Source organism: Aplidium turbinatum, chromosome 18, assembly GCF_918807975.1.
Source record: "Aplidium turbinatum chromosome 18, kaAplTurb1.1, whole genome shotgun sequence".
Lineage (NCBI taxonomy): Eukaryota > Metazoa > Chordata > Ascidiacea > Aplousobranchia > Polyclinidae > Aplidium > Aplidium turbinatum.
The window spans coordinates 4,998,589-5,102,234 of record NC_137489.1 but is presented as its reverse complement, the minus strand read 5'-3'; the positions used below and the strand labels follow the sequence as shown (position 1 = coordinate 5,102,234).

Sequence of the window (103,646 nt, the reverse complement as noted above, 5' to 3'; positions counted from 1 at the left end):
CCTATTGGTAATAGATATGAATTATGTTTCTTCATAGTTTGACACTCTGTAATATTGTGCTTCCTACTACACTCTAATTTGTGTAAGGTTTTGCTTCTTTTATTTGTTTATTTTGCTTTATATTTATTGTTGCCTTTTAAAAGGACACCGGTCACATGGCCACATTTTTTTGGTTGGTTGTTTGTAACACTGTCAAAGAATATTGAACATCGTGTAAAAGCAGCACATTGTGCCTATGGAAGACTTAACCATCGTGTTTTCAACAACCATGCTATATCTATCCGCACAAAAATTATGGTCCTCCGGGCAGTCGTTCTATCCACTCTTCTTTATGCTTGTGAAACCTGGACATTATACCGCCGTTACATCAAACGTCTTGAAAATTTTCAGCAGAGGAAACTGGGTTAAATGCTAGGCACTCGTTGGGAAGATTGTCTCACCAAAGATGCAATCCTTGATCGCGCTAGGTTGCCCAGTTCAGAAGCCACCATATTGCAACACTGCCTTTGCTGGACAGGACATGTCATGAGAAGGAACAACGAGGAGGGACAACTAGAGACAGGAAACCCCCTCCCTCCCAGAAGACCAAAAATGAGATACAAAGATCAGCTGAAAGTCTCCCTCAACCATGCAAACATTGATCTGGATTCATGGGAAAACCTTGCTAGTGACAGATTACTCTGGAGAAAAAGATCTAAGGAAGGCACGGAAATTTTCGAAAAAAAAAGGGATACAAAAAGCCTAAGAAAAACGAACACTAGAAAAGTTAAAACTACCACGTCCCTCCCTCCATACAATCCATACCCCCCATACAATGTGACTTTTGCCCACGTCTTTTCCATCATACACTGGCCTCCAAAGCCATATATGACATCACCATCCAAAGCCAAATTCGATTTGATGACGAAACCAATGCTCGGTCACGAGCTGGAGCCGACGACTGACAGTGGCGTATCGCTATGGTTTGTGCCGCCCGCGGCGGACCATGATTTTGCACCCCTGAACGAGTGAAGTAGGAACCAGCAAATTTAATTCGAGCCAAATCCGTTTCAAAAAAGATTTTGACTATGCTTTTTCGTTTACGTTTAAAAATATTCTGCCGCCACAAGCTTCCTACCGGGGGGGAGACTGCCTACTGGGGGGGACACCCTCCCACTAGGTACGCCGATGGTTACCGTAAATATAATATGTTCATACAATAACTTTGAAACGTCATTCAAGAAAGATCTGACAAATTTCTACCGAAACAAACACCTTCTTATGTTAAGGTATCGCGAGATTTACATTTGACTATGTGGCCGGTGTCCTTCTAAAAGGCAAACAAAAAAATGCATCAAAAAAGCAAAAATTATCAAATTTTTTTAAACTAATTCAAAAGTTATGACAATACAACTTTGTGGCTGAAATATTTCCTAAAAAGAGCAATGGGAACTTGTGGCGGCTTTTAATGGGTTAAGCACTTTTATTAATTTGCTTCATCAAAACCGGAGAGGCATTCTTGCTTTTGCAACGAGCGCTCAAAATGTTTTTGACTCTACCACCACTACCACATATCTTTAGAAGTTGGGATTCGTTAAATCAACAGTCGATCAGGAATAGTTTCTAACCGTTTAAAAAATATCCAACATTGAGGATTGAAAACAGCCACAAAGTTGTCATTAATTTTTTGACTTTTATATAAAACGCTACTTTCTGAAAGTCTGTAGGCTTGTTACATGTTACAAGCCTTTGTAGTTTAAACCTTCCTTTGTTTTTCAAACAGTTTTGCAGAAATCATGGACATTTGCTATATTAGGCTATAACCATTTCATTATAAACCAAAAATTGTAAAACACAATTCTGTAATGATTGAAAATAGAATGCTATTACCTACTGGAGTTTTATTTACCAAATGATGTGACATTTGGAAGTTTACCACGACACACCCGATGATCCGACACTACCCAAGGAGTGTCAACTGTCAGTGTGTCACTGGGCCGCGGTGGAAATTATTCTAGGCTATTTGGTTGCATAAAACTAACGACTTTTTACTTTTAATAAAACAATATGCCTTTGTCGTTTTCGCTTCAGCGTCGGACTTTCCTGCTGTAGAACTATACCAATCACATAAAGCGGCATCTTCTCTGCGAGTGTGACGGTAAAGAAAGCACAAATACTTAACTTTGCCAGTTGAAGTACAGTAACCTATTTTGTTAAATTAAAGTTTTAAGAAAGTGCAAAGATTAAATTATTGCCGATTAAATTATTTTGATAAAAGATTAGGGCTGGATAATGGTGCATGGTTCTTGGTTCACGAGCAACAAAATGCACAAGAATGCTATGAAAATAGCTGTAGCCCATAGGCCGAGAAAAATTTGATAAGAAAAAGATTGTTGTTTTGAAACAGCTCATTCCTGGCAGCGAATATACTTGAGGCCATATATTACTGGATTTAAATTATTTGGGATTGCCTGTGGCATTAAATAATGAAAATAGCGTGATTATCCAAGTTTCACGTTTGCTACTATCGAGACAACTGCAATAGAAATCTACGTGTCTTTTGGATTGGACGACAGAACAAAGTTTGTCTGATCTTTGGTAGTTTAATATTTTAATGCAGCCAGGGTAAACATAAAACCTGTTGTAGTGAAGGATAGACCTTGGGCCTAACAGGTTCAAACAAAGGAAATGACCAATAAAAATAGTATCAATGTGCAGTTTGGAGCAATCCGCTGTACAGTGCATGAATACATGCTACAACTACACTACAGTGCTACAAAGACTAGCACTCCAATGATGAGAATGTTTCATGTGGACCAAAACAATACGCATCAGCGAAGTTACCTTCAAACCTACTGCAATTAACTTCACTGCCGTGCAGTAGCCAGCTCAACAGTCCGTGACTCGGTGTCAAAGAGATGTTTTATTCACTCATAAAAAGTTAATACTGGGCTACCCATTTCTATTTGAATAAGGACACTAGAGGAATCTTTTGGGAAAAGAACCAGAAAAGAGATTTGAATTTAGCAGTGTTGATGGCATAAATGAACTTGTTCTTTTAGCATTGATTGACAAGTTCATTTGAAAATTTACATGCCGTTAATTTAAAATCTTATTTCTGATTTTTTTTCTTAAAATGTCTACCTGTAGGTACCTTATTCAATTAAAAGTAGATATTAACTTTTTCTATGTAAACATAGGCTACGTCTTTTTTATCTGTTTACATTAATTGCTTGAAACGATGCATAGACTGTAGGCTATGCATTTCGGCTTTAACATTGAGCTTTTTATTTTAAACGCTTATTTTCGTGCAGATCGAACGATATTAGGCTACTTATCATTAAACAAATTATAAGATGTTTTCAGTGAAACTTATTGTTTTGTTTATCATACACACTGTAGCTGAATGCCAAAAAAATGTACGAGAATTTCAAGAAAATTTGGAGCAAGAAAATTCAATTAATGTTGAGCAAAATCAGAGAACATTAATTGCTTTTTGGAATACCAACAATCGTAAAAATATCCAAGTTTTTAAAAAATCAGAAAAAGGTTTTTATTTTCACGAAGAAAGATTGAATTCTTTGGAGTTGCCTTCCAACTATGTAAACAAGCTTCGCAATTCTACTGTTGGAATTGAAACAACTAGACCAAGCAGATTAAAAGTTGTTGAAATTACGGAGTTAGAGTTTGCTGAACTTCCTACGACACAAGAAAGTTCAAGGTTAGAAATGATTAAAGTTTAAATGTCCTTTTCTTTTAACGTAAGCATATTAGTTTGTGATTAGCTCGGTTTTAAACTTTTTAACGGTTTACTTGGAACATATCAAGAAAATGAAACAATTTTTCTTTAAAATTTGCATTTCATTTCAGAACTAATGTCACTTGCAATCGCAGCGAGACGTACGATTGCTCATATACAATCCCAGTGAGGTTCTATACGTATTGTTCAACGGGCGGTACGTTTATCAGATGTGTCCAGTAAGTACAGATGTTTACAATGCTACAAAGTTGTGACGTATACACAATACGGTAGACTAGGCCTAGAGCAGAGCTTCCCAACCGGTGGGTCGCGAAGCTATTTCAGGTGGATCGCGACTCGCGAAGCATTTCTAAATGTTACTGAATGTTAAAATTTTCTATAAAATACCGACATTACTATGGATCTCACAAGCCGTAGTTTGGTCTTCAATAGTAGGCTACTGCGCCTTCGCCATCGCTGCTCTTATCTTCACTTCATTTGTTGACTTTCCATTTGCATGAATTGTGCACCCTGTTTTCTATTTGGTCGGGAAGTTATTGCATTATCATTATGTAACAATTATGCAACAATGTAACAAAATGTAACAATTAGAGGTGTTGTGTCGCATTAATTATTTCAGTACTTACGTCTGTAGTAAAGATGCCATAACCCATAACAAAGATGTCATATCTCATTGTGGGTCGCACAATAAAACTTGCATTAAAACTGGGTCGCGAACTGAAAAAGGTTGGGAAGCACTGGCCTAGAGGTTGGGAGGAAATTGAGAACTTGTATCTAGCGATATTCACTTTTTCACCAAAATGTAAAGCGTCGCTTTCAATAATCTTTCATCGAGCGTTGTAGCTTTCTCTTTGCATTTCACCCGCAGCATGCAATTGATTGAGTTTCGCTTTTAGCAGCATGATCGTTGCTTACTTCACAATGTAGATTTTAACGACCTGTTTTAGTTCTTAAACAGGGTGGCAATGGACTAACAGGGTGGCAGGGTGGCAATGGCTAACCAGTCGGCAGCCGTGGCCGAGTGGTTAGCGCGTTGGGCTCGCAGTCGAGAGCCTGCATGTTCGACTCCAGCCACCCGCACTTGCTGTTGTTTCTCTGGGCAAGAAACTTTACGATAATTGCCTCTACCTAGTGATCGATTTCGAGTAATGGGTAGTACCAAATTCACGTCATAAGTGGAGTAGACAACCGGAAACAGACATTGCCGTCGGCTGCAGCGTGGGTCAGGTGTATGTCGGAAGGCGTACACCGATGCATAGCGCTCAAGTCCGCTTTCCCGCAATGCAGGATAAAGATAAACAAACAAACAAACCGACTAGTAGACCGTATGGTCGTTTCGTTGTCTCCCTGTCGGTATGGAAACTTGTGTAACTTTGCATTGTGTGTATTAATTGCATATTTCAAACATGTACCTATGTTCTTGTTACTGACAAATAAAACATTGATTGATTGATTAAACAGATCCTTAAAATCTACATTGTGACTTCACAATGTACATTGTGACTTCACAGTACTTCACAATGTAGATTTTAACGACCTGTTTTAGTTCTTAAACCAGAGTTGACGAACCTGCGGTCCGTTAAAGAATTTTGTGCGGCCCGCAAAACAATTTGACAATCGCTCATGCATTAAAGACAAAAGACATCGCAAAGCTATTTTATGGCTTCACTGGTACTGTGTGGTACACCTTTCCTTTGCTATTTTCTTGTCCTAAACACTAACCTTCAGGGTTTAAAGTTAGAAAATAGGAAAGCTATAAGGTAAAGTTGTGAAAACACCAGTGCTGTATTCGGGGGTATACGGCGGTATACGCAGTATACTCTCTGCTTTTTCGAGCAACTATTAGTATACCCTCTGGTTTTCCAAAGAGAGTGCGTATGCTATCCTTAATTCTTGACAACTATTGGCGCTCCAGTTGTTCCAGGAACGAGGAGGCGACTGATTCTTAACTAATTCATCAACTTATTTTAAAGTATCAGGTTTGGTGGCCGTGCTTAACTATATTTATTGATGCATATACCGCAATATTAGATCCTTTCATGCACGTCTTAAACCATTAAGGTTTTGCCACCTTTTCCTTTTGTTAGTTTTGTTACTGTATTTCTTTTTCACCATATCATTTCTTTTGCATTCTGACAAAGAAAAATAAATTGAATTGAATTGAATGAACTAACTACTTAACTCTTTGAGGATCATTAATAATGTGAGCTGTTTGATGTTTATTAATTGCAATGGACTACCTGTGGCTATCAATTTACCGCTAAAAAAATATGTAAGATCCTGACTGGTAAACCACCGATCAGCTAAAGATATATAGCCGAGCTGACTGCATTGCCGAGTGGTGAGAGCCCTGGAACGGCACTCGAAAGGCGCCGGTTCGATACCGCTTACTAGCATGCGGCTGTGTCTTTGGCCGGACATTTTAAGGCATGTTTGAAGGTGGGCACGAAGATTGGCTTCCTTGTATTCCCGTCCACTTAATTTAAATCTTCAACCACCAGGTCTAAGCCTGGATGCGACAACAACAAGCTAAGAATACTAGATCCCAAATTTGTAAAGAGGTCAAAGATGTAGACTCTTTGGAATGTATTTATAGAAAAATAAACAATTTTGTACCTCTCGTCCAATTTTGATGTTGATAATTCGTGTTATGGTAGAAATAGAATAAAGATTAGTATTTTGCAAGTTGTGTATTATTTATCATTTTGGCAAATCTGACAGTATACCCTGTGCTTTTTTTACGAATACAGCACTGGAAAACACTATTCACCAACTTCACCTTGTATTTATGAACATGTATTATATTTTGCAATGGTGGAATGGGGCTTCGACACGGGCCCAGTTGCATGTATCTGTGGCACCGAGCCCCAAACAACGGACCACCTTCTTGTTTGCCCTCGGCTTACCACCCGGTGCAGTAGGTGGGACCTGTCAGTGTATAACTCCGTTGCGGAAGAATGTGTCAATCTGTGGTGTATCAACGAACTTTAGAAGACTCGATAGAAGAAGACCTTGTATTTTTGGTCGATTCCAATCTATGACGTCACAATTAAAAGGTTGCGTGGCCCGATAACTCATGTGTAATTGACAAAGTGGCCCGCGACCGCAAAAAGGTTCGTCACCCCTGTCTTAAACAGATCCTTAAAATCTACATTGTGAAGTAACTACAGTATAACATAAACTTTTAGCATAATTTTTTTGCTCAATCAGCGAGTTTGAGATGGCCATGTTATTCGTTGACTATTGTATAATTATTTTGTTCAACCATAAACAGATAAAACCAAGCAACCACACAGCATTTAACACCATACATTAAACTGAACATAAACTACGGCAAACATGTGTGTGGCCGAAAACGTTCGTAGTTTATAGTTTATGTTCAATTTAATATATTATGTTAAATGCCGTGTGATTGCTTGGTTTCATCTGTCTGTGGTTGAAGAAAGTCATCTCTTTACTAAAATTGTGTTGTATATTTTGTGTCGTAGAACACGAAACGAAACCATTGATAGAACATGTACACGCCATCTTGAGTTCTGTTGTGACGAGTTTCAAGTTGGGCCGTCGGGATACTGTGAAAGGAAGATTGATAGTAAGTAATTTACTAAATATGTTATTTCACAAGAATAGCGTCATCCCAGGAGCAAAATGTTAAGATGGATGGATGGTCATTTATTCTTGTTTGGATGCAAAACAAAACGTAACATAAAACGATAACGTAAAGTGTGCAATTGTGCATCCAATGAGAGAGTGCAAAAGACTGTTGCCTTAGACTCTCCTAGAGGTCTTTCTTAGTTCTAAATTTTAAGTGGTGATTGTTTAATTAGATTGCCAGGCTCTCTTATCTAGTGAGAAAGTGCGAAAGACTTCCAGAAGAGCCCAGGACTACGGTTTTTCGCACTCTCTCACTAGATAGGAGCGCCTGGCAATCAGGCTGGCAATCTAATTAAACAGTTATTAACACTTAAAATGTAGAACTAATGTGATGTTCAGCAAACACTTTGAGAAGCAAATGGTTTTCATCTTCATACTATGACGTTTTAAAACGTCATGTTTTCTGACAACTGCTCAGAGTAAGAACTTCAACTGGAATAGAGGGTTGCAATAAGTTGCAGCCGTTTTACTCTCTGCTTCTATTTAACAGGCCTTAAGGCAGTGGTTCAAAGACTTTACAAGTATGCAGAACTTCTAGGATTGAGCTCTCAACGAAGCTTTCCCAGTCCGAGGATGAAAATTCAATCAATCCTCTGCGCCATCCCATCAGTAGCCTAAAAAAAAAAGGCATTATGATTATACGATACATAATATGTAGAGAAATGTAGTCACAAAACAGATGAAGACGTACTAACTCAAACCAATCGAACCAGAACCCTCTTGAAAAACATTATCAAGCGACAAACACGTTTTTTGGTCATGTCATGAGAAAGGAACAATTAGAACACACTGCTTTCAGTAGAAAGATCAAAGGAAAACGAGTTCATGGAAAACAGCGCCTCACTTTTCTCAATAACCTCAAGGATCATCTTCACGTTCCACCCGCAACAACTTTTAATACAGTCAAATACCGGGATAACTGGAAGGGGCTGTGCATGAGCAACCTAAGCCTGGCACAAGCATGGTTTACAAAGAAGAAGAGACAACACCAGAGAAGATCAGTTAACTACCTACTGTATATAAAACGTTATTTAAACTAAAAAAAGCAACAATATATGAACAGTCCTACCCAGGCGCGAATCTAAGAGTTTTTTTCGGGGGGGCCAGAAAATTTGAAAATCAACTAAAAAGAAAGAAAAAGCTAAACAGATATGAACAATGATACTACGACATATACGATATGCTAGAAAATAGACATTAAAACAACCATTTTCATCAATTGTGATGCCGAGGGACTAATATCAGCTGTTTAGAAGCATATCAAACCATTTGATGCGGAAACATACAACTTTTCACAAAATTTCGGGGGGGGCCCGGGCCCCTGGCCCCCCCCCCCCATAAATCCGCGCCTGGTCCTACCTCACCAGTGAGTGTTTATCGGAAACATTGCAACCAGCAAAGTCATTAACTTTAACGTTTATATTAACTTTTGCCATTTTTTGCAGAATCAGGTTGTGGTGGAGACAGAATACTTCGGAAAAAATCAGGCATCCTTACGACTCCTTCATATCCGGAGGATTACGGGAACAGCTTAGATTGCCAATGGACGATAGAAGGAAGCAGACATGAACTTATTATCATAAAGATTTTGGATTTGGATACAGAAAACCCGATGTGTGTTATCTTTAGTGGTGAAATTACTAACATTCAGATGTATTACAGTTGATATCAACAAGTCAAAAAATAGGACAATTAGCATGTTTCCGGGCATGTAGGTTTCCTTGGTACATTTTACCGTTTCTTTGTAAAATTACGTGTTTATCCATTGAGTTATCAAATGGAAAATTAAGTCCCTTGTTTTTGAATTTATTTGATTTTGTCAGGTTTGGACGAAGCGAGGTCAATTATCTTAAAATGGGCCACACCAGAAAATACAAGTCATAATTGTTTTAAGTGGGCCCTAGGTAGGGGCAGTACATTACGGGACTGTAATCAACATTATGGACTGTAATCAAATAATCAACATTACGCAATCAGGCAACGTTAGAAGGGTCAATTGCCAATTTGACATATTTTTTACGCTTTGCTGCTGGCATGCTTTCAACTAAAAACCTTAAATTACTTTAAAACCCAACTTCAATACTCTTATATAACCCATAAAATCGACATTATTTTGTAAAGCAGAAAAATCGCAACCCTTCTAGTGTTGTAGATAAGCCAAGAACGGTTGTAGTTTTGCATCCCCACGATCTACAGTCCCTATCCTAAGTTATATTTTAGGCCAACACCCGGCCCCGATAAGCAAGCCCAACATGGAAAGTTTATTTAAAGTCAGTAATGAGCTTGGCGTTATTTTTTATTATACTTTACTGCAGGAGCGTAATTAGAGGGGGTTATAACATAGAACTTAAAACGCCCTCGAGGTGTATGTTTATTAGGATAATTATTATAAATAGTAATCAAATAAATAAATATCAGTAATATTAATAAATAGCGTTTCTATTGCATGAATAGAGTTGCTATGTATGACGTCACGTGCGTCTCAAAGTGTGAGGTGTGGAGTTCATAACCCACTCATATGGCAACGTCGCTGCTGAATGGTTCTGGTACTTTATTCAGTCAAGATTTAGGCTTCACATCGATTGTCTTCTGTTCTGTGGTCCTGATTGCTCTTTCATTTTTTTTTTTCAAATCTTAAAGCATTGGTTTTTATTTGTAGAGGCGTTTGTGATTTGCAAAAAGGACATTGCTTCGAATATTGCAATTATGACTTCATTCAAGTTCAAAGTCGTGCAACCAACAGGAATAACATTTTGTGTGGAAATCTGTTGCCCCAAACTGAATTCATTTACTTTGGAAACTCTGTGGATATTTCGTTCAATTCTGACAACTCAAACGGTGGACGAGGTTTCAAATTGGCCTACAGCGTAATCAATGGTAAGATTTCTTCGTTGACATAAAATCGTTCATAGTCCAAATAAAATTTTGTGCCGTGCCAGGGAAAAATCTTGGGCATAAAGATTTCTCACTTACCGTCAGAGGGTAAACCGATCGCTTATGTTTATATGAATTTAATAGATTCCACGTTAGCACTTAGCAGATGTTGTAAATGTAAAATCATAGTACAAAAGGGATTGATTTGTCATGCTCTCAAAAGCCTGATTGTGGAACAGGTTATAGTCAGTAATAATAAAGAAAAGTAGTCAAGTATAAATTCATAAGATCATTCAAAGAAACATCAGTCAAAACACTTTCTATAAGTCGAAAAAAAATAATTCTAACTCATGATAGAATACCATGTAGTTTACATTAAATATTTTTGCAGCAAAATTCTATTCTCACTATTTCAGGAGCCTTACTTTTGTAGTCTAACTAAAGTTGAACTACGTATAGGCAAACTGTGAAATATTTTTTACTACTTTCACCGCTGAAGTTAATTTTGTGTTAGGAGTCGACGTCGTTGAACAGTCTTGTCCTGGTGGGCAAGAGTGGTCTCTTTGTAGAAGAATCTGTCGTCTAACTTGCGAAGATACATTATCCTCAAAATTTGGTCCATGGAAAATATGTTTCAAACGTAATTATGAACTTACAAAGATAATTGTTATTGTGAGGTTCATTGTCTTGAATTTGTTTTGCTTCAAGGTTAGTTCTTGGATAACATAAAGAGTTCCAGTTCACTCCGCACAAACAAAATTCATTTTAAACAATAGCTAGACCTACCAAGTATTGTCTCTCTGAGACTCATAGAAAAAAGCTGCAGCGGAATCGGTTTGTAGTCTAACGCAAAAGTTAGATTTTATCCAACGTAGCAAAGTTACGTAAATACCACGTTCGTTTATGTAACACATTCACGTGAAAACGACCTCCAAACTAATGGAATTGAAGTTTGTTACTTTGTGCCCGTGTTTTTTATCCTTATGTCACCTGCTGAGTATCGTAGCCCAATAAAGTCGTTTCGATTTATCACGTAATTTACATAACTAGACTTTGTTTGAAGATGATGGAACTGGCGTTGCCATCGATCCGTCATCACGTGATGATGTCACGTGCGTGCCTGGCTGTGCCTGTCCCACAGAGCGACCGATTTGGCACAACGGACAATGCGTTAAAGTGGAGCAGTGCCGCCGTAAGTCCAATTTGGTTCGCTACCTACAATACATTTAATAGCGTAAAATCAATTTGAAAAAATCTGTGTAAGAATGTAAATCGTAAAAACAGTTAACCTTGATAAAGTCAGTCGTGTTGACTGACGAAACGTCGGTACTAAAAGCTAGGTATCATCCTTAACATCAGGAGGTAACCTAGTAGCCTATAATCACCAGAAAAAGTCAAGTCACTTTATTTAACAATATATTTCTTTTGTTTATGAATTTGTAGTTGTTCATAAATGTGAAGTTTTTGTGTTAGAGTTTGCTTTTAACGTGTCCATGACGAAACATGAACAGGCACTTTTTGAGATTTAAAGAGGTAGCAAGCTATTGGTGCATAACCTACATGTCAGTAAATATATCGCGGCAACAGAACCCAAACGTGCTGTAAAGATTTGTGGTATTCGCAGGTTTTTCATTTTTAATCTAATTGTTTGTCACTTTTCTAGAAAAAGTCTTTCAATGCGGAATACCCATTTCTGTTCCTTCAAAGAAAATTGTGGGTGAGATCACTTGCCTTGCATCACTTATAACAAAGAAATCTTAAAATTGGTTGTACGTACATCAAGAAGCACAATTACGCAGTTTGAACAACCCATTCCATAGAACGTCTTTTATCCTATTTGTTTCTCACGTCACAACACTGACAATAACGTAAAAAGACTTTACAACCGTTGGTAGAAATAATTGCAAAGCAAAATAACATTAAACTACTGTACAACGAAAACAAAAGTATCAACTGTAGGCATTAAGGCCTAGTGGTGACACCATACCATCAATAAAGCGACGACGAGTTTCCCAAGGTCATAAAAGCTGCCTATTGTTGTCGCAGTCTTGCTGAGGAAAAACATTTTTTAAGCGTTATTTTGTAAAATTTGTTGCCGATGCTTTGCGCAGGAGGCGGCAACGCCAGAGATGGAGAGTGGCCTTGGATTGTTCAAATCAGCAACAACTACCTGTACGCCGATTGTGCCGGGACTTTGATATGCTCCGATTGGGTGGCAACAGCTGCCCATTGCTTCTTGGATAGGAGCACATGGACCATGTGAGCTGAAAATAAATTACTGTGGTTTGTTACAAAGAGAGAGCAGTCAAAGTTGCAATATTGCAGTGACGTAACTAGAAAAGAAATTTTAGGGAACAAAAACACCCGCTCGAGGGAAGGCAAATGTTTAAATAATTACAATAAAGAGTTTGTTTAAAAATATAGCCACTGAATACAGCCAAACATTATTGAAACTTTATTTAACATGTAAAACAATGTCATTAAAATGTTGTGGGCTAATATAATAAAGGTTCGGTTTTTTTGGAGGACAAGATGAAATTTTAGGGAGGCGATTGCTACCCCAAGCCCCTGTGGCTATTAGTACAGTCGTTGAAGCGAAAAAAAGGGCCGAACCTTGACTTAATTGGTGTAAAGCTGAAACTTTGCACATTGTTTCTGTTGATTATGTACATTGACCAAAAAAAAATCCCTGTGAAAATCTTTTGGTAAAAAAATGTTATCCGCCTTTTTTGAAAATCCGCCATTTTTTTCTCAATATGGCGGATAAACAAAATTTGAAATTTTTTCCGAAGTATCGTCATACTACGGCTTCTTTAAAATATGATATTATCATTGTCACAATTAATTAGCAAGTAGGTGCTCAATAACAACTATATTTGACTTTAAACGAAGTGACATTAACAAAATATTATATAATAGCCTACGCTAATGCATAATAGTTCCAAAAACGATAAATTTGTTCACTTATAGTCAGGTCAATATATGGTTTGACCCAAAAAATTCCTACAAAAGGTTTTCCAACGGTTTTTTATAGTATTTATCATCAAGAATAATATATTAAAAATCTAGGAGAATCAGAGCACCGGAAAGTTGTCATTTTCAAGATGGCCGCCAAAACAGTATAATGACAACAATTCACTTAATATTCATGCTAGAGCTCTAATTCTGGCGTCTATCCCTAGGTTTAAGGTGGTAAGGAATTCATTAAAACAATTCAAAATGAAATTAACTAATTGGTTTTATGGAAAGTCTTATATGAAACAAAACCAATAGTGAAAGACTGACAGTACAAGAATCGCAAACCACTTATTAAGTCATTTACATTCAGTTGCTTAATAAGTCCTGGTCATCATCTTCATCCAGTAATGACTGATTGTACGTATTGTCACAGGCATCAAGTTGCACTGTTCACATGCTGAGGTACAGAGTAGATTATTCTACCTACACCTGGCAGTGCTACAGGCAGTTGTGCAGTTGCAGTGGATAATCTATAAGAGGGAATCTGGGTCCGCATTCATGTCCGACTCTGTTGTCACAAACTGACTGCCTTCCAGTTTCCAACCCCACCCGCAAGTTTCCATATCACTCTCCTGTCCTAGCCCGACCATTATTTGACAGTAAACCCTCAGACAGTGAAATTTTGTTGATGACTCAGTAGGTGGTATGCGTTCTGGTGTCACAAATGATTGGGAAGAGACTACTTTTTTCTTAGTAGCCTACTCTGTAGTGCAATGACGAGAGGAAATCCGTTCGGGTGCCCCAAAAATCACAGCCATCGCTTGACAATCTTTGTTCACAATGGATGCTGCTGTCTGCTTTGGAAGAAGGGGGTAATTGGCACAGTCTTTCAGAATAGCATCACCCTTTACCAGATTGTGAAAGACAGATTTTCTTACCCACACCAAAGATTCTTGATGTTGTGTCACATCCAGTGTAGGCATGTAGAAAAAGTAACTGGGAACATAATTCTTCACTCATCACCATTTTCAGTTCGTTTATATGATACACTATGTCAGCATTTTTCTTGTCGGAACGAAAATATAGATCTCTGTTTACTTTTTGCGCATAATGAAGAAGCAGGACCAACAGATCTGTGTCTTCTCCAATCAACGTTGTCGAGTGTGACACTGCACTAAGAACAGTAGCCTTCACAATCTGAACATCAGGATCCCCTGGGGCATTGATCACTTCGCAGCTTTTAGGCTACCCCGAAGTGTTTTACTGATCGAATAGGTCGATCATTTTTTTTCGTTCATGTTCATGTACATTAACGTTATCCTCGGCCACAACACCATTCACAATATTCCTCAGGGTTTGATCTTGAGAAAAAGGTACATAACCAGCCAGTGATGTCTTCTGCGCTTCATTGGCAAAGCGGAGTTGCATGATTTCAATCCTAGTCTTCTCTGTGATGTTGAGTTGTGATATGTTGTGCCTTAGAATCATACAGTTTGCTTTCTGACCCGGTGTCAAGGCAGCAATCATTCCCATCCCGTGGAAAGTCCCCTTCCCATCCAGGGTGATAATATTATGATCAACATTGTCAGCTGCAAATAACATTGTACTTTCGAGTAGGTCTATGTTCTCTAGAACAATGGCATCTGACGCTATACAATCAGCTGCATTCTTTTCAAACCTCAGGACTTCTGCGTAAGAAGAACAATATCCCATATTGTGTAAACTGTAAAGTATCAACAAGAAATCTCGACCTGTACAGTGTACAAATGATGTCCTTGAACAGCAAGACCAATTTGCAATGGTGCAATCACCGCTCGTGGTCTGACGATCTGGTCGGTTGAGTGGTGAGAACGACAGCTTGGCCAATACTTGCAACCTTTTGCTTTGTGTCTTTTCCTACAAATAAAGAACCCAACAGTGTTCGCAAAGTTTCAGGCAAGTGGGCTACATTAGAGCAGGACCGAGATTGAGTGTCGGTTGCGTAGCCGAGTGGTGAGAACGTCTGCGCGACGTTCGAAAAGACGTGAGTTCGACACCACTCCAGAGCACGCGACTGTGTCTCGGCAAAGACACTTAATGGCAAGCCAAAATAAGGGGAGCAGCTGACTCGAAGACTACATATGTCACTTCGCTGCTTCCTATCGTCTGTTGTATCGCATCTGCGATCGCAGAGTCACTGTATGTTATGTATCGCAATGGGCGCACGTAAAACACGATTACTATTATTATTGAGTGCGTCTGTGCTTGGATAATGATCATTAACAGATGGAACATCATTTTTGATGAGCCTTGCCGCAGTTATAATTATTTCTCTCTTGTGTGACTCTTCATCATCCTCATGCCTTGTTTTTAGGTAATGAAATAGGAGGAATTCGGATGTCTTCTCTCTCATAGTGACAATGTCATGAAGGCCCTGACCTTCAGTTATATAGATAGATTCATCGATTGGGTCTTCAGATATTTTGATCCATAAGGAAGGCAATCATCATTTGCTAAAAACTCCTTCATTTTAGATCTGAGGTCTGATGTCGTTAACTGTTCTTCATCATTCTGTTCAAGATGTGAACACTTCTGTAGAGATGCCTGGTCCTGTTCCTCATCCTTCGGTCGCCCAGATTTTTGACGTTTTGCCTCAATACTCTGCCGCATTACAAGGTTACGTTAAATCCATATATAAAATTAACCCTACAAGAATGATGGTATAAACAGTGCAGCATGCAAATCGCCACCGTAATATTCAATACGACCTTTCACGGCGAATGACCATTGACCAATCGTCAGAACGTCTCTCACAACACTCTAACATAGTCCTTGCAAAAACATCTGTTTTAACAAAACTAAAGCCAGGTCTGTCCGTGAGAACTCGAGTCCCACAAAACAAGCAATGAGTCTTACTGCCGAAATTTCCATCAAGAATTCGAACACTTCGTTTCCTCGTGACGCAGGACCCACTTTCCTCTCTGTTCTTCTTAAGCTGTAGGTATCGATTGGGTTGGTGTAACGTTTAGGCCTACGACAGTCTATGTGTACTTATCGACCAGCTGTCGCAACAGTGTTGTCCCCTCTATTAGTACTGGCAGCATTAATCCCATCAGCACCCTTTTGACGCAGTATAGCCTACTGGAGGCTTCAGAAGCTTGAATTTCCTTGTCACAGATCGTAACTTCTTTGCAGGCATTTTCCCTGAACCCTTTTCTGTGTATCCGTAAACTTCCTCCGGCAATCACGGTGGACCAAAACTTTGCCAATGTGAAATAATTGCAGTATGAAATTTACTTTTAAATGAGCACCAACACTAACAATAATTTCATAAAAATTGAATATTTCAGTATTTGTACATGCGCCATTTTGAAAAAAACGGCGGAATTTCGAAAATAGCGGATAACTTTTTTTCACCGAAAAATTTTCACGGGGATTTTTTTTTGGTCATTGTACACAATGAACAGAACCAATGTGCAAAATTTCAGCTTTACACCAATTAAGTCAAAGTAAAACCCTTCAACGACTGGACTATATGTCCAAGAAATAAATTGCTGTAACTGTACTGGGGGTTGAGAGCGAAGCAATTATTCCACTTCAAGTTTTTTGTTACTTTCACAAAGATATAGCCTAACTTAATTCGTTTGTATTTTTTAGCCATTTTACTCGTCATGCTTCATCCACACTCCACAGTAATGAAAATGTTTGCCTCTCAGCAGATTGTTTTTCGATCTAAAATTGTCTGACTTTTTATCTAAAATAAACTAAAAAAAAGAAAAAAACCCAGTTGTTATTAGCCTACATATTTCTAATCTAAATGATGGTAAATAGGCCTAAATGTTTGGAACTACTGCGTATATAGGCTATCAATGAAGCCTGCTACATCGAACGGGCGGTGTGTCTAAACATTATTTTCTGCAGACGCCTAAGGGTTAGGGTAGTTAGGGTTCAGGTTAGGGTTACGTTTTAGTGTTTTTATTATTACCTTTTGACTTTAGGCCAAGCGAGATTAACAAAGACCAGTACTGGTTTCATTTGGGAAAATATTGGAAATACGACCAGCTGGATAAAAGAAGAGTTGAGGTGAAATTTCTTTAAAACATATAAAAGTAGTAGTAGTCAGTGGCGGCTCGTGGCCTTTGGTGATGGGGGTGCTGCAAATGTTGTTGATGCTAAGTGTGACGTCATAATGTTACGCGAACAGTCGAGCGGCGAAGGCGCGAGCTTACTAGGGGGGTCTGGGGGCATGCTCCCCCAGAAAATTTTGCACTTTTATATGCTCTAAAATGCCATTCCTGGTGTTTTCAGTACAAAAAATAAAAATTTTGAGCAGTTGAAAATGTGGACTTTTGGAACTTTGAAATAAACAAATTGCTTTTTCTTAAAGGTTGGTACAAAATAGGAAATCTGAAGTTAATAGATGGGAACATTTTGCTCATAATATGAATATCAGTCAATCATTTTACTTTTTGTCATTAACGCATCCGAGACGAAAAAGATACTACTAACTACAATAGTCGATATAGACCTACCAGCACGTTAATGAAAGGGAAAAGGTGACAAAACCTTGAAAGGTTTAAAATGTGCCTGAATAGAAAATCATGTAGTAGGCTATATGTCTGTAGTTAGCACGGCCACAAAACCCAAATACAAACAGAATGAAATAAAACATAAACAAGCACAAATGTAGTAATGAGTGACAGCCTAATAAAAAGTGTTGTGGATTGAATTTATCAGTTCCAATATTGATGTGGATGAGCAGTCATAACAATAAAAATAGGATGGAGAAAGAAAACCGAATATAAAAGAAACCCATCCTGAGGCAAAAGCTCGTGTCGATGTGGCCCAGGAGAGCAGATGATGAGAGCTCTTTCTATGGTCAGACTGCACATCACACAGTAACCTACGACGATTGAGGTTTGAGATCCGGTTTAAGTTATTGTTTCTTGTCCTGGTGGGTGATGGAATGGATGAGCTGGTAGATAAGATGATGATGTCCTGATGGTGTTGATGAAGCTCTCATCTCCTTTGGTGTCGCGTTAGTTATGGAGTGTTGCGTTTGCTGTGAATATCTACAAACATAAAAGTACAGCACAAGCAGTCAAAATTATTGTTAGGTAGGCCTAATCTTTTGTAAAGTATTTCGGATTTCAACTGAAATCTTCATAAGAATGCAAAACAGCCTTTCTACGTTGTCTTTCTATTGCGTATCCGTTTTGTTTGCTTAAATGTTGTTTTAGTTTGTAGACAAAAAGTGACTTTGCATCACTCTTTCTAATTGAAGAAGGAAATTCGTTCCATGTTTTCGCACCTGTGAATTCTATTGAATGCTGAGTTACAAGCGTTTTTGAGAAGTATGGAATGTTTAGAAAATCATTATCATGGTTTCTTGTACACAGGCTGTGAACCTCTTTGACATATTTAAAACGGTTGAAGAAGCAATCTGGTAGTAAATTGTTGTGAAATTTAAACACGAAAACACCAATTTCCAGTTTGAACAATTGATATTGGGATCTTGCTACAACTATCATTGTTGGGGCAAAAAATACGATGAATTCAAAACAGAATTTTTCTCCTAATTTACAAGTAACAAGGAAGTGTCCAACAGGAGAGTGACAATCTAGCCTATAAAATACAATATATATTGATTAAAATTATTTGCAGTATCATATATATAATAAACAATAAGCACTGTTTTGTAAATAGTTACCAGTTTTAACAAATTAGATTGGCTATTATAGGCCTAATTTGAAATATTAAAAGATTAATTAATCAGTACTTAACTTTAGGATGTCTTCTGAAGATTTCATTATGTGTGTCTGTGAATAAATAAATACAAAACTGTTGCCATTGATTGTCCAAACATTTCTTTTCCCAAATTGGTGTTTTACATCATTGACGAGTTGAACTCTCCGCTTAGTGAGTTACTCAGTCAAGACCATGGATGATCCAGCAAAGTTTTTCTTTCGCTGAAATACAAGATTTCTTGTGGTTTGTCTGACAAATTTTATTATGATGGGTTATTTTATTACTATGAATAACAAATAAACAAAAGACACAAAGTTCCTACAGTGCATGCTGCACATGCACTATGCAGGCAATAACTCGGGTGGATACAAAGGTAAACAGTGGGATAAACTACAAAACATAAATTACTTACAAATAAACTGCTCCATGTCAATTGGAACCAAGCTTATTTATAGACAAAATCCATTCTTCTTATTTTCTTTTGAGCAAAAAGGTAAGTGACTTTGTCGTTAATGTCTGGGTGACGAAGAATTTTTCTCCGTTGAAATGACGGCAAGAGCATTTAGTAATTAAGAGCCTTTCTTGATTGATGGTAACCCACTCCTCAGAAAAGTTTTGATTCATTTTAATGTTGAAAAGCAGCGTTCAGGCTCTGCTGTGGTCATAGGAATGGTTAGGATTTTTACCAGTTTGAAAATTTCACTGAGAGCATCATTTAAATTACTTTTCTGAATAAATGTTAACAATTCAAATAACGCGGAATATTCATGCATGTTCGATCTGCTGTAGAATACTGCAAGTTCAGTTTCAAACTTTTATTTTTCTATAATGGGATATGCCTCAACAGTTACTGCCACCTCATGTATGGGCAGTTTATTCTTAAAGCTATTAAAGCTTCTTTTGTTGAACATATTTGCAGCTACTAATTGTTTGGTGAAGGAATATCTAGCCATTATGTCAACACATATGCAGTCAAACACCTCCTTTGCCTCAGTCATAAGTGTTTTTGAAGAATTCTCACAGTACATATTTTTGAGATTCTTATCACGGAAATTGCACTTTTGAAATTGCTTATATATTCATGTACTTTGAACACATCACTATCTCGAGATTGCATTTGGTTGAAAATCACTTCAACATGAGGCATTATTTGATAAAACAGCTGCAACCAACAGAGCAATTTTTCGTTGGTAAGTTAATGCAAAATACCTGTTGCTTCTGAAATGGTATGATGAGCAGGTGTAGACTGTATTTCATCAAGGCAGGATTTTAATGGTTCCAAATGTTCATTAACTTTATTAACTGTTCGTATATGAATGTTCACATTGACAGCACCACGTTGCAGCCTCCCATGTCATAACCTGTCCTTCTACCAGTCTACAGCTTGCTGCACAAGTAGACTAGCACTTATAAACCATCAACACACAGCCTGAAAATAACCATGCGATGTGGAATTAATGTAAATATGGCAGACCCTGCTCAGCAAAATGCTGATAAAAAAAAGCTAGCCAATTAAGAAGTTGCGTTGTTCTTACAGTTACATCCCTAGGTCTTTGACCTTAACTTATTATCGCAAGTAAACAATGAACCTAACTTAAATTTAATTAAGTAAGAACAATAATGATTACCTAGTCTAAGCTTTACCTTTTTGTGCAGAAAGCAAAGCACATTAGTCTAACCATGCAACAGCATCAGTCGCAGCCACCTAACATTGTGCTTGAAAACGATGAAGTGAAGCTATTAGCTACTTGCAGCAATAGCTAGCCTGAGTGCCTGACCAGAGGTGATGCCAGGTTGTTTTTTGAAAACAAGCAAGTGAATCTAAAAATTAAGCCCAAAACAGGCAAATCAACATAAAAACAAGCCCAATAATTTGAAACCAATACCAATTAGCATAAAGCACGCAGTAGCAGTTCAAGATTTTCAATACAACCTTTGCAGTCCATACATCACGTTTATTTCAAGAATGACATTTATTTACTGCATTCCAAGCAATAATTATCTTGAAAAGAAGGGATACTATGTTGACTACAATAAAAACATCGCAATTTCAGTGTCAAAAACAAGTTAAAAAAGTTTGACTGCCCCAAAAATAAGGCCAAAAACAAACAACCGGCAAACTAAAAAAAAAATACGCAAACTCGAAAAAAACAAGCCCAAACTTGCAGAAAAACCGCAAGGTTGGCAACACTTCTGACAAGCAACTGCAAAATTTGCAGTTCGGAATTGTGGAATTTTGAAGCAACCTCAGCCAAATATGACGTCACCATTCCTGTTTGTTCTTCTTTTATAAGATCGCAACTGCAGAGCTTGCAGTTCAGAGCTTCCAAATATAAAACTTGAAAAATCATAATTCTTTTTTAAATTCAGAAATTATGAAACATCTAGTCGGTAGGATATATAGAGAAAATGAAAAATAAAGTGAAATTAATAAAAAAAGAATAAAATTCTGAAATGTGCAGGGGGTGCTGCAGTTCTGCAGTTTCTATAGACGAGCCGCCACTGGTAGTAGTAGTAGTAATATAAAAGTAGGTCTTTATCTTTTACAAAGTAGCCTATGGTTATAGCTAGCCTGCGTATTTCGTTTTAAATTAAAAAAAGAACATTTACAAGTTTTTTTTTAAATTAAGTATTCATATATTATCAGATATCCCTTTATGATAGACCAACTAAATTTGAAACAAAAACTACTTGTTCAATTTTGTATGCGTTTATATAAGAAATAAATCCATCAGCAACACTTGGAGGTTAATGTAGCTCTTGCATGAAACGTAGCCTATGAAGTTGCACTATGGCGGTAATCCCTTTTACGAGTACGACAGGATTAGACCAATGCTTTTGGTTAGGATTGAGTCACAGTTTGAATCCTCAAGTTTCAAAGTTAAAATCTTTCTAAAAATGCAAGTTTTTGGCGTATCCAGGCTCACGCCCGGTGATTGAAGTTTTAGGTTAAATGGACGGGAAGGCAAGAAAACCAATCTTCGCGTCCTCCCCTTCAAAAGTAGGCTACGTCATGACGTGTTTTGCCAACGTTACGCGATAGGCTCTTGAGAGGTTTCGAACTCGCGTCCTTTGAATGTCCTTCCGTAGCTCTCGCCACTTGGTTATGCAGCCTGCGTGTGGCAGCAGTAGTCTAGCAGTAGCAAAAGTGCGTACAAACGGTTAATAAAATACAGCTAACGTAAAAAACTCAGAAATGCCTTTTTAAACAATTTGAAGCGTTCGTTTTGTAGTCTTAAACTTCTGAAACAATTGGGACAAAAGTTTAATAGGCCAAACGTGATCAAAAATGTTGTCATATGATTGGTTGCATTTTTAACCTACAGTACGTTTGTTGCCTACAGTGGGGTACAAAAATACCAATTTTTTTTATTTTTCAGTCATACCGGGCCTCCAGAATCATTATACATCCAGAATATAATTTCACAAATGACTTGAACGACTTGGCTCTCATCCAACTTTCTGGTTATGCGCGACAATGGAACTTCATCCGACCGATCTGTTTACCACCTCCTCTTCCGAGCAATGTCATCTCGGAGGAACAGAGAGAAGCCAGTGGTGGATTCCCCGGTATAAATGATGAGTGCCTGGCTGCAGGATGGGGTGAAACTAACAGTAGGTTGTGAATGTTTTAAGATAATAACTAAACTAGATCAAATTGAGATAAAATTTTAAGTCCAACAGTTAAGCAGGAAATTTTTTAAAAGTAGCCTAAGCTACGGATAGGACAGCAATCTCTGGATCTGAGAATTCTTTAGCTGTGACATCGCCTTGCATTTCGGAACTACTATTCTACCATGTATGCTTGTCACCTACTTCAATGCCTGAAATATTTATGATGAAACTTGCAGATGTTGGACCACCAGCATTTCGATTGAAAGAAGCGCGCTTGCCAATCAGGCCAGCTAGCAACTGCAGCTACGACTCCTACGTGTGGAGGAGGGTGATCTGTGCTGGAGGTCGTTTAAACGCTGACACGTGCCAGGTTGGACGATCGTCCCTTTGTTGAAAATAGTCGAACGTAACCTACTTTAATTTGTTTAGAATTGATTACGCCTAAGACTTTTATCAGGCATATGTAAAATGGTAGGCCAGCAATCTGAACAACTAGTTGTTCTTCTGATGAGTATACGTAGGCTACGATCCATGCAAGCCTGCTGTAACCATTTAAGTTTCGTAAATTAATTAATTTGGTCTTCTGTATAATGTATATCAATGCAGGCAGGTAGGTAGGTAGGGCAGGTACGGTACGTAGGTGGTAGGTAGGCTATACAGCCAATAAAATTTTAGATCTGACGGAGCGGATTGTACAGACTGTACACCTTAGCCTATTTTTTTCAAACAAAATTGAAACACAGGCTATTGAATCTTAGAATCTTAACCTAACAATGGCCCACATAACTATCTTTTAGGCTGGTATACAGAGGTGGGAATCCGCTACTTTATAATTAGAGCGTTACAGCTACTTCTTTTGTTACTTTTGTCTCAAACTGATTCAGGAAGCAATTTGTGAGGTCAAAATGACCTTGAAAACGAATCGTATCATTCGTTTGCGCTGACGTTTCAGCGTCGTTATAGAAAACAAGTTTGAGGGATTTACAGTAATTGAAATTTATTGCTACGCATCTTTCAAAGACACAATAATTTCAAAATGCAAGTCATTGAGTCCTGCCCGCTTTTGCTTGCCCTGCCCGCACCAACTCCAGCGCGTCTTTTTCAATGGAGAAAAATCCCCCCACGCAGCACTGGAAGGAATTGGGATGCTGTATTTATAATAAAGAGACGTTATAAATAGGCGCTAGAAAAGCTCAAGGACTTGCTTGTGCCTAAAAAAGGGCCATAACAATTGACATTTTTTTCCGTAGGTAATGACGTTTAATGCGATGGCACCAACACACCAAAAAATTCCTTCTTGATGTCGTGACAATAATGTTGGTGTCACTATTATCGGTATCAAGGTGGCTTGATGTTTCCCGCAATAGTTGAATAATTTTTGCTTTGATTTTTTCACGCATTGCTTCCATGAAAAATCTTCAAACATGAGTCATTTGTATACTTTAAACGGGAAAGTAGCGGGCAACGGGAGTGCGACTGAAGGAAACGTAGCGCCTCTCCGCTACCGCTACATTGAAAAAAGGTAGCGGCAGCGCCGCTACTCTAACAAAAATGTACTGGCGCTACCGCTATAAAACAATAGCATCGCTACAAAGGTAAAACGCTACTGCCCACCTTTGTTAGTATAGTGTATAGTAGTCTACCAGCCTACTAAGCTACACAGCTCCGGCCAATGTGACCATAACATTTGATAGCAGACTAAAGTTTATCTCCAGGAGAAAATCTGACTAAAAACTTAAAAATTTTTGATGAAAAACTTTAGCTAAAAGTGTATTTCTATATCTTCAATATGCCAATTTTTCCTAACGTTAGTAAATTGCAGGGAGACAGCGGAGGACCCCTTTCTTGCTATGAAAATAACCGATGGTATTTGAGGGGAATAACTAGTTTCGGTGATGGCTGTGCGGCTGGGATACCTGGTGGCTACACCAGAATAAGCAACTTCATTTTGTGGATAAGAAACACCATCGGATACCAGTGTGGAATGTAGAAAACGTGTATAATTTAGCTGTGTCTCTCAAACAACACCATATTTTGAAATAATATATTTTCAATGGCAACTTTTTAAAATTAAAAAGTTGTATACTGCAGCAGTTTATTGAAACACAACGTCTCTTCGACACCAAACAGGTCTGCTCTATTGTGATTTTATAAAATCTAAATACAGTAGACCTAAGCCAACCCCTAAATAGGCTACAGTGGCGATATTTTCCTGTTCTATCTAGTTTATACTTTTTGGTCTTTTCAGTTTAATCATTCTTGATCTTAACTATGTTGGTAGCACTGCTGAATGTAAGTATTTTAATTGCCATTTGAAAATAATATGATTTTGTTATCAGATATCGTTTTGTTGTTCCATCCCCTAAGCGCTTACACCAACTGCCAAGTTTATATTTCAGTTGCTGATATCTTGTGTTAAGTTGCTGTTTTCATTCATATGACATCCTAGTAGGACCTAATGAAAGAGCTGTTAAAACTGTTTTGTTACACAGATTGACGAAAAAACTAGAGCCTAAATTGAATGATGGGGGCAAAAAAAGCAAACAAATGGCGAATTTTCATGTCACTTGAATATTCCGTTTGATAATTGTTGTTGATGATAAGTATAGACATGGTCAGTTTGTTTTCCAATCAGTTATGTCATTTTAAAATAATCTTTAGGCAACAAGCCCGTGAATTTATTCTACTCATGCTGTTTTTTCATGCACTTCACAATTTTAATCTCAATCCTAGCCAACAAATACTGTAGGCTATTTGTATTATTTCGTTATGAACCGTACGAATGGCATTAAAAAAAATTGCGAAATGGTTTTATAACCCAAGTGCACTAATGATGAGGATGACAAGCTGGTCGGGTAAATTTCTATCACAGCAGCTTTTTTTGCAAAATGTTGTAAATTAATTATTCCATCCACTATGTGCCGCTGAGTGGAAAGCAGTCCTTGAAACAACTTGCTCCAGCGCACACCACGGGAGTCGAACCAGCGTCGCTTGATCTTGCGATTTTTTGTTCACAAAGCAGACTTGGACAAGCAGAACTTTTTTCAGCTTTTTGAAATTAGAATTAAAGCTATTGAGGTTTATACAAAATAGATTAGAACCAGGGGCTCCGAGAGGGGGGGAAGTCGGGCTACTTTCCCCCCTAGCATAACATTTTAAAGGAAAAACGAGTAGTTTTTCGTTTTGTCACTTTTGAGGGGGGCCCATTTTTACTACTAAACTAAAAATTTATCAACCTAAAAGTAAACAAATTTTTGAATGAAATGCGTAGTTACAACTTTACAAGTATTTTTCGATCATTGTTATGTTCTAACTTGAAAACTAGTGCTGCTTTGGCTAAGCGTGTATTAAGTTTATGTTTGCTTGACCAACTGTACCTTGACATGAAAACTCGTTTGCCAGGCATATAATAATGGATCCTACATATTTGGAAAAGTGCCCAAGCAAGATTGAAGAAAGTAAACACCCTTCTTGCCTATTTTCTGCTTATTGATGTCATTGCTTAAATGTACTGGAGTTGAAGATCACGGTGTGCAGCGTTGTCCAAATATTATAGGCCTATCATTTTTGAGTAGTGTAATTGATCGACTAAGCTTATGTCATTTTCAATTGCAGCCAAGCCAGATAGGAAATTTTAAAGAAAGCTATACCATTTCCAAGCAGCCTACTTGAGCAGTTTCAAACCTCTGCTTCTCTGCATTATGTAGATTACAGTCCTAAGCGAGATTCTTCTACTAACCTATTTATGCAGCGATAAAGAACTGTTCAATGTTTTTCGGCCTCAGAGGAGGCGCACACGACGACGACGACGAATGGACAATAAGCTGATGAATTAAATAAAGTTAAAGGAAGATGTAATCAAAGTTACAGAAAGCTGGAAAGTAGGCTACTCGCAAGCTTAAGTTGTTATAGGAACTATACATTAAAATAAAATATTTTTCTGGAGACGGAACTCTCTTACAACTCCGCTTCACCAGCTCAATTTTACAAACGAAATTTATTCTACTGTACGCTATGTTGCAAAGGATTCGCTAGCTGTTGATAGTTTATTCGCAAATGTATCAACAAACTCAGATATCATCGATAAGTTTGAAGTCCTATGGAAATATCATTGTATGTCTGATGAGTAGTTGTAGGCATGTGGAACAAATTTAAACAAGTTGTACAACAATTACATTTTGGAAGAGTTGGTAGGCTACTTTTGAAAGAAAGCTACCCAGCAAACCGGAACGCATCACCCCATGATATCTACCCTACTCAAGGAAATCATTGATTGCAACTTTCGAAACACTCTTCCAAATATTTTTGTTGCTTTGAAAATTTGTTACGTAAACCAGTACCTCCAACGGTTGCGAGTTGAAAATGTGGTTTTAGCACACAGAAATTTGTAAGATTTGTTTACGCACCACCCCGACTCAAAACCGAGTGAACAGTTTATGCATCAAATTAGACCTTGCAAAATCTTTATTATTTGATGCTGTGATCCGTAACTTTGCATGGCAAAAGGTTCGGAATGGATTGAATGCTTTGTTGAGCTATTTTCATTGCCCGCATTGTGTGTTTACAATTTTCCCTTTATCTACTGTAGGTTATACTAAAATTATCACCTAGGCCTATAGCAATTTCGATTCACAACATGACTGGAACCAACGCGACTTGTCAAGGGAGGAGACGTTATCACCGACCCAAAAGGGGCTCTTGCAGGATTCCACACAACGAACACACTAGAATAATTCATCAGCAAACACGCCCGCACTACCTTAAAATACTAGAGAATTTGAACAAACTATTCTGCATTCTTTGGATATGGTGCATTTTTCTTGGAAGTGTCTTTATTTGGGGCCGGAAAATCGTTTTGGTACGGGACCTAAATGCTCCTCTCAACGGCCGTGGCCAAAGGCAACATGTATGAGGTGTGCATGCGCACATCATATAACTTTACTGCAATTCTTTCAAGAGAAAATATTGAGCAACAATGGCAATTTTGCTGTAAGTGTAGTCAAGTGATTTTTGTTGATTTTCATAATTATTGAAAGAAATTTTTTCATATAAATACAGCATATACGTTGTTTAAAATCGAAACTTTAAAGGAATTCAATTTCACGATGAGGAAAGTAGCTCCAAGTTCGGCTTAAGACACATGATGCAACGCATGATACAAATTCGTTACTTGTATTTTTGCTGAAAAAGGTTTTTTTGGGGCCCACTTTTAGTACTGTTTCCCGACTAGTCATGATTTCTCTCGGAGGCCCTGATTAGAACTATCCAAGTTTTCACAAATTAGAGTAGAATTTAAACTAGATTAGAATGAGTTTGACGCAATTGTTCCATCTTTTTCTATTTAAATAAAAACGCCGACCTGACAACTCTGGATCAAAGTACCATTCCACCATCACAGCACCAAAACCATTTTCGTCATAAAAACTTAGACATTGAGATTAGGGATATCTAAAGGGATATCTCCAGATATCCCTGATTGAGATGTAGGTGAATTGATGTATTCATCGAGTTTTTAATGATTTCGCTGCTCAAGCGATGGAATGACACTTTGATCTTGATCGTTTGATTGCATGAGGTTGATAAGAGCGCAGTTTCCTTTCATTCGCTGAAAAACGCTGTTGGACAAACTAGAACTTTTAGCAAAACCGAAGATTAGAATTAGAATTACCAACATTTTGTTCTCACTCATCGAATTAGACAACTAGAATTAGGCTATCTGGTTGTCCAAGTCTGTCATGAAGCTGGGCGCTTAACTAACAGAGCAACCGGGGCGGATACGGACTATCACTTGAACTTTACAGTCCAATATGTCTGTTAGCCGAAATAATTGCATTATGAACGAAAAACGAGTAGGCTAATACACACACCAATACGACATTCCATACACATTTATTTATACGGATTTTAAACAGAATTCAATTCAAAATAAAATGGCCCATACAAAGGAATATAAAAAGCATCAGCACCAACGGAAACAAAAAGTCGAATATGTACAAGCAGTCACTAGTGCTAACTCAAAGAAACAAAGAAGAAAAGCATTAAAAACAATATATAGCCTACAAGGTTAGGTTGGGCGTGAAGATCAAACAGCTTTCACTTCGAAACCAAAGTTTCAAGCAAATCCGTTATAAACTTGAACAAAAAGGTTTATTTCTTTAAAGCTTGAAATTTACTGAACAAGGTATATGGCTTGGTCTGTAAAAAGATCTAAAAATTCAAGACCGAATCGACTTAAATTTTGTAAAACATAAGACCAAATCCGACCTGCTGTTGGATTAATTGCTTTAGCAAACGAGGTAAAAAAAAATGCAAAAGCAAGTACCTACAATACAATTCGGATATCATAAAAACTGTGCTAATTAGTCATTAACCTTCTTCTAGTTATGAAATATCACCAAACTCTGGCGTGACAAGCATTCTAAAGAAGGGGATCGTGCAAGACCCGTAATAACATTGAAAGGTGCAAAAGAGGCACGCAAGCGAGCGCCTCTTCAGAGCTAAAACATTGAAATTAATGTGTTTTCAAATGTTGCCACGTCAGCCTACGTGGTGATGAAGGTGGTACAAAACATACAAAAGTGCTCAGCATATCATAACCTGTGCAGACAATATACAATAGCACGAAGAAAACATAACGATAAAATGTTAAATCGTATAGTTTATAACTCTTGCCGATTACCTTCAGAAGGTGTAAATTTCCAAAATAGCTTTGACTATTTCAGAAAACCAAATCAAAATATAAAAGATCAAACATGCCTGAAGTGAAAGTTAGAAAATAAAACTACGATTCAGAGTAGTTTAACCGACAGTTTAACCTTGTTGAGATCTTTAAAAGGTTATTGTGTCGGCAGCCTATAAGTCGAACAATTCCAATTTCACGAAATGCCATAATGATCCGATACTCAGTGAAGTGTTCACCAACTCCAGCCAATAGATTGGTGTTGGGTTGCATAAAATTTTATTAAAAGGAAATCGATGAAAAATTAAAACAAAAAATTTCAAACGAAAATATATGATTATAAATGTAACAACAGTGTACCATTTAATAAGGAAACTGAGGGAAAATTAAGATAACAAAACCTAGTTTAACTCACAAACAAATCTGTGTTAGTATTTATTGTGAAAAGTTATAATGCAACTACGAAAGCATGTGTTGTAAACAAGATATTGGTTTCTAGATACAAAACCATGGTCTAAAGCAGCAGGTCAAATTCATCTGATCAAAGTATTTCATAATAAGCAAAGTACGATCAATAGGCCACAAGGCGCAAACTTGTAGGCCTATTGATGAGAGAATAGAATATGATTAAGTTTTTTTCATCTCTAAAAGCAGTAACGTCCACGATCTGCTCAACTGAGCTTATGAGCGCTTGGGAGTGAGCCTCCCATGGTAACCAAAGATGTGCGTCACGGGAAGTTTTCTCCTGCAAAGATAACTTGCAAACTAGGTCCTCAATGAAAGCACTTCGAAACTGGCTTGCAGTAAGTTCGGGAGCTGTACTCAATAGAATTTGTACCAATGTAAAGTTTAAACCGCTTGGAAAAACAGCATTTGAATCTTTTCGTAAACTTCCATCAACTTAAATTGCCCATTGTTTTGCAAAAACAGATTCCATTGTAGAAGTACGATACAGGTGAGAACGGAAACACGTCAACGAAAACCAAGTCCAAAATAAAAGTCATCATGAAAAATGGCAAGTTCATAATGCTGCAAATAAACTTGCAACCATTTCTAACACGACATTGACAATTAACCTTTAACAAAAGGAACATTGATTTCTTTTGTTGCGCAAAAACAGTTCATTGAACGTTAATTGAAAGTTAATTGTCAATAATGACACAGGCGCAAGAAAAGAATCGGCTACCCCTACTAGTGGGAACAAAACCGAATTTGGATGATGATGATAAAAGGTTAAGCAAAGGCAAGTGGTAAATTGCATGATACTCGAAATTGCGGAGGCATTATTGAACAAATATATAAGGCAAATCAAGTCAAAAACATGAGCATGTGTAAAGTACACGACAAAGAAAGAAAATATCTTGCCAGAAAATCGCACACGATGAGTAAGGCTTGGTCTGCTACTTTCTAAAAGGCACCTTTTTTAAACTTAGAAATACCCCTTGTTCTAATTTATATTTTCAAGTCACTATTTCAAGGTATTTCAAGGTGCTCCTACTTACACTCTTGGTAGTTCAAAATTAACAACACAGGAGATGTATATAAAATCACCAACAAGAAATCATCTTTGAAACAAAAGTTAACACGAAATTTTTAGGTTTCAAAAATGATTCAAAAAATAGAATCATTTTTTGATTCTATTTGAATAAACGTACTGTTGAAGCCGCTTTCACGGCGGCAAAAGTTCTACTCATAAATTTTACTAAGTTGCCAAACCGACTTGTTTAATTTACGTATTTTATTTGTTTGGCTGCATCCTTAAAAACGGATCCTAACAAAAGTTAAATCTGTAATTCTCCCAACAACGAGAAACCAGAACAGAGATTTAGGAGACACCAGAAACACTTTATTACTTACACAAAAATTTTAGATTGAAAAAAAACAGCAAAATACAATAAAACAAGTCGAAACCGGTTGTAACCGGTTGTTACAGCCAGATCATCCCATTGTCAACGTTTTCAGTTTTGACATGGTTCAGCATGCTTTCCACGTCGAAGTCCTGAGAAAACGTGTCTTGCAGCGATGATACGATGCCGACACCGTCCAGGGTAGATCCAGGGGTTACGGGGCAAGTTTGGGGGACAATTTGTTGTTGGTTTAGTGGATTGCCGGTATTGGGGTTAGAAAAGTCAACGGTGGATGCCGGCAAGGAGTCCAAAAATTCCGGAAACCGAGACCCAGGTATATGTTGACCACTGGTTGGAGCCATACGAGGTGGGTTTTGTCCGTGAAGTCGTTGGCTTACGTCACCTGTGGAATGACGTCACACACGCACATGAAAACGTCACACAACAAGTAAATAACTAACAACAAACCATTGACAAAGTGATAAAACACTTTGATCCGTTTCGCTTCTTCCACATTAACAGACAGGGCAATACCTAAATCGATGCCTTTAAAATTTCAAACTGTTATCGCATAATAGGCAAGTGAGCGTAATCGATTGCAGTAGCAGTGTCATCATACCGTGTTTGAATTAAGAAGCGTTTTTGTTTGGGTTGTTTTTTGGATCATCGCTCAAGGATGGCATCAAGATCCACTTCACACCCTTCTCGCCTGCGCCACTTCCCAGACAACAAAATCAGTCATTTTTACATTTAATGTAAAAATGACGGATTCAGCTGTCTGAGTTAAATCTTCATGACAATTAAGACAGAACTTTATTAGCTTTGTAAGTGGGGCAAGTTGTCTTAGCTCCTACTAGACGAGTATGCCGAACAGTGATCTTTGCCTACCTCCCGTGTCCATCTCTTCCAGGTTTCCAAGAAATTCCTCTGATGTTCTTGGATGGTTGAAGTTGTTTCCCATCTCAACTCCGCTGTCCAAGCTGGCATTCCGCTGATGGAAGTTAGAGCTGACTCCTCCTCCAAGAAAGGGATCCAATCCTCCAGTAGAGAGTTGCTAAGATGTTGGAATGGTCAAGTGGAAAAAAAAGAGTCTTGATATTAACTTAAAACCTGCGGAACATCTTCATGACGCTCTAGCTCAGCAAAGATCTTTCAGCTACTGATTACTGAAACGTTTAATTTTGTTCATTTGCCATTTACTGGCCCAACACATGTGACCATTAACACACACTTCCTATCAAGAGATAACAAATTTTAAAAAGGCCACCAGCATTATTGGATGTTTGTTTGAATCTTGCCCTAACTAAAGATAGCATATTAAACCGCACGTAGTAGCTGCGTCCACACCGATAATGCAACGATATTCCTGGGGTTAAGCAAAAGTAGGCTGCACGCAATGGAAGAGAGCAACACCCACTTGCTTGAGGAGCTGCCTTCTCATCATTTCTTTTTCTTGAACGAGGTGACTAATCATGCTCTGCTGTTGAGGGGGAACAGATCCTCCTCTGCCCTGTCCTCCAGATCCAGCTATGTCCATCTGGTTTATCTGCGATGTTTATATATGCTTGATAACAATAGCCTTTATATAACGCAGCATCCATAGTAAAAACCATGTGATGCCCTCAAGTAAAGGTCGTACAGAGTAGCAAAAATGGATTTCAAGAGTTTCGGCTGAGATGGTGATACAACTAAACGGATTTTTAGGAGGAGAGCCAAAACCACCATATCGAGCTATACATATTGATGAAAACGCCATATTCGGTGTAGTGTAAGGAGATATGGTAACGCGTGGGCGTCCAATCTATATCGTCGGCATTTACTGCACACAACCGAAATGTGCATACTCGTATAAATCTCACATCAAAGTTAGCAGCTTACCTTGATGAGTTGCTGTTGTAGTTGAGCGTTGGTATCAGAATCAGGATTGTTCTGCTGGACGTCTGTCAATGAAAAAGATATATAAGTTGCGTCTAATCTATATCGACTATCACATGAAGGACATAATCATGGTCGGGTATGACGCAAATAATACCAATCAATTACAACATACAATACGCAATGATAACTAGAGCTTGGAAACAAATAAATCTGGCAATTTATATTTTAGGTGTTTTTATTTCTTTCCAAATTGATCAATTTTTTTCCTCATGTTTTTGATAGTATTCTTAACAAAACAGTATACAGGTGAGTTTCCGATCAGGGTTTATTTCAATGGGTCTTGTGTGAAGTATTACAGTTTAAACTTTGTTAAAATAAGAGAAACCACTATGAACGAACTGCAACATGTGGTGGTATATTTTTTATGAAAAAAAAACAAAAAAAAACACGGATGTTGCTTTGGGAATGTAACAGTAAACCAAGTTAGGAAGTCTTCACGTATTGAAAGAATTTATCACAAAGTTTGAGCCACAAAATTACACTGGGTATCTCAGGCCGTCTGACTCACTAAATCAAATCGTCTGCGATTTTTACGCAGGGTTTGGCACATGTATGCATAGCATCTAAAATTCTAAATAAAACCTTAGAAATTTTCCTCGGTTAAAGATAGACCAAATAAACTATATAATAGATCAAAACCACATCACGAAGTGCAAACAAAATGTTGTGTAAACACAAATGTCCTTGGATTGCATTTTCATCCACTTCTATGCTGAAATGATGTCAAAAGACGTTAAACTGATGAAATTTTGCTGGGGAAACACTTCACGTGGGGTAGCAGAAGACAGGAAGGACATGTTTGTGGACACTTTGCCAAGCAAACGGCGGCCAATTGAAGCCTTTGAAGGTTTACCAAAGGCACTTTTCTCCAAATGTATAACAAACCAAGGAACAGATTTAATGCCTGAAACATCATTAATCAAACACTTCCCAGAAACACTAAATTTACCACTTTTGCTTTACATTGTCTTATCTTCTTCTTACGTTACAGTAACGTGAAAATGACTCTGCAAGTCACATGAGCGCTTCACTATCATGATCCGTTGATATCTTTCAAATATAAACCGACTTTAAAAGAGACCAAAAACTCCAAAGTGCAGAATGAGTAGTTGACCAACTGATTAAGTTTTGTGCTTATTTAAACCTTTGATATCAACCAAGCCATGATATCAACCAATGCCACACAGATAAGCAATTTCGCCCAATATTTCAAGCTTAATGAGATCTGATGTGAAAAGTAGCCTTCCGCTTGAGCTGACAAATTTGTTTGCGTATTCATCCGCAATAAACAGACACAGCTTTTGTGAGCTCATTTGTGTTCGATAAAGCAGATAAACAACATGGGCGCACTCCCAATTAAATGCGTTGGCATATTAAAATCTGTTAACAAACTGTTGACAGCGCGACATTTATTCCACAGGAAAAACAGCTGCGCACAAAGCACCTTTCTTAGCGAGAGTTATTCAATCGCATTGGCAGAATCTTAGTTGCTAGAACCAAGCATTACCAAAAATATGGTATATGCCGCTTGGCAATCCATGCAAAAGCTGAAAGTGGTGCGGGCAAATACCACTCCACTAAAAGAACAAAGGGTCACATTGATTGGTGCAGAAACACCATACAACGCAATGGGAGAACAAGAAAAGCATTCCCTTTTTACACTAGGCTACAGCTGCGGACGTTCGCAACTACAGCTGCAATTGAAAAAGCAGTTCGTTTTGACATTGATTTCCACACTGATGGAAAATAATGCAACCGTGCATTGGCCTGCAGTGGGCCAAAACTTAACTCCATTGATTGTACAGACAAACTAAAGTGGCGTTCTTTCACAAACCATTGCAAAAGAAGTTGGAGATCGGTGAGTTGGTTTGCAAACATTAAACCGCTAAAGGGCTAATGAGAACACCACCATTTACATGAGAATTTAAACTTTTGAAAATGTCAAATGCTGGGAATAAGCATCCCGACAAAGAACCTGCTTTTTGTGGAAAACAGGTGACGTCGGATGTATGTTGAAGTGATAAGAAAACACAACCTTTGACAAGTGGCGTGAGAACTGCAATGATTATGGTTGAAACTAAATTAAAATTAATGAATTAATTTCTGCGGTGAATTTAAACTAAAACAAACAAAGTATAACTCCTTTTAACGTCTACACAAGTTAAATCAATGTAAAAATTGACTGAATTCGCAAGCTGGGTATAGAAGCACAGTGGTTATTTTATGTATATATCTTGTTCTCAAGAACCAGCAACAGCTACTGACTGATGGTTTCCGTCCAGGCATCGATCAGAAAAAAAAAAAACAACTTGTATTTGCAATCACTGTAGGAGTGTAGTGTGTACGTAACCAACAGCCAAATGCTTAATAATGAACATTGTTACCCATGTGTCAGCTTTGCATTTCCTACAATCAAAGAACAGAAAGCAAGTACAAAACAAATTCACCAAATTTTTAAATTGAAACCATGCTTATGGTGCAGTCTTTGGTTATGAACATTGAACAACCATTTGATCAGAACTCAATAAATTTCCATGGAAGACCCTTCATCAACAATGGTGTTACATCAGCAGTCAGCTGAAACCAAATTTTATCAATCTTTGTGTGTAATTCACTTTAGGCAAGTTCTATCCTCTGCATAGATAGAAACTAAAGTCAATTCGCAACAAACGGTCAGTTGGGGTACCGTATGACAGAGACAACACGGACAAGGGATGCTCGTAAACCGAAGGTTCTCCCACGGTAAAAAGGCCCCTTATGCAAAGAGTAGGTCTCAAAAAAGGGTATAACTTGATAGAAATGCAATGCAAAACAAAAACAATCAGCCTATTCTAAATGTTTGACCTGGATATATAAACATTCCAAACGGCAAACCAGTCGTATGTTTTACATTGATTCATCGTGTTGACGTTGTGTTAAAACCGGCTGATTTGCGGTGTGGAATACCCTTGCATAAGTCATTTCACTTTTGATCAACTCATTTAGTTTCAAAAGGTATTCGGAGCAAGCTAGGATAACAAAATCATGACCTGAAGATGACTGCGCATTTCTATTTGTTGATGCAAAATAACATGGTAAATATTGATCGACTAACGTCACAGCACAAAGAAAACCTAACTTACGGGCACATTGCTTCTCCCAACCAAATGTAGGCTACACCTAAGTGGCTCACAGTGCTTACATACACAGTGTTATATATTGCACTTCGGTCCAATTTGTTTCACTACAACAGTTACAATAATCCAGGAATACAGCAAGAGTGTGAAAACAAGCAAAAGCGACACGGAGCTGTGTTGTTCAAGGCTCGCACGAATGCGATAAATGAAAAAGACGGAAAACAACGTAGTATAAAACCCCATGGATTATATCACCCCTATGCACACTTCACGTTACTTTCAGGCTGGGACAAAGAAACATAATCGAACACAGCAGCAAAGATCGTTTTTAATTTGCTGCCAACCACGACCATGTTTTCATCAGCATTGAAGGATGTTTTCCACCAAGTCGAGCAATGAATTGAGTGATGGACACTGTTGTGACCCACAGACGGTTGCCACAACAACCTCAATGATAAAGTCACTTTTTGTCAAATTGTGTTGGTTGTAGAGAAGGAATCCTGTTGTATCAAAAGTCAATGTGTTTCATGGTCGATAGCTTCAATAGGCTACCATGCCTGCGATGCACTGTTGTCCTGACAGAATGTGTCGATGTTGAAATGGCATGAAATTGGCAACGCTTGAGACTGGGTCACATGAAACATCAGCAAAGTATTCGATTTGCTGAGACTGGAGAGATTGAAATTCAGCTATTTTTTTTTTATACGTAAGAACTTTGTGACCATGGTGGGGATAAGCTAGCTGGTGCTCTCTGCTTTTCATCAGGACATTCTGATATATTCCATGACGTCATTGAGAGATTTCATTATAAAACCACGTGAGCGAAATATTTCTTTCATTGTAGCATTGCAACAATTTCTCGTGGAGATGGTTATTTCCCGCCCAAAATAACTTGGCCATATATCGCCTGAAAGCGAGTTCGATCGGTGACGTAATGTGACAAAGCGGAATGCAGATGACGAAATCGCATTACGTATTTTCGCACAAAGCTAAAGAAAATTAAGGTTGCTTTCGCTTGGATGAGTTTAAGTTATGCAGCGTAGGAGTGATTCCCAGACTTTCAGTGATGGTAGCAGCCTCTTCAGTTCAACAGAATGCTGTGTCATTAGTAATGCTGTTTACATAAGTAGTGTCTTGGTCGTTGCTATTTGGTTTGTTTTTCATGATTTAGTTTTCTAAATTCACTGCTTCATGCGTATATCCTATTCCTCTTTGCATGGGCACAAGTATCCCAAAAACACTGAGTTTATGTGTTTTAGTTCAAACAATATGAGACAATTGTGCCTGAGTAACAAAAGCAAACAGAATGCAAGCAGCATTGTCACAGAGATAAACAGTGGCAGAAACAAGCACTTATTTTTGTGAAAGCAAAACAGGAAATCAAAACCTTTCATCAGAACAAGGTCAACAAAGATTGGGCATCAATTGAAACAAAAAATAACTATTTTCACGCAGATGGCACGAAACAAGGCGACTGATGTTACCAAAGGAAGAGAGCTATGGTTCAAATATGCCTCGGGCTATACCATGACAAAGCACAGCTAACTTGTTCTTTTTTACATTTAAATGTTGAAACGATGTATTACGAAGTAGGTCTTGTTCGCTTGTCACCGTTTGAAAGTCCAACAAAACAAAAATAAGAGTTTCTAGTTGCATTACCTACTGCCAAGCCTGAAACACGTACAAACACCATGTTGCTGCTCAAAAACTTTAGCTTATTTTACATCAGAAAAGCGCATATTTTTAAAATGTTATTCTTCAGTGTAACTTGCATTGAAAATTGCTTTGCAATACATGCACACAAATTTTCTTTTTTGACTTTTTGCCTTCCTATAATAAAATCCTGAACGGCACTAAGCAGTGGCAAAGACTCACAGTTTTCAATCTTACAAGCAACAACACTGCCAATCTCTTGACTGTGGGTTTGCAACCAAATTTGGCTCGAAAATAACGAGGCGTTTCAATAACTGACCACACACTGCCCGTGAAATTGACCGTGCCACGTTGATTCAACGTCTGGCGATCATACATTGACATAAAAACATTCCTAGATAAGATAATTACGTCATGACGCGTAGCATTACGACGCCAACGAGCAGCATCATCACAAATCCAGCAAATTAACGTTTTTTACATTGATTCAACATCAGCAGCGGTTAAATCAATGTAAAAATGACTGACTGGCTAAGCAATGATGTAATTACAAATGCAAATCAACCATGCGGTTAAGAAGCTGTACAGTAAGAGTGGGCGCTGATTTGATGCTTGAACCTTAAATTACTTTATTGACCTCAAGCACATTTTGGGCTTCAAATGAAGTTTTACATCACTTGGTGACGACAATTTATTTAGAATTTTTCTAAAGATCTGATGGGACGAAATAACGGTAAAAACACAAATGTTCCGCTCAGCACAACTGCTCTGGTAAATGACACTTTTGCCGATACTAAGCTGCAGTAAATGGCGCAAATTGATATACTTATTTGTTTGCATCAGACACAAGGACCATACAACCCATATCGGAATGGCCCGTTTCGGTGAGTCCGATTCGGTTAGTCCGATTCGGTGAGTCCAATTCGGTGAGTCCGATCCCTTAACGGGGGATTTTTTCAATTTTTTTTTTAAATTATCGGGTACCGTAGCCTAATTATCATTGCCGTTTTAGGGTTAGGGGTTAGAAGTTAGGAACTCACCGAATCGGACTCACCGAATAGTAGCAGACCCAACCCATATACAGTACACAATAGCCACATCACAAAATTTCAAATACAAACAGCATCCCCAACTCGAATGAACATACAAAATAGCCCACTGTTATAGTGAGTAACACAGTTTGAAGTATAATAACAATCTGATGACAGCTAAACTATATTTGTATGTGAGATTATGAGTCCTCGTCAATTCGACTACTTTCACGTGGTCACTTTCCGTTGAACAAGATTGCACTATAGTGTACATTTTGTACAATCATCGCAATCGAAAATATGTGTAAAATGTACTGAATTAGGTTCGATAGGTGGAATTATCATGAGTGAAGTTCCAACTAACCTAGCTAGATCGATCCACATTTTCAGTTGAAAAATTTTCACTGTAAAAAAAAAGCTTAGGTAAAAGGGGTAAACCAATACAAATAAAACTTCAATACCATCAAAAACCTTACTTTGTAACCTTGGATCAACCCAGCTGGTAGATCGGGTTTGGTGGTTGATGTAGTAGACTTCTCCCTGGGGAGTAGCAGTTTGCTCCCATCCAGCAGGAAGAGGTTCCATTGATAACTAAAATCGATGCAGCAAAATTAAATGTGGGAATGTTTGAAGGCAAAAGAACATAACTTGATAATAAACAAGAGAATTATAGTATGGCCATAGGTTAATGTTATGCAGCAACCAATCAGTTTAACTCTAGACAATCTAAAACAAATCGTTTCGTTTAACAAATCGTTTCAGTGAGAAAATGGTTTTTAAAAACAAGCTCAAGTTTCGATATATTTAACATGCTTTTAAACTTTAAAGTTGTCATTTTGCCTTGTGGTATCCTGGCTCATGCCCGGTGGTTAAAGATTTAGATGAAGCGGACGGCAGGGTTGGCTGATTTAAATCAAATGATTTAAATCATTGGTTTAAATCGTGATTTAAATCAAACAATAAAAATCAAAAAAATCAATTAAAAAAATCAAATGATTTTTTATTTGCTAAAATAAAAATAAATACATCAACAAACGTTTCACTGCTTCTCTGTAATACAAAAGTTATATTTAAATACTTAAGGGTTAAGGCTATAGGCTATGCATGTTTTCAAAGGCAACTTAGTTTACTTGGCAGTTCACAAACAGTGTTGTTCACTAAACATAGTTTTTGAGCAAGTTTTTTCCACTTTTGGTCTGGTTCAATCAGAAGCTCGAAATCGATTGGGCACTGCAAAAGCTGGCGAGCTTGTATTTATGTACAAACTTCTCAATGCAAAATAAACTGCAATTTTATGTCATCTGAACTTTTATTGTTTTGGTATGGTACGTCGGTAACATAATTATATTACACGGTTAAACTTTCTTTGCAAAAAGTCTGGTTGTAGGCTATGCATCAGTTGAGCAAAAAAGCAAAGTAATGTGTGCTCAAACGTAAGGAAAGATTTTAGTGTAGTGAGATCAGATGACAGTCTGAGACGTACTTCAATCTCGATATGCACATTATGATTTAGTATAAAGCAACATATCACACCTACTTAAAAATATGTGCAATAGCGTGACGCGACAATTTATCAAAAGACAATTTATCGAACGACAGTTCATCGAAACGACTGTTTATCGAAACGACAGTGTTACATCGTATCAGGGTATTACGTAATACGTAAGGCTTTGTAACGTCATAAATATGCTTTGGCTGGCTGCAGTTATTTTTCGCGGGCTTTCTGTCTTCCTTGCGGCATTTCGCAGCTGCAGCAGTCGTTTTGTGCTACTGTTTTTTAGGCTTGGATGTCTGTATGTTACAGAAACTGACTGGATTCTATTATTTGAAAGTGATAAGTTGTAATGTATACTGCTACCGTAAGTTAGGATCGTATAATGTTGTGTACCAGAACCGCCTGTCTGCCAAGCTGTGGTAAAATTATTCGAAAACCATAGCCTGCGAGCTTTTTACCGTACTCAATAAAAGGTGTGCGTTTTTGATCGCCAAGCCATCGTGTTTGATCCGCGTTGACAGCTTACGCTTCATGACCTAACAGACAGTTCATCAAACGACTGTTTATCGAAACGACAGTTTATCGAACGACGAAGCACATATGCAATGGAATACTCAGGGGTTAGGGGCTAGGGGATAATGGTTAGGGATTAGGGGTTACTGGTTAGTGGTTAGGGGTTAGGTTTTCGATTAACTGTCGTTCGATACATTGTTGTTCGATAAATTGTCGTTCGATAAACTGTTGTTCGATTAACTGTCGTTTCAATAAACTGTCGTTCGATTAACTGTCGTTCGATAAACTGTCGTTTCGATAAACTGTCGTTCGATAAACTGTCGTAGTACCGTGCAGTAGACACTAGACAGGCTAGCCTACAATGTGATAATAAAAATGATTAAACACTTGCAAAGCAAAGCCTTTCAATCAATCAAGGGGTTAAAAATAACTGCTATCTTACTAAAATGATCTCTTCTCCCAAGTAGACTCGACGCTTTTTTATATAAAAAAAATCAAAAAAATCTGATTTAAATCAAAAAAATCCGATTTTTTTAAAAAAATCATGATTTTTTCCAACCCTGGCGGACGGTAAGGCAAGGACGCCAATCTTTGTGTCCACCTTCAGGTATGCCTTTAAGTGTCCTGCCAGGGACACGGCCACATGCTTTTAAGCGGTGTCGAACCAGCGCTCTTTCAAACGTCAAGCCAGGGCTGTCACCACTCGGCTATGTAGCCGACCGAACTTTTAAGTTGTGTTTAAAGATAAAGTGTTTGGTCCTCTAAAACGCTTTTATACAGAAAATGGCATAATCTTGCAAGGACTTTAGCTGGACGACTCACTCAAAACTGGCTTCTAAAACGATCCACTCGCAATAGTTTGTCGGATTGTGACTTCACAATACCTCATTTGGAACATTGTTGTTGTGCATAGGTGGTTGGTTGGGAGGACTCTGCAAAGATTGCCTCTGCATTGATGCAAATTGGCTTCGCCGTTGCTGTTTGATGACTTCAATCCTCGGGTCCTCCCATGTAGTGCTTCTATCAGTGTGACTGCAAAAGTAAAAAATTCAAGACTTTCTAATCAACTTGCAAAAACCACACATGTTTATTTTTCTTTATATTTCTGAATGCGTAGGTCACAGATGTACTACTTGTTTTAACCAAGCACTAAAAATGTCTAATATCAACACAACACCTTTTCATTAGGATACTGTATATATATTCCAATTTTGCTACATTGTCAAAAAAGAGCTGTAAACTTGGTCACTAACTAATAAATCTTTGTTGTATTTGGCCAAATGCTGGAATCATTCAATACAATAAGGAAGTATAACTTCCTGCATTGGGAAAGGTAAAGCTGTTATGAAATTACGTAGGATCTACCACATCAGTTTGATAAGTAGACTGCTTCAGTTAAACTAAATATTTCATTAAAAACACATGATCTACACTTACAGTAATATTTTGTCATAACCCTCTTTTTTCAACAGCAGTAATTGTAAACGTTTTGGCATAGCTTTACTTAAGCTTTTAAAATTATCCAGTAATATCTCCTCACACCACGCTTTTATAAGCTCTGTTGTAAGGATGCTCAGGTTTGGTGCCCTTTCCTGACAAGCTAACATATATAATTTTTTTATTTTGTGTCAACGATGTTCAATTGGATTTACGCAGGGCTCTTTCGAGGCCAATCAAGCACATAACTTTGCTCTTGTTGAAGAAACATTTTGACCTTTTTGACTGATGGCAGGGTGGACCATCTTACATAAACATTTCACAGCCATGGATGCATGTTAAACAAATTCAGTATACATAAACATCTCCTTAACATGCAGTGGAAGTTACAATTCATTGTTTTATTCATGATCAGAAAGTAAAGGCCTGCCCTTTCCATCTTGCTAGAAAAAATCCAAAACACTTTAAATTTCAAGACAACAATGAAGCAAGTACTTCACTACGGTACTTCTGCATTCTGTTGTGAATAGCCATTGGCCAATTGTCTTTTTATTATCATAATCAATTGATATCATAGTGAAATAGTTAGGTTGGAATTGTAAGTAAGATGTCAACACACTTCAAAATGTGCAAAATTGGTGTTAGGTCCTAAGTAATTTTTTGCAGTGCCAGTACACTTTCTCTGATAATCACAACAGTGCAGATGTGGATAGAATTTGTTATTTGTGATGTCAGGTAAAGATTTTTTTGAAAACATTTTTTAAAACTTACTTCATGAAGTAATGCTGACCGTCCTGTGTTTTAGCTGCAGCCCAGCCAGGCGGTAATGGCATGTCAGGTGGTATATCCGACACTTTTACTTCACTGGTCAAGTCAAGGAGTTGTAAACTTGCTGGCGAAGATTTTGAGCGACTATGTGAAACCTATTTGAAATAAAATTGGCTTTAGTTTTTTTTTCAAGTAAGCTTTCCATATAATACAAAATAAAACTTTGTTACTAAACTTTTTATCAAATCTTTTTATGACTTTAATAAAATTGTTTTCATTTTAATAAATTGGTTAGGCTATTCTGATTGAGAGCAATACTGTGTCTAGTGTGTACTTTATCCATAAAATAAGCTGATAAAATAATGAATGATATCATGTGGCTAATCACTTTTAAGCCATTTGAGTTAAAGAGCAATTAGCACCTTTTGATGAAAACAAACCAGTGTAGTCACAGAAAAAATTTCAAAGATTAAAAATAGGAAGTGGCTATTTTTCCACACTTAATGCCATGGTTACATCAGATGTTGCCAGAGTTAGGATTAAAGTTAGGAAGGGTCAAGGTAAGGGTTAGAGTTAGGAATAAGATTAGGGTTTTGATCTTTGCTCAGGACTAAAAAAAATTTCCAAAATATATACAAGTTTTCATTTTCAACATCTTTAAACTTTTCTCAAATTAGGACAGAATTCTTTATCTGGCAACACTATTGAGGCTATTATTACACTATATAGTGTAGGCTAAATATAGCCACAGCCTAAAAAATAATGTTGATCCTGTTGATTTAGAAAATCAAATATAAATTGACAATTGATAAATACATGAGTTGAATGCTAATTACACAATTGCATGATAAAAGCAATAATTATAATTTAAGTGGGACTTACATAAATTAAATCAATCATAATGTTTAAATCAAAAAATAGTTCATATAGGCTATAATGTAAAAATTACAAGTAACAATTTTCAAAGCTGGTACACAAGTCCCCCCCCTCCCCCCTTGGTACCGTAACTCATGACAAAGAGGAATTGACCAAAACATGTGGATTGAAGTGTGTGAACAGCAAAGCAAAGGTAAAGTAGTTTCACCCTATATGTTTGGTCTAGTCCTGTCTTTGTCATGAGTTACCAGGGGGGGAGGGGGACTTGTATACCAGCTCCCAACTTTCTAATGCTTTCCACCATGATAAAGCATGGAGGGAAGCTGCATCTCAGAGTATAGCGAGATCACTTAATAGTAACACCTATAAGACCTAAAATTTGTTTAAAAAGTTGACTCAACCTGGGGCACTTGAAAACTGTGGTGTCTTGTATTGGTGAATTGGTTGTGAGCTACAGCTCTTCTTTGGGCAGGAGATAAACTATAACCCACTTTTTGGGTCATATTTCCATTTCTTGGACTGCCAGGCTGCCTAACCAAAGAGGACAGAGTAGTTCCATTGTTATTGTTTACATTTGTAATTCCAGCAGGAGAAGGATGGGAAGCATTAGAATCAGAACTTGAACTTCTTGAATGATTAATATGTGTTGGGGTTGTACCACTTAAGACTCCCATGGATTTGGAATGGCTGTGATAATAGCGTGACCCTGGACGAGGTTTGTCAGGCTGAACAAAAAAGGACTTGGGCAAGTTTCTTGCTTTCATGGGAAGTGATTTACTTTTAAAATTTGGGTTTATAACGGGATTAAACAAAGCTTCCATCTCAGATGCAGAATCTTGTCGAACATGAAGGACTTGATTTGGTCCCTGAGTGATGATAGTTTGTGCATTTGGGCCATTGTCAATATCCATTATGAACACCAAAAGCTGAAAGCTGTGTTTTATATTTTACAGTGTTAAAGAATTATAAAAATTTAAAATTTACAGTACAGCATAACTACGATATTCAAGATAAAGAATTAATAACCTGCATTGAAAAAACCACCATTATCACTGACTCTAGTAAAGCTTTTGTATTGAGTTAAAATAGATTTTTTTCAAATTCTAACTGAGTCTTGCGCAGCAAGGAATCAAAACTTCAACAGATGGATTACCGTTGCCAGGGATTCAGAAACACTTCCAGAAATCCATGGACATTCTGAACAAACTTATCTCACTACAACTCTGAGCACTGTGCAGAAGAGTCATTTTAACCCAAACTGAGAAAATTATGAAAATGCTGGCCTATATCCTATCGCACGGCCCACTAGAAGTTTCGGTTCTCTACCGTACATCTTTACCCAGCTAGCATTGGGTCACAATATCCCTGCTATGTCAAGGACGGTATTAATTTCGCTAAAAAAAAATTAAGTTGCCGATTCTTCTGTTTAGTCGGCATAGCATCACCAAAACAAGCAAAAGTCAGCAAAGCCATGAATGGTCAGCTGCAGCAAATCGTTCCTTTGTGCAATTTGCGGATGCCTTTTTTTAACTTTTTAAATTTAATCATTAGTTTAGTGATAAATCGCTAGTGTCCCTAGTGGCAGTGTAAAACAACAACTCATCGTTTGCAGGTTTTTCTGGCGTAAACATTTTGCGAACATTTCATTGCTGGCGCGTTTCGTATAAAAACATTTGTTTTCAAAAGAGAAGTCAATCCTTTCCTACTCTACATGTCCAGAAAGAACAAAATAATATTTTCCTACTTTTTTTTTCAAACTAGAAGAAAATAATAAGAAGTTGAAATTAAGAGATGGGTCTCGGTTTGGGGCAATTGTTTAAACAAACTAGACTTGTGTTAACCCATTTGTGACTCATGAATAACCCACATGGTAGCCTATGCCTACAAGTCCAGGTACCCAGTTAAATTACTACTGGGCCCCAGTCGGGCTTGCTGGCTGGGAGCCAAAGCGTAGCCTATAAAATAAATTAAAATTGAATTGTAGCCTATAACCTGTGCTATAACACAATATAGCTAAGGGGTACAAAAAAAGTTTACCGACTTTAGTAGCACGTAATGTTTTCAGCGGCGCACAGTTGTAAACATTACCGCTGGGTCAAAAATCGCAGAGACAGTTTTTATTTGTTTCTTCTACAAACACATTGATTGATTGATTGAATCTGCGGGTTACCTGCAGATGAGGTTACCTGCGGTGTGCCCCAAGGATCGACATTGGGACCCCTTCTTTTCTTACTTTATGTAAATGACTTACCAAATTCAACAAACATGAATGTTAAACTATTTGCTGACGACACCAATCTTACCATGAGCGACAAATGTGACATAAATTTGCAGAACAATGTGAATGCCGAAATGCAAAAAGTTTACAACTGGTTAAAGCTTAATAGCCCAGCCAGCAAGCCTATATGGGCCCCACATGGGGACCCATATGGGCTGATGTACGGGCCCCATGTGAGATGCCCATATGGGGCCCATACACATTGTGTCCGCGGGCATCACATTGCCCCCATATAGGCTGCCCATATTCATTTATGGGTTTCATGTGGGTTGCTCACACTCAACCCACAAAGCTAATATGGGCTGCCCATGTGTAACCCATAAACCTAATACAGGCTGCCCATATGTATATAACTGCAGACAGATGCCAAAGTGCTGCAAGAAGAGAACTTTGCGCAATGCATAGCAAGGTGCCCCCAGTAAAGTGCTCAATCGGCGTAAGCCAAGAGCGTCAACTGCAGACAGCGCACACGATGATGAACTGTTTTATTTTGATCAACAACGCACGAGTAGGTATATAAGTCCATGTGACATTTTCCTATTTGTGGTACGTAAGCACAAAAAATAGTACTACTGCTAACCTTGCCAAAGTGCTCCAACTGCAAGCAGTGAGCTTTGCGCAATGCATAGCAAGGTGCCTCCAGTAATTTTGCTTGTTCAATTTCATTTTGTGTTTGTTTAAAAGATCAACAAAAGTCGTTTGAGACAACTAAAAAATCTCAAAGTCAAGACAAATGCTGATCGAGGTGTATATCATATTAGTATGGGTTGCCCACAAACCTTTGAATCACTGTGTGGGTAGCCCATGGTCTGCCCATAAAAAATGTGGGCAGTCCATGGTCTGCGCATAAAAAATGTGGGCAGCCCATGGCCTGCCCATGAAAAATGTGGGTAGCCCATGGTCTGCCCATAAAAAATGTGGGCAGCCCATGGTCTGCCCATAAAAAATGTGGGCAGCCCATGGCCTGCCCATGAAAAATGTGGGTAGCCCATGTTCTGCCCATAAAAAATGTGGGCTGCCCATGTTCTGCCCATAAAAAATGTGGGCAGCCCATGGTCTGCCCATAAACAAAGTGGGCAGCCCATGGTCTGCCCATAAACAAAGTGGGAAGCCCATCAATATTTCATGCTTAGCCCATGATCAATAATTTTATGTGGCTAAATTTCTTAAAATGCATTTATATGATCACGCATTTGAAGATTGGAAGTTTTATATTCCACCTTGTCATTTAGCAACACATTCTGCAAGAAAGCCCATATTGGGCGCATATGGCAAAAACAAAAAAACCCACATAAAACCCACATGCCCACAAGCCCATTAAAATAGTATATGGGGCCCATATGGGCTTGCTGGCTGGGAGATTATCGTTAAATTTATCAAAAACTGAATACATGCTAATAACAAATAAAAAACACATAAAAAATTTTAACGTTAACATTGGTAACACAAGCATTCAACAAAAAGACCAAATAAAATACCTTGGCGTTTACATAGATAACAAATTAAAATGGAAATATCACATAGATGAAATTTGTGGAAAAGTAGCAAAAGATTCATGGGCGTTGCTTAAACTCAGAAATTATGTCAACACAGACACTTTAAAAGATGTGTATCACGCTTTGATTTACTGTCATTTGCAATATTGTATTTCAAGTTGGGGAAAGGCCTGTGACAGTGCACTGGATCCATTAATAAAATTACAAAAAAAAGTTATAAGAATAATTACAAAACAAAATTACTATGCTCACACTAATTTTTTATTTTTCAAAATGAACATCTTGAAACTAAAAGACATACATAGCCTAACATTGAAATAAAAAAACATATGTACAAAGTTCATATGAATCAGTATCCGTCTACGTATTGTGATTTATTTACAAAGGCTTTATCCATGGCCATGCTTCATCTATTCATCAGCATAACACAAGATATCAAACAAGCAACAACTATTTTATAAATAGATCTAACACAGAATATGGCAAAAAGTCCATGCAAGTATTGGGACCAATGCTCTGGTCAGAGGTTCCAAGTAGGCTAAAAAACTTATCATTTCATTGTTTCAAAAAAGAGATCAAAACGTTAATTTTACAAAGCTACAGTTCATCGTAAGTGATATGTTATGGAAACCAACTTGTCAGTTTCTTCGGAAACTTGATTATTCTCTGCTTGCTTTATGGAATTTTGTGTTTAGGCCTACGTTATCATCAATATGTTTTTTTTTTCTTTTTCTGCGTATGTTGTTGTTGAAGCGCGAGAACGTTTCAACGTTTTATTTTTTCTCTTGTAAGCTTACTTTAAATGGCAAAATCGTAATTTCCGTAGGGTGGCAATTGACAAGTAGACTGTATGGTCGTCTCGTTGTCTCCCTGTCGGTATGGGAACTTGTGTAACTTTTGTATTGTGTATATTGTATATTTCAAACATGTACCTATGTTCCTGTTACTGACAAATAAAACATTGCTTGATTGATTGAATCTTTATCCTCGGATTGGGAAAGCTTCTTGCAGAGCTTAATCCTGGCAGTTTCGCATACTTGTAGAGGCTTTGAATCACTGACGCAGGCCCGGTCACCGAGATTGACAGCTAGTGAAGTTTCCGATTGTTGAAGCCTTGTTGCCGGGGAACTATTCCATCCATTAGATGCCGCTGAATGGAGAGCAGTTCTTAACGTGCGTTGCTCAAGCGCACACCCCGAGAGTCGAACCAGCGCCGCTTGATCTTGAAGCTTCTTCGTTCCAGAAGTGACGGGCTAACCAATTGAGCTATCGAGCTAATGAGCTATCGTGCTATCGAGCTAATCGAGCTAATGAGCTATCGAGCTAATGAGCTATCGATCAATTGAGCTATCGGCAATTACACAACTATAGCCTACCGTAGGCTACCTGCGGAACTTTTGATTTAACTAAAATGCAAAGTTGCTAAACCAAACTCCGAATCCACTCCACTCCAAAACCTTTTTGAAAAGGTTTTCAACATAAAATGGTAGGCTTTAATCTAGCTCTAGCCTGCTTGACATACCCGTAGCAAATCTATGAATTGTAAGTTGATGTGAAACCAGAAGAATTTTTCTAATAAAGAAGTGGGAAGTTTCCAGGATTTTACTTGGATGCCAGAAAAGTTTTCGCAAAAGGATATTTGGCCTCATGAGAAATAGCTTAGCATTATCCTGAAATCAGTCTGTTCTTTAATATTCTGCGTCCATTGCGACAACATGCATATCCAACAGCGAATCACAGGCTAGGCCTGCATCATAGTTAATAAATATACCTACCGTATATTTATTAACTATGCCTGCATGCAACATATAACCTAGCCTACAGTTAGAAATAGAGAATGAACAATTAGTCATTGAATCATCTGCTTGTAATTATTTCTGAAAAGTCTGAAATTTCTGAAAGTGATAGGCTATCTATGACTGCGGAGGAGGATGACTAGTCAAGACACCTGTTGGTCGCCGTTGCCTGTTAGGCCTAGCCTAGGTCTACATGCGAGAGTGGATGCTTCCACTTTTAGGTTGCACACTGCTCAGTGAAGGAAAGTTGGCCTTTATATTCTTCTATAAACAACTTAGGTTTGGGATACGGAAGTAAAGCAAAATACCGAATGCGGGTTTGGCTTTTCCCTCTACATTACACCCCACCAGTATCAGAGGGCTGGGTTTGCCCAAAACACGCAAGGTAGAGTGACCTGCGTTCTTCTGAACGTCCAGTTTGAGAGAAGGGTGACTATACCTATAGGCTGTATGGGTGACTATAGTGCCTGTAGGCTAACATATACGAGAGTGGGAGCTTCTGATGTTGGGTTGCTCAGCGAAGGCAAGTTGAACCTTTGTTCTTCGTGTTCCGTAAATAACTTAGGTACCGTCACCGACAAAGTAGAGCAATATCCAGAAAGCGGATTAAGCTTTTTTGTGCCACTGAACGGCTGTTTTCTTGGGTTGAATATTGAAATAAAAAGCTAGCTTCTCTGTTCGGTTTTAAGTGTAGACTAATCTAGGAAACATTATCAATTTGGAGTTGTAAAAATGAATTTCTGCTCAAGAAGCCCAAAGAAAAGAAAAAGGTAAAAGAAAGGCTACTTACTACTATAGTTATCGGTTTTGTTTTGTAAGATTTGGTGAAATAGTGACATAGTTTTTTTCTAATTTACTAATTTTTTTATGATTGAGTAATTATGGCACAACGCAGTAGGCCTAAATTGTAGCCTACTGTAGGCAGTGAGAAAAACTAACTGGTAAAGGTGATCAGGTACTATGACACTTCCTCAAATGGGCGATCAACCTAACGCAGAAAGCAATCATTAAGAAAATAAACCATATTGCACCGTCATAAGCATTTCTTAATCATACTTGTAAAATTCATCTCAATTATTCTACTTTTTACTGCTGCTTGTACGGACAGTTTTAGTAAGTTACCGTATCAAGTTGTTGCAATATTTTCTGTATTTGGTATATTTAGCAATACTATGAAGAAAAAAAAAAAAAGAAATGAAAAAGAATAAAGCAAGGATGTGAAGGTTTTGGACATTCAGTGACTTTTATTTTTTTATTTATTTAACATGTAAATTTGCGTCTTTTTTGGGCTAGTTGTGCTAATAGTAATCTTCTGTAATTTTTTCGTTTCGATCCAGTTGTGCTGATGAATCCTATAGGAAGAAAACCGGTTCCACAACATAAATTATATTATAATAAAAAAAATTTTGAAATACTATTGTGAGTGTTGACCTGCTCAAATGGTTTAAGGTTTAGACTTGAAAAAAAAACTATTGATTTCTACTGTAGGCAGTGGCGTATCTAGGGAATGTGCGGGAATGTGCCGCCCGGGGATGATTCAGATTTTGCCGCCCCTTCAAGAAAAAACATGTGAAAATGAAATGCGTTTTTTATCAGATTATAATCAAAATAAAAAATCGTAGTCTGAAAGTGCCGCCAGGGGCGGTCTGCTTCCAACCCCCCCTAGCTACGCCACTGACTGTAGGCTATTATTTTTCAAGTTAGATTGGGATGATTTCAAGTTAGTGTAGGGATGATGTAATGCTAGTAGCCTACTAAAAGTATGACAGCAAAGAAACACAGGGTCTGCAAAGTGATGTAGGCTACCACCTTCATATAAAAAAGAAATAAATCAACTTTGTCTTTTATGCTTGCAGTTAGGCAAACAGTTGTTTTTTTTTCTCATACCGGTGCTGTTTTTTTTTGCTTATAGCCTACTACTTTTGTGGGGCAAGATATTTTTTGATGTTTGAATAAAATCACAGTACGGTAATTCACTTGACTGTCCCAACAGATGACTACTATAGTCTTTGTTTGTTTGTTTGTTTATCTTTATCCTGCATTGCGGGAAAGCGGACTTGAGCGCTATGCATCGGTGTACGCCTTCCGACGTACACCTGACCCACGCTGCAGCCGACGGCAATGTCTGTTTCCATGTTGTCTACTCTACTTATGACTTAAATTTGGTACTACCCATTACTCGAAATCGATCACTGGGTAGAGGCAATTATCGTAAAGTTTCTTGCCCAGAGAAACAACAGCAAGTGCGGGTGGCTGGAGTCGAACATGCAGGCTCTCGACTGCGAGCCCAACGCGCTAACCACTCGGCCACTGCTTCCTGTCTGTTATAGAATATATTTGTACCTGTTTATATTTGTACGGTGTACCGTATACTAATTCTCGCTATAGACGAAATAAAAGGTTTTTCTCTCTTCTCTGCTCTCTCAATAAAAGAAAAAACAACTAGGCTTACAGACTACAGTTTACATCATTCTTGATTGCGTAAAGTTCTTAGAAGAGGTGGAAACGACAAAAAATTAATTTCATTCATTTGAAATAGAAGCAGAAAAAACAGATTTCGCAATTCACACCTTTTAAATCCCTAAATTGAAGGAAAGTGTCGTCTAAGGTCCAAGTAGGCTACTTTGCAGAAAATTGCAAAATTTCGATCAGTGAGTTGTATTGCCTTTTCAAAATCTCGCAAGATGTCGCTAGCACGTATCAACGTTGGCTTTTGCCTAAGTGTCATCGCCCATCGGTGTCATGGCATGACGGCATGTACGGTGCTTTACTGAAGGTGCAGGCTGCTATTTGAGTGCAAGGCGTATTCTGCAATCGTATTTAGGATATTAATCACCAAACAGTATCACAAAGCTGTCTTCTCAATTTTTTTTATGCTGTAGGACTATGAACTATGCTTACCTGGCAATCCTTTAAAATACCGTACTTGATTAAAAGGTACCGTAGGCTATTCCACATAAAAAGGGTTTGCATGTTCAGTGCAGCCTCTGTTTTAGATTGAATTTGTTGTGAGTAAAATCGATCTTTTTATTTGAAAGTAGATTAAACAAGAAAAAAAATCTAAATGCATGGAAAATTATCAAACTCTCCAAGAAGCTTTTGTAAGTTCGAGGATAAAGGTTCCTGCAATTCACCTATTTAGCTTTGAGGTAGTATTACTATTAGGCTTGTATCTAAACACTGATTTTGTTTTGAAAAGATAACTAATACTGTTTTAAAAGAAATAATACACTGCTGTTGAATTGTGCAAATATGATGGAAGAAGTAGAACATCACGAGATTCCGGTTTCAGTGAAAACTGATTCCAAATCTACAGAAGAAACAGGTCAAACAGCAACTACTATATTACCTTCGAGTGCCGCTGTTGCCACAAGCCCACCAGTAGCAAGCACCCCTGCTTCACCATCACAAGACGCTACAAAAGTTGAGATAAATAATGAATCATCTGAAGGAAGTGGCTGGAACCTCACAGGATGGTTTAAATCAGCTTCCAATAATCAATTTGTTCAAAAAATGATGGAGAAAACAAAAACTGGTGTTGATAAAATGATAACAACACTCGACCCAGGAATGACACCTTATATAAAGCAAGGTGGTGATATTTCTGTGGTTGTGGCTTCTGACAAAGAAGTAAAGTGGTGTGCAGTACGTGATGCTTTTCAGAGTGTTTTTGGGGCTGCCACTGTCAAGGGCATAGCTTCTCAGTCAAATGTTGCCCCTCAGCCAGTTGGGTATTCTGCTGGGATGAAGGGGGCTCAAGAAAGAATAAAAAATTTGCGAAAATCTGAAAAAGTTGAAGCAAATCAGCTTTGTATAGCCATCGAAAGCTTCATAGTTGAACAGTTGCCTGATCACTGGTTTGATATTGGCTGTATTTTTTTGGATGACCCTGAAAACAATATCAAGTTTGAGGTCTTCACACTTGCTGTTCCAATTGATGGAGACATAATTGCAGACATGAAAAAGTCAACTCCAAGTGACTTTGATCTTCGGTGGTCTGGTCTTGCAGTGACAGTTGGAGAAACAATTCAAAATCGTCTTTCTTGGATAAAGCCATCAGATTGGCATAAAGCTTTATGTGGTCAGTCTCGAAGAGACATCATTCATTCTGCCACTCTTCTGCTTGCTGAATTATACAAAAGAAGATTGCCAGAAAAGATTATAGAACAAAACATTTGAGTTGCCAACACTTATGTCCGGGTACTTTAAAAAGCATTCCACTTTTGTCCTAAACACAAACAGATGAAGCAAGACAATAAAGCATGGATTGCAGTGGCATGTGAATCAAATCAGATCGACATTGTGATGTTAACCAACCACTTTATCATATTATTACATGACATTTTCTAGTTTTTTTGTAGTTCATGGATAGATGTTAAGTTCTAGAATACTAGAGACATGGCTGAAAAAATAGCTACCTTTCATTGCCATTGGACTGTTATAACTCATTTTAGTTTTTCTGTAGTGATGAATAACTAGTAGCCTACTGGGACTTGTAAAAATTTGAAAAAACATGTATATATAAAATTGAACTGCTTTAAATTATTGACCAATGTTATTCAAAAGGAATGTAACCATTCTTTATTACTTGACATATATATATATTTACGTAGTGCCAATTTTGGTTCCAACTTGACTTAATATTATTTGATGTTATAAAGTGAATCAACCCTCTCGGAAATTGTGGAAATAAAGCAGAACTTGTGCTTGGCTCTTTGTATTTCTAATTACTTTCAAGATGTGTTGGCATAACAAATTATCAACTTATATGGGCTATATATATACATAAATGAAGATCGCTGTCTTATTTACAGCCAGTCTGTTGGCTTCTTATATTCATGAGTAGAATAAAAAGTTTCTTTTGCTTGGCTGCTTTTTGAACAACCCCAGTTTAATGACTTGCATCATTTGTAGAATGGTGTGAGTGGTAGCTTTGTATATGCCAAGTGTCGATCAAGGTTTGCGTAGTTGAATTCCTAATGCTATTCCCATTTTTATTATTTAATTGCACGTTGAACATAAAATTTTGACATTCGGTGTGCCAACAGAAATTCTGCATTTTTAAATATACAGGGTCTCGTGGCTACATAAAAAACTTTAGCATTTTTTTGTAATTCTCTGATTACCGATAGCAAGTTGCAAAAAATTAAAGTTATCATTTTAACTTTATTAATGTAATCCTTACAATCTATTTAACACAATTATTCAATATGATCCAACTCCATTCAATATGATGGCCCTTTGCTTTGATAATTTTGGATATTCTCTGGCGAAACCGTAAACAACTTCTCTTCATCAGTATTAAGATTCCGGAATGTTCTTCGAATGTCTGCTGAGAGTTGAGGTTGGGGTATGGAATTGAGTTAGACGGTCCTTCAATCATGCTGAATAGCCAATAGTCGCAAACGTTCAGGTCTGGAGAGCTACTAGGCCAAATGTCTTTTGGAACAAAAATGGGGAGATTTTCCTTCAGATACGTCTTGATTTTTTTTGCTCCATGCGCTGGCACGGAGTCTTGAACAAGCTTGAAAAGCACTCTTTTAGAATACCTTCATAAGATTATCTGCAGAAAGTTTTATCTTGATTAGAGAGATACAAAATAAAAGTATGCGAAAATGAAAAAGTCTCAATTTAGCTGCGGTATACTGCATATCAGGGGTCGATCTTAACTTTTTTTTTCACTAGCCCAGCGGACTAGTTGCTCCCCATTTTCACCAGTCCGCAGGATTTTTCACTAGTCCGACCAGTTTACTGACTTTTCACTTGTCTGATGACGTATTAAGATAAATATTTTGGCTTAAACTAAAGTAAAGGCTTTCAGATTTCAGTACGCACAAGAGAGCAACAATACGCACAAAAACACCTTTTCATACTACAGACGCAAACAATGCAATTTTAAAGCATAAAAAATAAACGTGGCATGCGGTGTGTGCTTAACTTGTTATGACAATTGAAAATAAAGTCTTACATTTGTCTTTTTTGTGTTTATAAGTGCACACTGCACATAGCCTACATGAGAATAGAGTATAAAACTAATAGAAATGTGCTTCTTTGTGTGTACCCTTAGCATGCTTTTCAAAATTACGAAAAGGTTAAAAACTTTTTTGTTCTTTTTCTGCAAAATAATAATTAGATTTTTAAAAAAGTTCCATTTTGTATAAAGCTGTTTAATGCATGCTTTGCTCTTTCTTGTAGGATAAGTAGTTATTACAAAGATGTGCCTCATATATACTCAAACAAATGCAGTAACATCAACATTTTTTTGAAAAAAAAAAGAGGCATAGTTCTATGCTCCATGACTCTATTCCAGAATATGTTCAGATGTACTGGTATGTTTGGGAGAGTTTCTGTAGTACAAACACAGTCATCTGATCACTTGCCAGTTGCTACTAGCCAACACCACTCCTTTGCCTTTTGTGCCTTCTTCTGTGTATATTTATTTTTGTTGTATTTCTAGTATGTATTGGTAACTTGGCTATGAGGACAAGAGAACTATCGCTTTACAAATGATTTGAAATCAGCTTTTAACATTAAGATATAACTCAATTGGCTGCTTAAAAGTTCTGCTCTTAGTACATCCAACCCTAAAAGTTTCAAGCAAACGTTCAAAGCTAATATATAACTATGTTTTGAAATGTTTCCGTTTCATTGTCATTTCATTGAAATTGAAGCTTATGGAAAGTATGTGCATTTGTATCTTACTATTCATAGGGCTAAAAGGATAATAGTACGAATTATTATCATTTACGGTATAAATATATATGTATACAGTTTAGCTTTTTGACACCAAAAAATGTCCCATCGTCTGAAATACAAATGCTTAATGTGCCAGTTTTGCAATTTAGACAATATATATACGTTATGTAGACTATTTGATAAATATGACCTTGGATTTAAAATACAACATAAAAATGTGCTTGAATGTGCTTTTTTAGAATGCTTGAACGATTGAACATTAACTTGGTGTGAGAGTACTTCACCATCATTCATGTGGTGTGAAACAACTTCAAGGGAGTTTATTGATTTTTTTAACAACTTAATATCATTCGAAAACAATGTATTGATGCATTTCTTTCAGTAACGGAGTTACTTTCTGTATGTACGAGTTCTTAGTACAAACAAGGACATGAAAACAATATAACAATTGAAATAAATAGCTTAATTCATCACTAAATAGAATGAAAGTGAAAGGAACGTTTTTCTTTGTATGAAATGTTTTATACATTACAAGGCTTGTTATAAAACAATTTTCTAGTTAAAACTGCAACGAGTCTTTTAGCACTGGCAGTAAAAGCTTCAATTCTTATGTGTGTTTTCTGTTGAAGTATTTATCAAACGCGCAACAATGGTTTATAACTTTTACTTGGTGGCTGGCTGGTTTCATCCATTTTATATATATTATTAGTCATGGAAGGCTGGTTGTTTGTAAATGGTTATGGTGCTCAGCTTTAAAGTAATGTCATCATTATCTTATATGAATGTTTTCTTCAACAATTAAAATAGATGGCTTAGAAACTTGATCAACAGTATACAATTGTTGGCGTTTTTGAATTGTTGCTTTGCTACTATATTTCGGTATTTCAATGTGCATTAAAAGGATTGCTTGTGCAGTTAAGCAAGTACTTTTGCACCAATCATTTCTAGAAAACACAAGAAGACTTTTACCAACAATTGCATTTATTGTAATGTATACCTGATTGATTTGTCACTATACGTATGTGTACTATACTCTTGTTGTGTGTACTTCTTGTGGTTGTAAAGTAATATTATACATACATATAATCTTTAAAATTGAATGCACTGGTAGATAAAAGAATATTAAGCTTTTACAGTTCAATTCCGTATATACTTATTTTTTAGTTAGTTTGAGCTATGTTTCTAATAACACAAATGTTTTGCTCATTTTTGTGGTATGTACAATGTATATACATTACATTGGCTTGTTGTAGTATCATACATAATCTGCTTACATTCTTTTATTGTGCAATGGTTAGGTTTTGCAGAATCGATTGAAGTAAGTTGTAAACCATGGAGCAAAGAATTGTTGAAGTACGAGGTTCCAACACCGCCTGGTATAAGGTGAGGTGTTTGCTGCCTGTCTACAGTACATTCATCCATTCATTCTTGTGTTAATGGTGATTAGGTAGTTTGTTTTTAGCCAGATGACGAAAAGGTGTACACTGTACAAATATTTCCAATTTGAACAAACTCTGTTTAAGGATGATTGAATTTTCAATCATCTATTTTCGAATGAGCTTGCATGCTACTGAATGGAAAGGTTAAACAACATGATATTTTTCATGTTCACAGCCACAGCTTTCTGTAAATGCAACAATGTCGACTGTATTGTACATCAAATAAAGTGGGCTAACATGACCATTACCCACTACTACCTTAAACACGCTCTCATTTTAAAGATGTCTCTTAATTGATGAATTTTAATCTTTTTGGAAGTGGTTATTAAGGGTCTACGTCTTTTAGGCGCTGACAGTTAGGCGCTGGTCTAATAGGCGCGCACACTGTGGCGTCTGGATATTTAGGTGCGGAGCACTGTGGCGCCCGGTCATTTAGGTGCTATTCCTAGTAAAGTCTGTAGATTGTATCAGCTTGGCAGGTAGGGGCGTAGGGCAATGCATTTCACACAAAATATTATATTGAACAGAAAAATACGTAGTTTTGTTAATGCGTGTGCGTTGTTGGTCATGGCTTCAGTGAGTGAAGCTGCTTAAACCGGCAATGCTTTTTCACACAAAATGTTATATTAAACATCTCATGTGATCGACGTAGACGCACAATCTTGACATCAAATGAAAGCATACATCTTCAGCTATCCGAAGATGCAAAGCTTTGCAATAAAATTTAAAATATTCAATGTACAACTAGCAACTTTCCATACGGTATTTTTTCTAATTTCTAAAAAAATTAAAAATTGGCAGTTACTACCCAAGCATGATACAATAATATGAAAATATATGTAGTTTAATCAAATGCCAAAACAATTCTGCACATGAGAAAAATTTTACTTTGTTTCTGCGCGCAATGCTTTAGGAGGTACAGCAGAATGATTATAGAGAAACTTGGAAAATTTTAATCAAAAAGTTTACGTAATTTAGCCTACAGTCTTTTTGATCGAGAAAGTCCAAAGTAAGGGGTTGCCTAGCCAGTTTTGACTGCCAATTCCAATGAGTGAAGGAAAAAAAATCTACTGTGTCCACATCTTTAAGAAGTCCTCATCTGATAACTGCACCGCCAAAATATTTTTTTTTTAATTAGCCAAAAAAGGACCGGCAAAGACTATGGATCTGTCATCATTTAAGTAACATTTTTTTGCTTGAAATAGGCTACCTTTTAACCTTGAACGTAGGGATACTTCCTTGGTCATCATGGCAAAAATCCCAAGGCGTGTGTATACGTCCGTGGTCGCGAAAGAGTTAACTAATAATGAACTCAATAATGTTCGGAAGCTTGAATAATTTATTGATAAAGCTTTCACCAATGCAAACCTGGACTAACAACAAATAAAACAATAATAAATCAATAAAACAACAATATATTTTTCTGTTCAATATAACATTTTGTGTGAAAAGCATTGCCGATTTAAGCAGCTTCACTCACGGAAGCCATGATATAATTTTCTGGCAAGCTGCCAAGCTGAAACAATCTACAGACTTTACTAGGAATAGCACCTAAATGACCGGGCGCCACAGTGCTCCGCACCTAAATATCCAGACGCCACAGTGTACGCGCCTATTAGACCAGCGCCTAAAAGACTTGCTCCCGTTATTAATCCTTTTCATTTGTTATTTCTATAATACGTTTACTTTAGATTGTATATAATTCAAGAACTAAGAAATTGCTTGTCATTAATGATTTTTCACATATTTTCAGGCCTTCCTGAGTGATGTTTTTGCAGATGGAATTTCAGTTACTTTTGAAAACAAGTACGTTGGTACACTGACTTTGTTTCTTCTTTATTTACTACTACTAGTTTATTTTCATGAGATATCCTGGTAGTGAAATGAAACATTCAAGAGAAGAAACTCATTTGTTATAAAAAGGTGTTTGTACTTTTGGAGTGTGGTCATCAGTTGTAAGAAGTTAATTGCTTGTTTTTTTCTAGCAATTCTACAAACATTTTCATTAACATAAAAAATAAGTAGGTAAGGAGAAAGGAAGCAAAAAAACTTTCATAAGGTACCAAGTTGAGCTTTGTGTGTCTTCAATTCTGACCGCCAATATTTTTTTTGCTATGAATGATCAGATCTTGTCTCATTTGACGTCAGACTCACCATCTCATCTGTAGTGTCATCATTAGTGCATTAGTTAGCCATTACTCTATCACAGCAGGCGCGTTTCTTTGTATTTATGTATCTCGTATAAGTGTGAGCTTGACTCGCTTGACTCATAGCAAGTGTTTGAGGCCTTCGGTATAAGCCGTAACCGTAACAATAACTTGCACTTATATGTGAAATTTAAAGTTGAAAAGTCTGTACGTTGAACTTAATAGTGACACAATTTAGTATATTTCTTCAGAGTTTAGATTGAACACACAAGAAAAAACAAACAAACACAATGTTTTTTTTACCTTTAATGTGCTGTTACCACAACATATTTCGTTTTTTATTAATTGTGTATGGCGTGTGGTCGACTTGCATGCATCTCATCTCTTGTGTTGTACCAGCTGGCAAGCGGAGCGGAAGATCAGTCTGGACGAAGCCAGGTTTGCTCCTTCTGACGAGGAATCTGCATTAGGTGATGAAGACCTGGTTGAAGGGCAAGACGTTGAGGTGGGAACAATAGTTGGTAGTCTTTTTGCTTCAACGGTTTTGACGTTTTTCAACGCAGCCTTGATCAGAAGTCTGGGTTCTGTGCTTTTTATACTTGCAAAGAATGGAGTAAAAGTTTTCAAATTATTCCTTTGGGCAACATTACTTGTAGGCATTTACTGAAAAGGCAAACATTCGTTGTATAATTTTTAAACTTCCACCCAAGAAGAATTCATAAAGTAAGTAACTTTTGTTCAGGTCCATACAAGAGCAAATGAGATGGAGCCTTGCGGATGGTGGCAAGCTAAAGTGCAAATGAGCAAGGGAGAGTTCCACGTCATTGAGTACCAAACTTGCATTCCCAAGCACACCGAGATCGTAACTAGGGATCGCTTACGGAAATTCACCAACAAACCTGTTTTCAGCAAAGCCCCGCTGCTGAAAAGTTCCATCCCCGTGCCAGAGGACTTGCAAGACTTGTAAGAACTTGTGTTTAATAACATCAACATGTCCGGGTGTTTCATGAATCTGAAGTACAAAAATTGCGAATAAATTAATTTCTTAAAAAAACAGTACAGGTAGGCCAATGTACAGTACAGGCTACAGCAGTTGTACAAATTTTTTGTTGGATTGAGTTTTTAGTTGTTTCAAAGATAAATTGTTTTTATTTATTTGATTGTGCGTTTCATAAAATTGATTTAAAACAGGTAAATACTAACCTAAGTAAGTGCATTTACCTAACGCTAGTAATCCCAACTGGCCAGCTTGCAAAAGAAGCTTTTTTTCATTGATTCCACGTCGGCTGACAAATTTTACTGTAATAGTAAGAATCCATGTCAAACATCCCAAGCTTTTAAGTTTTTATTCATTCAGCTGCAAGAAATACATTGAGGCCCACAAAGAATTTGAGAAGAGCGTGGGGGCAATATTTGTGCATTACAAACCACAAACTAAATGTCTTGACGTCGTTGTTTCGAATGACTCTGCATTGAAAAGGGCCGAGATTGTGTCTGACCTTCACTTCAGGAGTCTTCGTTCAAAAGTTTCCATGCTTCAAAGGGTTCAAGAGGCCACGAAGCAATTAGAAGTAAGTTTTTTCACCATATTTAAACACATTTTAACAGAAGTGCAGGGATGTAAAACTGCATTTTTGCATAAAGAACTCTTATTTCAATGATGGTTGTGAATTATTCTGTCTTTGCCATTGCTTATAAGAGACGTTGAATTATATGGGTGGAAAATGTAGGCTGCAGTGTAGAGTTACAAGCTTTGGAGTTTACTTACCATTATTATCTGAGATGCAGCACGTAGATCTTAACTTATGGGTTCGATTCCAGGCAAGAATTTTTTAAACTTTTATTTTATTGTCAGTATCTATTCACAAATACGAGACTTTTCTCTAACAGAACTCGGCCTATCTCATGTTCTTTTACTATCAGGTGACCCAGCAAAGGGCTAGCTCGTGTACGGAGAGCTTTGCAGTTGCTGTGGACTTGATTGGTCTTGCAATTGGCTCGAATGGGGCGAACATTATCGCCGCACGTCGTATTCCTGGTGTGACAGATATCTACCTGGAAGAAAGCACTCACACCTTCACTGTGTATGGCGACACCAGGGAAGCTGTGGTGAAAGCTAGAGAAATGTTGGAATACACCGAGGAGGAATTCTGTGTCCCTAGGTCTTTTGTTGGTGAGGAGGAGAAATACGGATATCCGTTTTTTGTCTTAATTTTTCTCTTTTAAAGGTTTCAATAGAGCAGAATTTGACGCTGTATATAAACTTTGGATTTTTAACACCTATTTGCTGGCTCACGCAAGTGTGTGAATGCGCAAGACCTGAAACTATATGCCTCTATTACACTAAGGGCTTTCTGATGATTTGTTTTAATATATTTAGTGACGTCAAAATTGGCATAAATTGTGCGGTAGACATGAACCCAAGACACATTTCTATTTGAATAAGCTTTTTCTAAGAAAGTTGCTTGGCGTGGTGAAAATTCCGAGTGAGACTAAACTCACCGTTTTTTGAAATGATTTTTCTTAAAAAGAAACAAATCTTTGTCAGTTTTCTTCGTTTCACAAAGTGACTGACTTTGTTGCTACCAAATTAAATCAAATATGGTGATTACAGGCAAAGTGATCGGCAAGAAAGGGGTCACTATTCAAGAGATCATTGACAGGTCGGGGGTTGTTCGGGTTCGTGTGATTGGTGATGACGAAAACGACGTCATGCTTCGAGAAGACGGCCTTGTGCCATTTCGATTTGTTGGCACGAAAGAGACTATCAGTAATGCTAGAGCTCTTATGGACTACTACGTTTCGTACTTGAAGGTATCCTGTGACGCAATGATGCATATTGCATAAGGCATAATTCCACAAGCGTGATTACAGCAGAAATCATTTTGAGCTGAATAACCTTTCACGATTATACAATTATACATGTTTTGCTTAGAGTAGAATTCTAAATTTTTTGGAATTAACTTTATTTTATTAAACCATGTTAAGTCGATAATTCACATAAATATTCGTCTATCGTACAAGACTGTCCGCTACATTGTCAGGTTAAATTAAATGTTGCTTTGTTACCACGGTATGGACGATTTCCTCAGACTAAGAGACTGATTTTCAAAGGACCTTGTTCCGAATAAATAGCGTGCAATTGTGGCTGCGTTTTTCTAGCATAACTTTACGTTCAGGATTTCGATTCGATACGAATGGAACAGCTCAGTCTCTCCCAACAAATCCGTCAGTTGAACGGTCCGAGTACGTCATCCGCAACATCACACCCGGGAGGCTCTGGCCTGTCACCAGGTGACGAAGAAAGTGGCCAAAGCCACCGGCCACCAAAGTTCAACCAACGTAACCGGCACTGGAATGAGGACAAGAAAAGATACAGAGGTTCGTTCCGAGTTTTATGTGTTCCAGGTGTACGGTATTTTGAGTGCCGTTTATTTCAAGGGTGGAATTGTCGGTGGAGTGTTGGAATTATGGTAGGCTCTGCTTTGTAAGCTTACCTGGTCTTGCCTGGTTGAAAATTTTTTCCCAATTTGAACGCTGTTGGTGAAATAAGATGGTTACCAAAATATTACAGTAAATGTTAAACAAAATTGCAAGTTTTGTGACTAATTCTCCTCCATCTTTGTCTTCCAGATGGTAATCCATTCTCCGAACCATCGAACAAGGCGGACACTGAATCCGAGGCGGGAGACGCAAGCAGCCATGGCAAGCAAGTCGGTGATAGGTAAGAGAAGTCATTGGCTGCTGTTGAGATCACATTTGTTTTCAACTTACACAAACAAACTCCAACTTGGGTCTCAAGTCGCAACGGAACTTACTTTTGGTGCATTTTTTCCGACGATATAGAAATAAATGTTCTTTCTATCAGTTTTTAAATATTTTTTTATGTAGTCTCTTTTTTCTTTAATAGTAAATATACCACATCTCCTTGATTGAAAAAAATGATTTAACAGCCTTTACTCTGGCTGACACGGTTCCTATTTACATTAGTAATATTCTCAGAGCATTTTTATTGCACATGCGGGAAAACTTATTAAACCAGTCAATCCTGCAAAGTTATACTAATGGTACTGTCTTACCCCTGTACGCACCGGGTGTATTTATTTACGTCTCTTTTCTACCAACAACCATGTTTTATTTTCCGTCCATTGCGACAACATACACTACACTGTGATCACATATGCAACACCACAGGAAGCAGCGAAGGGACATACAGTCTTCGAGTCAGCTGCTCCCCTTATTTTGGCTTGCCATTAAGTGTCTTCGCCGAGACACAGCAGCGTGCTCTGGAGTGGTATCGAACCCACGTTTTTTCGAGCGTCGCGCAGCTGTTTTCATCACTCGGCCACACAATGGACACCCGTGGCGTCCATCGCTTGTAAAGTGTGAATACTGTGAACTTCTCATGTCCAGGAATGATGCGGAGGAGCCAAGGTACCAGCAGGGATATAGGAGCAGGGGAGGGAGAGGAAGGGGCTCTTACAATGTTTACGACAGATCAAACAGAAATTCAAGTAAGAATAAAGCATCATGTTCTGCGGCTAGGTTTCTATATACGTTTCTGTGCAGTATTTTAATTTGCGTTGATTTTTGAATCTCGTAAATACTTGTAGACTGTGAGAAGGCAAATTTCAACCTTTGCTTTGTTTTCATCCCTTTGTTCACGATATGACTTTGACTCTGTGTGCTATTCAGGGAGAAGAGGAGGCTATAGGGGACATGATAATGGAAGAAGAGAGCAGAGCGAAAGGAAAGAAGAGGATGGCGGTAGAAACGAGACTAATGGGGAAGGGTTTGTGGATGAGAAGAAGGAAAATGAGAGAGGGCTGGAAAATGGGAAAAAAGAAAATGAGAGACGCGTCGTGAATGGAAAAAAAGAACGGAATCAAAGGAAACCGGAAAGCGGACCAGCTGGAGACAGCGAAACAACGGAAAACGATCCTGTTTATGAAGGTGACAACGAAGGCAAAGTTCATTTTGTTCACAAAATGATGTTGTGCTTAATTTTACAGCGGAATCCACTCAACACAAACCCCAGGTACCCAACTGTCGATGGCGATATCTAGTAAACAGACTTGTTGTCACGACGTGCCCAAAGGGTTGCATGGTGTTACACTTGGCCTAGTAGTTGCAACATGTCCAATTGCTTTGTTTGACATATCGGTATTCTGTATTACGTTTTCACATGGTCCCTTTCTCCCGCGAGCTGTTGTGACAATACAATAGGACCCCTAACAATAGGACCCCTTTGAAGCATTTATCACGGAAGGATAAAAGTCATTCTGCTTTTGGGCATCTTTAAACAGCTCTGCGAAAGTCTTTTACCCAACGAGTAGCGTCTCACAGGGAATTGAACACAAGGCTTTTGATCCGGAGCCCAATCCACTACCATTGCGCCACACTCTCACTCGAGCGAAATGCAAATGCTGGCAGCAATAACGAGCCATGCCTTGTACTGATGCTCAAACTGGCCTTCCCTTTCTAAGTCTTGATGTCACGCTTTCTAGGCGGCAACAGAGGAGATCGTGGGAGACGAAGGAGAGGGCGAGGAAGTTATAGTCGACGTGGTAGAGGCAGCGAAAACAATCACGTGACCAATGGCAACGACGAATGGGGTGAGTTGGTTCAGTCACGTGCTATTGAGTTCGTCTGATGCCGTGCAACATTTATTTTAGATTTTTTTAAAACTTCTATCTTGTAACTTTGATTTCAATACCAGATGTATGAATGGGATATCTGTTTAAAGGCACATGATCAACTGTACAGGATTTAAAGATGAATCGATTGTCATTGAGTTTGCTTGGCAAGCAGGAGCCATTAGAGCAAGGAGTCGTTTCATTAGCTTTTGTATTTTATTTCGCTAGCTTTATAGACAACAGATCAGAACGTTTTACATCAATTCAACGTTCACAGAAATTGAAACAATGTAAACAAGACTGATTTACTGGCTAAACTTTGATTACTCATTCTCAATTCTGTTTACAATAATGATTGTGTCTTTTTTCTCTCAGGATCTGGTCCAATATTTTGTCTTCCTTCTCTCTTTGCTCCTTTTCCTTCAAATGGTTCGTCACACAGACACTTTAATAGTTGTTTCTTTTTATTTTTTCACCGATAGCACCTGGCAACTTTTCTCGGTTTCAGCTCTATTTACTTTTTTCTTAAGCGTTCATTATTTGAAAAACGAAACTCTTGGTTTATCTTGTGGTTTTTTTGGTCCACGTGAATTTGTTTGTATCATGTGAACTTGTTTGTATCACTTGCACTCATTGCATCACATGAACTTTTTTGCATCACACGAAATGTTTTGCATCACACGAATTTTTTTGCATCACATGAACGTATTTGTATCAGGTGAACTTATTTTTACTACGTGAACTTTTTGTATTCCGTAAACTTATTTGTATCTGTTGAACTTAGTTTAACTTATTTGTATCATTTCCAGGTAAGAAAACATCCAAAGGGAAGACTGCTCCTCCCACGGAAGCCCAATCTCAAGTAAGTGCATATGTCATACAATAGATCACTGAAGCATATGAAAAGTTTGTGTAAGTATTTTGGTAATGTTTCAATCTTACAATTCATTGTCTTGTTTGCTAAATTTTTCCCGGTGAATTCACTTCTGCTGCTTGTTTTCAAATTAGAATCGGCGTTTTTATGCAATTTATCCTACTCCAATGAATTTGCTCCTTTGGTAGACGTAATTCACCCCGGGGTGGGGGATAAACGGGATAATAAGTGGAGGGTAAAAGTTGTCCCAAATAAAGTAACGTAAAAGTAGTCCTCTTACACATGATTCCAAGCATTTTATTTTCCAGCACAAAGGCGATAAAATGCCACCTAGCGCTACTCCAAAAGAGCAACGACCTCCGAAGAAGAAGCCGGTTGCCAATGGCAACGCTCCCCCTACAACTGACGAAGTGGCTACAAACGGTACAGCATAGAAATCAAAACTGCGGAGAGAAATGCCTTCAAAAAATCAAAAATCGCTCCCAAGGATTGCTGATGACCTGTCTACCGACCGGGGAATACCCTCCTTTCTGTGCGGACATCGGCTTGAGTATTTATTTCAACTGCATTCACCAGCATTTCCACCCGTGCACCACTTTTTTTCTGATATCCAGACAACAAAATCGGCCATTTTCACATTGATTCAAACGTCTGCAAACGTTGAATCAGTGTAAAAATGTCGGATTTTGCTCTCCGGGTATTTATTTCTTTTCGTGTATTATTTTGTAGCTTTGATAAACTGTTATCATGCGTATAAACCGCTTACTTTGAAGTTTCCTAACCTTTTTTGCATTACACGAATGCACGGTCACTGGGTAATTTTTCAAGCAACTGCATTGAATGCACTATTCCGAAAAGCGCAGACCCGTCCAATGCAATTGATTCAAGCTGACGAGAATGATTGTCAAGTTTTACCTGAATGCTCTTTATATGAAGCCTTTTCAAAGTTTGTGTTGTTTTTTTCCACACTGATTGGCGTTGAGAAATCACGCAAGGAATTTTGATTTAGGCTACACAACATCTACGCAAGATAACGTAACTTTCACGAAATTTGAACAATCTTTGTGCATTGATTTTTACTGAAATCGATCATATACTGTATTTAGAAGTGATATTAGTAAACTGAATGTGTTAGCGGAAACTCAGAATATCTTGTTGCGGGTGAATGTTGTACATTTGTGTTTGGTGGAACCACTTTCAGCCAACAACTTCATCATTTTAGTCATAGCTCAATGCCAACAACACCCCCCTGACAGCAAATCTGTCTTTTTTTACGTTGATTCAACGTCTGCAGACGTTGAATCAATGTACAAAAGGACTGATTTGCTTGCTGGGTCAGTCAACGTAAAACTTAACTCGGCGACTTTGGTATTGGATTTATGTCAAAATTGCAAGTTTTGCATGACGAAAAGTTGGTTTGCCAAAACTCGTAGAAACAGTAGTTAGTCTGCGTTGATTGCATTGCATTAGCTAGGCAGACCTGCCCGCTGGCATATGCGGTAACAAACTCTTTGTCTGATGCTGCTGAGGAGCAAGAAATTATTTGACGTTTTTGAAATATTATGGAAGATCAACTTTGGCTTTAGTTTCCCAGAGTTTCTCAAAGATCAGGTGCTTTTCCAGTAGATCAGACTTGAACAACAGTCACGTGACTATAAAATTTATCAGCTCTCACCTGTGGTCGTGAACCAAATGGCTTTAATGCAGTTATCGTTTTACAAGGGCTTCCCAATCGAAGTTTGAAATCGCAGCTGGTGTCGCATCGGTTCCCGAAACCCAAAAGTATTGTGTACTCTAGCTTTGGAGAAGCGATCTGATTCACTCACTTTCTGACGACATAAATTTTCTGGCCAATAACATCTCGGATACTCTCAATGCTGTAACCGAAGTCATAACGTGTTCAACATCTTTTTTCTGTAATTTCACATTGCTAGCATGAAACTTTTGTGGGTTTCCTTGGGATTTTTTATTTGCAAAAGTGCCTTTATGTTAGTTCTGATACATTGTGCTAACCTACTACATGTTCGCAACTTACACCGGACTGCTTGGCGAATGCTCGTTTTATAAACTTTGTTTACTTTTCAGTTATGACGTTGCAAAGGGCGAATTCTCTCGTTGCTGACTCGTATTGTTTAATGAAGCACCGTTTGACCGATTTGGAATGTTTTCATAATTTATCAATAAACTTTTTTTTGTAGCTCAGTTTGTGATTTTTGTAAGCAAGTTCAGACGAAAGCAATGCACTGGTCCGCAAGTGACCAGAAAGCGTCAGACCATCTTGGTCTGCTCACATTGAATTATGTTATAAGTGATTTTTGGACGAACTGTACAGACATCATTGTTAGGCTGCCAATCAATGGACAGGCGGAGCAACAAAAGAGATTTGCAAGCATAAATTGAAGACCTGCTGTGTTGTATCAAGTAGTGATGCACCGGAGGCAACTTTTTGGATGGAGAGAGCAGGGCCAGGTTTAGCTGATGGGGGCCCGGGGCACTTTTAGATCGGGGGGGGCGTGCAAAAACTTTACAAGGTAACTTGAAAGTCACCCACACCGCTAATGCCTTTACGCCAAGTTCAGTCGCAACCTTGTGACCAAAAATTACCCTTGAAAGAAAAAGGAGGCATTTTGCAGAAACTTCGAAGGCTGAGAAAATAATAACACAAAACCACATTTTTACACGTCGGGGGCCCGGGGCAACTGCACCTTCTGCCCCCTTTAAATCCGGGCCTGGGAGGGAGGATGTTCCGGCCAGAGAGTTGCAGCTCCGGCCGTTTATAATAAATATCTACTTCGTATAACAACTGTTTCTACCAAGCGGTTGAATACCACTCTCATCAGGCGTTGTAAAAGGTGCCACCTGGCAATGTTTAGGATGCCGTTAACCGGGGCTACTTTGAACGCTTTTTGACTTCAAAATGAAGTGCATCAGCGATTTCTTAACCTATCCGCGCTAAATCGCAATATGTTAGCGGGACCAACTTGGTCTCTAAATAGCACAGACAACATTCAGTTTTAATCTCAATCTTAAACGCTTTTTTTAAATTGTCGGTGTTCAGACGTGAATTGAACGTTTGTTCAAATTTGGCTGTAGCTAGGCCTATATGAGGTTACTTCAAACACATTTAAAGTTTTTAAAAAAACTTTTTGATGTCGGTACCGTAGTATATTGACAATAAGCAACATATTTCGCTGAAGAAAACATATTTACACGAACTGGTACACGATTTGGCAATAGCAATTATGATGCTACATGAAAACAAGAAATATGGCTCAAAACAGTTCATAATAGCATTGGTTTTGCAACTACTTTCCCCACATGTATTCTAAGTCAGGAAATCGAAGAATATTTCTGTTATTGAGAGGAATAGCTTTGGGCTGTACTTTGACAATATCATCCCACTCATAGAGCATCTCATCTTTGATTTGGGGCCATCTTCATCCGTTTCGATTGCACTTTGTCAATGTCGATACCACCGTTCCTTCGCTCTCAACACTTGTCACTTTACCGGGAAAATGTTACCCTTTGTATTCAACAATTATGTACTCTCCAGTTGCAATATCTTTTTTATTACAACCTTCTGCTTCATTTTCTTCAATATCACCATCAGAAACCGTATCATCCTCTGATGAAGCACCATCTTCTATGCTTTCGTCCTCATACGACTAATTGCTTTCCGATTCATCTTCACAGTCCGTACTGGTAACTGCAGTTGCACTTTTAGATGTGCCTCAAAAATATTTATTCAGAGCAGCTGTGTAACGAAATCGTAGCTTTTTGCAAATGGTAATGAAGTCGTTAATGATGTGCAGTGGCGTAGCCAAGGGGGGGGGGGGGGGGGGTTTGGGGGTTACAACCCCCCCTTTGGCACGCGTGTGACGTCACGATATTGAGAATGATGCTTTCAGTCTAAAAAAAAATTGCCTAATTTTAAACAAAATTGCATTAAAAGAGCAAGTTTTGCCAATATCAAACATTCAAACATCTCAGCCAGGAATTAGCAACAAGAAAACACAGAGACGTAGCTTTTTTTTCCGAAAAATGCCGAAGAAAACATGATCTTATCCTTTTGCTATGCTACCGGACAGCACCATTTTACAGAAATATTCGTACCCACATTTTTGTTGGAAATGCTCTCAGAATGCACCAAATTTAAAGTAATTTTTCAAAATTTTCTGGGGGAGGCCCCCTAGTCCCCCGCCGTTGGGTGGTCAAAACCCCCCCTTTCAAAATTCCTGGCGACGCTACTAATGATGTGCTTTCATATCAGAAATATTTTAGACACCAATACCAGTAGGCCTCTACTGGTACCTAAAATTAAGTTATTTAAAAAAATGCTAAAGAATCATATAGTATACTATATGATTCTTTAGCATTTCTTTTAATATGTATTTTCCTATAGGCTTGAAAAGGGCTGTATGACTAGCCGAAAACGTTCGCTTTTTGTTTTTTATAATGTTAAATGTAGTGTGTTGCTGAGTTATGTTTTTTTATGGTTTAAAAGAGTTATCTCTCTACCCAAATTGTATTTTAAGAGTTAGCCTATGTTAGACTTCCGGTGACAGCACCGAGTATTGAACATGGGCCGGTTCAGTGAGACACCACTGCACTAACCGCTAAGCCAATCTATGCGCAATGAGAATGTAGCCTTTTAAGAGTTATGTTAGACTTCCCGTGACAGCACCGAGTATTGAACATGGGCCGGTTGAGTGATACACCACTTCAATAACCACTACGCCACTCAATGCGAATGTAACCTTTCGAGAGTTATGTTAGACTTCCCGTGACATCACCGTGTGTCGAACACAGGTCGGTTGAGTGAGACACCACTTCACTAACCATTACGCCATTTCTTGCGCAATGCGAATGTAGCCTTTTAAGAGTTATGTTAGACTTCCCGAGACAGCACCGAGTATTGAACATGGGCCGGTTGAGTGAGACACCAATGCACTAACGCTAAGCCAATCTATGCGCAACGAGAACGTAGGTGAGATGTGGAACCTACGAACAGGGTGGGACCTATGAACCATGACGTTGTTTGGCCACCGAGTGGATAAAAAATTTTGTAATTGCAGTGGTGAAATCGAGATTTGATTTCTTGCTGCCATGTGCGTTTTGGTCAGATTTGGTCCACTGTTTTGTCTTTCGTGCTCAAAAGTTACTTTTCAAGAAAAAAAGTAAAATTTTTCATTTAAATTTTTTTTAAGTTTCGAAAAGCAGGTATATTTTTCGAAAGAGTTTGTTGGTTACGCTATAGCCTATACTCGGGATAGTAGCAGTGAATAGGTGACAAGATGAAGTCAGAAACTTAAAGAACCCCACGAATTCTGAGAAGGGGTTCATGATTCCCACATGAGTGGTACATAGGTCTCACAGGTGTGGGACCTATGAACCACTTTTCTAAAAAAAGTTTAAATGCAATTTTGAGGTATTTTATATTATTCAACCTATTCGTTCTTTTTAGTGTAGTGAGGTAAGGTAGTTATCGATTTTCCAGCCAAGTTTCAGGGTCAGGTTAGTTTAACTTTTTGAGTTGGAAGCTAAACTGCAAAAAGTGGTTCATAGGTCCCACATCTCCCCTAACCTTTTAAGAGTTATGTTACACTTCCCGTGACAGCATCAAGTATCGAACACGGGCCAGTTGAGTGAGACACTACATCACTAACCGCTAAGCCAATCTATGCACAATGAGAATGTAGCCTTTTAAGAGTTATGTTAGACTTCCCGTGACAGCACCGAATATCGAACACGAGCCGGTTGAGTAAGACACCACTGCACTAACCGCTTAGCCAATCTACGCACAATGAGAACGTAACCTTTTAAGAGTTGTGTTACACTTCCCGTGACAGCATCAAGTATCGAACTCGGGCCGGTTAAGTGAGACATCACTTCACTAACCACTACGCCACTCAATGAGAATGTAGCTTTTTATGTTAGACTTCCCGTGACAGCACAGAGTATTGGACACGAGCCGGTTGAATGAGGCACCACTTGTAACGTCTAAGCCAATCTATGCACAATGCGATTGCAGCCTTTTAAGAGTTATGTCAGACTTCCCGTGACAGCATCGAGTATCAAACACGGGCCGGTTGAGTGTTACACCACTTTACTAACCGCTAAGCCAATCTATGTGCAATGCGAATGTAGCCTTTTAAGAGTTGTGTTAGACTTCCCATGACAGCACCGAGTATCGAACACGGGCCGGTTGAGTGAGACACCACTTTACTAACCGCTAAACCAATCTATGCGCAATGCGAATGTAGCTTTTTAAGAGTTAGGCTATGTTATACTTCTCGTAACAGCACCGAGAATTGTACACGGGCCGGTTGAATGAGACACCACTTATGACGGCTAAGCGGCTAAGCCAATCTTTGCGCAATTCGAATCTACATTCGAGACACCACTGCATTCGAATTCGAATCATTCGGAATTCGAATTTTAAGAGTTATTTATGTTAGACTTCCCGTGACAGCACCGAGTATCGAACACGGGCCGGTTGAGTGAAGAACAACTTCACTAACCAGGGCCGGATTTAGCTGATGGGGGGCCCGGGGCACTTTTAGATCGGGGGGCCCCCATGCAAAAAAATTTTCGCGCCTACGGCGCGAAAAACGATCTCTACGTCTACAGTAGCATCAGTCCAGTACTGCACAGCATTTTGCAGAAACTTTAAAGGCCAAAAGGAAAAAAATAACACAAAATCACATTTTAACCACATAGGGGGGCCCTTCAAAAGTCGGGGGGCCCGGGGCAACTGCCCCCTCTGCCCCCCCCTAAATCCGGGCCTGTCACTAACCACTACGCCAATCTATGCGCAATGCTAGATCTATGCGCAATGTTAGACTTCCCGTGACAGCAATGAGTATTGAACAGGGGTCGGTTGAGTGATTCACTACTTGTAACGACTAAGCCAATCTATGCACAATGCGATTGTAGCTTTTTAAGAGTTATGTTAAACTTCCCGTGACAGCATCGTGTATCAAACACGGGCCGGTTGAGTGTTACACCACTTTACTAACCGCTAAGCCAATCTATGCGCAATGAGAACGTAACCTTTTAAGAGTTATGTTAGATTTCTCGTGACAGCATCGGGCCGGTTAGGTGAGACACTACTTCACTAACCACTACGCCACTCAATGAGAATGTAGCTTTTGAAGAGTTATGTTAGACTTCCCGTGACAGCACCGAGTATCGAACACGGGCCGGTTGAGTGAGACACCACTTTACTAACCGCTAAGCCAATCTATGCCACTCAATGAGAATGTAGCTTTTTAAGAGTTATGTTATACTTCTCGTAACAGCACCGAGAATTGGACACGGGCCGGTTGAGTGAGACACCACTTATAACGGCTGAGCCAATCTTTGCGCAATTCGAATGTAGCCTTTTGAGAGTTACGTTAGACTTCCCGTAACAGCACCGAGTGTCGAACACGGGCCGGTTAGAGTTTGAACTTTATATTTGCCTTGTTTGCGCTTTGCAAATAGTTACCACTAGCGACGCTAGAGTCGTAGCAACACAAAGCTTCAGAAAAATTAGGGTCACTGGAGTTGAATTTGGTTGGTTGGTTTTAAATCTTTGAGATCTCAGGACAGAAATCAGGACGTAAGAAGACTCAACTAGTAAAGAACTACTGTCCTAGTGCACCTTATGTTTTAATTGATAAAAATTCCAAATCTAGTAGCATAGAGTAATGCTTATGTTTGGTAATTTATAAGAAGATGATGGAAATATTTGTTACCGTAATATGATTTATGTTACACCCAATGGTTAGAGGTAGGCTAGGCTACTGAAATTAGACAACTTTGCCAAGGTCTTATGGAAACTACTGTTAATATTAGTGTATTGTTTTTTCAGATTAGTACGTATGGCATGGAAAATAGAATCAATTTCAAATTTTTTTGTACAATATGCGGTAGGCTACTAGAAACACTGAAATGAACACATCCCCTACCTTCTTATGTGTTCATACCATATACCTTTTCATGTGTTCATACCATTTAAATAAAGCAAACCGGAAGGCATGACACATAATCTTTGTGTCCACCTTTAGGCACGCCTTTAAGTACTCTGCCAAAGACACAGCGGCATGCTTTTGAGTGGTGTTGAACTGGTTTCCTTTGAAGCATCATACCAGAGATCTCATCACTCAGCTATGCAGCTGGTACTACTTAGCCATGCAGGAGATAGTTAACAAACAACAAAACCATGTGCGAATTTATATAAAACAGCTTCATTTAGTAGATGTGGGATGTGCAAGTGAAATCAGTTAATTGCATTGCCATTAAATGTCTTTGCTGAGACACAGCCGCATGCTCTGGAGCGGTGTCAAACCCACGACCTTTTGAACGTCGCACAGACGTTCTCACCACTCGGCTACGCAGCCGACAACCTACTTGTATACCTACCTATACCACTTTAAGAAATAACATAGATAATTGCATCAAAATTTACTTCTCGCTTGTGTCGCTCCCGCAAGCTTTGCATGTCCACTACACTTGCATACTTCATTTAATTGTATAATTGTACGTATTGACTGATTTTGTTTGTACATAACATTGTTAAAACAAAGTAATTACGTTTTGACAACAATAATAGTTTGCAGGCAACAAATTATTGCTGGTTGCAAAAACAAATTTACCCGGCTTGCAAAGTTTAAACAAAGTCATGAGCTAATCAACTAAACTATCGGGGCAGACTATGTATCACTGGTCAATTATGTTTGTGCAGGGTTCATTTTAGGAACTTTGTCATTTAACTGCAAAGTTTGTAAGTAATTTCATGACATGTAGAAGTATTTTTGAGTGCATAAGACTCAAGTTCTCTTAGTTGGAATGTGTTGGTTTTGTATGCATTATTATGAATTGATTTATTAGTCTTTAATGCGAGTCTGAAATATTTTTTTGATCATGAATCAAGCACAGCAAGCCAATAACTCACGCCTTTACCCAAACAACATTGCATCTACTCAAAGTTACAGCTCAGAATTTCAGTAAGTATTATACATTTTTGTATGAAGTATAAAACAAATTTGTTTTTTATACTTTTTTGGTTTATCCTTACAATTGTAAAATTATTATTGGAAAATTATACCTGAGTTTAGCTGGTTATTTTTTTTTAACCAATCTATATTTTTGTAAACCAAAATTAATATATTACAGCTACCGCAAAATGACTTCGAACCTTTCTAAATTTTCAAGAAAAACTAACATTTTGTATACAATGAAACCTTTCAATAAAAACAATCGACCATTCTTAATATTTTGTCATTATTAAAATCTTTGTCACATTTTTCACAATCTTTGCATTGTTTGTCATAATGCTTAATGTTAGTGGTGTGATTTGATGTAAAACGCACAGCTACAAACTGGCGTAAATTTTGCTGTACTCAAAAAGGTCCGAAGTCATTTTGCGGTAGCTGTACATGATATCAAGTTTTACTTTTATCAGTGTGCATGTTTTTGTCTAGAGAGAAAACTTTGAATGCTGCATCTACAATCGAAAGAGCTTATTTGTCATACAGAGATCGCCAAATGTTCATTCTGCTCAAGCATGCAATCCGGGCAGCTGTAAGTGCTTTCATAAGTGCATTATTAAGTACAATTATTATATTGAGAAATAGTTGAAAGATGAAGTCGATAGAAAAGTCAAGAAGTAATTTACTGAACGAAACCGAATTTCACTGTAATTATGGTGGCAACAAACTGTCATGTTTTTAGAGAAGAGAAGGCTAAGCAGCTTAGCAATATATCTGCTACAGATAACATTCTGATTGGACATTATTACACACAAAACTGTTTCAGCCCAGTGGTTGTAGTTGAGGACACTACAATAGCTCTTTGGAAGCATAGTGAAGTTCATCAAAATAGCATTTTATAGAAATTCAACAAAGAAAGTTACATCTAATAACATAAAACGACTCCCCTCCCTACAACAGTGTAACTGAAAAGTTTGAAAAAAAATCATTTGTTTTTACTAAAATTTTATCTATCTGTTGCTATTATTTGATAAACTGTCTTTTGAATATCATTCGATCATGTTTAGTAAGGCCTCTTGGGTTATGAAATGGCTTTTTCCAGGGTAGGATTTTTTTGTAGAGTTTTTATTCCCTTTTTATCTCTTGATAAGCTAAACAAAATGCCTTCAGAGTTGTGGCTCCCACACTGAAAACATTCTTAATGGCACATCACGGCAGAGCTATCTCTGAAGGAATGGATGAAGTTCAATCACTTGTGAATTGGGGAGAGCCGTTTTAGTAGTGACATGTTTTAATGGAGCCTCGTCGACTCACCATCTTGTGCATGTGGCTCAGATTTTCAGACTGCATACCACATGATCTACCAATGTCCTGTATATCGACCCCAAGACAGATATGTGGACCTAACAACACCCAATGAACACACAATCCATTGGCTGCTGTGCCTAGATTTAACAACGTGATCTGCAGAGGCCTCAAACGTGAGAAGACCACAGCAGACCAACATAGCATTTTTTTCATGTATCCTACTCGATTGCTTAGTCATTAGTGTGGTTGCTTCTAGATCAGTAGGCATGGGATCGATACCCTGTCGGGTCGTACCAAAGACTTTATAAATGTGGTACGATACTGAATGTTATTTTAGCTGGGCACTCGCAGTGGAAAGGATTCGGGTAATAATGTACTCAGTTGCATCTCTATACGGCTGCATTGACACTGTCTGCTTTGTAAAGATGGGATTGGAAACTCTGTAGAACTGAAACCACTTTACACATCACTACCATTAAGGTCACTGTTGTTTGTGCGCGGCTGTGATAATGGTTCGCAGGAAATTGAACAAATATTTAACACTGTTTTCAAATGATTTTTGCGTCATGGTGTCCCTTTGTTACTGGAACCCACCAAACCCTACCTGCTGGGTCTCCCACCCATGGTGTTCAGCTAGTGTCACACAGGTCACAATTTCACTTAACCTTGCTGCTGTGACCAATGACACAAGGCGCACATCTAAACATTAGTGACAAGAAGAGCAAACATAGACGAAGTAGTCTGCTGGCCACAATACTGTAGCAAATAACTGTTTTGAAACCAAGCATTAGCAAGAAAATCCCCCTATGTAGTTTATTTTTCTTGCTTCCTCAATTCCAAATTTTGCTTTCAACTGTCTTGAAACCTCCCCAAGTTGGGAATCAAATCTCCAATCTGGCAACACTGGGTCTTTTAAACATGAAACGTTTGTTTCAATAAACTGTCTCGTGGCTGGTGAATAAGATTGACCACAGTCATGGCATTGCTTTCGATTGCTGTCCATTTCTTTGCAAAGTTAGGATGGGAAGTGGAAAAGATTCCCTGGGAAATGGCGCAGTTTGGCTCTGGCGACATCTTCACCTATTTTTACTTCAAATATTTTTTTTTTTGAAATTTCAATGTCTTTTGTTTTCTTAAATTTAGGAGCAGTCTTGGACTTTTGACATTCTCCGCAAGATTAGCCCAAACGAGGCTGCCCTGCTGAATGACCCAAGCGTGAATGCGAGAGTTCGGTTTAGGTTTGGGGGCAGGGAATTCCCCCCGATTATCCTGTTCAAAATTTACTTGATCAACAACGGAACAAAGTATATCAGTGGCAGGAAAAGCATCAGACCTGCCACGGATGTAAGTTGTCATTCGTGCGTTTGTTACCCTTTTAAATAACTGAAACCATTTTTTAGACTAAAGCATGTTTGCTTGGGCTACATATACTTGTTTTATTTCACCAAATATAGTTATTACTCACTAAAACCTCTACAGCCTCTTTTACCCTAAAAGGGTTATCATGAGAAGGTCCTTATTCATAGGCTGTAGAGGTTTTAGAGAGTAATAACTATATTTGATGTAATTCGCTCTACTTGGCTTTTTGCTTGGCATTGAGCACTTTTTGTAGTAGGGCTAGTCGGAAACTTTTTTTTTTAAGTGAAATTTAAAACAATTGGTGCATAACCTGACAACTTGAAGCGGCTTAACTTATCATCTATGGTGTCCTCTATCATACAACCAAAAATAAGTATTGAGTCAATTCAGCTTTTAATGAAAATTTAAAATAAACAAACATACAATTTATTTTTATACATACAAAAACGTCAGTTTAATGCCCACTAATGAACTGGATACTCTTTTTTCAATCAACAAACATTTGCATGGGGTTGTAAGCAAATATGTTTACTTGCTTTAAAATTAAAATGCAATGAATTCTACATCTAATCATCGTGAAAACATTTTTTAATAAACGCATTGTTAAAACTTGTGATGCCGCATATATAGCACTTTCGAAGTTATTCAAATTAAAATTTTACAATGTATGTTTGCTTAAAACAAGTACATTGGAGCTTATACTACTTATTATCATACCACGACGATATTCTCGTAACATACTACATAGTCATACCGCTATCAAAACATTTTCCAACTAGCCCCATTAGCACATGAAAAACTATTTTCCTAAAATATTTAAGCATGGTGCATTAGACTAAAATTTGTTTATTTCTTAGTGTTGTAGAACACCTACAGCTGACACACATCAAAAAACTTCTGCCTATCTTTAACGATATTGACGCATAAGATGTTTTTTAATACGCCAAAAAATTTACATCGAAAGTAAGAAAACACAAAATTGTCAGCCAAACAAACATACCTTGCCTCAACAAATCGAAACTAACATGGATTATGTGTTTTTATAAACTACTTCACATGTTTGCAGTAAATATTTGAAAAAGTTATGAAGAGTTAAAAAAATGATCATTTTTCAACTAACCCCGCCTTCCAACTAACCCCACTCTCCCCTATTTGTTTACTTGTTTTATCAATATCCTACAATTTTCTAACAAAATTCTTTGTCTGTTACAATGATTGAAAACTCTTCCAAATACTTTTATTGCAACAAACAAAGTAAAAAAAGTTGCCGTGAAGCTGCTCTTGTTTGTATATCTTGCTCCAATCGATGGCCTGCAAAGAAAACAATACAACGGGCATAACGTATCAGCCTCGCTTACAGGCGGCCATAGACGCATGCAGACTCATGGGACATCGAAGGTTCTACGACCAAATGATCATTGATGCGTGTCAATTTGAGAAGGATAAAATTACTGACGTCATAGATGTTACTACTGTCAAAGACTACATGCAGGTCTGATGTTTTACAATGGTTTATGTATGCTTTATTCTAACTATTTTACATTTAAAAAAAAAATTTTCTTTTGCCTGGTAGGTACAAGAAATTGGTTTCCAACTTCATTTTTATTGAAAACGTTAAACACCACCTTCAAGCACGTCTTAACATAAATTGCGTTTTGTCGCTTCTAACCTTTTTCTAGACTTTTGCATTTACGTGACATTATTTTTCGTTCTGATTGTCGAAAATAAAAGTAAAGTAAGCTGAAATGAACCATACTATGCCACATTAGCTGTCACCGTTTAATCCAGAAGCTTTTTCACATTCATCTGCCATACCAGATTTTTTTTATGCATTTCACTGTTGTTGTTTTTTTAAATTTTTTCAACTGAAAAAGGTAGGTTGCACTAACGAGGTCTGACTGTAGACTACACGAAAGCCTTTACAGTATATGATTCTTACAACGTAAAAACGGTAGTCTGTTTTATCACATTGAAACAATCGTAACCAGCAGCCCATGCAAAGTTTTCATCATTTTTCAATATCTTTCATTTTAAATCTTAGTACTTGAGCAATATGGATGAAACCCCCAGTTATCTCGGCGGCAAAGGGAACTACTGGAGACAGCTGTCACTAGAAGCGCTGCCACGACAAAGCATTATGTATGACATCATGCAATATCTTCAGACCAAATCTCCCAGCCCACGTCTGCAGGCAGAGATGCCTGTTCTACTGTCACGACCTGTCACCCAAGAAGTACAACTGGAACAATTCAGGGTCATCTCAAGGCTTCCGTGAGTAGCAAAGACACAATTGTGTGTCAAAAAAAATGAGGATAAAAATATACGTAGGCTATTCCACTGCTTGTTAGATTGCAAGCTTACAGTTAACAACGTAACAAGCTGTTATGTAAACTTTGTGTTTACTATTAGAGAATTTATTGGAGACTATTGTAACCGGAAAACTTTTAATCAAGATATACTTTTTCTCACTGAAGCAAAAACAGAAACAAGTTTGGTAGAGAATGTGACTAGGCTAGATGCAATATCCAGATACTAATCTACAAATTATGTTTTGTAGACTATTCTGGACTTCTGCAACAAGTTTATAGACAATTTTTTTATGTTGCACTGGAAGCAGATAGTAAACCAAACGGCATAGATGTTATTCAGCAAACGCTCTTGGCACTACTATGAAGTTGATGATGTTTTTAACTTTGAAGTTTTTGACTTTATTCAGGCAATATTTATTGCAGATCGCCGCCGAATAGCGGTTTCCGAAAAGCTTTTCCTCATCCGTTGTTATCGGAACGTTTATCTGCTTCTCAAAGGAGATCCGTACAGTCTCGCCGAAGAGTCGCTAAAATGAAGAAGATGTACGGACTGGACACACAACTCCAGCAAGACAAGGTAAAGCTTTGCGTCACTTTTGACTGTTGTGGTGTTGCAAAAACTACACATATCTTATTTCACTAATTACTAGGGCAACTTTTTGTTGCGTCAACAAAGTGAGAAAATTTCACTTTAAAGAGAGTTGCAGTAAAAAGTTGTACAAGCGAACGAACATTTCAAACCGCAATATTTCATTCATGTAGGGGAAGGTGGGGTGATTTGAGCAATGGGGTAAGTTGAGCAACCCCTAGTTCCGGGAAAACGGAAAAGCTAAAACGAATTTTTCCGCCGCCAAGTTGTTTTACCCATAATGCCTTTTAAGCCACTATATCGATCTAAACAACTGGAAGCTTTGTTTAGGAATGGTTCCACTTTTTTGAGTTTAAGTGCTTAGCAGTAAATATTTAGCAGCGGCGGAAATTTCTGTTTATTGAATTATTAGTAGAGATAGATGAAATTCGTTTTGCAATTGAGGTAGACGTTACATCTGCCTCGGCTTGTAGCCAATAATGCAATATAGTTTTCTAGCAGTCTTTGAAATTTTTTTTTTTTTTAAATGGTGGAGATGGGGTAAGTTGAGCAATTGCTCTTGGGGTAAGTTGAGCAGTTTCTCAACTTACCCCAGTAAATAACTTAAGACAGCTGATCAGGTCAAGCCAGCTAATTATCTTGTTTTTTCTTTCCTTTTCATGTTAAAGCTACAATTGATGTACAGGTTACCTTTTCAAATATATTGCTTGGTCAGTTAAATACAATGCCACGTATATACCAAAGAAAAACAAACAGGGGAAACATTCAAGATGCTGTGCTGAGGAGTGCAGCAGATAATTAATGTTATAAATGGAAAATCCGTAAATGCTGCTTCTATTGATCATGGTATTAAACGGATGACGCTGACTCGTTACATGAATCGAGTGAAGAATGCTGTCGCTGCCGATAACGTGACTTCAGTCAGTAGAGCTATACAGAGCTAGCGGTATGGTTTTGCTAACCATACCACCCCACACATCGCATCAACTACATCCTCTAGACAAGGCTGTGTACTGACCGTTTAAGTCGTAGGCCTACTACAGCATTACGTGATCGGTCTGCAAGAGATTTTTCCAAAAACTCCTCACTATAGCCTAACATTTAAATAGTTTATACGGTGATATATTGAAAACTGGGGCAACCACCCCCTCCCTACAGTAGATACGAAGACCAAAAACATATTCTGAGTGGTAAATCAATGGCTCAGTTGCAATAAAAACATGTAATAATACTAACTCTGCAACTTAAGAAATTGAAGTTGTCTTGATTTCTTATTAATGTATAAGCAATCAACGCCTTAATTCATTGTTGCTCAACTTACCCCATGCTGTTGCTCAACTTACCCCATTAAAAAAAGGGTGGAGTATGTTGAGCAACTTTTACAAAACTACTCAGATCAGATGAAATATAAGAGACAAGAAAAATATTTTTGCTTTGAAGCAGGGCCAATGAGCATATCTTTAACATCCATGACAAAAATATTCTCTGACGCCTGACACATTTTCAAGAAACGCGTGTTTATAAAAACCTGCTCAACTTACCCCACCTTCCCCTAGGCTACATTTGATTTATTTACCTACAGTACCAAAGGTTTCAATCATTTACCTGACAGTGCTCAAGCTTCCCACAACATTGCACGACCCAGACAGCAAAATCGATCATTTTGACATTAATTCAACGTCTGCAGACGTTGTATCAATGTAAAAATGATTGATTTTACTGTTTGGGAAGCTGCTTGGTAGTGTGATAATTGGCATGGCCTATAATGTTGGAGTAACGTTTGGTTGGGATATTTTTACGATCGCTTTTAGGACACTAAGCCGATGATCCGCATACAAGTTTATCCCAAATTGCTGTAAAGTCAGAACAAAAATGAATAATTACTTTTGCATTTGGTACAATATTCGGAAAAAATTGCATGATAAAATTTGTAGTAATAGGCTACGTAAGTCAAAATATCTTGCTGTAATAAGTCTTGCTTATCTTTTATAATCTATGAAAAAGTTGCAAAAGCTTGCCCTACTAATTACCTTCAAACTTAGGTTCTGGAGGAGCCTTGAATCGCGCTAATCTGCAACCAATACAAGTTTGCGTGACGTCACGCATTTGGTGTCAATTTATAAAAAAAACTTCTACAATTGTCAACAGAAAGATGATTTGACGGTCCGCCCGACGTCTTCACAATCGAAGCAACCTCTCGTGTCAGCAGGTAATTTGTCCCATCCTGCGACCGCTTCAAGGGGACCCACACAACAGTCTATCCTCCCGCCAGCTACATCGGCAGGAAAAGCAATCGACGCGGGACCCGAAGACCATGAAGCCCGCGAACTGTACGAATGGACTCGAGATTTGAACTTTGACAACATTAACAAAGGAATATTTCCTGAGCCAGAAACACGGTCCAGGCCTGAATCCGCTTCCAGATCAGTCTCATTTTCATCGCGCTTGACAAAGCGAGTGTACACCACCTAAAAATAACCCCACAGTTTGTTACTTTTTGCATTTAATGATCGTCTTATCAATGTCCAACAAGTTTCTGTAAAGTCGACGAGTCCAATTCTTTATTACCGTCATGGTTGAGTTACCGACTTTTTCTTGGAGAAGGCTACGAAGTTCTATCCTAATGAAATAGGAACAACTAAATTTGAGGCCCAAACCTGCCACGAGTAAATTCGTGTTAGAGCTCATGGAAACCATTAGCTGGTCATGCAACGATGTTTCGCCTTGTCAGTTTGTGAGCCACTGATACAAAACGAGATGTGTATCTGAGAAAAGGGCGTCACACCATATTTGGACAGCTCCCTTTTCGTATGTGTTTTTGATGTTGACCGGCGTTGCATTGATGAAAAAGGGTAACTCGATAGCTCGGTCGGTTAGCGCGTGACTTCTGGAGCGAAGAAGCTTCTAGACCAAGCGGCGCTGGTTGGACTCTAGGGGTGTGCGCTTGAGCAACGCACTCCACTCAGCGGCATCTAATGGATGGAATAATTCCCCGGAAACAAGACTTCAAGAATCAGAAACTTTACTCAGTCAATCTCGGTGACCGGGTTTTGCGTCAGTGATTCAAAGCCTCTACAAGTATGCGAAACTGCCAGGATTAAGCTCTGCAAGAAGCTTTCCCAGTCCGAGGATAAAGATTTAATTGATCAATCAAAGTCGGTCTCTCAACTCGTTATTTTTCAACAAGAAGTGAAATTCCCCTTATGACGATGCCGCCATGCGCATACATAACGCTGGCAGTGCCGGATTAACGAAGTGCGGGGCCTGTAGCAGATTGATTTGATGTACGGATAATACCCGGAAAGTAACCTAATTGAAGATTTTATAGATTTGATCTACATTCTACAACAACAAAAATAACTAAAGTCTAATGTAATGTTTTATTTGCAAGTGGTGGTGCTGCCTAAACAGACCCCGCTGCGGAGTCGGGAGAAATAAAAGCAATCTTTTTCGATGGAAGATGACTCTTGACCCAACGTGTGATAGCGGCCTAGACAATCAGACGATGAAGCACATCCTCACCAACTGCCCCCTTAGCCCTTCATGTGATGACAACGACCTCAAAAACATCAGAAACAATGCTCTTACCTGGCTCCGACACTGGCGTGACAAGTTATGAATGAATGAATTTGCAAGGAGAAACATAAAACTTCAACAATATCATTCAAAGGTCTTTTCGACGCATTTTGATCTCTGCAAATTTGGCAATTATTTCAGATGAGTTCAGTGACTTCAAAATATCATTTTCAATACCGTATTAAAAAGAGTTACATGGTGTAGCGCTCTTGTCCCATCGTGTTTCACAGATAGTTTTTAATCAACTTCAATTTTGAAAATGATCAATAGATAAATGCGCAACAAATTGTCAATGTTAGGAAACGTGGTGTGAATATTGTTTTCTTTAATCAAAGTGAAATAGTTGAGTTCTGGAGAGGAGCAATCAGTAGCAATGTGCTTTACGAATTCTGAAAACTGAGGTAGTTCATCTTTCAATCTGTCTTCCAAATCCTGGAAACATGCTTCTAAAAGTCTGTCAGCACTTTTTTGGATGTGCGCAGCTGTTAGATCATGCAGATTTCGCAAAAAAACTAAACCGTGTGTTCAATTGGGTGTATGCTTTGCGAAGTTTCTCCAGCACAGATTGTAGGCTGTCCAATACTGCAAGGAAAACTTCCACCCGGAATCTGTCTATAGGTGAATTATCCATTGCATCTGGAACTGAACGGCCTCCGCCTACATCCTCATCGTGCCTTCGATTTCGAACAATTTTTCTTGTGCTTGTTGGTCGGCAATCCGGCACTTGAGTCAGCTTCTGCTTCTCTGACTCAAGCTTAGGCTTAGCGAATTGTTTTCTGAAAGTCTGTAGAGATCCTGCCAAAGAGGTACACAACCCTGAATCAATGTTGAGATTTTGCTGCTTTGCTTGAAGAGAGGCTTGAGTTGCCTGGAAGCAATCGAGTAAGCTATTCCAAAAAAACTAAGATTCCAGTTTCGAGCAACTCCATTTTCTCCAAGAATCCATTTGCCTGCTGTCGAAATTCTGCCTTTTGCTCTTGGTCATTCGCAAGTTTCTCCAGTACCTACTTTATGAAAGGAAAACCGTTCTTTAATAACCTTGATGACATCAGCTCTTGCGGACCATCGTGTTGCAGAGAGCCTTTTTAGCACTCCACCACCCAGGCGCGGATCTAGGAGTTTTTTTTGGGGGGGGCCAGAAAATTTGAAAATGAATTAAAAAGTAATAAAGATCAAACAGATATGAACAATCAGTGGCGTAGCCAGGAATTTGGGGGGTTTTGACGGCCGGCGGGCGAAGCCCGACGGCGTGTTCGCCAAAGGCGACACCCAGCGGCGGGGGGTCTGGGGGGCTCCCCTAAAAAATTTTGAAAAATTATTTTGAATTTGGTGCATTCTGAGAGCATTTTCAACAAAAATATGGGTATAAATATTCCTGTAAAATGGTGCTGTCCGGTGGCATAGCAAAAGGATAAGATCATGTTTTCTTCGGCATTTTTTCGGTAATAAAGCTAAGTCTCTATGTTTTCTTGTTGCTAATTCCTGGCTGAGATGTTTGGTATTGGCAAAACTTGCTCTTTCAATGCAGTTTCGCTTAAAATTAGGCAAACTTTGTTTTAGAGACATAGAGACTGAAAGCATCATTCTCAATATCGTGACGTCACACGCGTGCCAAAGGGGGGGTTGTAAGTCCGCTGTGGGACTAATATCAGCTGTTTAGAAGCATATCAAACCATTCAACAATTTCTCACAAAATTTCGGGGGGGGCCCGGGCCCCTTGGGCCCCCCCCATAAATCCGCGCCTGCCACCACCTGAACACTCCAGAACGGACCACCGGTGTGTTGAAGCAGCAAATAATACATAGATATTTTTAACGAAGTCAAAGAACTGAACTGTTTCTGGAGACGATTGTGCAGCGCATACACCAACTACATTCAACGAATGAGCATAGCATGGAAAATATTCTGCAACAACACCAAATTTTTTTTTAACAAGCGCCTGTACTCCGTTATATTTCCCGCTCATGTTCGACGCGTTGTCATAGCTCTGTCCACGGCAATCGGCAAGATTGATACCCTTCTCACTGGTATACAATACCAGGCTGTCGCAAATCTGCTGAGCAGTATGGCCCTCCATTGGGAGAAATGCCAGAAACCTTTCCACAGGCCCTGTTGGCTTCACATATCTTACCGTGAAACAAAGCTGGTCCGTGTGAGTAATATCCGGGGTTGAACCTAGTGATATGGAAAAGTATTTAGCTTCTTTCAGTTCACTAACGATTATATCTTCTGCTGCTTTTCCCACTATGTTGACCACCTCTTCGCAAACGGTTTTTGATAAATAGAAAGTGTGCCCTTTTCCACGATTCGCATGCATCTTAATGTGTTGGCACAAAATAGCCTAGCTAGTTAGAATTTACTTACAATTTTCTCTCAGAAGCAATAGGCTAAGCTAGATCCAGTTCAAATCGAATGTTTTCGCCTCTTCCAATACAAGAGAAACTATTTACACAAATAACTAATCTTAAAATCGCAGATTCTTCCCTGTGACAACACAATGCGCGAAGTTGCCAATGTCTCGAATGTTCCCTCAAACAAGAAACAACTAGGACTAGCATGGTGGGCTAGTGGCATTCGAACAAGCAGTTGCCTCCAGTGGAAATAACCGGTCTTTTAAGAGAATTATTAGGAAGGGACAAGACGTTGGGACTAGTAATTTAATCCTACAATTATAATGTTCTCCTATTAACCATTCCAGTTTGCAAGCCAAAAATTACTTGCCAGATTCGACATTTTTTTGCAAAAAAAAGTTTTATTCACCTAGCGCGGGGCCCGTAGCAGCTGCTACATCTGCTACTATAGTTAATCCGGCCCTGAACGCTGGTAGTTTTAGCCAGTGACACGCTCGCCCCCTCCCTAAACCACAGAAAAATACTTTATTACGATATATTACAGTAGTAAGGTCGAACGAATGTAGATCTAAACAATTACGTTTAGTTGAAATTGCTCCCCCTCTAAAGATTCTTGCTGGATTCACCCCTGGCTGTAGCTACTTTATCAGCTGGAGCCGTACAATATCGAACGAAACACTGTCATGGATAGGCCATATTTCAACTATAACCTGTTCCTTTTTTTTACGCTTGGCGCATTAGAAAGTAGAGGCCTTGGATAGCTACGTTAAAATACAGTACAATTTGATGATTAGCGTATTTGGTACCGTTGCGCATTTCGTTAAATCTAGGCCACTAGCATTAGGTAGGCTATGTACTTATTTACCCGATCTTTGCAGTTATTACACACACGCGTAGGCTACGCCCACCTTGATACCTGGACAGTGGACACGAAGATTTGCCTAAGTCGTCAACTTACATAAACCACCAGGCGTTTGTACGAATATTGGTATGAGCCAATAAACGGTTTAGAAACATCGGCACTATGTTCCCGGCTGCTACACAACCTTTTGTCATTACTCAGCTAGTGAGGCAGCTTTTCGACGTCCTTGGAACAATAGAAAAAAGATAACTCAAGGTAGCTCCGTCACTGTCTGCCAGACCACCACTCTTGATGTCACAAGAAAACATCACCGGAACAAATCACATTTATTAGATCTCTGGGATGGAACGGAACACGGGGTTACGGTGACTGCAGGCTGAACCGGTGTGAAGTTGAAGCGATTTGATCGTCATGACTTGAAATGACATGTCGCGCATTTCAAACAATGAATGCAGTGGCATCCAACCTTTTTGTAGTTTCTCAGACAGAAATCAAAAAATTATCATGGCTACAGAGTAGATCCCCCCAAAATTTTAGAAGTAAAAAAAAAAACTTGACACAGCATTCTCGCCAGTTAAATCTTAAATTTACAGATTCCCTTGAAAACTTCCACGTACTATAGGTTTGGAGCCATTGAAACATCGGAAAACGGCGCATTGAAATAAAATTATCGCACGAATGAAACGAAAGCGGCTGTTTTCTTAGGAGGAAATGCAAAGTTTTAAAAGTTTGATATTGTAAACAATTTGTAGCACAAAGTTACGCGGTTTTTCCGTCGTTGCGCTTATGAAAGAAAACGATTTTCCCAGAGAGCAAATCAACCGTTTCTTATATTGATTTAACGTCTACAGACGTTGAATTAATGTAAAAAACGGTTGATTTGTTGTCTGGGTTGTTCATACCAATGGTCAAGTTTGTTAGATGAGGCATCCATCGACGTTGAATCATTGCAAATGCATATACAGCGAAATATCAATGAAGATACTGCACAGAAGAAATGCATTGACTCATTAATTTCGTCCATTGAAAGCCGACCAACCCAAGACCACACCAGTGTATGGTGAACATAGTTTACAGTAATATAAATGTTGTATGTTGAAAAGACATTAAAAGAGCAACAAACAGCCTAAAGAAGACAAAACGTAAGAAAATGTCAAAAAATCGGACCTTTTCCTATTGAGAAAGATGTCTAATACATTGAAACAAAGTATACGTCGTTACAACGCTACGAGGCATTGAATCAATAGCATGAATTTTAAAAACAAGTAACTCAGGCCAAATACTGATAAGTGTCTTTTTCGCCGTCGACTCTGATGAGATATTCCTTCTCTATGAGAATGTCTATGCACTTCTTTATGACGGGAACCCGGGGCTTGAACCTGGAGGCCAATTGAGTAAAAACCTCTCCCAAGAGCTGTTGGTGTTTCTGCTGTTTTCGCATCTTCATAATCCGGACAATGGCAGCCTGGATGAGGTCAAAGGTCATGGTGAGGAATACAGAATGAGCCAGCAATTGTCACTCTTACATCGCTAGACATTTATATATCATTTCGACGTTGAGACCATGTAAAAAACGGAAACTTATGTTGGATAGATAGTGGTAGAGCAAAAAGCAGTTCTACCTCAGTGTAAAACTCTTATCATTGATACTGACAGACTTTAAAGTTTAAATAATTGTAACAAGGAAAACAAAGCATATGTGAACTAGAGGAGGAAAAATAAGTTTTCTATTAAGATTTGGGCCAAGTTACCTGTATGAGCATCTTTCTGTCTTCTTCGATATGCCTGTGCGTGGTCTCTTGCTCTTGCTTCTGTTCCATCTTGATCGGTTTGTTAATGTTCACACGGAATTTCTTGCTGCGCACACAAACTCAATTAAAAGTCAACACTTGTTTCTGTTTCACGTTTATTTACATTGCGAGACTAGCTTGAAAACTTTACTGCTCCGTTTAAGTTGTTGGGACCGAGCGTCTATCCTTTTAATAACCCAGATTTACGATGTCCCAAACTACACTGGAAGGCTACCAGTGTTTGGTTTCATCATCCAAGACACGCAGACATTCTGCTTGACTATGTGGGTTGAAGATGTTGGTAAGTATGTTGTATGTATGTCCATTGTCCATGCATGTAATGGTTGATGATGTGGTCTGCGGTCTGTTTAGCAGTCCTCAAGAATGTACAACCCAACCACTGTGAATGACCCTGCCTCGGTTGGACACGAGCTGGGTTGTCATTTATCGGTCATTGACCGATTTTTTTAGCAAAATGTCCGAAAAAAATATAGTCAATTAAAATGTCCGAAAAAATATATACGTTTTTCAGCGAAACTTAATGTTGTAGCTAGTTAGGAAGTACAAATTTTGGTTTTTATCAGCTACTTGAAAGGAAACATTTTCATCCGAAAAAATGACCGAATTTTTTCAAGTCATTTCAGACAAATGACCGAAAAGTCTCAGCGAAAAAAGCCCAGGACACGGGTTCGGTGCCTAGTGGTGTCAACCAGACAGAAATTCAGACGTTGAATCAACGTAAAAATGACGACTTTTGCTGTCTGGGTTCTCACATGGTTCGGTACAGCTTGTTATGTTTGCAAAGGTTGTGCACATTAGGGATAAGCCATCAATGTTGAAACAACAGCAGTTCTGGAGAAAAAGTGACAAAGTTGCAACGGCGGGATACAAAGCAGAGCTTCATCAAGCATGTCACACAGAAACTTTCAATACAATTTTTTTCTATCAAAGTGAGGTGGTTTTGACTCATTCACTTTGCATTTGAAGTATCTTTTTATCGTCCTACCTCCTATAACCAAGAAAGAGTTCAATATTATGATGGGGCTTTAAATTGCTAACATCCGTTTCTTCTTTGCACTCCAAGATCCTGCACTTGAGGAGGTGGATCAGGACCTGCAGGCGGAAGAAGAACAAAGATTATGCGTCTTTCAAGATATCTCATTTCATTAACGGAAGAATGCAGAAACATGGACCTCGCATTCGCATATTTCGAAAACCCAATTCTTGACTATTTTTCTAGAGTTAAAACAAATAAACACAACCCGCCGCTAGCACACGCAGTATTTGTCTTTATTTTAAACTTGAGTCTGTGTGTCGCGGTGGTAGGGAAAACTAGAATACCTGAACTAAAGCTTCAAATTTGAGTTGGACGTTGTCTGCCAGCTGCTGTACTGTATATGAGGTAGCAGAGTTGTATTGCAGAAGCACTGCCATTTGAAAGGTGGACGCCTGTAGTGAAAGCGAAGTTGCAATGAAAATGAAATCCATGCGATTTTCAGAAATATCATTATGAACATCATTTACCCAGACAGCAAAATCCGTCATTTTTACATTTATTCAACATTTGCAGACGTTAAATCAATGTAAAATGATCATTTGCTGTGTGGGTAGAAGTTTAACGACTGCACCTACCTGAAATGTGTAGCGGTTTTTGAAGCAGTTTGTCACAATCTCCCCTTTGCACATTTGGTAGAGCCAAGTCAACTTCCTGCCAGTATGTTGCTGACCGTAGAAGCTGGTGAAACGTTCATAGCTCCGCTCGAACTGCGAGAGAGACAAGTTAAGCAACATCGTGAGAAGGTGGTCTGACATCGCCAGTTACACTAGTTTGGTGAGTAGAGCGTTGAAAACGTACGCTATTAAAACAAAACAAGAGCACATGAGACGGCATTTTCAAAGTCGGGGAACAGGGCAAGTTCAAGTTTGTAGTGAAGCGTAGTTCGAATTAACAGCTTGCCATGTTTAGTTTGAAGATATGGCTCTGTTTAGATCTTTACGAGATAGCATTAGTTAAAGATTATATAATTAAACATACTTTTATTACGTAATGGAAAAAGAAATATACCAAGCACAAAGGCAGCACGAACCTCGGCAGGAAGACGAAAAGCGACAGCTTGTTGGAAGGGCCAGGCACCGGAGCTCAGGACTTGAATCGTGAAATCGACTAAAAGAAAAATCGCGAGCAGTTCAGTCGTTTGCTCTCAGTGAGACAAAACCCGGCCATTCTACATTGATTCAACGTCTGCTGACAATGAATCCATGTAAAAAGGACGGATTTTCCTTGGCATTCCTGATATTTTCACTTATAGCCATGATGAGCAAAACAATATTATTGTGATTGCTTAACGTTTTAACACCACGTCAACCAGCATCCTTATTTAACCCCCCCCCCCCCCCAAAAAAAAAAGAATGCTCCATAATCAACAACATAAAAAAAAATGAAACACATCAGATGACGTCAGCCAACTTAACAAAATAACCTTGTGGCTTGCGTATCTTAGTTACAACGTCTGCAGACGTTGAATCAATGTAAAAATGACGGATTTTGTTGTCTGGGGGAGGGGGTTAGCTGGCATGGGATAAGATGAGGTTTTATCCCAGATTCATAAAGTAAATGCGGCAGCCAACTTACGGTCCAAGGGTGTTGTGCTGTTGGTGTGCGACCGAAACCTCTCGTTCAGATCTTTGCTAACTCCGATATCTTGGAACATTTTTTGCAGCTTTGATGTGTATTCGAACCCACATGCTTGCTGTGAATAGAACATGAAAAGCAACCGTAAATCAATGGAAAATAATAACAACAATGCGTGTCTCTATATAGCGCTGTTTCCATCGCAGATATGCGCGTTGCTTCTCAGCGCTTTACAAAGCAAACGGTGTCAATGCAGCCGTAGAGGCGCAACAAAGTAAAAAACAACTAAAAACTAATACTTGAAATGAAAGTTACCTTTAGTCTAGAGATCATTTGTGCCTCGGCGTCATCACTGGCAGACAGATGATGGACCAACCTCCGGGCTAATAATTTTGAATAGAAGGTTTGGAAAACGTCTTTGTCCTCAATGTAACGGAACACAATCATCTAGCAACGAAAAAACGAAATAAGTAGCGGCTGGCAACGTTTGCGCATGTGTGAAAGATTTGCAGATGTTGCCTAACCGATAACCGTACGAAAGTGCTTTGATAGAAGTGTTTTTTTAACAAAAATGAATAAAATCTCTGTAACTCACAACTTCCTTTAAAGTGGCTTCCAGCTCGGTATCTTCGGACACTTTTGAACTTTTCAACAGGACATCACAGTATCTACAAGTGGTAGAACATACAACTCCAGTTTAGATTAAACAAAAGTTTTGAAAAACTGTTCAGTTAGTTTTTCAAGATTGTGTTTCGTATCTGGCGCTTCCCAAAACCTTGGTAGCTTAACCAAGTGTCTACTCCGTCCGAGGATTCGTTTTATGGGTCACGATCGAGATGTTGCAACAACAACTTTTTGTCCGTGTTACCATGAATGGATAAACGTGGCTTAATAACATTTGTGTACGCATGTGAGTTTATGTGGCTAGAAGCTTATTCTCATTCCCATGTTTGAGTCAGATATTGCTTTGTCCGCAGGTGAGCAAGGACATGGTGACATCAGTATGAAATGTGAAAAGTCGACTTCAGACAGCAAACTAGGCGCTTTTTACACTAGTTTTTCTATACGTGGAGTTCAAAGCAAAAATCCTTCAATAAAGATTGTCCGTAGCCTGAAATTGTTCAAGCTCATTTATGTCTGCAACGTCACAAAAATTCATAAGTAGTGCAGTGGTCATTTTTTAAAAATATTTTTCAAAGGTTTAAGCCAGCTTTTTTATGCAGATGATGATGTTTAACATCAACACTCACTTGGCGAGGAGTTCGGGAGATTTAGACGAGGTCTTTGCGGCAATGGTGACAGCGTTCTTGTTGATGAAACGGCCACAGGCTTTGTCCAGAGAAGCAACAAAGCCAGAGTCGTTGTCGAAAGACTTCTCCACTAAGGCGTCGTATCTTTTATGGACATCCAGTATAGTTTGGACGTAGAGCTTCGGATCCTTTCAAAGAAAACAGCACTTCGTGATGAGGAAAGATAAACAATGACTAAGAGATTGGTGTGCAGAGGACACGTTTCTCTATACACAATATCGTGTATGAAGTACCGTACAATCTAAAAAACAATCTTCATGTCTGCTATGATGAGTTTTTACTGCATTTCTATGCGTAGTAGAGCAGTGAAAAAGACTACGGAATTATTTCTAGCCATGTAAAACAACCTTAAAATGCTCTAATGCATAAAGCTTAGTATACTTACAGTTATCAGTAACCACATGGCAGGAAAATCTACGAACAAAAACTGTACAATTTTACAAAATTATTTTGCAAGTAAGATTAGATAGTATATTGAACGCAAGTTTGGCAAAAATTAAATATCTTCTCACATTCATCGCCGCGTCCGCACACTGCTTAATGGCCGATTCCCCTTGGGAATGGATGTGGGTTTCCAGAAGGTTCTTTAGTTCTCCCAAGCCGTCTTGAATCTTCGAAACCAGCTTGAACATCCGACCAAGATCTTCATTAAAAAAGTAGAAAATACTGAAAACCATATAAAAAACCGAATTCTGAATCTCTAAGTTGGAGAAGTGCGATTAGTTTGGTTTATAACTGTTAACCCTTTAAGCAGCAAATACCCCTTAATGAAAAGTGACAAACTCAAAGAGTCTCTACTGCACTTTGAACATTAACATGCCTACAAAATTCTAACACGATGCAGTTTTTGCAAAGAACCAGAATTGATGGCTTGAGAAACTGTTGCAGTTGGCACTGTTTCTTCTCCGGTGGGAATTGATACAGAGCACCAAATCATGAGCAACAGCACTTATGCTTTTACCCACTGTTTCAGTTTAAGAACAAATGCTTAACTGAAGAGTTTTTGTTTCTTTACAAGAAAAATAAACTATAATTGTGCAAACAACGTTTAAAAACACGGGTCTGAAGAAAAACCAAATTTAAATTTCACTATCGTATTTCAAAACAGCCCGGAAAAAAACGAGTAAATATAACAAGAATAAATACAACAAAATTCTTCAAGAATCTCCAGTATACTTTACCGTCGTTCTTGTCGTCGTTGAGAAGATTTTGAAATTCCGCATGGAACTGCTCGAGGTGACGTTGGATAAGAACTTCTTCACATCGCTTCGAGAGCTTTGGATGAGTGGATTCATGGAGGTAGAGGGTAACACGCTGTTCTTCCTCATTCAAACGGGCCTCAGCCTGGAGAAAAGACAGGGTTAGAAGTGTCGGACAGATAAAAGTATTTAACCCTGTTTTGTCAGGAGTGGTAGGATTTAATCCTGCTTCGTCAGTGAATGGTTGTATTTCACCCTGTTTTGTCAGGGGGTGGTAGTATTTAACCCTGCTTTGTCAGGGGATGGTTGTATTTCACCCTGTTTTGTCAGGGGGTGGTTCACCAGATATTACTTCCACCTCATGAAAGGTAAATGCCAGATAACAAACATTCTGACTGGTTTCGCACTACAAAGCTGAAGCGATTGTGAATGTTAACGCTTAGAAAGCAGAAAACAAGTTAATGAATGAAAAGCCACCTTTTTCATGTATTCCGTAACCGGGTTTTGTGCAAGGAATTCTTGACTTTCCGTTGTGTAGTATCGCTCCGTTTCTTCAAGAAAACTTTTCTCGAAGGCTTCTTGATAAACGCATAAAGACTGCATTCTTGTGAATGACCATGTGCCGTTTTCATTCAAACCGAGCTCAACTGTAAACCAAAGAAGCGATTAAGACAAAAGATCCAACATTGAAACTGACTAAAGTTTCCATCCAGTGAAGTCGTCAATTTTACATCGTCATTGACGTAAAAAGTACGTAAACATGACAGCTTTTGCAGGCTGGTTGAAATGTAAGTGCTCAGCCAGTTAGTCAGCCAAGCTGGTTTACAGTTTGTTTCCCAGCGTTAAGTACGTTGTTCAGTAGGCTATGCCATATCCATGTCTTTTAAATAACAGGATGCGTTCTACTGGTGCAAATTAAGCTGAACTATCACAAAATGTATGAAGTGACAATCTGCATTTATTCCGACGTTTCGTCAATCAGACACGACTGACTTCTTCAGGGAGCTAAACCAGGTAGTGATTACCTGTCTAGCATGACAACTACCTAGTCATTGCCTGGTCTAGCTCCCTGAAGAAGTCAGTCGTGTCTGATTGACGAAACGTCGGAATAAAAGCAGATTGTCACTTGACACATCTTGTGATAGTTTAGCTTAATTTGCACCAGTAGAACGCTTCATGTTATTTAACTAAATGCCTGGTGAACAGCCTGATTCAATATCCATGTCCTTTAATCGCAAGTGTTTGTACAAGTTCAAAGTACTGGCAATATAGGAACAATGTTTGATAAAAATATAAAAAATATCGTCCAGTAAAAGTCCAGTGCCGTAAAAAACTTAAAACATTTTTTAATCTCCTATGAATTTAACTATATGTACTTTAGTTGGGGCAGCCATCTTGTTATGTTGTTGCAACTTTTCCATACAGCAAATCGGCCTCTGGTACGAACTAATCATTGTATTTCACAAGTTTGAATAGCAACGTTGTTTGTATTTGACTTGCATACAATTGTGAAATAAACAACGATCCTGCTGCTCAAAGCGAATCTCAATCTATCATATAATCACTGTATCTAACTCAAAGACTTACAAATTTTCAAACACCAGTATAACACTAACCCAAACTTGTTCTTGGACTAAAACTGTCTGCTGTTATTCTCGGTGTCGGGCAACCCGTTCGAGAGCGATAGAGTTCCTCGTATTCTCCCACGCCAATTTCAACTGTGAAGATCAATTGACAACTATTTGCTCATCTTTCAACTTGAGTTGCTTTTGAAATTAGCACTGTTTGGGCACTATCTGGCTCATCTAGTCTAGACTCACAACTACAAGTCAATCCGCATGTAAAAACGCTGCATTGCTAAGCATGTTACTTGATTTCCCTCAATTGGACTAAATCTTTCTCTAGACCTGCTACGCATAATAGCAATGTAAGCCATTGGCTAATATGTCAGGCACTGAAATACTTTGTATAAAAATATAATTTAATGAAATGCAATTAAACTTGGAAAAATTATAACTTAGGTAAAAAGAGATACCAACAAAATTATACTTTTGGTTGTAAGCCTAACCACTTCAGCAAGGTACCGTATAATAAGATATGAACCTAGTTCTGAGTCAACTCCCAAAGCGTATGAAACTATCCAGGCCACACTCACCGTAGGACCGGAGCACACCACTAATTAACAATGTGTTGATGGTCTCCCCATTTCTTTCCTTTTCGATCAAGTTGAGCACAGCGGAGGTGACTTGCTTATGGAGGGGATCGAACAAGTTTTCTTTCCAAATCACAAGAGTTAACTGCGTTTGAAGGGATTGAATTAAAAAGGTCTATGGAGTTGACTACTTCATACAACAGACAAACAAACATAGTGCAATAGTGCATGTTCCATTACCCGGAATACACTGAGTGGCAGCTTAAATTCAGGTAATCTCAAGACATCATCAAGTGCATACAAAAGTGTTTGTTTTTACATAGAATTGGACATCTGGAGAACGGCCGAGGTGGTACGGATTTCTTTGTTTTTAGATGCATGTTATTATTTTGTAGCCATTAGGCAATTCGAGTGCTTTGTTCAATCCACTTTTGTTTTGTTTTATTATTATGACCAGTTGGGAGGAGCTGACTAGATGACCAAATGATCTTTAGCTGATCACTCCAAACTAATCAGATTGAGTTATTCAACACTAAGCGTACTTATGCAATATGCATTCCTCTATGTTTGTGAGTTGTATGTTATTGTGATGTAAGCTTATTGTGTACCGTGCTATTATAAAATCTGATTGGCAAACAAAGGTATTTCTCTTTATCTCTTCATAGTTGCTGCATAGACATTAAACAGTTTAGCAGAACCGTATCCCAAACCACATTAAAACTGCTATAAAGCACAAGTCACACATGACGTTATCCACATTTTATGACAATGCAAATCAATGTCAAGAACCTCGCCTTTCACACGCAGTACTTACTGAGTAAATTTCATAGATTCCTTTTCGGCCTTCATCACATTCTCGCTTCACCCAGTGTCTGTTTAAATATGCACAGACCCCATTCAAAACTTTACTGCTGAATTGGAAGTCTTTCCATTGGCGTGTGTAGAATAGTAAGACGTCTTCGTTAAGAAGACTTTCACCAGACTAGAAAGAAAAAAAGTTTCAAAATCAACATGAAACCTGCACCCACCTAGGGTGGGAAGACAATGTGACCCAGCAAAATAAATAAATAAATTGAATTACTTTTTGCTCGATCTATTGAGTTTAACTATTTTCGTACTGCAGCAATCAGTCTTTCTAAATAGGCTACTTCAAAACAAAATGTAGCTTTGTAGCCTATAATATGCAATAATGCATATATGTTTTTATTTTACCTTCAATATATCGGAAAGGTAATACTGTAAATACTGTTTCAACTTCTTGTAAAGTTCTAATCCAACAAAATAGGCCCCGGTATTTCCTTGGCCTTTCTTTACCGATGAACGGCTGGCGATAGCAGAACCGGATGGTCCTTGTCTGGACGAACCGCTTTGATCAACTGATGTACAGTAGTTATATACATGGCTGACATAAAATGTTAAGGAAACCTTTACCAAAAAATAATTTTGAAAAGTTTCAATCGAAACCATAAGCGTACAAAACTTTCTGTAAATCAGCACACTATGTTCAATGCACGCAGGTTTGCATTTGCATACGTACCATAGCCTACAGGAAAACCAAGTTAGGTTCTTTAGTAGCATTTATGATTTTACCGTTATATATATATACAGGCCTCGAAATTCCGGCGGTCATGGCGGACATGACCTCCGGAATGACCTCGAATGTCTGCCGAAGCCGACTCATTGGTCGGTCATAAATGACCGCCGCAAATTCTTGACAAAAATAGAGCTAATGCAGCAAAAATATATTTTAAATTTGAATTATCACAATTGTTTGTTTAACGCGAACAAATACGGAGCTGAAACAATAATAGTACAGGCAATTGCTTTAAAGATCACATTAGAGTGGCGTGGTTAACGAGCTGATGGCAAAAGTAGCCATTTTTACATCATTTCAACGCCTTGCAATGTTGCCTTGAAATAAAGTTGTCTGAACTTTTCGGCAGGATATGTATTCTAATTGATTGAGTTTCGCTTTTAGCAGCATGATCGTAGCTTACTTCACAAGGTAGATTTAAACGATCTGTCTTAGCCTGATGCTGCGAGTTTGCTGTGGCAATAGTAAGTTGCGCAAGCTTTCGGAACACAGTTCCCTAGTCATGTGCTATGATGAATGGTGTTGAAGTCAGTGAGTGGTTCTTTAGTGTGGTTCTTTCGTTTAGCTTGAGGCTGCTGGTTGTTGAGTTTCTGTGTTGTTAGGCATTTTATGTTGCAAAATTTGTTTTCAGTTGATTAGTAGATTAGATGACGTAGTTCTTCCCTTTCGGCACGGTTGTTGATTTTAAGATTTTGTCTGCTGATGAATATGGCCTCTTTGAAACGTAATTTCACTGCGTCATTTTTTCGGGCAATTATTGTAAATTCAAAGTCGGTGTGACACTGTTGTTGATGATTAAAGACCGAACTTTTGTCTGAGCTGAGGGAACGATGACATATGTACCACCAAGAACTGTGTCTACAAGATCGCATGCAAGAAATGCAGGGAAAGCTACATAGGCAACACGATTCGACCACTCCACTCCCGCATCAAAGAACACCTCAGCTCAGACAAAAGTTCGGTCTTTAATCATCAACAACAGTGTCACACCGACTTTGAATTTACAATAATTGCCCGAAAAAATGACGCAGTGAAATTACGTTTCAAAGAGGCCATATTCATCAGCAGACAAAATCCTAAAATCAACAACCGTGCCGAAAGGGAAGAACTACGTCATCTAATCTACTAATCAACTGCAAACAAATTTTGCAACATAAAACGCCTAACAACACAGAAACTCAACAACCAGCAGCATCAAGCTAAACGAAAGAACCACACTAAAGAACCACTCACTGACTTCAACACCATTCATCATAGCACATGACTAGGGAACTGTGTTCCGAAAGCTTGCGCAACTTACTATTGCCACAGCAAACTCGCAGCATCAGGCTAAGACAGATCGTTTAAATCTACCTTGTGAAGTATGTATTCTAATTTTAACAATGAGGATTATTGCGTTACATTGATCGTTTGTTAAAAAAAAACGTCACAGAAAAGCAAGTCTCAGCTGGATTCCGTACGTGCTCAGGCGAATGTGGCGACCTTATTCACGCTGATACTGATAGAAATAGAATTTCTGCACAGAAGGGAGGGTGTTAGACTAACACTATTGTGTTAGTTAGTTAACACTAACACTATTGAGGGCTAACACTATTGAGTCACTAATGCGCATTTGTCTGGACGGTCCTGAGCTGGAGATTTACGACCCCGCGCCGGCAGTAATCGCTTGGCACAACGATTCTATAACGCAAAAACCATGGAATAAGTGATCGTAGTTGCTTTTGTAATAAGGAAATTTGGATTGTTGTTTTCAATTGTGTTTATTGCGTCACACGACTGTCATTAACACACTGCTTTATTTGCAAGCAATCTGCTCCTGTATACTTCAGGGTCGGTTAATTAAGCCATCAACCATTGCAGAGTTATTCTGTTGTAGAAAATCTTCTACAAACACGACTACACATACAATACTGTAGTGTGATTTTGTGCAAAATCTACATGCAAAAAATATGTCCGGTTGAAATATTAAATGTCCGCTGAAAGGGCCAGTCCGGTAGGACATGCTTGACCGCCGGAAAAAAGTACAAATTTCGAGGCCTGTATATATATATATAATATATAAATTGAAAACACATGTTCAGCTTTACTATTGGCTGGTAGCTCTTTCATTGGACTACAATATAAGTATGGTAAAAGAGTTCCTATGCATCGGTGACCTCAAACGCTGTTCAACTGGGAGTAAAGACCTTTATGAAGGGTCAACCATGCCAGGTTGGTTGAAAGGTAGAAGCCAGAAAGTCGAGCAAAGTGTCTCAACAACAAAACAAGTCACTAACTTTACTGCCTGCAAAGGCAAGTGGACACTGTGACTGCAGTTCCAATCATCTTGGCTTGCCTTGGACAAAGCTCATGGCTTGCCTATTTCACATGTGCTTGTTGAGTGTGTGTCATCAAATTGACATTAATCAAATTTGCAAACAGGCTTTTTCTGAACACACCTACATCTAACAGATATAGATAATGCACTCAAGAACAGTTTAAAGTGAATGAAAGCGAGGTTCTAGGCCAGACTCGTTAATCGTTATGTTATTGGCGGCAAATTGATTCAGTAGTTTAACTATCATTGACCAGTGGAAGTACCAGTTTGGTATTTACAATCAACTCTTGGTTTTTTAGTGTACAAAACAGTGTATGATGAATAGCAGCCAGTTTCATAAAATTGACTTAATAATAATGATTATGTCCTTTATGTTAAGATTCAGACTACATTACACACACACTGAGATATAAATCCAACTAAATACATTAATTTATTTATTCAATTATAAGGATACGTGTAGAGTTCGATGTATCTTGGCTTTCCCATGCTTTGTCTCGTATAAACCTTAACAAAAATAGCAAATTAAAACTATGAGCTTATTGAGCTATTTCAAATTAAACTGACAAGTCAACCCCCAAATTAGGGTAAGTAGGTAACCACTTTTTAACTTACAAAAAAATGTCGTATTCCTTTGCAGAGTTATTGGCACACTACATGCATGTCTAACTTAAGAGTTTTACACTGAAATGAATCAATTGTTCATGTAAAATGCAGATTATTTTGTAATCTGCATGTCAGGAGAAAGCAATTTATGACTTAAACTACTTTCAATATGACTCACCTAAGAAGAATGCAAGCTCCTAAAGAGAGTCAAAAGAAATGCACTTCAAGCTATAAATCATTTTTTTTGTGCTTTTATCTTGTTTTGTGCCATCAACAAGCTCTTCAAACTTGGTATACAAATTACTTTAAGACAGTGTAACATTAACATTAGTGTAACTGCTAAGTGCACATCGGCACAATATATAACATTTTATCATTTAGTTCAGGTGATTTTAATTAATAAGTTTATTGTACTGGTGCAATTTATTTAACCATATGTGTTATATTTTGTAGGCTAGTCCAAACTCCAAGTTTACCTGTAAAATTCCTTGTTTCAAATCTTCCCAAATCTGGTCAAGACTGATATAGCTCAACCCATGTGGATTATTCCCTCCATGATGCTGCGAAGAGGACCTAGAAAATATATTAAAGTCTTTATTTTTGTCAAATATTATCATTAACACATGTGGAATGTGGACACTAAGAATATGAAAGACCCTGTAAATGTAAAAGGCATAAATTCAACAAAAACATTTTACAAAATGACTTTTCAAATGACTAAAAGTTAGCTAGTGCTAGTAAGCACTTGAGCAGGTTAGCTAGTGCTATGATTAAACAAGGGAATGTCCCGTTTCGGTGAGTCCGATCCCTTAACGGAGGATTTTTTCAATTTTTTTTTTTAAATTATCGGGTACCGTAGCCTAATTATCATTGCCGTTTTAGGGTTAGAAACTCACCGAATCGGACTCACCGAATAGTAGCAGACCCGATTAAACACAATGTTTACGATACCATCTCACTAGTGATTATGACGGCTCTCCACCACCAGCCCTGAAATTTGATCTAGTCTCAAACGAAAGAAGAAGATGACTGTTTGAGATAGACCGAAGTAATATTGGCATATAGCAAAGTGACTGATACACCGTGTAAAACACTCTGCTAACCAAACCCTCCGCTAATGCTTAAATGTAAATGCGCATAGCATACATTGTCTACAATATTCTATTATTAATATCATGCACAATACTCACCGAGACATCTTGGTTAAGACAGTTACAACAGCACATAAAAAGTTTTAAAAAATGTAAAAGTATTCCAACCCCATTTAGCTTGAGCTTGAATGTTCAAGTAAAGATTGCAAAAATCATTGGCGAACTTAGTTTTATTGTCTATAAGAGTTAAGAGATTTGATCATTTAATCGAAATAACAACGCGATATGGCATCATGTTGAACTGCATATACAATTATACATACATATAAAAAAATGAGAGTCGTTATTTTTTTTGAAATGTTTTCTTTTAAAAAACAAGTGGTTTAATAAAAAAGACATGCAATTTGTGCCAATTTCAAATGTTAAATAAAGATCCCACTTTTTCAGTAACCAGTATCTCAACTGCAGATTCTCTAATCAGCTTTAAAACATTTAGGCTTCACCCAATTTCAGCACTCTCACAACCTTTTAGTTATCGCGGAATTTCTGATTTACTCGCGTGATTGTTATGAAACAACCGCTAACAATAATTTAGACTAACACACAATAACATTCCTGTCAATAGCATAACAGTGAACGAGTGACGCGACTACCACCAATCTTTCTATTTACAGCTATTGACTGTATTTAACTTCTTGTTCACTAGGAAAAGTCACTTTAACATTTGATTGTATGTGGCTTGTAATGACTGCATCGATTGGCTGCATTTGTCGGCTGCGTTGCTGAGTGATGAGAACGTCTGCGCGACGTTTGAAAGGGCGTGGGTTCAACACCACTCCAGAGCACGCTGCTGTGTCTCGGCAAAGACACTTAATGGCAAGCCAAAATAAGAGGAGCAGCTGACTCGAAGACTATATGTCACTTCGCTGCTTCCTGTCATCTGTTGTATCGCATTTGTGATCGCAGTATATCATACTGTACGTTATCGCAATAGGCGCAAATAAAAACACGATTATTATTATTATCGATCTCAAATGCCAAAGGGCGTCGATTTGACACCGCCCAGGAACATTTTTTACTTTTAAACTTTACTGATAACAGTGCTCTAACAGCATAATTAAATAATCAGGTTTAGTTATTAGATCTTTTTAAAATTTTGCTGTAGTTGGAGAATTTCTTCTTGGTAAATTTTGTTTGCCAATGGGAGTTGACCATATTTGCCAACGAACTTGCATGTCATCTTTACTATACAACTGTTTGGTCACTGAGTCAAATTATTTTTCATGTTATTTGCTCACCAAGTTTACGAAAATGACTGATTTTATGCACTCTATTTTCACTGTC

The 103,646-nt window shown here is 38.2% G+C and overlaps 7 protein-coding genes across 9 annotated transcripts; 4 read left to right on the top strand and 3 right to left on the bottom strand.

Annotated features, from left to right (window-relative positions):
• The first annotated feature begins 3,335 nt into the window (after positions 1 to 3,335).
• Positions 3,336 to 25,348, top strand: LOC145787913 (enteropeptidase-like). Its single transcript, XM_082599751.1, has 13 exons — positions 3,336 to 3,700; positions 3,850 to 3,957; positions 7,228 to 7,331; positions 8,839 to 9,007; positions 10,053 to 10,270; positions 10,782 to 10,907; positions 11,331 to 11,459; positions 11,931 to 11,984; positions 12,379 to 12,526; positions 17,203 to 17,287; positions 22,333 to 22,567; positions 22,804 to 22,937; positions 24,390 to 25,348. The coding sequence occupies exons 1-13, from the start codon at positions 3,336 to 3,338 to the stop codon at positions 24,555 to 24,557; spliced, it is 2,043 nt and encodes a 680-aa protein (XP_082455877.1). The 3' UTR covers positions 24,558 to 25,348.
• Positions 25,349 to 28,437: 3,089 nt separating this feature from the next.
• LOC145787411 (transcriptional coactivator YAP1-like) lies at positions 28,438 to 44,938 on the bottom strand. The gene is made up of 8 exons (XM_082599151.1): positions 44,322 to 44,938; positions 43,048 to 43,199; positions 41,724 to 41,871; positions 39,308 to 39,422; positions 32,972 to 33,033; positions 32,511 to 32,639; positions 31,982 to 32,147; positions 28,438 to 31,496 (listed from the first exon to the last, which is right to left on the bottom strand). Exons 1-8 carry the CDS (start codon positions 44,829 to 44,831, stop codon positions 31,174 to 31,176), a joined length of 1,605 nt encoding a protein of 534 aa, XP_082455277.1. The 5' UTR covers positions 44,832 to 44,938; the 3' UTR covers positions 28,438 to 31,173.
• A 7,779-nt stretch (positions 44,939 to 52,717) lies between these two features.
• LOC145787064 (protein PRRC1-like) lies at positions 52,718 to 57,484 on the top strand. The gene has a single exon (XM_082598774.1). The coding sequence runs from the start codon at positions 52,743 to 52,745 to the stop codon at positions 53,667 to 53,669; it is 927 nt and encodes a 308-aa protein (XP_082454900.1). The 5' UTR covers positions 52,718 to 52,742; the 3' UTR covers positions 53,670 to 57,484.
• LOC145787062 (RNA-binding protein FXR1-like) lies at positions 57,483 to 66,858 on the top strand. 2 transcript variants are annotated; one of them, XM_082598772.1, is made up of 15 exons: positions 57,483 to 57,569; positions 59,379 to 59,431; positions 60,172 to 60,277; positions 60,515 to 60,735; positions 61,130 to 61,343; positions 61,696 to 61,945; positions 62,387 to 62,586; positions 62,952 to 63,153; positions 63,406 to 63,496; positions 64,186 to 64,286; positions 64,468 to 64,725; positions 65,280 to 65,387; positions 65,784 to 65,837; positions 66,218 to 66,270; positions 66,591 to 66,858. In XM_082598772.1, exons 1-15 carry the CDS (start codon positions 57,519 to 57,521, stop codon positions 66,714 to 66,716), a joined length of 2,088 nt encoding a protein of 695 aa, XP_082454898.1. In that variant the 5' UTR covers positions 57,483 to 57,518; the 3' UTR covers positions 66,717 to 66,858. The 2 variants fall into 2 exon arrangements, with proteins under 2 accessions (XP_082454898.1, XP_082454899.1); XM_082598773.1 differs by lacking the exon at positions 65,784 to 65,837.
• An 8,159-nt stretch (positions 66,859 to 75,017) lies between these two features.
• On the top strand, positions 75,018 to 84,604 carry LOC145787480 (uncharacterized protein CXorf58-like). The gene is made up of 7 exons (XM_082599228.1): positions 75,018 to 75,272; positions 75,750 to 75,849; positions 77,709 to 77,909; positions 79,285 to 79,416; positions 79,966 to 80,195; positions 80,657 to 80,810; positions 82,971 to 84,604. The coding sequence occupies exons 1-7, from the start codon at positions 75,190 to 75,192 to the stop codon at positions 83,292 to 83,294; spliced, it is 1,224 nt and encodes a 407-aa protein (XP_082455354.1). The 5' UTR covers positions 75,018 to 75,189; the 3' UTR covers positions 83,295 to 84,604.
• A 284-nt stretch (positions 84,605 to 84,888) lies between these two features.
• LOC145787912 (protein FAM200A-like) lies at positions 84,889 to 86,715 on the bottom strand. The gene is made up of 2 exons (XM_082599750.1): positions 86,344 to 86,715; positions 84,889 to 85,266 (listed from the first exon to the last, which is right to left on the bottom strand). Exons 1-2 carry the CDS (start codon positions 86,713 to 86,715, stop codon positions 84,889 to 84,891), a joined length of 750 nt encoding a protein of 249 aa, XP_082455876.1.
• Positions 86,716 to 87,918: 1,203 nt separating this feature from the next.
• Positions 87,919 to 102,541, bottom strand: LOC145787081 (cullin-1-like). Of its 2 annotated transcripts, XM_082598799.1 has the most exons (20): positions 102,402 to 102,541; positions 101,688 to 101,784; positions 101,063 to 101,112; positions 97,907 to 98,096; positions 97,509 to 97,676; positions 96,698 to 96,839; positions 96,159 to 96,260; positions 95,020 to 95,189; positions 94,525 to 94,687; positions 93,856 to 93,986; positions 93,284 to 93,471; positions 92,629 to 92,701; positions 92,349 to 92,480; positions 92,034 to 92,151; positions 91,489 to 91,565; positions 91,034 to 91,165; positions 90,743 to 90,850; positions 90,408 to 90,514; positions 89,363 to 89,468; positions 87,919 to 89,076 (listed from the first exon to the last, which is right to left on the bottom strand). In XM_082598799.1, the coding sequence occupies exons 1-20, from the start codon at positions 102,407 to 102,409 to the stop codon at positions 88,882 to 88,884; spliced, it is 2,457 nt and encodes an 818-aa protein (XP_082454925.1). In that variant the 5' UTR covers positions 102,410 to 102,541; the 3' UTR covers positions 87,919 to 88,881. The 2 variants fall into 2 exon arrangements, with proteins under 2 accessions (XP_082454925.1, XP_082454926.1); XM_082598800.1 differs by lacking the exon at positions 96,159 to 96,260.
• Between the last annotated feature and the right edge of the window lie 1,105 nt (positions 102,542 to 103,646).

Excerpts from the sequence above, each read along its gene's own strand:
- LOC145787913 (XM_082599751.1), top strand. The coding sequence starts at position 3,336 with ATGTTTTCAGTGAAACTTATTGTTTTGTTTATCATACACACTGTAGCT. Across the intron at positions 10,271-10,781 it reads GGCCTACAGCGTAATCAATG|GAGTCGACGTCGTTGAACAG; the intron begins GTAAGATTTCTT and ends ATTTTGTGTTAG. Across the intron at positions 22,568-22,803 it reads AGGATGGGGTGAAACTAACA|ATGTTGGACCACCAGCATTT; the intron begins GTAGGTTGTGAA and ends TGAAACTTGCAG.
- LOC145787411 (XM_082599151.1), bottom strand. The coding sequence starts at position 44,831 with ATGGATATTGACAATGGCCCAAATGCACAAACTATCATCACTCAGGGA. Across the intron at positions 33,034-39,307 it reads GGTTGATCCAAGGTTACAAA|ACGTCCAGCAGAACAATCCT; the intron begins GTAAGGTTTTTG and ends TTTCATTGACAG. Across the intron at positions 32,148-32,510 it reads GAAGGCAGCTCCTCAAGCAA|CAACTCTCTACTGGAGGATT; the intron begins GTGGGTGTTGCT and ends CCAACATCTTAG.
- LOC145787064 (XM_082598774.1), top strand. The coding sequence starts at position 52,743 with ATGATGGAAGAAGTAGAACATCACGAGATTCCGGTTTCAGTGAAAACT.
- LOC145787062 (XM_082598772.1), top strand. The coding sequence starts at position 57,519 with ATGGAGCAAAGAATTGTTGAAGTACGAGGTTCCAACACCGCCTGGTAT. Across the intron at positions 62,587-62,951 it reads ACTACGTTTCGTACTTGAAG|GATTTCGATTCGATACGAAT; the intron begins GTATCCTGTGAC and ends CTTTACGTTCAG. Across the intron at positions 65,838-66,217 it reads TGCTCCTTTTCCTTCAAATG|GTAAGAAAACATCCAAAGGG; the intron begins GTTCGTCACACA and ends TATCATTTCCAG.
- LOC145787480 (XM_082599228.1), top strand. The coding sequence starts at position 75,190 with ATGAATCAAGCACAGCAAGCCAATAACTCACGCCTTTACCCAAACAAC. Across the intron at positions 75,850-77,708 it reads AGCATGCAATCCGGGCAGCT|GAGCAGTCTTGGACTTTTGA; the intron begins GTAAGTGCTTTC and ends TCTTAAATTTAG. Across the intron at positions 77,910-79,284 it reads GCATCAGACCTGCCACGGAT|GCGGCCATAGACGCATGCAG; the intron begins GTAAGTTGTCAT and ends CCTCGCTTACAG.
- LOC145787912 (XM_082599750.1), bottom strand. The coding sequence starts at position 86,715 with ATGCATGCGAATCGTGGAAAAGGGCACACTTTCTATTTATCAAAAACC. Across the intron at positions 85,267-86,343 it reads TGAGCGGGAAATATAACGGA|GCAACTCAAGCCTCTCTTCA; the intron begins GTACAGGCGCTT and ends GATTGCTTCCAG.
- LOC145787081 (XM_082598799.1), bottom strand. Across the intron at positions 98,097-101,062 it reads AGATACATCGAACTCTACAC|CCATGTATATAACTACTGTA; the intron begins GTATCCTTATAA and ends ATTTTATGTCAG. Across the intron at positions 92,702-93,283 it reads TCTCCCGAACTCCTCGCCAA|ATACTGTGATGTCCTGTTGA; the intron begins GTGAGTGTTGAT and ends TACCACTTGTAG.